The 144179-nt window shown below is 39.8% G+C and overlaps 1 long non-coding RNA gene across 2 annotated transcripts; it reads left to right on the top strand.

Annotated features, from left to right (window-relative positions):
• The first annotated feature begins 26875 nt into the window (after window positions 1-26875).
• Window positions 26876-96679, top strand: LOC108393711 (uncharacterized). 2 transcript variants are annotated; one of them, XR_001852304.3, is made up of 6 exons: window positions 26876-26986; window positions 30419-30558; window positions 89949-90022; window positions 90590-90752; window positions 92483-92627; window positions 96366-96679. It is a non-coding gene; the product is annotated as an uncharacterized lncRNA (long non-coding RNA). The 2 variants fall into 2 exon arrangements; XR_012133548.1 differs by lacking the exons at window positions 26876-26986; window positions 30419-30558 and adding an exon at window positions 89740-89863.
• The last annotated feature ends 47500 nt before the right edge of the window (window positions 96680-144179 follow it).

Here is a 144179-nt window from a genome sequence, read left to right as displayed (position 1 = left end):
GTAAGATGGCAAACTTCCGGCTTCTCTTCGGGGTCCTCAGTTCCCGCCGGCGCCACCTGAAGCCCAATCACCTCTCGCCCCCCTCTCAATCCCAGCACCTAGCCAACAGCCACCAGCCCCATAGAAGTGACACCTCAATCAATTCATGCCCCCTCCTATATAACCCAGCACCTTTCCCTAATAAAGCGGAACTCTCCTGTGAATTGCTGCTATGTGTCGCTCCTTTCCTTTCAATGGGTAAAATAAATGAAGGAGGAAAATATTAGTGAGAATGCAAAAAAAAAAAGGGAGATTAGAGACATAAACAAAACAGTGAGAATAAGAAGTCTAAGAAGACAGCCCATATGAAAGCCATCAGTCTCCCTGTTGCCAGCCCAGAAGACTACACCTCCCTTTCACACCCTAATGTGGTTGAGGGTGTATGTAAAGCTTAGAGAGGGAGACAACAGCAGTGAGAGAATAGGATTTTGATAGGTGGTCTAGGCTAATCAGATCTGGTCAGCCTGTCTGAATGTATTGTAGGCATTGGGACTAGAATCCCTAGACCCCTCTGACATGAAGATGAGATGGAAAAAATGCATGCTTGCCTTCAGAGCAAATGAAATTGGGCCAAGAAGAAACACATGTGTGGTGGAAGGTAGAACCATGACACCCTAAACAGGATAAACAATTGCAAAGAAGTCATTTTTGTATTCAATAGTTGAGTGACAGGTCATGTTCTTGGCACTTGGTATATATCAGTGAACAAATAGATACAAATCCATACCTTCATGAAGCTTACAATTTTAGAGGAGCAAAATAGAAAATAAATAAGTAAGCAGTGTAGAATGTTGGTAGGTGACAAATGCTGGGTGAAAAAAGTAGAGCACAGTGAGGGAGATTAGTCAAGAGTATAGAGAATTTGCAATTTTAAAAAGAATTACATTTTTGTTGTCAAACTTTTAAAGAAATATACTTGCTTTGAATAGAGTGTTTTGTCTAGTTAAGCCTCTGTTACCATGAGAACATGCATCTAATTAGTATTTCTGTAAGTAAGTGCATATTTTGACACACAGGTTGCCCATTGTCAACTGGTAACTTCCTTGAGTTCATGTCTGAAATGGAAGTTATAAGAAGATCTTGATTCATTGTTTCACAAGTTATTTTCTTTTGTTTTGGACACTAATCAATAGTTTTAATGGAATAAAATATTCATAATTGGCTTAGCCTGACTGTAGTTAGCTGAAGCAGTTTAACTAAGTTTCTTTAGAGGAAAAATGGTTTAGGAATCCCAAAAGATGGCATTGTGACTACACACTCCCTCAAAGGTACAAGGTTCCGTTGCTTGGTGGAATTTCCCATTTCAGCTGAGGATGTCTATCTAGCCCTGTGCCCTTGAATCAGACCAATCACCCAACTATATATGCCACTGATGCCCAATCGAACTGGACCCAGAGGACAGCCCTGAATGCTGCAGTGGGCTCAGATCCCTGTTTAGGATGGAGTCACTCATTTCTCTAGCTGGGAGCAGTGGCAGTGTCCAAGGTCACAGCCCTTCCTGGGGGCAGCTCTATCCAGTGACTGGTCAGCCAGTGGGGATCCTAGATGCCTGGTGTCCTTGCCTGAAGGAAGGACAACTCTGAAGGGCCACTGGACCCCACAGTTCCCCATAGAAGTGGCTGAGGCTTCTGCTGGGAACTGTATCCCACTTCTCCCTTTGCACAACAGTTTCCTTTACTCCCCGGGAAGCTGCCTGCATGCAAATTGCCTTCTCAGAGTCAGTTTCCCAGAGAACTTGATATAAGAACCTCTATTTCAGTTCTATATGCAGGGACCAACTGCAGAATCAACAACTCGTGCTGATTATGCCCTTGTACTTGCACTTAGTTCCATTATCTTTCTGCCAATTTCGGGCCCTTTGGCTTTCCTCCCTGTATCGAGTTTCATTGACTCCATTTGGACTGCAGGATGGCTTCAGCTTCCTGGGTTTTAACCTCTGCTCTTACTGATTCTGGCTTTTTCTCTAAAAATCCCTTCTATTCTAGCCTCAGTTGCCAGGACCTAAATCTGAAGGCTTATCTTTCTCTCTCCCTCCATCACGAGGATCTGACTTCAGGAATGACTTCACCTTACATGTCACACAACACTCACTTCATCCAGTGGAGAGGCTCCTGCACCCTTTGGAGGAAAGCACTGAAAGACTAGGACACAATAACCATGACAGTGGGGCTACTCACAGCATTCATGGGCCATTCCCTACAGACACTGGCTGAGTTATGCACACATGCTGGTCACCAAAGACAGTGCACTCTAAAGGAAAGCACAACAATTGTGCTTTTCAGTTTTCATGATGATGGGCTTGGATTTGAACCCCTGGTTTAGATGGTCATAACTGACTTAAAAATATACTTTGAATTTTCCTTAAATAATATGCCTTTTGGTGTAATATTACCACAAGGTTTTGTAGGCATGGCTTTTCCTGTTGTGTTATTTATTTCAAATGAAACATCACTCCACTGTAAGTGACTTTTGGTGCCTCTTAATATCTCAGGAATTTTTTTCAGTGCCTGTCTGTCTAAAATTATCCATGGTTCCTGCATGGGTGGATAAATTTAGTGCCTCCAAAGAGTTATGAATACAGTGTCCCCACTGAGCCCATTGTTTTAGGTCCAAAAGTGTATAAATTGCAGCCCCAAGATTTCTCTTATTCTTTGTTATGAAATAGGTAACCAGATCTTGCTGAATGGAAATCCTCCTTCGAAGACTTTCTGACATCCAACTCCACTTTCAACTCTTGCAAACCTCATTTTGGAAAAATGGTCATTTATAATATCAACATTTCTAGATCATGTTTTAAAGACGGTTACAGGCGTTTGGAGTAACCACATGCCAAAGCTGTCTACTTCTAATCTAACAACCCCCTAGCTTGAAACCAGAGCGAAACTTAGAGACAGGCGGCCAAGAGCTGAAAAACTCTTGGGAGATATTTATAATCCTTATATTCAACCAAATTGTTTCCACTCAAAATTAATACTTAGAAACAGATTTTGAAGCCCAAATTTAGACTCTGCCTTCAGTTTCTTGGTTCGATGCAGAGTCAGCTGTTTGAAATAAATGTATTTGAAGATGATCGAACATTAAAATGATTGTCTGTTACATTGACAAGACAAATAACACAAAATATTTAAAGGGATGACCCTCTTTATCCCAGAGCTCTCACAGTCAAGACCAAGGGTTGGCTGATGTCCATGGTGAGTAAGAGTAGCTACCAAGCGTGTGGGCTGTACCTCTGTTTACACATGTGATTCCTTTATAGTTTGACTAAGAGTCTCTGTGTGGTGAATATACTTGCAGTTCATCTTTATGGAGGAAATGTGATATGCTGGAAAGCATCTTGTCCTTGGAGTTAGAAAATCTACCTTCAAAGTACTGCTTTATCAGTTCCAAGCTGATCTTAGCAAATCATTTAGTCTCTTAGTCTCAGTTTCTCCACATGTAAAATGAGGCTAACTAGTCCTGCTCTCTTAGAGCTGTTAGAGGTTCAAGTAAAGTAATCCATGTGGAAGTGCCTTACCAGTATTTCTAATGCATGGCATTACTATGTGGTTCTGTTTTTGTTTTTTTTTTACTTACTTTTTACATATCAACAATGATGCAATCTCAAATCAGAGTATCAGGCCTTATTTAACCAGTAAACTGCCATGAAAAGAGAGGCATAAATACAAAGGAAATGAATTTCCCAAGATAATCTCCTATACTGGATATTAATTAGGGTCTCATCCTTGGCCTGAATATCTAGAGAGACATATTTTTCAGAGTTTGAAAAGTGTTTCCTGGCCACTATCACAAACAATTTTAAAAGTTTGAGCTTTTCATTATTCATTCACTTCTATATTCATGCATTTCACAGAACTGTTTTGAAAATGCGAGTTTCATACAATGTTCTAAGTTAGGATTGTCAGATAAAATAAATTTGAATTTCAGATAAACAGTGAACAATTTTAAAGTATAATATTTATACTCAAACTTATATTCATACTTCAAATTGTCCCTGAAGTATTGACAACCAAACTAATATTTTAGAGCACTGTGGCTGGCCAAAACTAAAGAAAATATGCATGGGACATACTTACACTAAAAAGTTACTCACTTAACATATGGAATTCAAACCTAACTGGGTTTTTTTATTTGCTAAATCTAGCAACCCTTGTATGTCTTGAGAATGTGCTCAGGCAGCATTCACCCTGGAGTAAGACAGGTAACAAACACGAGAGCAGATAAACAAAGTCAGTATTACGAAAGCAAATAAAGCTAAGTAAGGAGATAGCAATAGGGGGGTGGTCCTATATTAAAAAGGGTACAAAGGAAAGCTTCCCTAGGGAGATGACATCTGAAATAGACGTGAGTCACACGGAGCTGCAGGAGAAGAGCACCCACCCAGAAGGCAGAGCGAGTGCAGCGACCCGGGGTGGGAATGAACCTGACAAATGTTAGGAGCAGTGAGAAGGCCATGGGACCAGAGCCTGGCGTGGAAGGGAAGGAAGGCAGATGAGGTGAGGTGAGGCCAGGTTTTAATAGCTAGCAACCTGTAGGTCAGAGGTTTGCTTTTAGTTTGGGAGTGACAGGGAGCCATAGGGGGTTTTAAGTAGGGGTGTGACTTAATCAACATAATAACAGAGCTCCAGAAGCTATGAGGGGAAGAGGTTGTGGAGAGGCAAAAGAGGAAGCAGGGTGAGTTAGGGGCTTATTGTGAGAGTCTCCAGGAAAGGTAATGGAGGCTTGGATATGGGTGGTTTGGAGAAATGCTTGGAGTCATTACGTATTTCAAAGGTGGAGCCAGCAGGACTTGTTGGATTTGAACATGTATGAGGTAGTGTTAGCATGAGCAATAGGATGAGTGATGGTACCATTTACGGAGATGGAGAAAACGGAAGTAGAACATTCTGACTTGGATATGTTTATGTATGAGATGCCCATTTGATATTCAAGTGATGGCAGTGGAATATGAAGGTGAACATATAGGGTGAAATTGGAGAACAAGTAAAAGTCATGCTATCCAGGACCTTATTGGCCATAGTTATGAGTCTACACATTACTTTAATATTGCAAAATATCAATGAAGGATATTTTAAAATATGGAAGTGAAGCAATTTAATTTTCATTTTAAAGGATCCCTTTATTGGGTAGAAAATAATTGAGTGTGTGTGTGGAGATTAGCACTGTTAGCTCAGAACTTCTCACCTGAGGAATCTTGTTAGAATTCAGATTCTTTTTCAGAAAGTATGGAGTGAAGGTTCTAAATTTCTAGCAAGTTCCTAATGACACACACACACACACACACACACACATATATTGGTTGTGGACCACACTTTGAGTAGCAGCAAGCTGTTAGACTATTACAATAATACTGGTGAGAGATGATGGTGGCTTGGAAATCCAAGGTGGCAGTGGGCAGGCAGATTTGAGATATAATTTAGAGGTGAAATTGACAGGAGAGTTGTTGGATTATATGTGAAGGTTAAGGGAGAAAGAATAATAAAAGATGGTTCAGATTTCTGGCCTTAACAACTGCATGGGTGTGAGTGTCATTTATTGAGTATAAAAGGCTAAGGGGGCTACAGGATTTTGGGGGCAGAAGAGGAACAAGAAGGCTGCTATGGACATGGTAGGGATAAGAGGTCTATGAGATGCTCATATAGATATGCCATGTGGGTAGTTGAATATATGAGTCTTGGGTTCAGACTACAGCTCTAGGTTTGAGCATAAATTGATGAATCAGAAATGCATAGACTATTGAAAACACACAGAGATTATTGGATTAAATGTGCTAACCTAGGGAAAGAGTATAGAAAGGGAAAAAAAAATGCCCAGAATTGAGCTGAATGCAATGCAGGTGTGTCTGTAAGACTAGGAAAACTCTAGGTAAACTGCATAGATCATGGTTCAAAACCTTAAAAGCTTACCAGTGTCAGGCATGCAGGTAAATGAGAGAAGAGGGCTGATTAGAGGGTGGGGAACTTGGAACTCAGTGAGTAGGACTCACCTAAATGGGTAGCTGCTGTCTCATTCCTCCAGCAAATTAGTGCCAATAAGTAGGTCAAGATCTTCTGAGTTTTCAAGAGAAGCCAGAAATCCAGATTATATATGGGAAACCCTTTAAGTGTTGGCAACCAAACTAATGTTTTCAACTACTATGTTGGTCAAATAAAATAGGTCAGTGGTATGAACCTAGCCCATGAGCTTCCAGTTTGCAGCCTCTGACATAGACCCTTGATGGTATCAGATTTCACACTGGCTATTTTGATTATTAGTGGGGCAAGGGGGTGCCTGAAAGGTCTGTGACATGAAGGAATTTATAATTGTCCTGACATACAAATTTGAATCGCTGTCACTGGTTTACAGAGTCGGCGAGTGACTCCAGCTAAGCACTGAGCACCCACACTGCAAAAGGACTTTGCAGTTCTCTACTCATCATGGTGTGTAATTTTTGTCAAGCAGAAAAAGCAAAGTCAGTGTTTTGTAAGGAATGGCTGTATAGAATTTTAGTTTAAGTTGTAAAGTGGTGAACATTTGGTGGGGGCTATGTGTAGGAAACATGTGGTTCTAGTTGGAAATGTGATGTAGAGAAAAACCTTGCAGCCTAGATAAAATTTCCACAGCCACAAATTTGGAGTTTTGAGATGGTCTCCTGATATTTCTCTGGAGGATACTCAAGAAGATTTCTAAATATTAAAGGGAGATAATGTGTGGTCTAGTTGAACACCAGGGAAAATTAAGGAACCAGGCAAGAATCTGGTTGCTGCCTAGTGGCAGTGAGGATAGTCTTTAAACTGGGGGCTTAGATGGAAAGAATGACATTGTCAGAAAATGGAGACTTGTATTTGGTAATAAGGTGTATGTGTGTTCATGTGCATGCAGATCTTTGCAATTTTAGGTCACAGCAGTCTTGGGAAGGGTGTCGGTAATGCACCCAGTTGTTCTTGACTTAAGGAGCTCCAACTAATGTCTTTATAAGGTATCTAAGCCCTTCTTTATTCCCTTCCCCATGTTCTCCATGAATGTCACACACCAGTACACAGATGATTCCTCCAGTTGGCATCCTAAAATACTCCTGTTTTTCACTGATTTAAAGGTCAGCAACACTGACAAAGGCAGAAACTAGAGTGAGCTTGCCACCATCAAGAAGAAAGTGCAGATTGCTGCTTCTGCCCATTTCACCAAGGGGAAGTTACTCTCTCAGCCTCCTCACTTTCCTCATCTGTAAAAGGAAATAATAATACAGATTTCATGGGGACAATAGTGCCAAGTTCAATGACTTATATTCAGTAGATGCTCAATCATTTTGCCTCCTTCCATTGCTCCCCCCCTCATTTTAAAATTTTAGTCAGGTTTCATAGTCTTGGAATCCAAATTGTGCATTTCCAAATCCAGGAAGCCAAGGGTAGGGTATAAGAAGTTGATCTGAGAGTCCTCCTCCAATCCCCCAGTATTCTTTAGACGGGAATGCACACTGAGCGTTTTTTTCCAGAATCCCTGACCTCTGCTACACTTAATAAATCAATTAGTAAGCATAGCCTATTTATTCTATGAACTTCTTACTTACCATATACTCAGTGTAAGGTGTTATATTGACCCATGCAGGTCTAACCATCCAATGGGGAAGATCTGACTTGTAAACAAAAAGTGTCAAAAAGCATAACAAATATGTGTTGGGTGGCAGATATTGGGGCCAGATCACCCTCACATCTGCAGAAAATATGGATTGCAACATATTCTGAGCAATGTCTCCCTCCAAAACTCTGTAAAAGTACCTAGCATGCCTGTATGCAGCGCATGACGGTGTCTCCACATTGTCCTCAGGCGTGTTGAGGCTGGTCTTCCTTGCGGCTTGGTCACTCCCCCCACTACTGCAACAAGGCCGAAGATTGTGTAGAGCATTAGGCCCGGTCTTCCTAGTGATATCAACCTATCTGAATCTGGCTGTATCAAGGGACAGAGAGGACATGCCAGCTGGTCTTGAAGAGGAACAAGCCAATCCCAGGCAGAACGGGCCAGGGATGGGGACTTGGTACCTTCGATGAACTGGACGTATGACTTCCCTCTTGATGTTTGCTGAGGGAACGCTGCTCTCCCAGCTGACAGGGCTGGGAATGAACAGCCTGCATACTCCTGTTTTCACACAGTACATCAGGTCTAACTGAAAGGTTTGTGCTGCTGCCAAGAGCAGAAAATGATGGCTTGGCATCACTTTTGGAGGAAAGGATGCTTTAAAACAGACCCTGGCTCCCAGTGAGCTTTGGATGGGGCGGAAACCCTCAACCAGGGCCTCCCAGGACATCTGGTCTACAAGGCCAACCCAGTGCCGCCCCTTTCAGGCAACTCTCAAGGCTGGGGGATGCCTCGCGTGCTTCAGACATCTGGGATGTTACTCAGATCCTTGCCTTCTCTTCTTAGTGAAGAGAAATGTGGTCTACAAATGAAGATTAAATAAAAAATAAAAGCTGGTCATTTATCCAAGCAAGCAGAGCATGGGTGGCTTTTTCATGGGAGTTTCCATAATGCAATTGATCATTGTCTAGCTGGGCTATTACAGGTTACGCTGACTTGTGACATTGGGCAGAGCCAATATGGGCAAATGCTCAGCACTCCCTCTGGACCATAGCCTGCATCCTGGACTCCTTTGCTCTGCTAAGGTTGAACTATTCCACAGACTTATTGCTAATTGTCTTGGATCCTAGGACACACACTCAATTTTGTCCTCTCCATTCTGCCCCCTCTGGTGTGAACTTTGCTTTCCTCCTCAATGCACTTCACCCCCAGGTCTTCTTGATTCTTTGGTCTCCATTTTCCAGCCTCCACCGATGATACTTTCCTTTCCTGACAGTGCCCTGGGATTACTTGTCATCTGTCCTGCCTGGACCTGTTTGTTGAGGCTGCCCCATTCTTCCAGATCTTTTCTTTCCTCCTCCTTGAGCAATTTTTTATAGGTTTATCAAAACTTTAGTAGGTTTATCAGGTCCCAAATCACTTAAAGCCTGGACAGCAAATAGGTATACATATGGCCAAACCTGAGGACACTTTGGCTTCAGAAGTTGTTGCCTTCAAGAATGTAGGCCTTGTGATGCCAGTTCTCATTTTGAAAGAGAAATTAGAAATTTAATGTTTTATATAAATTTTCCCTTAAGATATTTTATTAAGCTAATGTCTATGCATGTTTAAAAAAAAAACTCTAGTAGTATTAAAGGTTTATGCTAAAACCACAGCATTATTGTACCCTCCTCCTCTTACTACCAGTAACTCCTTGAAGTGTTCTGGTATTTAACGTATTTCTTGATTTGCCAACATTATCTAGCAACCTCCTTTTTTATTATGATAGTTACATGAACCCCTTCTCTCACTTCCTATTCTTTATCATCCCAATGCTATTATGCCATAATTATTGGTTAAGTCAGTAGTCAGAATTTATATCATTGTCACTGTATAAAAACGAATGGACTAAGTAGTTTACTATGATTACATTTCCTTTTTCAAACTTTTATATTTTTATCTTTCCCAGAATTAACTATAGCCTTATGATCAAATTTTCTTGGTTTTCTATGTCATTTGGGGTAGGTTTTATTTCTATTTGTTGTTTCATTTTTTTCCCCAAATGTTCCAATAGCTCTCTCAAGCACCCCACAATATTTTTCCATATTGTCAAATTTGTCTATTCAATTTTTTTGAAGACCATTCCATTCTCTTGTTCACAATCTGAATGAATCACTCCTTAGGCCTCCTAGATAACTGTCACCCTGAGATTTCCCTTTGTGATTTTAAAGTTTTGGACCCCTGTACTTTTCATGATTTATTCCCTATTTTGTTTTTCTTGAGTATAGACTCCAGTAACATTCTCAGAAAGGGGGCATAAGAAGTAAATATTTTATCCCCACTTGTCTGAGAAATGCCTTTATTCTGTCTATACACTTCATTATTTTGACTAGTATAGAATTCTAGGTTGGAAACTAAAAATAACTTTCTTCAGAATATTGAGGACATTGTCCCATTGCCTTTTAATTTCTAATGTCATCATTTCTGATTCCCAGTCTTTTTTATGTGATCTGGTATTTTGTTTTCCTATAGACTTGATGTCTTCTCTGCCCATGATATTCTGACCTTTGTTATGAGCCTTGGTTCTCTTGCATTCATTGCGCCTTGTACTCTTTCCATTTGGTGACTAGCTCTGTTCACTTCTGAGCATTTTTTAAATTTCTTTGATAACTTTCTTTCTTCTAGTTTATTTGTTCTCTTTTTTAATTTCTATCATTTGAATATTGGTGGTTTTGTATTGTGCCAACTTGATTAACCTGTATTATGTTGTCTAGAATTTTCTTCCATGGGTGGTTCCATAGTGTTGATTTTCTACCATATCAAGTTGGCTACACTGGAATTAAGCATTTTCCCAAATCACCTTCTCTGTATGGTTTAGAGTGATAGCTGGCCCAAAGGGAATTTTGTGTAAATCTGCAAGGTGGACATGAAGCAGCAGCCATCACATGCTGGAACTCCTCATGGTTAGAGGTTGTGAGTGGTGAGAAACAGACAGAGCTGCTAACCACTTTCAGTTTGTCTTCTTCCCCATGCTACATACTCTTACTCTCTCTCTGCCCAGCTCTTTTTCCCTATTGTTCATTCTTCTGCCCAACAGTGACACAGGTTCATGCCCGGAAGCTTGACTGAAAACTCATAATGCAGGAGCCGTGAGGAGGAAGCAGCCTTCCATGGACTTCTACCCCAGCAACCCTTCACAGTTCCATTCCGGAGGCCGAATGTGTCTAAATCTCCAATTAGCCAATCCAGAGGCTGAATGTGTCCAATCTCCAACTTGTCCACCTGCCCGAGTGCTTTAGGAGAACTGTTTAGAGGCTGATCTTAAATGCTTTCATATTTTAATTCTCCAGCTCCTCCCACAATTACATAAATCCCAAATTCCTGTAAAAAAATTCCTCATTCCATTTTACTCATGATAGTTCTGTTTCCCTGTGTGAACCTTGATTAATGGAATATTTTATTGAATTTTTTACTTTGGCTAATGTAGGCTCAGTTTCCAGGTATGAATTCTTACTCTCCATTTGATCCTGTGCTGTTGCTGTTTCTGTTCACACTGACTGTATGGGGTTGAACAGTCTCCCCTGATGCAAATTCCTGGAACCTCAGAATGTGAGATCATTCATAAATAGCATCTTCACAGAGGTAACTAAAATAAAGTCATTGGATTTAGAGTGATTCCTAAATCCAATGACTAGAGTCTTTTTAAGAAAGACATGTAAACACACAGAGAGATGCAGAAAGGAATCCATGTTGCAACAGAGGCAGAGACTGCAATGATGAGCCTACAGTCCAAAGATGCGAAGGATTGTTAGCAACTACCAGCAGCTAGGGGACAGGCGCAAACATTCTTCCTCCCAGCCATTGGAGGAAATAACCCTGTCGACACCTGATTTTGGCCTTCTGGCTCCTGAACTGCGAGAGATAATACACTTTTGTTTTTTATGCCAATTTGTGATAATTCTTGTGGCTGCCCTAGAAAATTAATATATCTTTTTTTGTTTCAGATTATTGATTATATTTTTAGTTTACTTCTTATTCCTGCATTCCCTCTATTCCCTCCAGGTTCCCTTTCTTCTGTTTATTGTTTGTTCTTTGTTCTCTGACTTTTGTGTTAGTGATTTTCTCAAATTACTGGTGATCCTTGTCTGGCTGTACACATTTAGGAGTAGAGCACTGGAAGTTAGTTGGAACTCTGTGTGTTAGTGAGATTTGTGAACTGGTGGGCTTCTCTGTAGAGCAGTTCAGCAGTGAGCCTCTGTTTTCACTGAGGGGGAACCCCTAATGTCAGCCTGTTAACACAGCTTTTCCTTGAGACCATTCTGTTTATCTCAAGAATTGTCCTCAAATATACTACCTTCTAATCATAAGCTAAGATACCGGGATATTTCAAATAGAGCAGGAGAAAAAATGGGGGGAGGGGGGTTACCTTCATCAGGGGACAGATTCTGTCTCATTCTTTTATTTTCAGCTAGGTGTTCCAGTGTCTTCCACACCACACTGTGCTTGTGTCCCCAAGTCTGGAGATTCTCAGGCACTATTTCCCTAAAGAGGGAGCCAGAGTCTCTGGCCAAGAGGATTGGCAGGGAAGGACAACCAATTGCCTGGCTACCCGGGGTGTTTGGAGGATCTCCAACTGTCCCAGAGACAGTTATCCAACCAGGTACCTTCCTTTGGCCTTATGCTTCATGCCTTCTCTATGAGGTTCCATGCTCAGTAGCCCTGAGCTTCTCCTACGGTATGCAGGGCAAGCTGTGGCCACTTTTAGTAGGTGCCATTCTCTGCCCCCAGACTGAATTTCCTTGCTTCAGTCAGTTATCACTCTTCCATCTGTCTGTGAGGTCTATTGAAATCTCTTGTCTACTGCCATCTCCTGTCTATGTCTTGTTTATTGTGACCTGAAATTTTTTAATGTTTTCTTTCACTGTCATTTTTGCTGGTGGGAGAGAAACTAAATACATATGGTTAGTCAGTCATGTTAAAGTGAAAGTACTCTTCCAGTTTTCAAACAATAACTCATATATTAAAACAAAACAATATGAGAGTCAAACAAAGAAAAATGAAGGTCTTATTCAGCCATGGGTGTTTTAATCTCTGTCAAGGTAATAGCAGAGACAAATACAGAGATGGGGTGGGTATAAAATTGGCATAGCCATAACAGCTGGAGCTGTAATATCAGGAAAAAACTGGAGAGAGAGGGCAAATGTGACACTCTGCAGGGGAAAGAGAAAGGGTGGGCACTTCCCTTACCCAGTCCTGATGTCACCAGACCTAGGACTGAATCTGCCAGAGTCAGTGATGCATTTATGAGTCCAGCAGGGCTGGAGAGGCCTCTTGGCAAGAGATTTCATTTCACAGGGCTGCGTTAATTGTCTATTTCTGTGACACAAATTATCCTAAAATTCAGTGGCTTAAAACAACAAACACTTACCATCTTATAGTCTGTGGATCACGACTTCAGGAGCTTATGCCTGCAAACCAGAAGTCAGCCAGGATTGCAGGCATCCGAAGGCTTTCCTGGCCAGGAAGGATCTGCTTCCAAGGTCACTCGGGCTGGTAGTGCGAGGATCAGTTCCTCCCTGGCTGTTGGCTAGAGGCCTCAGTTCCTCATCTGGTTTCTCCAGAGCTCGTGATCCAAGAGAACCAGCAGGCAGCCACAAGTGCCTTTTCTGACTTAGTCTCCAAAGTTGCACACTGTCACTTTGTCTTCATTGTTTGTTAGAAATGAATCATTGATATCAGATTACTCAAGGGGAAATCAATTAGGCTTCACCATTGAAAGAAGAAACATGAAGGAATTTGTGGATATTTAAAAATCACCACATGGGCCTATTGGGATAGCACTTATTACTTACATAAAGCAGATTATTTTATTTAATCCTTAGAGCTGTTCCTTCAAAACTCTCTGCACTGTCTTCAGTTATGAAGTTCATTTATTCATTCAACACATATTTATCAAGTGTATGCAATCTTTCAGGCTCTGCTGGGTACCAGGGTATAGGTGCTGAACAAGACTCAGTGTCTCTCCTTATCTAAAGTATGTCTCGCAGAGCTTCCATTCTTGTTGGGGATACCTACAGAGAAGTCAAGATATGCAGACAAGGTCATAAAGCTGATAAGCTGCCCATACTGCACTCATCAAAGGAAGAGTATGGAGGCAGAGACTGAGGGAAAAGACAGAAGGGGTTTCTTCTTGGCTGCTTTGCACTGCTCACCAGGAAGGAGAGAGGGTAGGGATGGGAGGAGAATCTTTGATTAGGAAGGAGGCTGCACATTGGTCAGAATGCACACTGGGCTGAGGTTTTAGGAAGCAGAGGGACAAAAGCCCTGATTCCACTGCCTTCAACCCAAGAAGCCAGCAATATGGGTGTCCTGGGAAGGAGCAATGAGCCAGATGTCTGGGAACAAGGTCATTTTTCAGCCTTCCTCATGTAATCTCTGCAGACAGCTGCCCCCTCTGCCTCCCATAGGACTTGATCTGGCCTTTCCCAGCCAGTGCCTCCAAGGACTGAGCATCTTGAGACCTGGGGCCTCAGATAGAGACCTAAGGTCTGTCCAGTTGCTAACATGTATGTACATTCAGGGGGAAACTGATGACAAGTTTAGAGGTAAAACTTGGATTGTCCCAGGGTTTGGAGCAGGAACTCAAGTAGAGGGAGCAATTTTGAAAGGCAGAAGTGAATGGAGGAAGGCACACTTGAATTTCCCGATGGGGTAGGCTGATTCTGGAGCTGCTGGAGCCTGGGTGGCTGTTGGGAGCTTTTCTGCTCTGTTGCGGTTGTAATTACAGCATCTGAAAGCTTGCGTGACATTGCTAATTTTAGAGAAAATGGGACGCCGATATCTGTAAGAACACTCAGGCTTAGGTTGCTGATTAGTGCTTCCACGTATCACAGAATCAAGCCCAGAAATAGTGTAGGCATTAGGAAATATTATTATTAGAAGAATGTTCATAACGATGGAAATGAAAAATGTAAATGCCAACTCTTTAGAGAGGTTTAAAGAGATTAATTGGAATAATAAAACAACTGGAAGTCAAATTGGTTATGGAATTGTGCTTCGGAATGATGAATTCTATTTGAAGTCTGTTTTCTTTTGGCACATTCTTTTTTGGCTAAAATGTAAAAATAAATTAGTAAAACATAGCTCTGTAAGCAAGTGTCCCAAATCCATGAAGGATTGTATGATAGGATATGTGCTGACCAAGTATTTCCCATTTGTTATAGGAAAATACATTTAAAAAAGTGTGACAGGAGGGGTGTAGGGTAGATATATAGACAAACCTGTGGGCTGAAAGTGAGACACCGGAATCAGGCATCAAAGATCATTAGGGGAAAATTTCTATAGAGGAACTGGAGATGCTTTGTTTGAAAACAATAACAATGGGATGGTTTTACAACCAGAGTTACAAAGAGTATAAACAGGAATAGGGTTAAAAGACCAAAAAAATGAAATGATGGAGATAATAGGTGAACAATACTTAGGATCAGAATGAATTATGCAAAGCTTTATTTGTTTGTTTTCCCTCAGAGGATAATTCACATGGAAAGAGCTGAAATGAATCATTATTCTTAGGGATAATAGCCTGAAACAAATTTGACCAGAAATGTGTTACGTCACATAGATTCAGGCTAAAAATTTTATCAAGTTCTCTGACATTGTAGTATTAACAATGTTTTATAGTTTATAAGTTTAACTTCGAAGAGGGCTGGATAGAATAGGAACTTGGGGGTCAAACAGCTGGGTTTAATCTGTGTGACTTCATTTTGCTGCACCCCGGGTCCCTCTGTGTAAAGATAATACTAGTGACAGCACGTTGGGAGTGCTGTGAATAACGAGGCCATGTGTGTACAGTGTCTTGTCACATGTTACACACCTGCTGGTGCCTCCTTTTTCCCTTTACTTGAAGGGAAAAACAACTTGTAGAAGGGAGTTTATAATGGGGTATGTCACCATCACTGTGCTGTCCGCGCCACAAGAGCAAGTCTAACCTCTGAGGCTCATGCCTTGAACATGGCACTGAAAGATCAGGACTTGTTCTATTGGACTGTCCATGAACTTCAGGAAACTTTATGTGGAATCCTGCAAAGTGTTTTGGATTCATGCTGAAGATATTAAAGGGAAATTATTTAAGCAATTAGGCTAAAACAGAAGTATGTGTGTAATATCGGTGATTTTTGACAATAAATCAAAGCCACTAAGTCATTAATCATATTTTATAAAATATTTGCAGACAGTCTGGCTCTAGTTCTTACTAGCTGAGCTGTGTGACCTTGGGAAAGTCACTTAACTTCTCTGCTTTCTCAGCTCTAAAGTGGGGATGATAGTAGTACTACCACATAGGGTTGCTGTGAGGATTGAATGAGATGATGTGGATTAAAATGCTTAGTGGAGTGCTTGACCCAGATTGGGCACTTAGTCAACACGGATAAAGTTAAACAATTAAACAAGTAAATGATGTTCTCTTCATTCCTAAAGTGTAAAAGATAGGTGAGATTCATGCCTGAAACTCCTAGCACTTTGGTGACTTGGCTCTCAGCTCTGGCCATATAATTAATCATAGAACAGCAAACTCTTGATTATCTGCACTGGTAATGGGCAGAGGGGTGGATAATACAAAAGAAGGAGCAATCTAGAAGTCTTTTATATCTTAGGGTTTGGAATGAAGTCAGGGAAACATACACAGTGGAGTATGCATACACACACACACACACACACACACCAAACACACATCTCATTTTCTGTCCCCGCAAAGACCTCTGTCCCCAGTTGTGAACTCTATCGGCTACTGGAGGTTTTCTAGGGGCGGAGGGGACAGGAAAGGTACACCTGGCACTTAACAACGGAGATAAAGGAGATAGAAATCATTTTTTAAAATAAGAAAGAGAGACTATGTGTAAAAATATAATTGTTATTATTGTTATTAATAATAGTTTGCAAATTTTTGACAGTTGACTAAAGGCATAAATCAGAATACAGGTTGTTTTCACTCACAACTCCCTTGCGACAAAACAAGTGCTTGTCTGCAGCTCTATACTGAGTTGAAAAAAGAATTCTGAGCTGGCTGAAGATTGGCAGAATGTGATTCAATTTTATATTCCTCTAGAATATTTAACTAATATAGTGCTCCTCATAGAGTAAGAGGTCAAGGAAGCACTCAAAGTATGAATTGGTGTCTTTCAGGGATATTTCTGCTTGGGTGAAAGTTGCATTTGGATCTGAGATACAGGCCTCCGCCAGGCCAGAGAACCCTTGGGGAGTGTGTGAACAGCTCCACAGAGACAGTTTTCAGTTTTTACCTTCTTACTGTTCATAGCCCCTTCTGGAGAGGTTATTCCCCTTCCTTTGCTGAAATACTTGACAGCGATAGTGAACATGGAGAGGGCTGGAGACTGGGAAGCATGCAGAGAAAGACTCAAAGTGCAATGTTGGAGGATTTTCAGCATCTCCCAGGCTCAATCCCCAAAGTTCCTCTGAAATTTCATTCCTTTAACCAACATTTGTTTAGCATCTCTTACAGATCAAGTTTTGTGTTAACCACCAGGGACATGATATCCATGAATTATATTCCAATTGCTTATAGGCTGTGTTACAGCCTCCACTCAGCTCTTTGAGTTGTACTGGCAGGTGCCACCTGTAAGGGTTTAATTGCTTGCTCTTCTTTCCATTCCTTGTCTGCCCCACCGACCCCCAAATAAATAAAGGCAAGACTATGTCTTGTTCATCTTGGTGTCCAAGCAGTTTTTACCACCACACTGAGTATTTGATGGGTGGAAGAATGAAATGCATGGATGGGGGAGATGCTGTGTCATTGTCACAAGGAACTTGTCCCTTGGTGGGGGAGACAATATGTCAGTAAAAGTTTGGAGAGCGGCACGTCCAGTGCCGTCATCAGGGATTGCTCAGTGAGGGTCTTCATTATTTGTGTGGGCTGGCTGAGGCTCAGAGGACAAGAAATGCATGGCTGGAGTCTTAAAAAGGCTAGGATTCAGCCAGGTGAAGAGAGAGGAGGAAAGCATTCCAAAAACAAGGGTCAGCTTGTGCTGCCAATGCATGGCGTGTTGAGATGTAACCTGAGGAGAGTGTCTCCGTGGAAGAGAAATGGACGCAGAGGGGTGGGAGGATGGGTAGGGACCCAAGAAACCTTGAACACCTCAGTCTTACTTATGCATCTATTAAAGCCTAATGGCTTGAACATTTCCCTGCATCTCTCCAAAGTGCAGGACTAATTCTTTCAAGGACAGTCTTTCATGCCTTTGCTTCTCTCTGTGGCACCCATAACAGGTACATGGGGCAAGTATTGACAAAGATTACGCCCTTTGTCTTTCTCTCACTCATCTACCCATCCATGATATAGCAGTCACACAGATGCCCTTTTTTTTTTTTTAAATGTTTGGTCATGAGTCAGTAGAGAAGATGGCAGAAATGAAGTCTCCTAAGACACGGCTTACATTGGCCGGTGCCACCTGTGAGGGTTTAACTGCTTGATCTTGTTTTCTTTCCTTGATTTTATCCCCCTCTCTCTTTGAGTAAATAAAGATGTTGATGTTCTATCAAGATCCATTGGCTGATGCTAGATAGCTCAGCTTTCCAGCAGAGAGGCCATCTCCAGTGGTAACATCCCAGGGTGGGGGAGAGGAAGTGGGTGTGAGTGAAGTGGCCCTGGCCCCTTCTGTTCAGCTGACACCTGCTTGAAATCGGAGGCACGCCCTTTTTCTAAGCTGGGTCATGAGGCTTGCTTAATCGCCACCCCAACACTAAATAGTTAGCACTGGGCAGCAAAAGGCAGGGGAGGGAGGGAGTGGAGAGGCACAGGCTCTGTGTTGGACTGTTTGCCTCCCACAATGGGAGGGATAGAAATAGAAAAGACCCAGGCACAACATAAATATTTCCCATTATGGATAAACTAAAGTCACAATGGAACCTGTCATGCTTGTGATATGAGAGATGGACAATATTTTGGGGCTGCTGCCATGCTGGCACCTGAATGGAGTTTATATTTTGTTTATGGAGCTGAAGCCGAAGCTTTTATTTTTTTTGCCCAGCCTGTGTAATTCTTCTTCAAGGGAGCTCGAAATGGCTGTGGAGCAGCTCAATATTCCATTTATTTTATTTATAAAAGAAATTCAAAGGCTGAAAAGATGAAGTAATTGACTTACTGGGATGACAGTTAAACCCACTAAATTTAATCTTATCCTCTCAAGTACAACATATCGCGCTTACAAATTATCGCCAGGCACCAGGCAGCCCTGCACCCCTCACCTAATGCAAATGGAATGGAGGCCTCTGTTATTGTATTATCTGACTTTACTATCAGCATTAATCCGGCTTAGCTCACTTAATGATGCCACTTGTGGCACTCTGAAGGCAGCGGAGAAGTCTATAAACTACTTCCATTAAAATGCAAATCGGGCCCGCGGAGAAAATAAGTGACACAAAAAGTGGGAGAATTGGGCCATGCACGGCCTGGCTGCCGCCGCGGTGTGATCCCGGGATAATGACTGATGCTGTGATTATCAGCCCGCAGCGCCCCAGAAAGGGAGCCAGCCTTGCACTGAGCGCCACAAAAGTGCTCCAACAAGCCGGGGCATTTAATTTCTGAAGAGATTTATATTTTTTTGTTGTCAGGAAATGAACAAATACTTATCAATGTAAAAACTGCTATCTCCGATCTCACTGCCAGGTTTTTCATGCTGATATTATTTGCACCCCGTAACACAGGAAATGAAAATCTTCTCTGCCTTTCACATTGCCACTGTATCTTCAAATTCTCTGCTAACAGACTTGCCTTCTCCCCGCTGTCTCCCTCCCTGGTAAACAGAGGGAAACTTCTGTGGGCTAAGGACTGGGAAATTACAAGCCTTCGGATTCCCCAGCCCTGACTTAGCTATCAGCAAAGGCCCCCTTCCCTTCAGCGTAGGAAGAGGGGTTGACTTGGGAGGACTGGAGCAGCGGCGAGGGCTGGGAATAATGGTACTCTGCAGTAACATCTGTTTTACTTAAGCAGCCTGATTCAGTTTTAGGATGAAAAAGTATTCCGTTTCAGCAAGAGGAATCATGGGCCCTGGGTCTTGTATTGATTCAGAACAACGCCTAATAAAACAGGAGCAGGTGATTTAGTTTCATATTTTGATCCCTGTGTTTAAATAGTTTCAAGTTCTCCTGTGTCAGCTCGGGGATCATAGCATCTCCACTTTGATGTGGGAGGAATACAAGGGCCAGAGCTGCATCCTCCGCTCTTCCTGGTGGTGCCGAAGTCCAAGGGCGATGCGTTTCTCACCGTCCTCCAGCAGCCAGGCCAACCTCTGTGGTCAGGCTCTCAAATTTGCAAGGATTTATGGTCCTCATAGAAGGATCAATAGTACATTTTAAATATTACAATACCTTTTATCACAACAAAAACATTTTATCCTGTTGTGGGACCAAGTTAAAATTGATTTCAGCCATGTCACTGGAGGGTTTCCCCCACTGCTCTGTGCCGATCACATCTGAGAGGGTACTCATAGGGCAGGCTGGTCCTGCCCAGGAAGCCTGGGTGATACGGCATGTGAGGGATGTGGGCACCCTAGGAGGCCTGCAGAAACTGGCTTTTGCCCAAGTAGTCTGCTTTGAGAGGCCTTGTTCTCTGCCACACTGATGTTTTCTGGCTGAGAAGTAAGCTTAGGGGAAAGTGGACCAAGTGAGGAGAAGAGAGCGTCGGCATCAGGGAGGCTGAGAGTTATCATGAAGCCCTTGGAGAGGGCCGCAGACACCCTACCTGCATCTTGCAGTCATCTCTGCACACCAGGGCTGCATTTGCCGCATTGACATTCAACTCCCCATGCCTGTGTTCACTACCTTCCCTCTCGGACCAGGCCATCCTCATGGGTTAGTGCTCCTTCTGTTTTTTTCCTAAGGCTTTGGCCACTGCAGTGTAGATCCTAGTATGGGTTCGAGGAGGGTTTGTTGAATGACTAAAAGAATGAAGGAACTGTATTATACTCTTACCCTCTGTCTCTGCATAGGCTTAAGAATTGCCTATGACTAGGTAAAGTACAGCAACAGATTGCCCTCATGCAGACAGAAAGATCTCAGGTTTTCTAGGTTCACTTGACATTGGCTGCCCCATATGATGAAAGTATGGTGTTATCTGCATTTGTAATTTGTCTTCTTCCCTGCATAGCTATGTATCTTGAGAGTGACTGAATCATTCTAAACCTCAGTTTCCTCATCCTTTGATGGGGAAAGGGAGTATGTGCCACATCAAGCTGCTGAGGGTATGATGAGATGCTGTGTATTAATGGTTCTCAGAGGATACATCCAAGATGACTCTTTTTCTGTGAACTGGGTGATATGTGTGCAATAACAATGGGTCACAGGCTGCCTGTTACCAACTCATAATAGAAAAAATAATGCAAATCATTTCTTTCATTTAAAATTCAAAATTGCATATTTTTTCCTTTTCTTAAAACTTTGGTACATGTCTTGTATAAGTGGTTCCTGTGTAACAGAATTGAGCGTATCCAAGTTTTATGGTGTTGATCTGTTCATTCATTATTCTACAGATATTTATAGCATGCTCACCATGTGCCAGCCACTGAGCTAGGTGATCAGATAGAACAGTAGCAAGAAAAAGAAGAACAGGGTACCCAGGGGGCTTCAGTTTTAGGGAGAGAGGCAAAGAAAACAAGTAAATGTGTAAATAAAGACTATAGTTGCAAAGTGCAATCAATGCCATGAAGGAAATGGAGAAGTGGTGTGATGAGGGAACGTTCCATGAAAAACACTATCATTTCTGGATTACTGACCTTTTGAACAGATGTAAGAATGAGTGTATGTGTATGTGATACCCAGTCCACACCTAAAACAGCTGGTTCTAATTATCTATTGTTATGTAACAACATCCCAAAATTTAGTAGCTTAAAATATCAACATTTATTTTGCTTATGAATCAGCAGCTTGGGCCAGACTCAGTGGGGACAGCTCATCTCTGTTCTCCTCACCATCAGGGTTAGTGAGGAGAGATCAAAGGCCAGCGCTGGGGCCATATGGAGGCACTCTCATTTGCACATCCACAGGCTGACACTGGCTATCTGCTGGGACCTCAGCTGGGACTGTGGCTAGAACACATGACCCTTCCTTCCAGGGGGCTGCTTGGCTTCCTCATGCCCTGAGGGCTGGGTTCTAAGGGCAAAAATCCTAAGAGAAAGAGAGCCAGGTGGAAGCTGTATTGCCTTTTATGAACAAACCTTTGAAGTCCTGCAAAATCACTTTTGCTGTGTTCTATTGATTAGAGGTTCTTGAGATGATACATATTCAAGGGAGTTGAAATAGACCCTGTCTTTCCATAGGAGGAGGGTCAAAGAATTCATGGACATAGTTCCAAACCACCCAACTCTTCAAAGAGATTAGAAACATCAGTTTGGAGGACATAATCAAGTGCATTTTACCTCCATATGCCACCTCCCCTCCCTGCCTCTGGTCTCTCTCTAGTCTAGCCATCCTGCCAAGACCACTGGACTAGTCTTCCGAATCTTCCTCTGACTGTTTTTTATTTGGTCACTCTCTCCTTCTGTGACCCTCAGTTATCTGCTAGAAAAAGCCCAAGCTCCTTATCCAGACATTCAAAATTCTTGTCTATCTGGCCTCAGCCTTCTTCCCTATTTATTTCCTAACCCAATGATGAGAGGCTAAATTTAAGGATGAGATCACTCAGCCAAGTTGGGCCAGTTGTTTTGACTAAAATGAGTCCTGCTGTGGTTTGTTTGCTACTTTCTCTATCAGGTGGCTCCCCAACACCTAAATTCTACTCAGCCTCCAAATCTCAGCCCAAGCCTACATCTAATAGGAAAGTTACCCTGACCATACCCAGGTGATAATAATAGTAGTCAGTATTTATTAAGTATCTGCTGTATGTTAGCAAGTTCTCTACAAGTGTGGCATTTATTTCCATTAATTTGCACAACAACCTTGCAAGGTGCTATTTGTTCATTAAATAGATGAGGAAACTGAGGCAAAAGGTATACTCTAGGCCCCCCAACTACTTTGAGATTTGAAATACAAATCTATCTGTTCTGTGTCTGAGCTCTTTCCACTATGATGTCTACAAAAATCAGTACTATCTTTACAAGGTAGAAAGTGATATGTAGTTAAATCATGAAGGAAAAATACTGGGTGTTTTAGAGCTGTGTGATCTCTCACACTCTCTGGGAGCTGAGCTAATCAGGAACTTCCACATCAATGATATGGTGTCGCTATAGCAATAAACAGACCTGTTCCAACTAGGAAGTTTTGTTTGCCTTTAGCCACATCAGGCTCAAGGCCAGCCATGCTTTTAGGAATTATTATCACAATTTCATTAGGCTGCCCCTACCAATTACCAACTGGCCAGTAGAGCCTTAAGGGCAGGAAGAATTGAGCCGGAGGAATGATGGGCTAGGAGTTAGGCAACCTGGCTGTTTGCTCTTTCTTGACAATTTTGAAATAACATTTTGTTGGGCCAGATAAAATGGTCCCAATTTCTCCCCTTTCCTTTGCATAGCCCTTTACAATGCATGTTCCATGCCCCTTCCATAACAAAAGAAGGAACTTGAATATGAACCAGCCCTGTGAACTTGCTTTGATCCACAGAACATGAGAAGAGTGACACAATGGAAGTTCTGAAGCTAGGCCTTGAGGGGCCCTAAAGCTTCTGCTTCACCATCAAATGACCCTACTCCAAGACTGCTGTGCTAAGAAGAAACCAGGTGAAGGACCAGTGGAGTAAATGAACTAGTCATCTCTGCCATCCCAACTGATCTGGGCTGAACCCAGCCCTCATCTGAATGGTTAGCCAACCTGCAGTACTGTGGGGAAAGGTGAAGTGTTGTTTTAAATCACTAGGCTTTGATGTGGTTGATTATGCAGCAGTAGATACTGATATACATGGGTAAGATTCCAATGGGGAAAGGGAATTTAAAAATCCCTGTATTCCAGGTGTATAAAAGGGCTTTGCCTATAGGAATTGAGTGGAATGAGATGAGAAAGAAGGGTTGTAATCTCCAGGAATTCAATGAAGTTGGATGAAAACAGACCTATGAAGGATGTTCCAACCAAGAGTTAGTATTCAAATACTGAATAAAATGAGAATTATTGTATCAGAAAATTTCAGGACAAGAAGACCTTCTGGAACCATGTGGTCCAAGACTAACAAATAGGTTTCATTTTTCTCTAATCCAATTGATAGGTAGTGGCTTCCTGGAATGCTGTGTTGAGAATTCTGAGGCTTTGCCCATTTTCAACAGAAAAGAGGACTGTGATCGATGAGTAATGTCTGCCATGGGTGCAGGTCTTACTTCAGTCATTCTATTGTGCAAAGCTCTTTCTTGTCTGAGCACCTTTATCCATACTGCAGTCTGCTTGGAAGGCTCCCTCACCCACCACTATTTTTTTCATCTGGCTCTTCCTTAGTTTTAGTTTTAGTACCACTTCCTTGGAGAGGCCTTTCTTGTCTAAAGTAGACCCCCCCATATTAATGTCTCTTCATTGTATTTGTCATAATTTGTTATATATTTGTGCATGTATTTTGTTCTTACTTACTCTTCCTAAATCCCTTCTCATAATAAATTCATGTAATGGGATGCTTCCTGAGAGTATGGCCATATCTATTTTTCCCCAGCTATTTACTCAGCACATAACACAGTGCTGGGCACAGTAGGTGCTCAGAACTATTTGTTGAAATGGTGACTGAGAGGTTATACAGATACCAAGTTTGGACATCCTGAATTAATCCAATTTCCTCCTGTAACATGGAGTGACTAGGTCACCTTATTTGTTCACACACTTTATCACTCTACACACACCTGGTCCAGCTCTCCTTCTAAAACACCAGGTCTACAATGCATGCACATGTATTACAGAGACTGTGAGTTCCAGAAGGAAAGGGACTGAGACTGTGCTGAAGCAGTTGGCCAATTGTGATACATAAGGTTCTGATGGGGAAAAATAATGTTCAGTAAGGTTTACTTAAATGTCATGGCTTTAGGCTAATATTTGGCTGCTGTGTTAGGTGCCTTTGGGTGGTACCAAGTTGTGGGCACATGCAGGGTATTCTGTTAGGGGCTTTGTCTATGCCCTCATCAACATGAATGGACTGTTAAGGAATTGAAATGATGTATTGTTGTAGCATCTTATATATCAGGGGTGAACATATTAAAAGTAATAAGAGATTTTCATGGCCCCAAATATACTTTAGACATTAGTATTTTGAACATAAAGTAAATGAAGATAGGTAAAGATATTTTGTCTCACTCTCAAATTTAGAGGCAAGAAAAATAACTTAATTGACATATGTCCAAAGCCATCACCTTATTTGACATGGGAAACCTGTGTTTGTCCAGAACTCCCACAGAGGACAGAACGCATTTCACTCTTTGCAAAGCCTTCTCTTACTGGGAATAATTAGTGTTTCCCACAAGTGAGTCACCTGCTTGTTGGGCTACAGAAAATCTGGCTGAAGAAGGTCTTCTTGTAAAAGTACAGTGAATAAAAAGAACATTTGGAAAATTTTTATGACAGCTGGATTGGTCATGACCATTTGTAAGCTTTAAATAGTAGAAGGGCACATTTAAAATTTTGAGTATTTTCTCAGTTAAAACGTTTATTCTCTCTTTATGATAAGTGTTCTTTTCTCCAGCTCTAACCTCTAGGCTGGGGTTGGTGAATTTAAAGGACTGAACTATAAATATTTAAGCTTTGCAGGCCACAAGATCTCTGCTGTAACTCTGCCATAGTAGTGTGAAAGCAGGCATAGATAGTATGTAGATGAAACTTTACTTACAGAAGCAGGCAAACTGGGTTTGGTCTGCAGCCTGTAGTTTGCCTGCTTTAGACAAGTGGAGTCCATGCCTTTTCTCCTCCTCTGAAAGATGAAAACATTGGTTGCTGATCTCCAAAAATTACTTCTTGTCTCCTAACATGTAATTAATATAAGCAGCAAAAGTATAGCCAAATTTCTATGATTTTAAAGTTATTAAAACAAAAAGACCAAGTTCATTGTGTCTTTAAATGAAGGAACAGTGTTTAATCAAAGAAACTGTTAAAAAATTTAAATGATGAATAATTTCCAAATTTTGCCTCTATGCAGCAGCCCTCTTGCATTTGAAATTTTCAAGTAGAATAGCTATTATTTCCCACTGATGAACCACTAATGTTCTGAAGATATTTGCATACCTTTTCACACACAATATATACCAGTACTCTAACCTCTGATTCTTCTTACCAAATTCCATTTAATTTGTCATTAATTACTAAATTGTTATGTGAAATGCTACAAAGCATCTTGGGTGAAACAGCCAGCATGATGATTATTCTTCTAGAAGCCCTCTGAAATTGTTACTACTGAGCAATTTCCATGAAAATAGAAGGGTCTTTGGAGCTGTCCTTTTAAAATAAGAGTAAAATGAACCAGATGGGGGAGAATAAATAAAGGCAATAATAAATCAAGGACAAAAGACAGGAAACTAGTCCTCTAAAAAGGATCTAGGAAGAAACTGTGCTAGCTTATTTTTGCAAAGAGTAGATGCTCTTCAAGTTTCCTCTGACTATGTAATAAAAAGCAAAACGATCTAAAAGCAAGTCCAAAAGTAAACCGTCAAAAGCCCAGTGTGTATCTCCTCTCAGAACTGCCACATTCCTGAAGGTCTTTCTCTGAGGTGGAAGGCAGGGGTGCATCTCAGCAGAGCATAGACAAGTTCCTGTTAGTCCTTCTTTATGTCCTACCCTGCCTATGTGCTTGCGATTGTTTTGTCTGCTTCAGAATCACTGCTTTGAGCGGTTATTGTTGTTTGCCTTTCTTTTTCTCCTTTCCTTCTTCCTCCTTCTTTCTGTCTGCCTTTCTGATTTTCACTGTTTCACTTGCTTGCTTGCTTTCTTCTATCTCCTTCTTTTCTTTCCCTTTTAGCCAGGCTGAATACATCCTCTGGATAGATGGGATTTTGCCTTCATTTCCAGGGTTAATTCCTTCTTACCGCTACCTCCAAAACCAAGTCCAAATGAAAGGGGAGCCTCCCTGACCCTCTGCCCTCCCTTTCCTGCCTTCTCTTCTCCTGGGTTTCAATGGTTGATTGAAAGGTGTGTTAGGTTCACTGAACTTGGTCTTGGCTTCAGTTCCACCCAGAGACAAAGTGGCTTCCAGTCCAATTTCCATATGAAAGCAGCTGAGATCTCTTCCCCAGCTTGGAATTCCAGGCAGCACTCTAGGCTCTGACTTCTCAGACTCAAAGAAGTTTGTACCCGGCTTCCCCCACCCCCCACCCCCACATCCCAGCCCGCCCCCACCCTCACCCCCGTTCCCTTTTCTCTGGCCAGCAGCTTTCCCGTGCCTCCAGCATGTACCGTGGTCCTGGGAGCGCCTGACAACTCAACTGAAGAACGACTCACCCCCTGTCTCCCTGAGGCTGACGGTGTAAGAGAGGGCTTTGTTTATTAGGGTCTGAGCTGGGCAGCGGCGAGCGGGAGGGCCCACGTAGGGTAAGGAAGGAGGGAAGAGTCAATGTTTGTTAGGGTTGAGTTTAAGAAAAGCATAACTCCCATTGCTAATGATTTAAGAACAAATATAGCTCCATTAAAGAATTTCTCTAGTTGTCTGCAAATCTGGTTTGGAGAGGCAGAGTGCCTTCAAAATTTCTGCTTCTAAGATGTGGTTTTGCCAAACTGGAAAATAACAACAAAAAGGCATTGCTCTTTTCCATTGTATTTTTTATGCAAACGAACGGCCTGTTTGGACGCTTAAAAATACCATTAGCAAAAATAATACCCCCAAGCTGGAAGGAACCCGGGAAGCCTGTCTCTATTTGAAGGCACAGAGATGTGTGTGGGTTGACAAATGGGAACATTACCCTCAGGTCCTCATCCATCTCAAAAGTTGCTGGTGAACAAATCAGCCTTTATGAATTTACTGGAGTGTGTTAAAATATTGGAGCCTCAGTGTGAAAGGTCCTTCCATTGTTAATACCTGGTCACAATTCAGTTACGTTCTGAACAATGCTTTGCTTCTTCCTTTTGTTGGGGAATAAGGAGCCTTGATTTGTGGACTTCTTGTAGTATAGCAAACTCTGTAACTGTTTTCATTATGTCTCCTAAAAATGTCATTGCTATAATGGGGTGCAACTGTCTAGAAGACTATAATTATGACTATAATTTGGATCCTGCAAGATTGCCACATAATCCCTGCCTTTAGTATAAGGACTTACATATCCCTATGCATGAAGGGTGTGTGTGTGTGTGTGTGTGTGTGTGTGTGTACCTGCACATGTATGTAGGTTTTTATGCACGTGCTCATACATATGAGCAATGTGTATGTATGCTTGTGGTATCTTTTCAGACATGTGTTCAGAAAGGTACTTGTGCATGTTTGTATGTGTGTGAGATGCATATGCACATGTAATATGCATCTGGATGTGCACACATTTGTGGACCTAAATTTGTATAAGTAAGTGGGTTTGTGTGTCAGGGAGTGGGTGAATGTGCAAGTCAGGATGTGGGGCCCATTTAATACAAATCCTGATATTGTCCCAGAAGCTAAAGGCTTTGTTAGAGTCCCATTCCCAGCAGGCTCCAGACTTTAGCCACTGCCTCCAGTTACAGTGTACTCTCCTGAAAGAAGAAATTACTGAAATGCAGAATGTCTGCTGTTGTGAGACTAAACTCTACTAAGTTGTGTCAGCCAGGTCCCCGAGAAATGGCCTGGCCATCACTGAAGATGCAGGTCCTAAGCAGAAACATATGTGCCCCCCTCTGTCTTGGAATATAATGGCCTTTAAGGAAATGGATCTCTCTCTGTGGAAGGGAGAAGGAGGAGACACTGCCTTGGCCCACTCTTTGCAAGGAGGGTGCCTGGTGTCATTTATTATGCTGGCCGGTACTTGCTCTATGGATTATATTCAAATAATCTGCCCTCGTTTTATCTTGCAGACCTTATATTGTTCTGCATCTGACCTTTGTAATGAATTCATAAATAGATGGGTGACAAGGAAGAAAAGTTTAAGTATTTTGACAGTGTTAGTGTTGATCGTGGAATAGATTAAGAGACAGCTAGGAGGAATCTCTTCATGGGATCAAATTCTCCCCCTTCCTCCAGCCCCCCGAGACAGCCGGCAGAGGTAGACACCAGAATTTGTCAATGCAACAATTTCAACTCTTGAGCAAAAAGCCTCCCATCTTAGAAATTTGGCATCCAACAAATCACTGCATTTTGTCCTTAAATTTATCCTGTGGCAATATTTTGGCAGGGCTGTGGGATAAGGAGAAGAAGAATTTTCACGAAAAGACTTCCCACCCCCAACTGCTGCACACTGAACAGCATTGTCCAGGGAGAGGTGGTGATGATTAATCATGTCCAGTTCCCTAGAACCCACTCCCCGAGCCCCCTCTCCCTTCCCATTCCCTCCCCTTTGCATAGGCTTCTATGACAGGGATAATGATTTACTGACTAGTTGAGGATAACAGATATCAAGTCTTAGGTCCAATCTAGTTTAGCGTCTTTAAAATAAACAAGCCTGGCCTTGCCTTGGGCTCTTATGCCATTGCCTTTATCTGGAATGGTTTGTTACAGCTTCTAGATCTTGGTTGCTTGGTCCCTGACCACTTGACTAACTCTGCAGCCAGACCCAGAGTCTCAGACTCTGCTTAGACTGTTCATTGACCTGCGTTCCCAATGCTAAACTCTGGCTTCCCTTAAGGATTGCAATTCTCACTGGCCTTTCTGCTGATTCTGTTTTGGGGCTCCCTGTGGAAGCACTTTGCATGATCCCACCCAGCATCCCTGGTTGTCATTAGTTCCAGGGATGGAACCCTAACTCCCAGTCAGCTCCAGCTGGGCTCTGAGAATTACTGTAAGAATGAGATTTAGTAGGAAATAAAGAGGAAGAAAACTATGGCTTGAGCATCACTTCCATGGCAAGTGCTTTGCAAAGGCGAATCTGGTTATTGCTCCTGATTGACCTTTCCAGGAGTGGAATCTAAGAGACTTGAAATAACTTACCCAAGGTCATTCAGCACAGCTAGTGAGTGGAAGAACCAGGGTTTAATCCCACATCTAATTTTTTTCTGCTACCTTAATCTTTCCAATAATTCATATCCTAATTACAACTGTATTTGCTGAACATTTATATCTGCCAGGCTCTGGGCCAAGCAGGTTATCTATGTTCTTTTTACAGTTTAAAAAATTAAGATATAATTTACCATAAAGTTCACCCTTTAGAAGTGTACAGTTCAGTGTTCTGTTTTGTTTTTAGTCTGTTTGCAAGGCTGTGTCTAGCACTATCCAATTCCACATTTCTGTCATTCCAAAAAGAAAAAGAAAACCCCATGCTCATGAGCAATCACTCCCCTAATCCTTCTGCTCCCTAGCCTCTGGCAACCGCTAATCTGTTTTCTGATCTCTTGAAATTGCTCATTTTGGTCATTTCATGTGAATGGTATCACACAATATGCGGCCTTCACATCTGGCTTCTTTCACTTGGCATAATGTTTCCAAGGTTCACCCATGTTGTAGCATGCATCAGTACTTCATTCCTTTTTAGGGCTGAATAGCACTCCATTTTATGGGTATACACGTTTTTTGAAAGATAACTTTCACAACTACCCTATGAGGTATTTGCAATTATCATTTCCATAGGGAAATTGAGCCATAGATCACATGACTTGCTTTAAGACATATTCTAGGAATAGTCTGCAAAATAATGTCACATTTGTATTTTCAGTTTAAATTGCTTACAGTCCATTCCCAGCAGATGATGAACCAGGATTGTAACCACAGTATAACACAGATATGGGATGCTTACACCAGGGTTTCATCTGGGTTGTCTGCACCAGAGCCTTCCATTATCCATTTCAGGATTCAGAAGGTGCCTTGACCTACTACAAGGTGCAGAGCTCCTGAGGACCCCCTCAGCCTCAGCAGATTTGCAGCACAACCTGGGGCCATGACATGGAGGGTAGGGTGGAAGAAGAGCAGAGCATCTGATGATGGTTCATGTGAGTATGTGTCTCAGTGGGCACAGTGTGTCCGTTCAAGTCCTCTGCCTCAGTCAGAGCTGGAGGAGTTAACAGGTTTTCCTTCCTTGCCAGGGCTGCCAAGACCCAAGTGGTTCACAGAGAATAAAGTGATAAGAACTGATTATATATGACAGCATTATTTATATATGATAAAAAAGTAAACAACTTTTTTATCAAACTCTATTTCATGTCATCCTCCAACCACTCCCATCTGTCTTAATGATTATAAAATATTGACTGCCCACTGCACAGCCTGCCGAGTAAGGCACAGTTTCTGCCCTCAAGAGGCTTGCACCAGAGTGGGGAGCTAGAGCGCGGCATGGGAAAAGTTACTGCTCTGGCACGCTCGGCCACACACTGGCACTGAAGGCAGATGAGCTGCAGCGGCTGGTGGAAGGAAGACCGTGTGGGCTGAAGCAGGTGGGAAGCCTCTCTGTACTGGAGGGAAAGAAAAAATGGGACCCGGTGGATGGTGACATCTTCCAGGAGGGCTGGAATTCAGTCAAATATCCAAAAGAGGAGAGAGGTGGAGGAGACAGCCCAAAGAAGTCACAGGACTAGGATGAGCTGGGTGTGGCTGGAGAGAGATGAGTAAACCCATCTGGTTGGAGTGAAAAGGATCTTGGCAGGGGGCTGATGAGGAAGGCTGGGGTGAGAATCCTGTCAGACCAAGAATTTGGATTTTATTTGTAAAACAAACAAAGTCAAGGTGGGGGAACTACTGCAGAGTCAACCTGCCATAGTCTGCTAGCGCAGTCTGCTAGCAGGACAGGAGCTGTCAACTACCTGGGGTAAAGCTTTCCAACTTTATTGCTTCTTGAGAAATAATGGCAGCGGCATACGGCTTGGGCACAGCTGGGAGGGCATGCTTAGGTTAGTGTGTACACAGGCAGATGGAGGTTGGTAAGAGCAAAAGACAGATAACAAGCCAGTGGCCAAGGAGTTGGCCTACAGTGGGCTGGTACAGTGAGGGGCCCAGACTGAGTATTCTTGATGTGTCCAGGACAGTCAGACATCACTACTTTGAGTTACCTAATGTGCTGGACAAGTAAGGGTGTGGGCTCAGGGTCTGAAAATGAAATACTGAGCTTTCATCTGGGACAGATTGTATCTACACCTGACCTTAAGGAACATACCAATAATTCAGCTCAAAATCTGTGTAATTCTGAAGGTTCAGTTTTAAAATGTAAATGGGAAACTTTTCATTCAGAAATTAGCTATCATTTGTTGGACTCTTATGTTCAGGGATGTTGTTACATAGCATAAAGAAACTGTCGGAGTCGTTGAGTGACTTGCCCATTGTCAAACAGCTAGCAAATGGCAAAGTGAGGGGTCAATGCTTGAGCACCTGGCATCAAAGCCTCTGCTTGTTTACTCGCCCATTATACCACATAGATTTCAGGCAGTGTGCTGGTTGAGAGGTAGCTGTGTGCATTTTCATCTCAATCATCCTGACTTTTGACTTCTTAATCCATTTGTGAAGAATATAACACATTCCTGGCTATTTCCTTGCTCTGACCAAAAAATGTAGCTGCTGAACACAAAGCCTGATTCAAAAATTTGGGAGGTTGGTGTTTCTTCTCAGTGTGTTAAACAGTAGTGCACAAATATTCTGTGTTCATATCCATAGATTTTATGCCACAACTATGTGGCTGAATTTTTCTGCAGTTGCCAACTATTTAGTGCTAGTATTTTTATTTTAGAAGACACTTTTCCTGTAAGACAATTTCATCATTTAAACAGAAAAGTCATTGTTATTTTATAGCATTCTGTGCATCCTGGCCCCTTCATGAACAACATTTTTGGGGGGAGTAAAAACGTGCATGCACCCTTGCTTATGTATGTGCTTATGTGCACACACACACACTCAGCCTTTGCTATTGGAATAGAATGAGCACATTAGGGAATGGGAAGTGATCTGGCACAGGAAGTTCTTGTAGAGGCTGAGCAGCAGGGGTCTGTTCTGCAGGGATGGGGTCCAAGAGAGGGGGAGGCTCCTCCTTTGACCTTTCCACCCCAAATTCTGGCACTAACTCTGACATTCCAAGCATCCTCTCTGAGGGCACTGCTTGGGGTATGAGGCTGCTCACATCAAGCCAGGAAATTTCATCCATATGTTTCTGATTCATTTACACTCATAAAAATATGATTTTCAAGAATGACGTGACATGCAATAAGCTTTCTAGGCCCTCTCTCCTGCTCTGTGTCTCTACTCAGAGAAGCGGACAGATATATTTTGCCAAGAGAAAATGAATTCAGACCACAAGATCCTCCACCCCACAGGCATACACGCCAGCGAGGCTCACATAGATGGTTCCCTGCCAGCATAAGGCAACTCCCAACAATACACCGTCAGGCTGAAATTGTGTCTGAGATCTGGCTTCTCCCTTCCCCCGGGGGCACTGGTTCAATAAGCCGATGATAATGATGGCTCTTTTCTGTGCTGTTTTTATTTTCTCTCTTTATCATCCTTTCATTTGTTCTTATTATCCTAGAAGCATTGATTCCCCTGCTCCGCTTACTGTTAAGAATATTGCAGCCCCTGCTGTACCTTTGTTCCTTTGGATCAGCTCATCATAAGCCAATCCATTTACTTCCTTTGTTTCTCATTTTTATTAGCTGAGATACTGCAAATTGCCTGAAAATCATGGAGCTCTCTTTCATTCTCAATCCCATATTGCCATTTAGGCCATTTGGCTCAGGGACTGTGTCTCTTGGCCTCTAACTAGTTTACCTAGTTTTGCCATCATCCTACATCCAGTCTGTGCTTATCATTTTTGTTTGGCCAGCCCTGATTGGTTTTCCATTTTGCTGCTCCTGGAGGTGGTGGGTGGGGTCAGCTCTGTTCACAATATCATTTTTAAAGAAAGGAAAACAACTAATTGACACTGCTCTGAATTAGGGGAATGATAGTTTTGGGGGCTCACAGACTGGGAGATGAATCCTGGTCCTACTCCATAATTAAATGGCCTTGGGCATTGGTTTCCTTTTCTGTATGGGAAAGATGACAAACTCCATCTCACAAAGGTGCTATAGGATTTAATAAGGACATGCTGTGTTTACCCCTGTATCCACATGGCCTACCACAGTGCCTGGCATGCAGGAGGGGCCATGTCATGTTTGTTTGTGCCAGTGTCCTTTAGCCAAAGGCCACCAGGAGCAAACCTGAAGTTATGAAGGTCGCATTTATTACTCTTTGCAGCTATGGAGAGAACAGACCCTGGGGAACTGTGGAGCATCTCATTAAGAGGGTGTTTGAAAGAACCTATTATAGGATTTGGGCTTCAGTTGAATTTTGAGGGAGACTCTAAGGAACCAGGGGTTTGATGCTATCAGAGAGTGAGGGTAATTCTATAATTGGCTAACTCAATTAATCTGGTATCTATGGAGGGGGGACTAGAACAAGATAAAGCTGTAACTGGTAAAGATGTAGCAGTCACTCATTCTGACCCAGAGATGCGGATGTTTACTGTGTTGCGGGTGGTACAGTGGCCACGGTTTTGTCCTTGCTTAGACAAAATTATTACATGGCCTTGCTTTGTCTCATTTTATCACAATCTCAGAGTAGCCTTGCCAGGGCTGGTGTTCTGTGGGTTGCGTATGTCTTGTAGGGGGACAACAGTGCTCAGCTTGGGGCGCCATGTCACGTTCTTTTTCCTTTCACACTAGCTTCCGCCTTTTCTCTCCCAGAGGGATGGTGGGTTGGCTAGTGTTTCCGGAGCAAAGTCAAGTTAGGGATAAGCAGCCCATATGTCCTAATATAAGATTAAATGGACCTCCTGATGCCTTTAGCGAGCAATTCAGGCAGAGGCAGGAGAGGAAGTAAAGGCATCAGGGAAGGAATTGAATATTACCTGAATTCTTGTCCAGGATAAGTGGCAAACTAGAGGTCCCAGGGGGTGGGGGGCTGAATATACAGAGGAGTGAGACATCCCCAGAGGCTGCAAAGCATGGAACAATCTGGTGGCTGCGGGCAGAGCCAAACACAGTGTCCACACAGTGGATGTGCGCTAAGTGGAGAGGCCAAGCGCCAAGGTGGAGACAAGCACAGGCAAACAGAGAAACGCCAGTAGTGGGGTGAAGGCAGGGGCTCGGGTACTGGGACTCAGAAACACTTTACAATGCCACAGCATGGAGAGAAAAGGGTTTGTTGTATGTCTTGGTTCTCACCTACTCATGGGCTGCAATCCTTGGAGATGCTTGACCAGTTTGCATACATACAGCCTAATAGGAAACGCTGGGGTAAAACTTTACCTGCAGGTTGGAAAGGTAGGAAGTGAGCAGATTTTTGACATTCTTAAATGTAGTCTCCCTGTCCTCCACTCCACATATTAATTTGTTGACTTCATGAATTATGATGGTTATGCTTCTGGGTGGCTGTACTGATGTTACTGAAAGATTGGTGTTTCCTAGACATCGTTCCTACCCTGAATCACAAAGACAACTTTCCTCCATCTTTAACAAGTCTTAGGGTCTCCTAGGAAACTGCTGTAAACTAAATGTTTATGCCCCACCTCCCCCAAACTCATACGTGAAAACTCGATCCCCATTGTGATAGTATTTGGAGGCAGGGCCCTTGGCAGGTGATTAGATCACGAGGGTGGCAACATCATGAATAGGATTAGTGCCTTATAAAAGAGACCCCACAGGGCTCCCTCACCTCCTTCCACCATGTGAGGACACACAGTGAAGACAACCATCAGTGAATGAGAAGACAAATCCTCACCAAACACCGAATGTACTGCTGCCTTCATCTTGGAGTTCCCAGCGTCCAGAACTGTGAGAAATAAATATTTGTGGTTTACAAGCCACCCAGTCTAGGGTATTTTGTTACAGTTGCCTGAACAGATGCAGAAGCAAACCTATTGTATTTGCAAAGGATGCAGGCTCTTTCTTCTACACAGCCTCATAATTTACGTATCTGGCTGGTATGTCTGTAGTTGGGATATTTTCCTTAGTAAAATCAATGCCAGGAGCTGTCCTTTTCTTGGCTCAACTCTAGCCAGTGGCCACCATTCTTGCTCTGGGCAGAAAGGACAATAAGTAGACAGCTCCGAGCTCTGACAGTCCAGGGCTCAGTGCCCCTTTCAACATGTCCCCTGCTTCTCTAGACTCTTATTGAGTCTTTGTCTTACTTCTGACAAATTAACTCCTTGATTTTCCTAATTCTTACTACCAGACAACCTGGAGTTCTATGTGACTGATTCTTCAAGTCTCTTTTGCCTATTGGATTTCTTATCTACCATGAAGAAATGAACCTGTGGTCCCAAATCCTTGGGTTGCAGTGACCATTAGCTTCTGGTCCTACCTTAGCTCTGACTCAGTTCCATCCCTTCCCTAGTTCAGATCCTGGTTCTCTTTCTTGACTCCTTAACATCCATCAGCAACTGCTTTTTGGTAGTGAGTCCTTGCCATTAAAAGGAGGCAGGTGGAGAGAATATATGCTGTAGAGAATAACCTGGGCTATAGTATCAGCTTGATAAATACTGAGGAAGATGTATTGATGGAGAAATTAGCCCTGTTGAATGTTTATCTGGTTTCATGAGGGAACCCGTCCTGGTTCTCAAATCTCTTGTATGAATGTGGTGGTGCCATTGTGGGTCCCACTGCTGCCCCAGAGCTCAAAGGACTGATTTTCCTGCTTGGTCCCTGAATATGTGGGACATGGCTCTATTAGACCTGTGGTCTGCAGAGCTGCGGAGTCATTTTCATCTCTTTGAACCCTACCCACAATCTGCCCTGCAAAGTTTTCAGCCTGGTCCCACTTGCATAGTCTAGTTCAACTACCCCAAATGATAGGCCCAGCTGTACTTTGAACTTCATTCATTAAATTCTTTTTGCACATTTCCTCCCATCTTCTCCAGGTTAATCATTTTCCCAAATGCCCCTTTACTCTCACCATAAGATATTGCATTCTATTTTACAAGGAAAGGAGAGAAGCCAGTGGGTGGGAGAGATCTCTACTGCTCCTCTATGGCACACATGTCCTTGCATCCATAAACAACCTTTTCTTCTCCAATGAAAACACAATTAGTGTCCTTCTTCCTGTTTAAGGCTACTTTTCCCCTGCCTCCTAAAGGATCATTTTTCATTTTATTTCCCCAAATAATGCAATTGTCCTAACACCATTTATTAAATGTGGCCATTCTTTCCATACTGATTTAAAATGTCAACTTTATCATATATTAAATTCCATGTATTTTGCTTACCTGTCAAAGATAAAGTTGACACTAGTTAAAGTGGTAAGGATAGATTTTAATCAGTAATATACTATTGAAACAGAGAAAGGAGTCCAGCATGAACTCAACTTTGATTTGGACACAGATGTCTAGGCCTTTTAAAGGGAGAAACAAGGAAGAAAGAGGGAGGTGAGCACGGACTTGGTAGAGTCAAGGAAGTGAAAACATACAAAAAGTGAGAAGAGGGCTTTGTCCATGTAAAACCCAACTGGGTTTGCTACTGGCACTTACTGAATTAGGCTGCTACCCTCCTACAGAGGCAGGAAGACAGGGACTCTATCTTCAAATGTTGGCTGGAACAAACAGTAAATTCTTTCAGCAACCTTGGGGTTTTTCAGGCACTCTAAAGGAAAGCTAGAGCCATCTTAGGGATGTGGCCTTGAGCTGTCAGAAATGATATGCTTTATTCAAGTCATTTAGGTCAAGATTGAGGCCTAGTGGAGAAAGGGCTCAGATGAACTGTGACTAGTTTGCTCTACAGGGCACTCTTTGTCACTTCACATCATTGTCTTGTCTTGGGTCAGTGCCACAGTAGTCTAAGTATTATAGCTTTATGTTACATTTTTTTTAAACTTAATATTGGTTACTAGCATGGCTTGTTTATTTATTGTCTCCTTACCAAAATGCAATTCCCATGAAATGGGGAGTTTGCCAGTTTTGCTTACTTTTGGATCTCCAGCACATGGTGGGGGCTCCATAACTGTTCTCTGAATGAATTTCCTGTGCCTTTCCTCTCTCCCTCTCAGTGGCTTCTTTCTTATTAACACTTAAATTATTTCATTAAAAAAATAGAACAATTCTGCCTGTACTCCCTGTTCCCACTAGCTATAGCTCCATCTTTTTCAATATCTTCAGTCATATTTTTTTCAGAATATTGTTTACACAGTATCCTTAATCCATTCATGACTCAGTAAGCACAGTCAGACTCCCACATCTGTCACTCCCTAGAAATTCTCTTGCTACAGGCACCCAGGATCTCTTAGAATATTTGGTGCCCCCAAAATCAACCTAAGTAGGATACCTCCACAGACCTCCAGACCCATAGACACCCTCTGACAAACTATTTCTACCTGTGTCCTCAAACTATGCACAGAACTTGAAAATTGCCCTTTCCTTTTGCAACCTGCTATTCCTTCCATCCCAGAACATGACATTGTCATACATCCTTTTTTCAAATGACAGACCCAGGACATCCTCAATGACTTCTGCTTTCTCACCCTCCTGTTTCCAACATCCAACTAGTCACTAAGCATTCCCCAATATATCTGCCGTTGATTCCCTTGTGCTAACCTAAGCAAAATCACTGTTTGCCTGGATTACCACTGCAGGCTCCTGTCTTTATTCCCTTAGACTCATTCTCCATTCTACAGGCAGAGTGAGCTTTTGAAATGAACCGACACTCCTATACTACTATTATAAACCCATCATAGGTGCTGATTAATGAAGAATGAAGGAATGCAGCTCAAACTCCAAAACAGGAGTACATAGCTCTTATCTACTCTTCAATAGCTACATAAATATAAACAAGGCATTTTGAGGCTTAGTTTCTTTATCTGTAAAATGAGAATGATAATACCTGCCCTTCTGATTTTGTAATGAGGATGAAATGTCATCAGATATATAAATACACAGTGCTTTATGAAATAAGGAGTGATAATCCATTGCTCAACACATATCTGTTGAGGAGATGAATGAATTGCTCATGTAACCTGTTCCCCTATTCAGGCCTGCTGGATGGGGAAGGTAAGCAGAGCAGTAGGGAAGATAATTTCTACCACCTGAAATTTGAGGGGATGCTACCCCACAATCTGCGACCAGCATGTTTAGTGCTGACTTTTCTTTTCCTCAAGTGTCTTTATTATATTCATCCATAAATACAGCTGTGGGAGAACCACTTCAAAAAGCTCTTCTCAGCATATATCACCACCCCCTGAAGAGGGTATATTCTGTGAAGTTAAGGGAAGAAATATAGTTTTTTTTTTTAGAAGGGAATAAAAAGGAAGGATTTTCACTTTTATTCAATTATCACTTCAGCAGCTATCTACATGACTTGGAAAATTCCCCTCACATTTCTCAATGGATCCTCTATTGCCAAAATCGCATTCTCACTGGCTGACAGAGACTGGTTTTTAGTGCCAACAATATATGATGGTGAAATGCAGAGGGAGGTGACACCCAGGTCTCTTATTCCACATTAATCTCTTCATTATTTCTGACAGAGATATTATAATGTCATCCCATATTTAATAGAGGATAATGATAATATAATTCTAATGCATTAGGTAACCTGGGCTGACTATAGTCTAAACTTTTAATATAAAATAGATACTCTGTATGTGAAGGTAAATGAGTTTGAACACAGGCTCACACAATGGATATCACAAAGGCATTGCTTTTGCAATAGGGAGTGAGAAATGAACTTTTCATTACTGTATATGATTGACATCTTTTTGTGTCCATTCATGGCTGCAAAAATCCCAGTACCATAACAGAGAACATGAAGAATTTCTCCAACAGCTGTGAAGGAGAATTTAGAGCATGTAGTTTTGGACACTTAAAGTCAATTGTTTCCAAAAATGCAGAGCAAGGTGGAATAATTTTGTACCTTGCTGTTAGTCATGATATTTCCTTCCAAGGCATTTTTTTTTTCACCTAATGGTATCTAAATAATATATAGCTTTCCAATAACCACAGGTGGTAGATATCTGTTCCAAGAATTTCCCTTTAAATGTTTCCAGCAAGCCCCCATTGGAGCTAAAGAAACAGGAGAAAATCACCACTAAGTTCTTCAGCCCCAGGCATTATAGTTTCCTATAACTAACTTTATCTTTCTTGTTTTTCTTTTCCTTTTCTTTTCTTGTCTTTTCATTTCTTGTTGTCATTCATGTGAGTCTTGCATCTGGATTTCTCTTTTTTCCCAATGTCCTCAAGGACTGGGAATTCATTTATGAATGTCTGTTAATCTCTAACTTGATACTTACTCCCTTGAGTTGATTTTTTTAAATTTTAAAACCAATCTCTCTGGGCCATAGTTAAAAAAGACACAGCATCCTGTTTCCACTGCTGGATCTCTAGGGGGCCCTCCCAGGTGAGCCTAGAGCATTGCTTACTCTCTGCTGGTCCTGCAGCTTCATGAAGTGACAGGTCACGAGGATAGGATCTTGAGACCCATTTTATGGAAGGAAAATTAGAGCTTGGAAAGGTCAAGTGAGTGCACCATCTTAACTCCCCAAGTCAATACTCTGATTCATAGGACACCATGGAAAATAACTGGAATGGGGATAGTTTTCTACACACTTCATAACCAATATTTCAGAACACATGAAAATGGATCCACATGGGTATAGTTCCCTTTAACTTTGATTGGAAGAATGTTTTCCTTTAGATGGGTGTTTCTTGAGAATTTCTCCTTACTCTAACAAGGGAAAATTACTGAGACTTGATACAAAAACTTATTATAGTAATGAAAAAAAGAAAAGAAAACCTAGCAAAAATCTCTTCGAATATTTCATAATTGTGGAATATAATAACATATCTTGTAAAACTATGAGCTTTGTAGCAGGTTTATAATGGGTCAATTTCCCACCTTAGGTTTACAAGAAAAATAAAGAGCATTCAAGTTTGTAAATCAGTATTTCTTAAGATGCCAGTGAATTTGGTTTGTATTTCTCTGAAGGTACTGTATTTAACAGGAAGTCATGAGAAGGTTATGAAAATGGGCTGGTGAATCCAAGCTGCAAAAACACACTTTATCTTAGAAATCGCTTTCTCACACTGCACACATGAGGCACGCTGTTAATAAAATCTTAAGGAGGGAAAGAAGTGAAGACATTGGGTTCTAAGGAGCAGAAGCACAGGGAGTGAAGCACAGAGTAGAGGGGGTAGGAAAGCTGTAGCTGGCCAGACAGCATTTTTAATATTGTTGTAATGATTACCATATATTAAGCTCTTAATAGTGCCAGGTAATATATATGCATTATTTTTAGTTTTGCACACTAATACTGCAGTGTTGTTATTTTTATTCCCACATTGTAGATGAGGAAAGAAAGCTGGAGTAATTTGCCAAAAGTTGAAGTTTCTATGGTAGCCAGCTAACAAAAACCTTCCCAGTGACTCCCCCCTCCTGTTGCTCAGGCCCTTCTGTGACATCATCTGCTTGATTGCAGCCTGGACCAATGAGTTTCTTCTAAGGAGCATAGCACGGCAAGAGGGATGGGATATCGCTTCCACATTTAGGTTATAAAAGACTGTGCTTTCCATCTTCTCCTAGTACTTCCTCTTGCCTTCTTGTTTGCTTGGTCTGACAAAGCCAGCTGCCATACTGTGAGATGCTCTGTGGAGAAGTCTATGTTCCAAGGTTCCAAGGGAGGCCTCCAGCTAACAGCTCATGTGACACTCAGACCTCAGTCCAACAGCCCCCAAGGAACTGAATCCATCCAACAACCACATGAATGAACTTGGAAGTAGATTGCTCAGTTGAGCCTTCAACTGAGATCACAGCCTTAGCCAGCACCTTGATTGTAGTCTGTGAAAGACCCTGAGCTAGAGGCATCCAGCTAAGCTGTGCCAGATTCCTGCCAGATTCCTGGACCACAAAAACTGTGGGATGATAAATGTATGTCATTCTAACCTTCTGTGTTTTGTAGTAATTTGTTACACAGCAATAGAAAACTACTGCACTTACAAAGTGGCTAGGCTAGAATTTGAACAGAGAACTTACCTGACTCCTGAACCTGTCTTCTTTCTATATAAACCTTAAGTCAACCTCAACATTTATTGAACATTTTCTATGTGTTGGCCATCATGTTAGACACTGAGGATGCAAAATCACAACTCCCTTGGAGGAAGGAAGCCTAGGAAAATCTTCGTAAGGAGTTAGGATTTGAATTTAGCCTTGCCTCAGACATTGGGCAAATGAAGAAGAAAAGAGACCAAATCCTAAGCATGAGGAATGGTGTGAGCATAGACATAGAGGCTAGGATCAACTTGGCCTATAAATGAATAGATGAACTGAAAGGGTCTCATCTGTGACTTAAGAAAATATTGGCTCCAGTGAAAAAAAACCTTATGAGTCCTCAGGATACAACTAAAAAGGGCCTTTTTGTTCTGTATATGTATACAAGCATCTTTTACAATAAAATTAATGTTACTATCAGAAAGACTCTGTGAAGTAATGTCTCAAGATCTCTTTATACTGACATTGATTGCACTCCATAGCATATTATTAAGTGAATAAAGTAAAGTGTGAAATAGCAGTATTCTAGTTATTGGATAAGAAACACTGAAAGGGTGAGCTAGAAGGCAATGAAACAACACTAGTTATCTTTGGGACAAGGTAGAGGAGAGAAGTAGAGGATAGGAGGTGAGAGCTAGACTCTTCCAAGTGCATCTTTTTGTATTTGTATAGTTTTACTTTCAAATTTTGTAAATATCTTAACTAAATTAAGGAAAGGCAAAAGTTGCCAGTGAAAATAAATTGAAACAAATCAGTCTAATTGTACATACAACTTAAGAAAAGGGGCATTTGAACACTGTCCTCAGACTGACATGTATAGGGTATACACAGAAATCCCCCACTTTCCCAAAATTCATGTTATGGCACAAAACACCTACATTAGTATGGTAACAGCTTTTTGCATAAAAATGAAAATCCTGTGTGGATTTATTTTGGCCAGTGAAAACAGGTCCTAATATAGGTCTTTTGTAAAAGGGAAGTGGTATAACGTAAATTTCTGGAAAGCATTGGATACTGTTTGTTTCCTGTTATTTTGGCTTATGACAGGTTTCCTAGGAATGCTCTACTTTCAGGTAATGGTGGAAAACCTGTATTCTAAGAACACACAGAATGGCTCCACTTAATATTTTTACATTAGTAGTAAAGCTGATGTAATTTTGAAAACTATTTAATGGATAGTGTAAGGTAAAGCAAATAAGTTATGATGATGTTATCGGGAACCAAGATTTTCCATGTAAGGGAAAAGAAATGTGGTAGGACAAGATGCGCCTACTCACTTTTTATTTTATTTTTTACATCATCTGCCCTAAACCTGGAATCAGCCATTTCTCCAAGATGCTCTTAGTGGTATTTTAAAAACTAGAGAATATTAAAAAATTGTTTCACTTGTGTCCTTTTATTGCCCATGGCTCTGGATGGAGCTGCTTTAGTTTGATTTTTGCCTCTAGGTCACAAGGGATGTTGTAGGAGATGAGTTTGGAGGGGATGAGTTCTGTCAGATGGTAAAGGGTATTAAGTGCCTATTATCTAACTCTGGACATAAGCTGATCAGTGGAGAGGAACAGCTGAAGGCTGCTGAGACTGGGGTGCCTGCTTCTCATGGCAAAGAGTAATGTTTAATCTAATGCATGTTATGTACTTAAGTTATGTCATTTGGATCTAACATTGGGGTTCATAATTTCTTACTTGCCAGTGTTCTATAACTTCATTCTATAATGAATACAAAATCTTTTATATAACTTTACAAATCCTGGTAATATTTCTTGCTATACCATTGAACATGCTTGAGCTCCTAGTCATAGCACAGCAAGAATGTAGTTTTATTTTATTATCAAGTTATTATCACAATTTTAAATATATATGAACTTTAAATATGTGGGTAAAAGCTATGCTAGGCAGTCCAATGCTTGTTCTAATCCAGAATGTCTCCAAGTTAACTTCTTAGGAAAGATGCTTGCCTTATTTTCACTCTCTATTTTATAATTATAAAAATAATTCACCTAGGAAAAAAGGATAATTAATACAATACAGGGTATCAATGGTTGAGAAAATAATGATCTCCTGCCCTCCTCTCATTTCTTAGAGATTTTTTATTTTTTCATTGGTTATCACCATTATCATAAATAGTGGACCAGTAATTCTTGATTTATGATTCCCCATTTGTAAGAGGAAAAATTTAACTCATCTACACATACTACTTTCACCTTCCTTTTAATATCTCTTCTGAATTTGCTGGTTAAAATGCTATTTTGCCTTTACTGATGATTTTTAAATGGTAACTAATAAACTGAAATCTCTACTTTTGATTTTATCTGTTCTGGGTACTGTCTCTTGATTCATCACACAAATAAACTACTACTTCTATGTTATTTTTTTTCTTCCCCTGCCCCAGTTTCCATCCTTCATCAGCTTTATTTTTTGTGTATTACCAAAGTTGGGCACTAATATTCTATTCCATAATTATAAGTATGTGTTAAGTACTTTATCCATAGGTTGATTCCAAATATTAAAAATCAAAAAATACAACTTATAATACCATTATATGTAAATTTTGTTTACTACAGAACAAAATAGTGTGATTATATCCATGGAGAAAATAAATACAATTTTTTATGATCACATTTGTGCTGTTTGTAAGAGAATATTTCAAGTGTCATGGCTAATGGGATTCTCCTTTTTTAAATATGCCATAAATTGTTCAAATTAATACCATAATTTTGTGTGCTTTGGTTTGGACTTTTCATGACATTTTTTTGTCCTTTCATTTTTACTGGAGCTTATAATTATATTTCTTTTTTATTTTCTTCTTCAGAAAAGAATCTGTACCATTTCATTATGGTACTTAGATCTTTCAGCTTCCACTTAAATCATAGCATTTGTTGACCAAAGTGTATTTCTTCTGAATAAACTTTCCTTGGGGTCCTCTAACTGCTGGTTCCAATTTATGTCAAGATAGTATTTCTTTTATTGCACTCTGTAGTAGTTTCTTTGTTTTTTGAGTCCATGACTTCTTATTTCCTAGATTAAGAAGTGAAATTTTTTTCATGCACTGAAACTCATGTAACTTTTTTTTAATAAAGTGTGTAGTAGGCAAACTTTATTGCCTTGTCTGTATGAGTCTATCTATCTTCACTCTTCACTGATAGTTTTTCTGGGTATAGAATTCTAGTTTCGATATAATTTTCCTTCAGAACATCATTCCACTGTCATCCAGCACCCAGTTCACCTTAAATCAGTATCTTTCTTTAGTTCTAGAAAATTCCTCTTCCATATTTTGATTGTTTTCTCCCCTTTCTGTTCTCTTTTCTTTTTTATGTGGAACTACTAGGTAGATAATGATATCCTGGATTATTCCTCTATGTCTCTTACTTTTAAGTATCATGTATTTCTATTTCTTTGTTTATTTTACTATGCTTTTTAGTAGCTTTCCTTAATAAGTTCTTATTATTTTTAATTTCTAATATTTATTTTTTAATATATTTTATTGCTACTATTTAGTAGTAGCTTATCTTTGTTTTGTAAATTTCTTTGGGCATATATTAACTATTAATCTTAAAATCTCTCTTTCTCTCAAGTCAAATATTCTTTGGCTTTTCCCTTCTGTACTGCTGGTTTCCTCAAACATCTGTTGATCTTCGGTCATTTTTTTATATTGTGAATTAAGCACAGAGTTGTGAAGCAAAATGGTTGGTGTGGGCTTTCTCTGCTGTCTATTTCCCTGATATACCTTGTTTACTTCCAAATGGGGTGGCTGCTTGAAAGCTTTGGTTTGTGGAGAGCAGGGCCATGGCACCTTCACACCGGGGTTCTTGGGGTGGGGTTGGGGAGATCTTGCCTCTTTTCAAATGCCAAAATAAGGCAGCTTTACTTTGTGATGCCAGTACACACACTTGAGGTCCTGGGCTTGGCCCAGATATATTTTCCATGTCTAGAAAGGGCTCTCTGGATTATATTGCGGGTAATATTTGGGTGTGGTGAATAAGGAAGATGCTTTGGCACAGTCATTGCCTACATATTTATTGGCATCATTCTGACCTCACCTCTCTCCGCTCTTCCCTCATCAGTTCTGCAGCCTCCCCTACACCCTTTCCAGGTCATCATGAACTGGGTGTTGATGGGCGACCTGGAGGGTTAGCCATTAGCATGTCTTTCACACATGGTTCTCTCTTTAGAATGTGGGAGGCTTTTCCTTTACTTTCAGCTTTTGTGCCCCAGCAGAAACAGACAACAGGAACAGTCCTCTTTTACAGAGAAGTACCGAGTGGTCTATCCACAGTCTGGAGGTCTCCTTCAGACCAGAATTTCCCATGAGACTCTCTTTTCCATCTTTATGTCTGCACACCAGCCGGGCAGTGAGCCAGGAGACGGGGGAGAGGTGACTGGACACTTACGGCGTGAGCGAGCAAAGAAGGGCCTGCCAGAGGAGAGGGAAGACCTGGGGAGGTCCCAGAGCTGACCTAGGGAGAGAGGCCTGGTGAATGCTTCCTCCCCACATTGGAGGCCCAGGCTGTGACTCTTATCTCTGAGCCAAAGCTGTCTGTTTTTCTAGAAGTAACTTGGCCCAGGTAATTGACTTTGTAAAGTGGCAAACCTTGGGGCAAAAAGAGAAAAAAAGACAAAGCCCGCTGGTTAAAGACAGGAGGACGCCCTGTCAGCGGACGCACTGTGAAGTTCCCCTCCCGGTGCAGCTGGCTGTGCATCTCCAGCTGCCTCGCATGTTTATGCCTTACCTCTGAAAATGTGAAATTGTGTTCTTCCGTCAGGAGAAAAGCTTGACACTTGCGAGTGCTTGGTGGTAATATTTGGAGCACGGCTGTACTAGGCGGCGATTAGGCCTGGAGCTTTGCGGGCAGACAGCCTGTCACTCCGGGGTTAATCTGGGCCCAGCAGCTCTGCAGGGAGAGGTGCCCAGACAGACGTGGGTGAAAGAAGCGGCCTCTTCACTCCTGAGGCTGCCGCAAAGGGTCCTGACACTGGGGGGAGAAGCCACGTTCTCAGTGAGGCCAAAACAATCCAGAAAATCTGCTCACGTTTTGGAAGAGAAATGATGCTTTCTCTTCCCCCCAGTTTCAGAACTCAGAATTTTTCATGTGGAGAGATGTGACTGTTTCCAGACGTCAGCAACATTCATATTAAGGACTGGAAATGAACTTATCTGAACTCGCATATCTGTTGCCCCCATAACTGCAGGCTCTAATAGAGAGCTGCCAGCTTGTTACTTTATTACCTACTTCAGAGAAGGTATACTTGTCTCATTCATATGTGTGGAAGGAGGAGAACCAAAATTTGAATGCAATTAATCTTTGGGCTTCAGATTTCCTATCTGTAAAGTGGGGATAATAATAGTATCAACTTTTATAGATCTGTTGTATGGGTTTTATATATAAATATAATCATATATAATTCAGTACAAAGTACACATTCAATTAATATCTGTTGAATAAATGAATGAAAAGAGTAATAGTCTTCCAGAACACCCACTTTTCTATAGCAGGATCTCTCAGCTTGGCACTACTGACACTGCGGACTGTATAGGTCTTTGTTGTGGGAGGCTAGCTGGTGCATCACAGGGAGGTAGCAGCACGGTGGGCCCTACCCTCTAGATGCCAGTAGCAACCCCTTCCCCCAACTGTGGTAACTAAAAATGTCTTCACATACCACCAACGGTTCCCTGATGGAGAGATGGCTGGGTGCAAAATTGCCCCACTGAGTACTACAACCTTAGAGGGAACCAATTCTGCCTTGTACACCATACAGGAGCAATCTATTAATAATAAATACTTTAGATAGTCAATAATAACTAATTTAAACTTGGCCAGTTGGAGACATGGTGTCTGTCGCAACTACTGAGGTCTTCTGTTGTAGCATAAAAGCGACCATAGACAATATATAAACAAATGAACGTTACTGTGTTCCAGTAAAACTTCATTTACAAAACCAGGCAGGCCCCATGGGGTGTTGTGTGCTGTTCTCTGCTATAGGGCAAACCCAGAATGGGGGCAGGAGTGGAGTGCCCTTGTTCAATATGCAGTGTTGTTTCTGCGTCAGACTTCTGGGTCTGGCCTTACATATAGACAGAGGAGACTGGGTCTGCATGTGAGCTATAAGAAGCACCCCTATTAAGTTCTCTGCTCATAGGCCAGATAGAATGCCTGCAGTATCATAATGAAAGGGTCATCTTGTGGAGAATCCAGCATGGTTTTGCCCAGTACCCTCTTCATAACAGCACATTCCTACAAGAGGGCTACAAGATAAAGCTGTTTTCAGTGAAAACTACCAACATGTGAATGAGTTTCTCCATTCAGAATGATTCTTGATCTTCTGTAGCCACTAAGCCTGAAAGGGTAATGGGGTGAGGAAACACAATAGACCTGAAAAGAAGAGACAAGCATATAAAAATGTGCAGCTGGGACCCTAGACATAAACTTTGTTGGCTTCTCAAATCTACCAATAAAAAAATATCCAGTTTAAACTATAAGGAAGTAGCACAAAAGTCAGCTCTATTATTTAGTGAGGGTATAATTAGGCAAATGGAGCTTTATTAATAAGGAGAACTGAAATCCTTCTCTAAACAGCACCCTACAACCACTGTGTCAGCCATCTACAGGTTAAAGCATGTCTCCTGTTATTGTGGTGATGCTCTAGACATCCCTCACTATGATGCAAACATGCTTTTTTTTTTGTTTGCCACAACACACTCGGCCCCAAACACACTCTCCCAGTGCCACAGTTAGAATACATGCCAAGTACAAGCAGAGGGTGGTAGACAGAAAGTAAGGGGTTTGAACAAGATTTATTTGGGGTCTACTGCTTTACTTCATCTAGTTCATATTTGACCTGCTGTTAAACAAGAAAACATTAAAAAAATCTCCGACCCAATGGTATGATTTTTTTTTTGACATTATTATTCTAGCTTCCCTTGCAGATGAGAAAGTCAATGAGAGGTAAACAGAGGTCATGGGAGGCTTTAAGAAAAGCTCTTTAAAAGGATTGACTTAGTTGTTAGATCCATTTTGCCTGTCTGCTCTGCCTGAAACTTGATTGTAATGGCTGGAGTTTTTGCAACTACCCAGTAATCAGTAGTCTGAGTTGCTGGTGACATTATGAAGCTGCCATCAAGTCCTGGATAGCCTACCTAGGATCTACCATTACAAGAATGAAAAAAAATCTTTAAGAAGCTATTTTGGGAATCTTTGCTAGAACAACTACAGTAGCTTAAACAAAACTCCAAATTCTTTTCCCCTCTTGCCATAAAGAGGTATAATCTGTTTCTTTTATCTTTAATTCTGGGCGAACCCTGTGGCCTCTTTTTGACCAACAGAATGTGGCAACAGTGATACAGTGAGTCTCCTGGGGCTGGATTTTAAGGGATCTGAAGCTTCTTGGTACATCCCCCCTTTAGCCCAGCCACTGTGCTATGAGAAGGTCATGCCACATGACAAGACCACATGGAGAAAAACTGAGACACTCACTGATCAACAGCCCAACTCTATTCCTCTGCTGACTTCCGGCCAGGTTAAGTGGGCCATCTAGGATGTTCACGCCCCATAAAACCTCCATATAACAGCCTTGATAATACCACATCAAGCCAAAGAACCACACAGTTGAAGCCAGTCTTCCAGCTGATACCACAAAAGCATCAGATATGTGAGTGAGTCAAATGTGCCAAACCCAATCGCCAGATAACGGTTGCAGCCCCAGTTCATACCACCTGGAACAGAAGAACCACCTGGTTAAATTCAGTCAACCCATAAATACATGAACGATAATAAATGCTTGTTGTTTTAAGGCACACCAATATGGTGACTGAAAATAAGAACCATGAAGAGTTAGAATTAATATTGTAAGCCTATGTGAATAGGGAAGTTGGAAAACATCAGAAAAACTTCATGTCTTGAGCATACATTAATAATTTAGAAATGTGGGGGCCTAATTCCCAACCTAACTATATATTCTGAAAGCCTCTGAATTAAGAAATAAACATAACACTTGGCCTAGGAGTGGTAAATTTTAGATCTCTGTGTTAAACAACAATGAAACCATCCCTTAGGCCTGCCAGCATGACCCTGGGAGCATATGACACTCACTGGCCCCCAGAAGACAATCCTGCTGATGAACTGATGGAGAATTACAAAGCACAGGAAGAAACACAATGTGTGAGTTGCAGTACACTCAATGAATAAGAAAGGTCACAGCCCAAGTAATAGACAATGAGAAAGAAGAAAAGTATTTTTAAATTAATTATGTTTAACATGCCAAAAATAGAAAGAAAGGACTAAATCTCCAAGGTAATAATGGAATATGAAAAAAGAGCAGTTAGATAAAAAACAAAACTGAAATTCTGAAATGAAAAATAAAATAGTTGAAATTTAAAAAGTCTCCTTGAAGGTACTATACAGTAGCCTTTATCACATGCACCCCCACCAAAGAATTAGTACATTTGAAGCCACGTCTGAAAATTACTTACAGTATAGTACAAAGTGCTAAAGAGATACAAAAAAGAAAGAAGCTGAAAGACAGGTGCTATACTGAAAAGTTCCAATATAGGTCTAGTGGGGATTCTAGGAAGAGGATATAAAGTGAATGTGGTGGGTTGTATAATTTTTCCAGATATAAATACCTGAGTCCTTGAGTTAAAAAATTATTGTGAGACCCAAAGGATAGCATTTGCTGCATAGCTGAATTACTGACTGAGACTATATATATATATATATATATATATATATATATATATATATATATATATATATAGTATATTTAAGTATGTGTATATATATATATATGTACATATAGTGTGTATAAATATAATGGTGGCGTTTTTAGAAAACATTTTCATATCATATCTTTTGTAATTGTCACTAATGATAGGCCTTGATCTTTAGTCTATCTTCTTCATTTCTCTGGCTTCTTCCCTACCTGTGCCTGCCCACACTATGTTCCCCTTATCAGGAATGCTCAGTCCCATCTCCAATGTCTGGCAGAGCTCTATCACCTCTTAGAAGCCTTTCCTGACCACCCCAGGGCATTGTCTCTACTTTCTCTAAAATGTTACAACACAGAAATCTGTTGACTTACTTGGTTCTTGGTCCATTGGCTTTTTAATGAGCTTTTTGGAAGCTTTTTCAGAGGGGCCTCAACTCTTTTTGCTCAGGGTTCCCCTGTGACTGAGCTTGTTCTCAATAAATGTTAATTTAATAATTGATGGCTAATTCTCTTAAGGTTTATGAGGGTAACTTTTGGGAAGATGAAAGGGATGGCAATGGAAAAGTGTGTTGAAAGCTTTTATAAAAGCTTGACATTACCACTGCTACTCCTCTACAAAAGTAGCATGTACTACCACTACTATTACTACAACTACTACAACTATTACCTCTGCTTTTACCACTATAGTACTACTATTATTAGTAATGTCTAAAAAAGGCTTCAAAGTAAAATACAAAAGGCTTGGGTAGAATTTCCAACGAACTGTGGAGCAAGAGGACTATTGAGTGCTGGCAGTAAAAGCAAGTAGAGGGGAGAATTCTACAAAGGCAAAAGAAAAATGAAAAGAGTTTGGTTGGATGAGAAAGAATACCATGATAGGGAAGGAGAGGAGAACTGAGGTCCTCCCTGATTGGGTGAAATGCTGTGAATAACAAAAAAAATTAAGGCAAAGGACCACAAAAAAATGACATGATGTAATTTATTCCCATGGGACTGATGCTGTTTAAACCCCTCAGCCTTATAAAAGATGAGAATCTACTTGCCTAAGAGCAAACCTAATGAATGGTTCAAAGGAACAGCATTGTAAAGCCCACAAAATGGCTTTCCCAGATATGTAGCAGGATTTGTTGAATAATCCAGATTCACTGGAATAATTGGAGACTGTTTCAGAGGTCACGAGTCCAAGAGCCTTCTCAGGGTGTAGCCTTGCATCAGTTCGGCCTGCATGAGACCTAGCCTTTTGTGGATTTGGCAGTTTGAGCTCAGTCAAGAGCTGAGTATTTTGACTCTTTTCTCCCAACATAATGAAACTAGAAAAATACCTGAATCAATATCACCAAAAGCACCAGTAAATTTGTTGTAACCATCAATACTTAATCACCAACCAACTGGGGTCATTTCCATAGCTTTTTATTTTTTGCTGTCTTCAAAAGGAAAATACCTTTAAATCCCAATTTTTTCTACTATCCTAGAAGAAGTTCTTAGCATTTTATCCCTCCAAAGTCAGATAATTCTCTTCTTGGCTAATTTATTAACTGAGTTTCCTATATTGTGTGTAATGGCTCTTGATTCACAATGTCCTTCTGAACACATCAATTTGTCTAGTTGCTGACTTTCAACTTCCTGGCTCAATCAATCACAAAACACCCTCATCTTTCTTGGCTTGTCCTGAATTACATTTGATACCAGTCCAACTTTATCTTTAATAAGCTCACCTAGGTAATTTGCATATAACAAACAAATTAGGTTTTCCAATGATTATTTATAGAGTACGAAAGCCATAAATCAATCTAGAAACAACCTGCTACTAGAGGCCTTCTGGCTAAATGGGGAGTGGAACCTAATAAACAAATTAAAGTTAATTCCTTCTCTCAAATTCAATTTGTTCTTTACAGCTATATAGTTCCATCTGTCACCTACAATTAACTGTTAGATTTAAATCAGGAATGAAACTCATGTTACTGTTTTGTATGCTTTGGTATTATTTATTTGATTATTTTTAGCATACAAGCACAAATTTGTGGTATTTCTCTGTTTTACTTTAGTGAGTCAACTGTAAGTATACATGTGGAATAGTACAGAGTAGAGACATAGCAAACCTGGATTCTCCTTCTAGCTCTGCCATATAGTACCTGTGAGTAATATGCCACCATTCCCACTATTTCCCCACTCTAAACTGAGAAGGAAGGGGCCCATGGATAAGCTTCAAGTGGTCTGTGAACTCTTGAAAATGACATACAACACTTTTAAGGTGTCAATTGGTGCCTTATTTACCTTTTAGAGAGAAGTCCATAGTTTAAATCAGAACCTATTTCTAACATGAAAAGTTTAAGAGATACAAGATAGAGTATATTTCATTCCTATTTTATACTTACATAATATAATTTGATTATTATCTATTTTTCAGTAAGTCAGAGTTTTATGCACTCAGCTGTGCTCTCTAAATTGAGTATGCCTACAAATCAGGGGTATGAGATAGGAAGGACTTCTGATAATCTATGCTGAGATAATTGGTCATTCATATGGAAAAAATTAAATCCCTATCTCACACCATATACAAAAATCAAATTCCAGATATATTAAAAGCTTAAATGTGAAAAGCCAAAATTAAAAAGGTTTAGAAGATATGGGAGGATATCTAGCAGTAAAGTATTTCTAAAATAAGATAAAAGTCATATATTATAGATGAAAACATCGATAATTTTACTATGCTATAGTTGCAAATTTCTGTATGATCAAATACTTTTTTTTTTTTGAGAGGGCATCTCTCATATTTATTGATCAAATGGTTGTTAACAACAATAAAATTCTGTATAGGGGGGTCAATGCTCAATGCACAATCATTAATCCATCTCAAGCCTAATTCTCGTCAGTCTCCAATCTTCTGAAGCATAACGAACAAGTTCTTACATGGTGAACGAATTCTTACATAGTGAATAAATTCTTACATGGTGAACAGTACAAGGGCATTCATCACAGAAACTTTCGGTTTTTGATCAAATACTTTTAAACAAATTTTAAAAATATACCACAAACTAGAACATATTTCAAAAACTTATAACTCACCAAGTATTAATATTTTGAATACATTAAAATGTTCTTTTGCTATATTAAGAAAAAGACCAAAAAAATAGAAATGGGGAAAAGACATAAAGAAGTAATATAAGACAGAGGCACTGTTATGACCTCTATTTGTCACATCTCTACATGCTCTAATATGCTCTGCCATTTCTGCAGCCGTTACTTAGTCTGCCATTTATTTAAAAATTTATTCTATACCATTTGCCATGGTTACCTATTTCATTTGGGCAACTCTTCTTGATAAATGTCTTGAGACAAGCACTATTTTTAAATTTTTAAAATAGCTGTCAGATAGCCCCTAGCTTCCTAGATACCCAGGAGAAACTCAACACAATATATATATTGTTTATATTTAAACATGTCTGAAATTGAGATGCACATTACAATCCTATGGCATTTGACACCATCAGACAGGTGGCACTCAAGACATAGTTGCCTTTAACAGCACAAACATGAACTTGGTTACCATTATTCATCTCTATCATCAATTGACTTACATGCAGCATTTGCACTATACTTATTGAGTTTGTCATTTAAATATTTTTCTAAAGGTTACACTATGATTTGACACTGATACAAGAAGTTATAGTGAAGGCAGAAAGCATGGAAACAAAATAGAGGGGCAAAAAGCGAATGCTCATCATTAGCAAATGGCCACATCTTGCAAAATAAAGACCAACTATTTTATGGAGTCTCAGAAAGGAAGGTAGATAAAGCTGTGAAAAATTCTGTTCCTGAGATACATACAAAAGGATTGCTGATCACAAGCCAAGCAATGCAACCCAAGGCGAAAGGAATTACCAAGTTTCAGAGGGAAATTCAAAGGAAATGGGGCTGGTGTAGCTGATTCAAGGTGCCTCTTATTCAGTCAAGAAAATATCAGCATCAAAATTTGGAGCACGCTTGTTAGTAGCTTTGAAGAAAATTTTTTGACAAAAAACTGGGGCACCCTTTTAGAAATGCTACCTAAGCAGTGCACTTGATGGCATAGAGGATATTGTGTTGATAAACACAAATGTCAACTCTCAAGTCAGACTCTGAATATGAACAAATTTTGGAAATGCCTTAAATATTTAACTTTTTTTTCTTTATGCACAACAGTGACAGTTGATAAAAATCTGGGAAAATACGTCTAAAAGATCTCTTTCAATAAGCTTATGAAATAAACAACACTGAGTGATGAGAAGATTGTCACAGCTATGTGTAAGTAAAAGTACATCCTACAGCTGAGGTAATAGAAGTGGTTATCACTAGGTTATGTTTACCCTTTCACTGAAACTGGACTTGCCTTGTGAAAAACTTTGATAGAGAGAATGTAGTGAAAGTGCTGATTACTTTAAAACACCAGTCCATGAAGAAGCTAGTCTAGACCACAGGACAGGAAAGGCCATATGGAGGAGAAATGCGGCACATTGGTGATTCCCAGTCTCAAATATCAAATATCACATATGTGAGAGGCTTTATTGGATGCTCCACCCCAAGCTGAATATAACTGCATGAGTAACCTCATCTAACACCACATACAGCAGAACCACTCTGCTGAGCCTAGACAACCCACAGAATTATGAGCAGTAAAAAATCACTATTGTTTTAAGAAACAAATTTTTTAGGGTGTTTTCTCATGCAACAACAGATAACTAAAACAGAGATTTGTCCTAAAAGGGGTTGTTTCCATCATAAAAACCTCAAGATGGTATTGGCTTAGGGGCAGAATAATGAGGGGAGGCTGTGAAGGCAGCAAGGAGATGGTGGAAGAGTAGAAAAAGGGTTCTTTATGAAGCCTAGAAAAGCAATGAATACTCAGTGTGGGCACCGCTATTGAAGGCTGGAAAAAAAGGAACAATATTATGTGGTGGCAGAACTATGAACAAGACTGCTACTTGGGGTAACTTGGAAAAAGAAAATTTACTAGGGAAACTTAGGGACCGAGCTAAGAATATTTCCAGGCAGACTGGTGAAAATAACCAACTAGCTTCTTTTTAATATAAAATTTACCATTTAGTCATTTTTAAGTGTAAAATTCAGTGGAATTAAGCATGTTCACATTTTTGTATGTCCACCACCATTATTTATCTTCAGAATTTTCTCATCATCCCAAATTGAAGCTCTGTACCCATTAAATACTCCCCACAGCCCCTGATAACCACTATTCTACTTTTTGTGTCTATGAATTTGACTATTTTAGTAACTTGTATAAATGGAATCACACATTTGTCCTTTTGCATCTGGCTAACTTCACTTGGCATAATATTCAAGGTTCATCCATATTATAGCATAAAACAGAATTTCTTTCCTTTTTAAGTCTCAATAATATTCCACTGTATGTATGTATGTACCCATGTTGTTTGTAAATTCATCTGTCAATGAACATTGGGTTGTTTTCACCTTTGGCTACTGTGAGTAATGCTACTATGAATGTTGGTATGTAAGTATCTGGTCAAGTCCTTGCTTTATAGTTTTTTTGAGTATAAACCTGGAAGTGGAATTGCTTAAGCATGTGGTAATCCCATGCTTAATTTTTAAAGAAACTGCCATACTGTTTTCCACAGTGACTGTACTATTTTACATTTCTGAGAATGGTGCACAAGTGTTCCAATTTCTCTACTTCCTCATTAACACTTATTTTCTTCTTCCTTCCTCATTTCTTTCCCTTGTTCCTTCTTCTTTCCATCCTTTCCCCTTCTCTTTCTTTCTTTCCTCCCTCCTTCCCTCTCTCACTTCTTTCCTTCCTTCTTTCCCTTCTTCCTTCCTAATAACCACACAACTGGGTGTGAAATGCCATCTCATTGTGGTTTTGATTTGCATTTACCTAATGACTACTGACATTGAGGATCTTTTCATGTACTTATTGGCCATATGTATATCTTCTTTGAAGAATTATCTATTTAACTAGTTTATCCATTTTTAATCAGGTTGTTTGTTTTAATTGTTGAGTTGTAAGAGTTCTTTATATATTCTGGATATTAATTTCTTATCAGACATATGATTTATGAATATTTTCTCTAGTCCTGTGAGTTCCCTTTTCACTCTGTTGATAGTGTATTTTGATGCACACAAGTTTAGGTTTGATGCATCTGATTTGCCTATTTTTTTTCTTTTATTGCCTGGGCATTGGAGGCATGTCCAAAAAATCATTGCTAAATCCAAAGCTATGAAGATTTTCCCCAGTGTTTTCTTCTAAGAGATTTATAGTCTAATTCTTGCATTTATGTCTTTGATCTATTTTGAGTTAATTTTTGTATATGGTGTAAGATAAGGGTCAAACTTCATTCTTTTGCATGTGAATATCCAGTTTTTCCAACACCACTTGTTGAAAGACTGTTTTTTCCTATTGAATGGTCTTGGCGCCATTTCCAAAAATCACTTGATTGTGTCTGGCTTACTTTATTTAGTATAATATACTGCAGATTAATTTATGTTGTTGCAAATGGCAGAATAGTCTTCACTTTTATGGTTGAATAGTATTCCATTGTCTATATACTTATGTTTACTTGGTCAATTTATCAGTCAATAGGCATATATAATCTTACATGGGGAATCTTAAAAAGCCAGATTCACAGAAATAGAGGCTAGAATTGTGGTGGCCAGGGGCTGGGGTACTGGGTAAATGGGGAGATGTTGGTCAAAGAATATAAAATTTCAGTTATAGTATGAATAAGTTCTCAAGAACTGATGTAAGAATGGTGACTATAGTTATTAATATGGTATTAAATACTTGAAATTTGCTAATAGAGTAGATCTTAAGTGTTCTCACTACCAAAAAAATTAAAATAAAAGCAATCATGTGAAGTGATGTGATGAATATATTAATTTGATTGTAGTAATCATTTCACAATGTATATGTAAATCAAATCAGCACACTGTACATGTTGAATATATACAATTATTCTTTTCAGTTACATCTCAATAAAGCTGGACAAAATTTAAATAAATTAATTATCAAATATAAAAGTTATTTGACTATATGTGTGAGAATTTATTTCCAGGCTCCCTATTCTATTCCATTGGTCTGTATGTATTACTTCATGCCAGACTACACCATTTTGATTATTGTAGCTTCATAATAAGTTTTGAAATCAGGAAGTGAGTCTTCCAGCTTTGTTCTTTTTCAAGATTTTTTTGGCTATTCAGGGTCCTTTGGGTTCCATGTAGTGCTTAGGATGGGTTTTCCTATTACTGTAAAACACATTGTCATGATTTTTGACAGGATTATATTCAATCTATAGATAACTTTGTAGTATAGTCATCTTAACAATATTAAGTCTTCCAGTCTGTGAAAATGGGATGTCATTCCATTTATTTAGGTCTTTATTTTCTTTCAGCAATGCTATATAGTTTTCAGTAAATAGGTTGCTACCTCCTTAGTTAAGTTAACCCATAAGTACTTTATTTTTTTATGCTATTGTAAATGCAATAGGTTTCTTTATTTTCTTATCAGATTGACCATCATTAGTGTATAGAAACACAACAGATTTTGTGCATTAATTTTGTATCCTGAAATTTAAGTTAATTCATTTATTAATTCTAACCTTTTTTTGGTGGAATCTTTGGGTTTTCTATATATAAGATTATGACATCTGGGAGGAGATTAAAGATAGCAGCATGAGAGGTGAGAGAGAGGCCTCCTCCCAAAACCACATATAATACAAAAATATAGCTAATACAACCAATCCTAAAAGAGCAACAAGAAAGAAGGCTGAACCAGACTGCATACACCTGGAGAAAAGAACAGACCTCACAGATGCAAAATCAAATCAACTACCTCCAAAGTCAGTCAAGGGATTGACAAAAAGAGAAGAGAATATGATACCTAATATATAAAGAATGAAAGAGGAAGAAAAAGGAGGGAAAAAAAAGAACCTTTAGATTGTGTTTGTAATAGCACAGTAAGTGAGTTAAAATCGATTGTTAGATAGTAAGGAAGTACCCAAGTGCACATGGAACTAGTGCTCAAGTTACTGTGGAACCTTTGGTAACCACAAATCTAAAGCCTGCAATAGCAATAAGTACATACCTATCGATAATTACCCTAAATGTAAATGGACTGAATGCACCAATCAAAAGACATAGAGTCACTGAATGGATAAAAAACAAGACCTGTCTATATGCTGCCTACAAGAGACTCACTTCAAACCCAAAGACATACACAGACTAAAAGTGAAGGGATGGAAAAAGATACTCCAGGCAACTAATAGGGAGAAAAAAGCAGGAGTTGCAGTACTTGTATCAGACAGAATATACCTCAAAACAAAGAAAGGAACAAGAGACAAAGAAGGACATTACATAATGATAAAGGGGTCAGCCCAACAAGAGGATAAAACCATTATAAATATCTATGCACCTAATATAGAATCACCTACATATGTCAAAAAAATACTAACAGAATTAAAGGGGGAAGTAGAATGCAATGCATTCATTTTAGGAGACTTCAACAAACCACTCGCTCCAAAGGATAGACCAACCAGACAGAAAATAAATAAGGAGACAAAGGCAATGAAAAACACATTAGAACAGTTGGCCCTAACAGACATCTACAGAACACTCCACCCAAATGTAGCAGGATACACATTCTTCTCAAGTGCACATGGAACATTTTCAAGAATAGATTATATATTAGGCCACAAAAAGAAGCCTCAGTAAATTCAAAAAGATTGAAATTGTACCAACCTGCTTCTCAGATCACAAAGCTATGTAACTAGAAATAAATTTTGCAAAGAAAATGAAAAAGCGCACAAACACATGGAGGCTTAACAACATGCTCCTAAATAATCAATGTATCGATGATCAAATAAAATAGAGATCAAGCAATATATGGAGACAAATGACAACATTAATTCAACACCACAAAATCTGTGGGATGCAGTAAAGGCCATGCTAAGAGGGAAGTATATTGCAATACAGGCCTACCTCAGGAAAGAAAAACTATCCCATATGAACAGTCTAAACTCACAATTAACAAAACTAGAAAAAGAAGAACAAATGAGACCAAAAGTCAGTAGAAGGAGGGACATAATAAAGATTAGAAGAGAAATATATAAAATCAGGAAAAATAAAACAATAGAATCAATGAAAGCAGGAGCTGATTCTTTGAGAAAATAAACAAAATAATTAACACCCTAGCCAGACTTATCAAGAAAAAAAGAGAGTCTACACACATAAACAGAATCAGAAATGAGAAAGTAAAAATCACTATGTACACCACAGAAATACAAAGAATTATGAGAGAATACTATGAAAAATTATATGCTAACAAATTTGATAACCTAGACAAAATGGACAACTTTCTAGAAAATACAACCTTCCAAGGCTGACCCAGGAAGAAACAGAAAATCTGAATAAACCAATTACCAGCAAGGAAATTGAATTGGTAATCAGTAAACTACCTAAGAACAAAATTCCTAAAACAGATGGCTTTACTGCTGAATTTTATCAAACATTTATTGAAGACCTAATACTCATCTTTCTTAAAGTTTTCCAAAAAGTAGAAGAGGAGGGAATACTTCCAAACTCATTCTATGAGACCAGCATCACTCTAATACCAAAACCAGGCAAAGACACCACAAAAAAAGAAAATTACAGAACAATATCCCTGATGAACATAGATGCAAAAATCCTCAACAACAAAATATTAGCAAACCAAATTAAAAAATACATCAAAAAGATCATACATCATGATCAAACTGGGATTCTTCCCAGTGATGCAAGGATCATATAATATTCAAAAATCCATCAACATCATCTACCACATCAACAAAAAGAAGAACAAAAACCACATGATCATTCTAATAGATGATGAAAAAGCAACTCAACATCTATTCATGATAAAAACTCTCAACAAAATGGGTATAGAGGGCAAGTACCTCAACATAATAAAGGCCATATATGACAAACCCACAGCCAATATCACACTGAACAGTGAGAAGATGAAAGCTTTTCTTCTAAGATCAGGAACAAGACAAAGATGCCCTCTTTCCCCACTTCTATTCAACATAGTACTGGAGGTCCTAGCCACAGCAATCAGAATAAAAGGCATCCCGATCAGCAAGGATGAAGTTGAAGTGTCACTGTTTGCAGATGACATGATATTGTACATAAAAAACCCTAAAGAATCCACTCCAAAACTACTAGATCTAATATCTGAAGTTAGCAAAGTTGCAGGATACAAAATTAATACACAGAAATCTGTTGCATTCCTGCACATTAATGATTATCTAGCAGAAAGAGAAATCTGGAAAACAATTCCATTCACATTGCATCAAAAGAATAAAATACCTAGGAATAAACCTAACCAAGGAAGTGAAAGTCATATACCCTGAAAACTACAAGATACTCATGAAAGAAATTAAAAAGGCCACTAATAAATGGAAAATAATCCCATGCTCTTAGGTAGGAAGAATTAATATTGTCAAAATGGCCATCCTGCCTAAAGCAATTCACAGATTCAATGCAATCCCTATCAAAATACTGACAGCATTCTTCAATGAAATGGAGCAAATAGTTCTAAAAATCATATGGAACCACAGAAGATCCCGAATAGCCAAAGCAATCCCGAGAAGGAAGAATAAAGCAGAGGGATTACGACCCCCGCTTCAAGCTCTACTACAAAGCCACAGTAATCAAGACGATTTGGTACTGGCACAAGAACAGACCCATAGACCAATGGAACAGACTAGAGAGCCCATACATAAACCCAAGCATATATCATCAATTAATATATGATAAAGGAGCCATGGACATACAATGGGGAAATGACAGCCTCTTCAATAACTGGTATTCGCAAAACTGGACAGCTACATGCAAGAGAATGAAAATGGATTACTGTCTAACTCAAAATGGATTAAAGACCTGAATGTAAGTCATGAAACCATAAAACTCCTAGAAGAAAACATAGGCAAAAATCTCCTGAAGCAACTTCTTCCTGAGCGCATCTCCTCGGGAAAGGGAAACAAAAGCAAAAATGAACAAATGGGACTACATCAAGCTAAAAAGCTTCTGTACAGCAAAATATACCATCAGTAGAACAAAAAGGCATCCTACAGTATGGGAGAACATATTTGTAAACAACTTATCTGGCAAGGGGTTAACATCCAAAATATATAAAGAACTCACATGCCTCAACACCTAAAAAGCAAATAACCCGATTAAAAAATGGGTGGAGGATATGAAAAGAAAATTCTCCAAAGAAGAAATTCAGATGACCAACAGGCACATAAAAAGGTGCTACACATAGCTAATTATCAGGGAAATGCAAATTGAAACCACAATGAGATATCACCTCACACCAGTTAGGATGGCCAACATAGAAAAGAACAGGCACAACAAATGCTGGCAAGTATGCAGAGAAAGGGGAACCCTCCTACACTGCTGGTGGGAATGTAAACTAGTTCAACCATTGTGGAAAGCAATATGGAGGTTCCTCAAAAAACTAAAAATAGAAATACCATTTGACTCAAGAATTCCACTCCTAGGAATTTATCCAAAGAAAACAAGATCTTAGATTCAAAAAGACATACGCACCCCTATTTTATCGCAGCACTATTTACAATAGCCAAGATATGGAAGCAACCAAAGTTTCCATCAGTAGATGAATGGATAAAGAATAGGTGGTACATATACACAATGGAATACTACTCAGCCCTAAGAAAGAAACAAATCCTACCATTTGCAACAACATGGGTGGAGCTAGATGTATTATGCTCAGTGAAGTAATTCAGGCAGAGAAAGACAAATACCAAATGATTTCCTGCATTTGGGAGTAAAACAATGAAGCAAAACTGAGGGAACAAAATAGTAGCAGACTCACACACTCCAAGAAGGGACTAGAGGTTACCAAGGGGGATGGATGGGTGAGGGTCAGTGGAGGGGGAGGGAGAAAGTGATTGAGGAGGAGTATTATTCGTTCACATGCTGTGTGGTGGGAGTCATGGAGAAGATAGTGTAGCACAGAGAAGATAAATAGTGACTCTGTGGCATCTTACTACACTGATGGACAGTGACTGCAATGGGCTGGGGGGACTCGATAATATGGGTGAATGCTGCAATCACATTGTTTTTCTTGTGAAAGCTTCACAAGAGCGTGTATCAATGATACCTTAATAAAAAATGTCAAAATAAATAAAGATTATGCATCTGCAAACAGGTAATTTTACTTTTTTCTTTCCAATTAGGGTTTTTTTTTTCTTTTTCTGGCCTAATTGCTCTGGCTATAACTTTCAATACTATATTTAATAAAAGTCATGAATACAGGCATCCTTGTATATTTCTAATCTTAGAAAAAAGCTTTCAACCTTTCATCATTGAGTATAATGTTTGCTGTGGGTTTTTCATATATAGTTTTTATTATGTTGGGATAGTTTTCTTAGTTTGTTGAGTATTTTGTTTGTGAAAAGGTGTGGAAGTTTATTAAATAGTTTTTTCAGCATCAATTGAGATGATTATGTTCACCCTCCCCTTTATTCTATTAATGTGGTTTATTACATTGTTTGACTTTTGTATTTTGAACCATCTTGCCATCCAGAAATAAAACCTACTTGGTCATAGTGTATAAGCCTTTTAGCGTTTTAGAATCAATATTTCATAACATACATTGTTCTCCAGGTTTCTTTTCTGGTAGTTTCTTTGGTACTTTTTCATCGTTTGGTTTCAGGGTAATGCTGGCTTCATAAAATGAGTTTTGGAGTCTTCTCTTCAGTTTGGAGTTTAAGAAGGACTGGTGTTATTCTTTTTTAAATGTTTCATAGAATTCACTGGAGCGATTGATTACTTATTTTGATTCTTCAACTTTTGATTACTGATTCAATCTCCTCAGCAGTTATAGGTCTTCCTCTTCCTCTTCCTCTCTTGCTTCTTTCAAGATTCTCTCTTCATCTTTCTCTTTTGATAGTTTGATTATAATGTGTCTCAGGGACTTATTTTAACTGGAGTTCGTTGAGCTTCTTGGATTTGTAAATTCATCTATTCAATCAAATTTAGGAAGCTTTTTGGCCATTATTTCTTTGAATAATCTCACTGTCCCTTTGTCTCTTTTCTTCTGCAATTCCTATAATGCATACATTGTTTTGCTTGATGGTACCCTCTGGGTCTATTTTTCCTCCATTCTTTTTTCTTTCTGTCCCTCAGACTTGTTAATTTCGATTTTCCTTGTTATGTTCACTTATTTTTTCTTATGACTGCTCCAATCTGCTGTTGAACCCCTCTAGTAATTATTGTAATCCAGTTATTGATTTTTTCATTAATTCTAAAATCTGGTTCCTTTAAATATTTTCTATCTCTTTGATATTCTCATTTTATTCATATATTGTTTTCGTAATTTCAGTTAGTTCTTTGTGTTTTTCTTTAGCTCTTTGATCATATTTAAGGCAACTGTTCTAATGTAATTGTCTAGTATATCTGACGATAGTTCTTTTTCAGTGATGGCTCTTACTAATTTTATTTCTTTGAATGGACTATGATTTGCCACTTTGTTGTATGCATTGTGATTTTTTGTTGTTGAAAATTGGGCATTTGTTAAAAGAAATCCACTTCTCCACGGTTTTACATACTGGCTTTGTATAGCTGGACATGCTCTGAGCCTAGGAACCATGCTAAGGTGAAATCTTAAGGTCTCCACAGGTCTTTTCTGAGCACAAATCTTGCCAAGGCTTACATTTGGCTTTCTCAATTCCCTTTATATATATGCACCTACTTTTGAATGTCTTAATTTTCCAAAAAGTCTCACCCAGATTCTCCTTGGGTCCTGACATGGTCTACTGTACATCTGTACCCATAATACTTTGTCCAGGTACATGTGGGTCTATAGTCCTTTTGCTGTTGTCACAAGCAGAGATCACCACTCTTCCTCACCCAAGAGCTGAGTGATGCTGGACAGAAACGAGTTCTTCAGTCAGTTCACAGACAGGTTAGAACATTGCAAGTGTTATCTGCTCTATTTCCTCCAGTTCAAGGAAGGAAATTGGGAATTATGTTACTGTCTCCTTATGACCAAGATTACACCAAACAGAGAAGGGGCTAGGAAAGGTTGAGTAAAAATGCCACAAAATTTATTACTATTTTGAATGTGGGTTTTTCTTTATTAGGCTTTATTGGTTATTGTAGACTATTTACTCTTTTCCAGACTCCTGTTAGATTAATTTAGTCATTTTCTTTACTTTTCTCTTTTCTTTCTTTTCTTCTTTTCTTTCCTCCTTCCTTCCTTCTTTCCCTCCTTCCTTCCTTCCCTTTTTCTTTTCTTTTCTTTGTTTCTTTGGGGTAAACAAAGACTTGAATCTCCCTAGTTTGCCATTTTGCTGACACCACTCCATTTTCTCCATTTTTAATGAGAGCATCTAGTACAGTTATCTGATCCATGTTTTTCCATTGTATGTTGGGAATTTGAGAACAGACACCACTTTTTTAGTTTACAGATGTCCAAAATCAAGAGTGTTGCACCAAGGAGCCTCATCCACATCCAGACCTGATGCAAATGATGAGATTTGAACTTTGAGCTGCTGCCATAATGGAATGAGACTTTTGAAGGAGGTGTATATGTATTTCAAGTGCAGGAGACATGAAAGTTTGTTGTCAGAGGACATGCTACGGTAGTCCATTTTCAAAGAGGCTAAAAAAAGTTCTCTCTTTTTAGAAAGAGACATACATACTCAGACTTCTACCTAGAAGGGGAGTGAATGTCCTGAGATGGCTTTGTAACTTGCTTGGACCAACAGAATACAATCGAAATGATGCTTTTGGGCTACCAAGCCAAAGCTTTAGGAGATCTTGTATCTTCCACTTTCAACCTTTAATTCAGCCATAATGTACAGACTCTTAGGTTGAGTCATTGAACTGTGATCGACTACACGGAGAGACAGGCTACATAAAGGAGCACTACGGCTTCCCCGTTGAGCTTCGGCTAAGTGCAGTCACACTGTACCTGTCTACACTGTGTGAACAAGAAGCCATCCACCTGAGCTCAGCTAATACCACCCACATATTGGCCTTCCTTTGAGCCCTGACCAAAGTTCATAATCATAATCAGAGAAAAATTGTGTTGCTGTTTTAAGGACTATAATTTTGGTGGGGAGGTGGTGAGACAGAAAATGATTATGCAGAATTGCCACATTATTTATCTGAGACAAGTACTTAATGGATTTTAATGGGCATTTTAGCAATTTTCATCTCCGCAGTGGATCTAAGAAACTAGCCCCTGTTTACAATGAGATTCTTATATATCATTTCTTTCTTCTTAAATCTATATGCTAGAGAAGAAGGGGCACACATTTCAGAAGTACAAAATCCTGGGTATCAAATTCTTTTTCTGTCATTACTAAGCTATGAAACCATACTAAGTAGTTTTACCTTTCTGAGTCAAGGCTTACTAGTTTGTAAAATGAAGATAATAATTATTAAATGCATTTTGGGAGGATGAATTATATAGTATGTGGAGTTGGGCCAATATGCATATCTGCATAGCTTATGTGATTGATGCTGTTGTGAAAAGCATGAAGCACAGTTCATGGCACACAGTAATCATGTGAATGGTGGTAGTTAGAGGAACCCTTCTCTTTTAAAAAAGGAATATTCTTGGACATTGCAATGCAGTCAGACCTCAAAGGAAGGATGCTATAATAGCAAACTGACAGGTGTTTGGGTTATTAATTAAGTCAATTAAATTAATGGAATGATTTTATACCTGTAAAGGGATTGGAATATACTTATCCACATAATAAGCTGTGTTTTCTCACACATACACAGCAATAGTACAACTCTTTTCAGGTTCTCAGACCTGATTCCAAAGCATGTATGTGTTGGAGGGGGACTTCCTACACACAACACCAAGCAAATCTCGAACACCAGCAAGATGTTCAAGAGCTCAGCTTAATTCTGACACTATTTGCCCACATAGAGAACCAAATTCCCCAGGTTAAGGGCTCCAATATACAAGTCTCCCTCCACCCCCAACACCAGATGCCAGTCACAAGCCCCAGGCAGTTACCTGTGCTTCTGAACTACCAACTACAGATTGGAGGTTCCCACAACCTCCTGCTTAGGTTAAATTAATTTGCTAGAGTGGCTCACAGAACTCAGGAAAACACTTACGTTTACCAGTTTAATAAAGGATACTGTAAAGGACACAAGTTAACAGCCAGATGAAGAGAGACACAGGGCAAGGTCCCAAATAAAGAAGCTTCTATCATTGTGGAGCTTGGGGCCTGGCCCAGTGGCACATGGAAGCATTCTGATTCCCCAAGCACAGAAGCTCTCTCTGACTGAAAAGCAGGATCTGAGAGAGAGAGAGAGAGAGAGAGAGAGAGAGAGAGAGAGAGAGAGAGAGAGAGAGATGCTTTTCTCATGGGTTTTTGTGGAGGGCTTCATTGCATAGTCATGATTGACTATATCATTGGCCGTTGACTGATTCAGCCTCCAGCCCCTGCCACTTGGTGGGGTCCAACAGTCTCTCATTAACATGACAAGACATGCATGTCACCTTCACAGCTCTGCAGTGCCTTCAGGAATTGTGGATGAAGATAAAATATACCCAGGAAATATGTATTTGGTCATCTGAATGACCAAATGTGTATTTCTTATAACTCATTATATCACGTAAGTGTTAAATATGAGCTAAGATTATTGTTGCTGCTCTTATTTGGATAAGTGGCTTCATTCTACATCCATCCTGGTCACACCAGGAGAAAGTGTTTACATCGTGGTGCATTATGTCCTGTACCCTCAGGCTGGTCAGCCATCTTTGGGACCTGTCTCTCTTCCACATGGAAAAGCTGTACCACCATAATCTGTACCCCATGCCAAAACATGCGTATATTTATTCTCACATCCTCAATTATCCATGTTTCATCTTTACCTCAGAAATGTTTGCTCTTTGGGGTAATTGAATGGTTGCATTATTATTACTATTGTCTGAAGAGTATAGAACTTGGAGAAATGCTCGATTGCTAAAATTAAAATGCTCCTATGAATGTTCTACTTCCTATCTTTTTCCCTAACTTGATAAGCTACCATGTTCCAAGAAGTATTTGAAAAGCAAAACATTTTCCAGTTTGCTTTACATTAATTTAGTCACTTATTTCTAAGTTTACGCATTTTTTTTTGAGTGCTAATTTTGTGATGACATGTGATTTTTGATTTGGAGGATTTCATTTAGTCTTCAAGACCCACTTTTCTGTCTAAAGTCAGACCCACATGTCTTAAGTCTCCCACCAAACAGCTAAGTAAACTTTAGCTCAAGGGTGGCCTCAGATACTTTGTATTTCTGATCAAACTTCCAGGTTTACTGACAGAATTAGTTATTTAATACTATATAGCCAATCATCCTAACACTTAGTAACTTAAAACAACAATAATCATTTATTATTTCTTACAGTTTTTGTGGGTTAGAAATTCAGGAGCAGCATGATTGTTTAGACTTAGGATCTCTCATAAGGTTACAGCCATGTATCAACTGTGGCTGCATTCATCTGAAGGTTTGTCTGGGGCTGGAGGCTCCACTTCCAAGGTGGCTCACTCATATGGCTAAGTTTGTATTAGTTATTGGTAGAAAGGCTTAGTTCCTTTCCATGGGGACCTTTCCACATGGTTTCTTGGTCTCCTAACAGCATAGTAGCTGCCCTCTCTCAAAGCAAAAGATCCAGGAGAGTGATGCAGAAGTTTCAATGTGACCTAGTCCAGGGAATCAAACTATCACTTCCCCCATATTCTGTTGGCTTCAGCCAGAGGCCTCTGAGGAGTCTACACAAAGGAGAGAATACTAGAAGATACTAAATTATCAGAGGCCATGCTGAAGGCTGACCACCATGCCATAGTCATGCCTCATTGAGTTTTCTACAGAAGGGCCAGATCTAAAATTCTGACCAGTCCAGCTATTAACCACATATCTCAGGAAAAAGGCTCTCTTGTACTTATGAAATTACTTTTCTCCTTGACTTTCCTCAGAGCTGTTAGTCCTAATCAATGGTTCCAGAATTGATTATTTATGCAATTTTTAGTAACTTCTCTTATTTTAGAAAGAAGAAAGGGAGAGAGGGAGGAAAAGAAGTAAGGAAGAAAAGAGGGAAAAATCCTACCTAAAGTGTTTGATATTCTTAATGTGCTCTGGATTTCCAATAGTAACACTGAAAATAGTATTTTCCCGTATCTCATTTTGAAGAAACAAGCCTATTAATGACTTCCAAACTTACATTCCTTCTTTTACTTGTTGTATCAACTTGTTCCTTGGGGTTTTTTGAAAGGATCTCACACTGCCTTCATGATGTGAAAAGTGAAAATTTTACAAATATGCTCTTCTTAGTTCAGATTTTCTCTGTATACACAGAGAATATTTAGTATTTTCTATCAAGCACACAGGATGCATAGTAATTAGAATTGTGCCAGTGTCTGCCCTGCAGACACATTGCTTTCAAAAGAAAGCATATATTTACATTTTAAAACAAAGATCTATTTTGGTGTTGCTGTCCACAATTTTGTTTTCCTTTTGCTAAACTAGGCAGGATTTTCTCTAGGTCTTGTAGACACATGCCTCCTCATAAAGCACACAGATGTAAATTTAATAGGTAAGAGCTCAGTCTCTGGCATCTGAACCAGGATGTAAATCATTCTCTAAGCTTCAGTTTCCTCGTCCATAAAATGAGGAAAACAATTGAACAAAATTTATGAAGATCACCAAATAGACACTGGTCCTCTCAGTCATACTCAAAAACTGGTTTTGAAATGGAATCTAAAACAGCAATTGGCATTGTATTAATTTCTAATACTCATTGTGTGAAGTGAAATAGTATAGGTGAAAATTGCTTTGAAAAGCTAAGACCACTCTGAAAACACTTATAAATATTCTTTCTGCAGATAAATTCAGGTAATTGCCACTCTGGGAATCACGCAGTTTGTCACTCTAGTAGATATATCCAGTTCAAAATAGCATAGATAAACTTAGGCTTAGACAAACTTCAGACTTTTCAAACATTAAATTCTATATTGAAAGGAAATCAAACTTCACCTTTTGCAAGAAATGTTAGTTCTCTGTCTTTGATGTCTTCATAGATCTGAGGTTCTCTATGGTAGTGAGTCCTTTTTATATAGAATACATCTGTCAGTTAAAAAAATGGGGGAAGCATAAATCTCAACAAGCATTTTTATTTATAAAATACACAGAATTTTTATTCTAGTAATATATCTATACATCAAGACTATGCATAAAGGATAGAAAGTTTTATGTAATGAAAGAATGAAAACAGTGGTTGCCATTTTTTCTTTGTATATTCTAATGGATTATTTTGTTTACACAATGGGATGTACACTTTGTACTTTGAAGATTGCTGCTTATTCTTAGTTGAACAAGAATAAACGGTTGATTAAAACAGCAATGAGGTCCCACTACACACCTGATAGAATAGCTAAAATCCAAAACACTGACAACATGAAATGCTGTGAATGATTAAGAGCAACAGGAAATCTCATTCATTGCGGGTGGAATGCAAAATAGTATAGCCAGATAAGGAGAAGACAGTGTGACAGTTTTTCACAAAGCTAAACATAGGCTTATTATACAATCCAATAGTCATGCTCCTAGAAATTAACTGAAATGAAGTGAAAATTTATGTCCACACAAACACTTGAACATGAATGTTTATAGCAGTTTTGTTCATAATTGTCAAAATTTAGAAGCAACCAAGATGTCCCCTGACAGGTGAATGGATAAATAATCTGTGGTAATCCATACAGTGGAATATGATTGAGTGATAGAAAGAAATGAGCTATGAAGCCACAAAAAGAAAACAGAAACAAACAAACAAACAAACCCATGTAGGAACCTTACCTACATTTTGATAAGTGAAGAGGCAGTCTGAAAAGGCTTGTTATTGTATCATTCCAACTATATGACATTCTGGAAAAGACAAAACTACAGTGGCAGTAAAAAAAAATCATTAGTTGACAAGGTTTCATATGGGAAGGGGAGGGAAGGAGAGTAGAGGAAGGAATAGGTGGCACACAGGGTATTTTTATAGCAATGAAACTGTTCTGTATAATACTGTAATGGTGGGTACAGGACATGGATTTGTAAAAACCTATAGAATGTACAAGGTAAAGAGTGAACTCTAAACTATGGACTTCACTTAATAATAATGTATCAATAGTTATCCAGTTACAACAAATATATCACAGGAATGCAACGTGTTAATAATAGGAGAAACTGGGTGTATGAAAGAGGGGGCATTTGAGAGCTCTCAGTGCTCTCTGCACAATTTTTCTGTAAATCTAAAACTGCTCTAAAAAATAAATCTATTTAAAAAACATAAACTCTAAAAATAGTCATTTCAAGTAGGTTTTACTTTGGCGACTATTTGAGGATGATGACAGTACCAGGTTGAAGTTCATGTCTGCAACATAGTAAGGAAAGAACTGTGTTTTCCAAACATTCTATTTCAGGTGAAAGATTGGGCTCCCTTTCTTTTAAATGGGCCAAATTTGAATCTGTGCTCCAAAGCTTATAGGCACAAGACTATGAGCAGTTCCCTTAACTGTTGTGTCAGTTGCCTGATTTGTAAAATGGATATGATTGCATTATATTTAACTTCATAAGGTTAATATAAAGATTAAATATAAGAGATGTATGTAAAAGCCTAGCAAGCATTAGGCACCACTGAACAATAGTTTCTGTTAGGGAAATCAAGGAACAATGTTCTAAAAATCATCATTACATATTCTACCTTGGCTTATACATGTATTGAAATTAAGGATCACAATGTCTATTAAAAATTCTCTCAATGACACTCAACTTTACTGAAGCATAGGAAATAACTGGGACCATAATAGTTCCAAGAAATGAAATAAATTGAGGCTAATGTAAATAAAAAGGAGTTACCTACTGGCTTTTCCCAATTAATTAACATATGTGCATTCAATTATTCATACCTTAGGGAACTCATTTAGGCAATCAGGTAGCCATAAATATTCATCTTACTTACCTTCACTGTCTCTGTCATTACAATTGGAAATTGGCAGTGTTTTCTCAATACATTTCACAACTGGTTGCTTTGAAAAAATTACCTGGAACTAAATTCCTGTGTTATTAATGGTGAAAACAACGCACCACATGAATGCTGAATTAACAAAGGGATGCTCTGTGCTTGTTATTATGTCCTGGCTCAGGACTCCATCATCTTCTTGAAAGACATGGGTTCAGTGGGCTAGTGACGAGGCTGCAGAGGTGCCATTCTGACCTTTGGCCACTAGCATGTGCTCTTGAATAGTTTTTCATGGTATTCAGGCCCTGGGCCCACAGGAAATGAGAGGCTACACCTCTGGTTCTAATTTGTGGAAGAGGCAGAAAGAATGTGATTTATGAGTGTGAAAGCACTGTGCCATCAGCACAGAAATGACCTCATATAAATAGGCTCTTCAAGATACCAAGCATGGCCCTGGGCAGCATTCACAGAGGGGAACAAGCCATCAGAATAGGCCATATAATCGGAAGACTATAGAATCCTGTATAAGGTGAAGATGCAGGCGCCCCTCTCCAAAAATTAAGAATCTTTAGACAACGAAAGTGGAGCCCTTCTAAGTGTGAGGCCTTGTACTACTCTTGAAGCCGGCCCTGTGTGCAATACACTGATTACCTTTTCTCAAACTGACCAGCCTTAGACAACAAAACAGGAATGAGTGACCCTTCCTGCTTATTAGGAAACCAGTTTTCCACTGTAGATGCCATTTCTGTAAATAATAGTGCTCATGAGAGCTAGGCCCTGTGCTAAGCTCTGATGTTATGCTGAATCCTTATTATATGACTCCAAAATAGGTTTTGGTGCCTCCGTTTTACAGGTAAACAGACTCTAAAAGTGACTGAATGAGGATAGAAACCCAGGTTTGTCTGTCGGACTCCAAATTCCATGTGCTTCTCATGTGGGTCTTATTACTTTGTAGAGTTGAAACTTTTGACTTATGAAGCATAGCATGTGCAGTTTTGAGGGTAACTTTTCTATTTCTAATAATTTTATTTACCTTTAAAGATTTTGCAACATTCCTCAGCCCTTCTCACCAGACTTTGTACCCCCTTTCCTTCTAGTGATAGGAAACACTGCAAAAACTTTTTTACAGTGCAAATTACAAGTGTCGCTTCCACCTCTTCCCCTCCAGGCAGCAGACAAAAGCTCTTTTCATTGTGTCAAAGGGATACAGTCAGCTGAATAGTATAAACCAACAGGACGATTTAGTTTCCAAAGAGCAACCTAGTCTAAACTTTTTTGATCCACACTTGAAATAAATCAATATGGTACAAGACGGGTCATGAAAGACCCTTTGAGAAGGGAAAGGTTCTTAAGTATAGAGTAGTGCCAAGCCTTTCCTAAATTTTCCCACTCACAAACCATGTAAAAACCAGGGGCAGGGTGTCCGGGTGGGGGGTATCACGGAATGGCCTCTTGAAAGTCTATTCTTGCTTAATGGTAAAGAAACAATTCCAGAGTGTCCCACCTTCCTAGAGGAAGGCTCCTTTTGTTTGAAGCTTAGCAAGGCTACTTTGGTTGCCATGAAGACAGAATCAGTTCGCAGGGCCTTTTGAGGCTGCGCTCCTTTTGGAAGCCACGGCCCCCTTGCAGCCAGCCAACAGTGTGAGTGGCCCCGCTTTCCCAAAGCTCTGCTGCTCATTAGAGCCATCAGTTAACCTCCTGCCCCTGCCCATTGCCTACTTATTGTAATTAATTTTATGGCCCCTTAAAAAAAGGAGAGAAAAGAAAAGGGAGACCTCTACATTTTATGCTACATTGCACAAGCAATTGAAAGTTGCAGGGAAAGAAGAAAAAAATCCAAGCACCAAATGTTTAGCAGGCCTTTCTTCTATTTTAAATGAGCAACCTATTTAAATCAATTATCAGCTCAAAATGAGCAGACTGATCTAATTAGACTTGGCCCCTGGTGGGTTAATGAATGAAAGGGAGGTGCTGGGTAGATGTGGGCTTTCTCTGAAGTCTTCAGAACTGACCACAGGAACACAGACCCCTTCTGGGTAGCTTATCAAGCAGAATTATAGAAAGACATATAGAGAGGCACAGGGAGAGAGAATAGAATTGGAGAATAGGAGGGATAAGGTAGAATTATTAGTTCCATCAACAGACTGACTAAGCACTGCATGGCTTATTTAAAGCCCGTGTTGTACCAGGCAGTAATCATTACTGTCTGAAAAGTAGTTCAGAATTGTAAATAAATCAATTTGTGTTTTCTTTAAGCATGTTTGAAATGGAACAATGTATTGACTTCAGAAAAAAGCATGTTGGTGAGTGATGATGGCTCAAGTCTGAATCTTGCCACATAGAACCTCCTCCCCATTTCCACTCCAGTCATGTCTTACCCTTTATTTAATCACAGTGGCCCCTGGATATTAATATATGGTTAATTAAGGAACTCATATAAGGAAGCAGGAGTGGGAAATATGAACAGTAAGTTTGTGAGTGCTGGACTGGAAAGTCTCAACTTTCACAGGATTCTTTTATTTTAAACATATCTTTTCAAGTATTCCTCCCTTCAAGGAAGCAGATATTTGCTTTTTGGGATATGACATTTCTTGCCCCGAATGTTAACTCTCTGGTAAATGTTACAAGTGTTTACAATTTGGAAATCTCATGTCTGTTACTTTTTGGGTTACTCATTTCTAGTGGAAATTACATGGGCCTTGAGGTCAGACAGAGCAGCTCTGCTTCTGAAGTATGTGATATTCCACACTTAGGTAACTTTCTTTCTAACTCTGAGCCTCAATTTTCTCATCTTTAATGTAGGAACCATCTCCTTTAGTTGTTCTGAGAATTAAGATCATGTGTGTAAACTGGCAACTCTCTGTGCCCTACCTCCTTGTTCCATCAGAAGAGGGTGCCTAGTGTTTTCAAAAATAATGTAATAGGGTGTGAATTTTTCTGTGTTGATGTTTACTTGAATAAGGTGACTATTTCAAGATCCTACTTGAAGGAGTGATAAAAATGAACCTCAGGTAACCAAGCGTTTGCTTCTAATTGAAGATGGGACATAAACAGGGAGACTCCCTAAATGCCCCAAGTTCACTGATGTAGTGAATAAAATAGTCCATGGATGAAGCCAAGAGGTATCTCTGGATTAGAAAAACATCAGTGAAAAGCTGCCAAGAAGATCATTGTCATGGTTTTCAGGTGGCCAGTCATTGGGAGCTGAGAGGTGGTGTGCGGGAGAGTCAGGGCAAGGGCATTCAGGCTGCAGGAGCAGTCTGTGAGGGAAAAAGGTGAGGTCTTGAGGACCTGGCCCAAAACATACTACTAGGTATAGAGAAATCACTCTCCAAAGCTTCTCTACCCACTCCTCCTTCACTACCAGATTTTACCTCATCAAGATCAGAGAGATTTGAGCAACACTGGATCGTCTTTGACCTACAGAACTAGTACAGGTGTGTCGGCTCATGTGGCAAGACACTTCCTTGCTGCAGAACAGCTATATCCTTTAAGACATTTCTACGAGTTCAGTCTTTAATCAATAAAATGTTCAGAACATTGGCCTTCACAGAAGACAAAATCTCATCGCTTTATGACTGCTTGGAGAGATCATAGCTCTTTTCACCACCGCCCAATCTCAGGGAGGAGATAAATACTGTTCACTTTATCATCTGTTACATGGAGCTGGGAAATCTCACAGTGGGACTACAAAATGCCTTGTTGGAGATGAAAGTGGTAAAATTTTGAGGATGAGGGTGAACTTTGCAGAATCTCATGTGAACTAGATTTTGGCTTTGTTGGGCAAAGAGTGGGCGTGGGAGCATTGAGGAGCACATATAAAGGAATGCTGGAAGTAATCTGCTATTTTTAGAGGCATAGGAAGACAGAGAAAAAAGGGAAGAAAATTGTTTTGCAGTCAGGGGATGCAAACTTCATAGTTCGTCATAGTTTCAACATGGTTTCTTACAATGATTTATTCAATTAACCTCTTGCCTGTAACCCCCATCTTTAAATAAGCAGAATCTAAGAACAACAATGATAACTTTGCTAATGAGAAGCTGGGTAAGTATTAAGTGTTTAAAAACCCCACTATTGGAGCCTGGTAATTTTTAAACATATAATTGCCTCTTTTATTATACCTTGATTAGATTAAAATTAATGCATTATTAAGTCATGATATGTTCAACCATCTAGACCTCTGTATAGACACAGATAGCAATTCCTTTTCTTCCCCTTCCCCAGGTCTAAGTTAATTAAATTCCTTTTAATTATAATTTACTAAAAAGCTTCACTTTTGCCACTATTATGTCTTTTGAACTTTGAAATTTGAAAAAAAAAAAAGGACCTTAAAATGGTCTTTTACGGGAGAAATGAACTGTCAGCGAATTCAGGCAAAATTAATTATTTCAGCTTGATAAACCTTTTCATCTATTTGACTCCTTATACAGAAAAGCCAATTAATAATGTCAAACATGCTTTGCCTCCAGGGACCTGCAAGTTCTAATGAGTCTGTTTACTGTGGAGTGGCTAGCAGAATGAGCTTCATGTAGAAATTTTCTAATCGCGCCACACCTGTCAAGCTCAGTCTCATTATCTGTGTACCAAGGGCAAACCTCATTTTGTCAGTAGCGGTTTTCGAAGAAACTAACAGATGCCTGGGGGAACATGCAGGACTGTCCGCCAGTAGACGAGTCACTTAATTACCAATCAGAGCAGCCGGGGTGAATGACTAATGCTCCTTAGTCCCGACCTTCCCCATCCCAACTCCACTCACCCACGGTATTGGAGACCCCGAGCGTCAGTCCTTCTCAGCGCCAGGGCTCGTCTGCCAGGACCCCTTTCTCCTGGTGCTCCGAGGTGATGATTGATTGATGAGGCAACTCTGGAAACGGTGATTAATCAAACTCATATTGTACCCAGAGTGGTCCACCTGCCCCAGAACTGATCATTGTTGGGTTGGAGTTGGGGGGTGGGGCAGAGCCTTTAGCAGAGGGCATTGACACAGCCTCCCTAAGAGTGACCATGTATCTTTGACTTGCAAAAAGGCTAAATGTACAGATATCCCACAGCAGGCAGAGGCCCAGCATTCTGGAAAGTACACATCCTTTAGAGCAGTGCTTCCAAGCTCTGATGCACCTACGAATCACCTGGGGATCTTGCTTAAATGAGTTTCTTATTCCAGCATGTCTGTACCTAAGATTCTTCATTTCTGACCAGCTGATGCTGATGCTTTGGGAGGTGGACTGTATACTGAGGCCAGCTATCTTGGGCATGCTGCTCAGCCTTTCTGGACCTTGGATTCCCACCTCTGTGAAATATGACAGAAGATCTGGTTCCTCTGCACAGCCTTTAGAAAAGCAGACACCCTCCTGCAAGTTCACTGCAAGACCTAGACCCTGCCCAGCTTCCTTCTTCACCTCTCTGCTTCCCCTGCCCCTTCAGTGCAGTCTCCTGGAGCTCCCTGCCAGCACAGGCTGCCTGCGCTCTGCTCTCTGTCCTCTCATTAGGCCAGTTCCTCCCATTTTCTTTCAGAACTCTGCTCAGGCATTGCCTCTGACCTAGCACATTCTTCAGCTTTCCTTCTCTCAGCTCCAGGATGACTTAGGCAACCCACCTTTGTGCTTCCCTGCACCTTTGTTGACCTCATGGAAGCCCATGTTACCTTGTGTTGTTATTCACCTCTATCACTAGGTTGGGAGCTTATTGAGGGCAATTGCCTCTTCAGCCTGCTGCCCCAATGCCCAACCTGCATCCACCTCCCCTGCCTTAGTCACAACACTCATGTTTGCTGGACTATTTATTACATCAGGCTTCTCTTCACTGGTTCCTCTAATTCTAGTATCTTTCCTTTCTAATCCATCTTTAACATTGTCAGCAGGATCATTGCCTAAAAGTGAACTATGCTTAGGTCCACCACCATGCCTCCCAGCATCTTTAAAGCTTAAACTTGTCAGTTTCCCCACTCCTGAGAAGGGATGTACCAGCTGCCAACTCTGAATTCAGAACATCAACAAACTTCTTCACGCTATTGTTTGAAGAAAATTTGCCTTGACTAGATCCAGATCCACAGCTCTCAAGGTGATTTTATGATGTTGCATCATGCTTGAGAAGGACTGAGATTTGAAAAGCTGCCTGCAGATGCCATCTGACTCAGGGCTTAGATACTGCAAAGTCAAACGTCATAGTTCGTCAAAACGGAAGTCTTCCATTTATGGCAAGTGATCTGTTCATGTTCTGGCTCAGTTTCCACTTCTGTAAAAGTGAGGAATAATATCTAACTGTCCTATCACGATAAAGATTAGGGATAAAATGTAATAAATAATAGATATCACTATTTATTGAAATAGTAATCAATGAAAAGGCTTTGGCATTAGGTGAGTACAATCCAGGAGCAAGGCATCAATACTATGACTTCTGATTTATTCACAAATGTGTCCGCTCTGAGCAATGCAGTGTCACTGGGCCATGTACTTAAGGTCTAAAAGAAATCAGACAGTGCACATAAAACCAAGCAGTGGGCTTTGAGGAAATCAAACATAGTTAACCTCTCCTTTCATTAGCTTTATTTCCCAAGGAAAACTATGTTTCTGGGGAAATCTCAAAGTGTATCTGATTCAACCAGAACCTTCTAATTTCTTACCCCAGGGAGCAAAAGAAAGCTAGAAAATGATGGAGTCTGATTAAATCTGTCAACATTCTACTAGATTGCTTCCTATGCTGTCCTTCTGTTGAATGTTGGACAGAGAGCTGACCAGATGCCCAGGCACTCTTCTGTCCTCTGTGTAAGCGTCAGTCAAGCATTGTATCTCCCTCAGACTTTTAGGCTACAGGCCACCAGAAAATATCCCTAGGCACTTTGCAATGATTTGAGTAGTATTTCACATTGCACTCTTAGTCCATTCTTAAGTATGATGTTCTACAGTGACATCATCTTGTTTATCAAAAAGTGCACTTCTAATTTCATAATGGCAATCAAGAGAGAATTAGGTCTTGACATGGGAAAAAGTTACTTCAGAGCTGTTTCTTTGGGGACAAAGATTTTCATACTGTGCTCTGCAAAGCCCTAGGTTTCTAGGAAAGTGCCTTAGGCCTGTCTCAGAGGGAAAGAATGGATGAAGAGGTGGAACCACAGGTTACTCACCCTCCTTTCAATCAGGTCTACTTGTATCTGTTTTACTTATTGGAGTTTCATGAAGATTTTATTTGAAAAAAGGCAATGCCATTTTTTTAAAGTATTGGAAACCAATGTTCTGGGTCAAATTTCAGTGTTAATAAGGTTGTCCAGATTTTGTAGCTTGAGAGTCTTCAAACCTCAATTCCGAGTGGTTGCTTACCCACAGCTAGCATCGTTCATCACATCCTAATGCAGAACCTTCATCTCCTACCAATGGCCTCCCACTACCCCAATGTGCCTTCATTGAGCAGAGACCAACAGTTCATTAAGCTGACATCACTAGTGATAAATAGCTATTGGGAAGGCCGTTCATCTAGTCTCTCTCTCTGTATCACAGGGAGACTGGAAGAAAAGTAGGACATATATAGAGGAGATGCCTGGTCCATTTTTTTACGTTGGGGGCAGCCAAGAAATTTCTATGGGCTTCCAAGAATAATCCTCTGGTCTTCCTCATGGTAATTTTGGTATTGCCAAGTGCAATTTTACTGAGAACTCATTTATAGGATCACTCAGGTATTGGATATCTTCAAATTGCTTCTGTAGACTTTACTTACACTTAGAACATTGGACTATCTAAGACTATGAAAGAATATCCCTCTTGGTATAGTAGAAAATCACAGGTTTCAGCAACTAACAACTGGTTTTGATTTTGTTTTACTATTTACTGGAAAGATAGCTTACGTAAGCTAGGCATTCTATTATTTTATTTTTTTTGCCCGTCAAAGGGGGAGTAATTTAATAAGTTAATAAAGGTGAATTTTATTGTATGTCAATAACAACTAAAATCCTCTGTTATACAACTGTAACAGTTCCTATGATACAGAAAAATAAGTCTGACAAGATTCCATTTATATGCATTTGTATATATGTAAATATATATAAAGAGATTTGCATATGCCTATGAGAACATGGAGAAAAATATAGAAGGATTCATTCCAGGTTCTTTATTTTTTTAACTTTTTTATTTTATTTTTTATCATTAATCTACAATTACATGAAGAACATTATGTTTACTAGGGTTTCCCCTTCACCAAGTCCCCCCACACACCCCATTACAGTCACTGTCCATCAGCGTAGTAAGATGTTGTAGAATCACTACTTGTCTTCTCTGTCTTGCACAGCCCTCCCCACTCCCCCCCAACATTATACATGCTAATTGTAATGCCCCCTTTCTTCTTCCCCACCCTTATCCCTCCCTTACCTCCCATTCTCCCCAGGCCCTTTCTCTTTGGTAACTCTTAGACCATTCTTGGGTTCTGTGATTCTTCTACTGTTTTGTTCCTTCAGTTTTTTTTTGTTCTTACACTCCACAGATGAGTGAAATCATTTAGTATTTGTCTTTCTCCACTTGGTTTATTTCACTGAGCGTAATACCTCTAGCTCCATCCATGTTGTTGCAAATAGTAGGATTTGTTTTCTTCTTATAGTTGAGTAATATTCCATTGTGTATACATACCACATCTTCTTTATCCATTCATCTACTGATGGACACTTAGGTTGGTTCCATTTCTTGGCTATTGTAAATAGTGCTGTGATAAACATAGGGGTGCATCTGTTTTTTTCAAACTGGGCTGCTGCATTCTTAGGGTAAATTCCTGTAAGTGGAATTCCTGGGTCAAATGGTATATCTATTTTGAGCTTTTTGAGGAACCTCCATACTGCTTGCCACAATGGTTGAACTAATTTACATTCCCACCAACAGTGTAGGAGGGTTCCCCTTTCTCCACAACCTCGCCAACATTTGTTGTTGTATGTCTTTTTGATGGTAGCCACCCTTACTGGTGTTAGGTGATATCTCATTGTGGTTTTAATTTGCATTTCTCTGATAACTAGTGATGTGGAGCATCTTTTCAAGTGTCTGTTGGCCATCTGAATTTCTTCTTTGGAGAACTGTCTGTTCAGCTCCTCTGCCCATTTTTTAATTGGATTATTTGCTTTTTGTTTGTTGAGGTGTGTGAGCTCTTTATATATTTTGGATGTCAACCCTTTATCAGATCTGTCATTTATGAATATATTCTTCCATGCTGTAGGGTATCTTTTTATTCTATTGATGGTGTCCTTTGCTGTACAGAAGCTTTTCAGCTTGATGTAGTCCCACTTGTTCATTTTTGCTTTTGTTTTCCTTCCCTGGGGAGACATGTTCATGAAGAAGTCACTCAAGTTTATGTCCAAGAGATTTTTGCCTATGTTTTTTTCTAAGGGTTTTATGGTTTCATTACTTACATTCAGATCTTTGATCCATTTCGAATTTACTTTTGTATATGGAGTTAGACAATGATCCAGTTTCATTCTCTTACATGTAGGTGTCCAGTTTTGCCAGCTCCATCTGTTGAAGAGACTGTCATTTCCACATTGTATGTCCATGGATCCTTTATCATATATTAATTGACCATATATGTTTGGGTTAATGTCTGGAGTCTCTATTCTGTTGCACTCGTCTGTGGCTCTGTTCTTGTGCCAGTAACAAATTGTCTTAATTACAATGGCTTTGTAGTAGAGCTTGAAGTTGGGGAGTGAGATCCTCCCCACTTTATTCTTCCTTCTCAGGATTGCTTTGACTATTTGGGGTCTTTGGTGTTTCCATATGAATTTTTGAACTATTTGTTCCAGTTCGTTGAAGAATGTTGTTGGTAATTTGATAGGGATTGCATCAAATCTGTATATTGCTTTGGGCAGGATGGCCATTTTGACGATATTAATTCTTCCTAGCCAAGAGCATGGGATGAATTTCCATTTGTTAGTGTCCTCTTTAATTTCTTTTAAGGGTGTCTTATAGTTTTTCAGGGTATAGTTCTTTCACTTCTTTGGTTAGGTTTATTCCTAGGTATTTTATTCTTTTTGATGCAATTGTGAATGGAGTTGTTTTCCTGATTTCTCTTTCTATTGGTTCATTGTTAGTGTATAGGAAAGCCAGAGATTTCTGTGTGTTAATTTTGTATCCTGCAACTTGGCTGTATTCCGATATCAGTTCTTGTAGTTTTGGAGTGGAGTCTTTAGGGTTTTTTTTTTATGTACAATATCATGTCATCTGCAAATAGTGACAGTTTAACTTATTTACTAATCTGGATTCCTTGTATTTCTTTGTTTTGTCTAATAGCCATGGCTAGGACCTCCAGTACTATGTTAAATAACAGTGGGGAGAGGGGGCATCCCTGTCTTGTTCCCAATCTCAGAGGAAAAGCTTGCAGCTTCTTGCTGTTCAGTATGATGTTAGCTGAGGGTTTATCATAAATGGCCTTTATTACGTTGAGGTACTTGCCCTCTATACCCATTTTGCTGAGAGTTTTTATCGTGAATGGATGTTGAATTTTGTTGAATGCTTTTTCAGCATCTATGGAGATGATCATGTGGTTTTTGTCCTTCTTTTTGTTGATGTGGTGGATGATGTTGATGGATTTTTGAATGTTGTACCATCCTTGCATCTCTGGGATGAATCGCACTTGGTCATGGTGTATGATCCTTTGGATATATTTTTGAATTCGGTTTGCTAATATTTTGTCATGTATTTTTGCATCTACGTTCATCAGGGATATTGGTCTGTAATTTTCTTTTTTGGTGGGGTCTTTGCCTGGTTTTGGTATTAGGGTGATGTTGGCTTCATAAAATGAGTTTGGGAGTATTCCCTCCTCTCTTATTTTTTGTAAAACTTTAAGGAGAATGGGCATTATGTCTTCTCTGTATGTCTGATAAAATTCCGAGGTAAATCCATGTGGCCTAGGGGTTTTGTTCTTGGGTAGTTTTTTTTATTACTGCTTCAATTTCTTTGCTCGTAATTGGTTTGTTTAACTTTTGTGTTTCTTCCTTGGTCAGTCTTGGAAGATTGTATTTTTCTAGGAAGTTGTCCATTTCTTCCAGGTTTTCCAGCTTGTTAGCATATAGGTTTTCATAGTAGTCTTTAATAATTCTTTGCATTTCTGTGGAGTCTGTCTGTCATGATTTTTCCTTTCTCATTTCTGATTCTGTTGATATGTGCTGATTCTCTTTTTCTCTTAATAATTTTGGCTAGAGGCTTATCTATTTTGTTTATTTTCTTGAAGAACCAGCTCTTAGTTTCATTGATTTTTTCTATTGTTTTATTCTTCTCAATTTTATTTATTTCTTCTCTGATCTTTATTATGTCCCTCCTTCTGCTGACTTTAGGCCTCATTTGTTTTTCTTTTTCCAATTTCCATAATTGTGATGTTAGACTATTCATTTGGGATTGTTCCTCCTTCTTTAAGTAGGCCTGGATTGCTATATTCTTCCCTCTTAAGACTGCTTTTGCTGCATCCCACAGAAGTTGGGGCTTTGTGTTGTTGTTGTCATTTGTTTCCATGTATTCCTTGATCTCTATTTTAATTTGTTCATTGATCCATTGATTGTTTAGGAGTATGTTGTTAAGCCTCCATGTGTTTCTGAGCCTTTTTGTTTTCTTTGTACAATTTATTTCTAGTTTTTTACCTTTGTAAGCTAGGCATTCTTAATGCTCCATTTCTCCTTTTATTTCTGGGAAAACAGAGTCTTCTCCATCTCCTTACAATTAACCCACTTTATGATTGGGAGCCATTTATGTTAGTAAATATATTTTGGGCTAATCCAAGATGTAATGGGATAGCTAATAGGAAAGAGTATTTCAAAGAGGTTTTGATTCAATCCAATACAATTTATTATTATTCTATTAATCAACTATCTTATGTAAAGCACTGATCAAGATACAATGAGGGCTACATTCAGAGGTGAGTCAAACATAGACCCTGGAGCAGAGAGATGCAGACACAGCCAAGCTGGGGTCAGGTCTACAATGGAGATTGCAACCCGATGTCATAAATGATTGACTTCACATTCTGTGACTGGGATGTTTCCTCTTATTTCTGTTGTTAAAGTAAAAAGGGAAAATATTATATATATTTTTAGACCTTGTTATATGGTTCATAATTACAACTTTTATCCCTAAAACCAACAAGTAAAACCTGACACCTCTTTGGATATTGACACTCAGACAGTGTCCAAATCCATCAGAACATTTGAGGGTGAGTGGAACAGGGCAAGTACATGCCCCACTCCCTCCATGTCACAGTGAGGGAATCCAAGTCCTGAGATGAGGAACGCCTCATGGAAGGTCACATCTCTTGTCCCTCAGGCCATAGCACTTTTTTTTATTTCACATAGGTATCAATTTAAAGGACATCATATCATGCATCCTGACGGCCCAATCTGGGCACACTGGCACTAATTCCAAATTCATTTATGCTTGATGTCTACCTTCTTTTCTAAGTAAGGAAGCTTTTCCTACTTTTTTAAAGAAAAAAAAAATGTAACTTTCACCCCTCACAGCTTTCCTATTGTATTGCAGTGTCTGTCTAACTCTCCTGGCAAGTCATTGATTGAGCCCTTATGAGCCCCAAAGAGCTCTGTGGTTAGAAGGCACTGGTATAAATTAATGCTTATTTCTTGCTGCAGTGTCAGTTTGTGACCTCCCAAAGAGAGCTTCTCTAAACCTTTTATCAAACCAGCTAGAAGGGCTGGAAGCAGGTGATTCATAAACTCAGTGGGAGTGAAACTTTGCTTGGGGATGCCATAGTGAGTGGTATTTAAATACAGTGTCTCATTATCTTACTAGGACAGAATGAGATGCTCAGATTCATTCTTTGGGTTAGGACTCTTTATGGAGTACACTTCTAGAGAAGAATTCAGTGCTGCATTTCCTGGGAAGCCATCATTTTCTCAATTACTCATTCTGATGTGCTAATAGTCCCACTGAAGACCGTAAATTATTCAGTCAATAAACAAAGTACAAATTAGCTTATATTTGAGAAGTGCTAGGTTTTGGAAATTAGCCTGGGAAAGCATGTCATAGAAGTAGAGATGATATCTGTTTATCTACCTGGCTTATCATAGGCCAGATACTTTGCTAAACTGTGAGGATTAAGAAATGTGAAAGTTATGAGACTTTACTCCCAGGGTAGTCATGAAGCAATAAAGAAGATCTATAAAAAAAATACAGACTTGTACTCCAGGCTCGTAGATGAAATAATAGGATAATGTGCAAGCAGTGCTGACATAAATATATGAATAAAAACTTCATAAAGTAGTAAAGAAGTAAGTTACATCTCTAAGGGTGAGTCTGATTTCTCCAGAGGCATTTTTAAACAGAGGAGGTTTCCTGGGAACTCTCAGTAGTCTTAACAACTAGACATTTATTCCCAAGACCCCATGAAGCCAGTTGATTATTGAAGAACTCAAGGCAATATCAGAATGGTTAAAAAGAAGACTCCAGACACAACTGACTGAATTTCGACTAGTTGTAGCAATTCTTAGCTAAGTGATCCTGTGTAAGTTACTTAGCTATCCAAACCCCAGTTTCCTCATCTATAAAATGGGTAAAATAACTTGAAGATATTTGTGAATATTACATGTTAGAGATAATACACATTAATTGTTTAAAACCAATGCTTGGCATGTGGTCTTTAGGGTATGTTACTTCTATGGTTTAATTTGTCCCTCCCATATCCAAATACCTCCATTATTTTCATATCACAATACCTCTACTTAAATTGACAATATGTTAGACAGTAGAGACCAATTATCTCCTTTCCAAAGTGTCATTAGCTCATTGGCCAAATATAGTCAGATACAGCCTGATCACTTGGCACTGTTTGCCATGGCTATGGGAAGGAAAATGGGGGCATGTGTGCTTTTTTGTTGTCTTCTTTTTCCATAGGTACTTAGGGGTTAAGGCCCAGAATAAGAGAATCACAACAGTGTGGGTGTCAGGGCCACCCATAGACACCAGAGGTGGCTGGAGAAGAAGGACGTCCAGGTAGTGGGAGCTGTGTTACGAAGACAAAACACTAGGTGGAGCAGGGCAGGGAAGAGGGGCTTCTGAGGTTGTGTAGGAAGGAATGCAAGTTGATAAGAGGGCATTCAGAAAGCCACATCCACAAATTTCGGAAAGATTTACAAGCCAATGTGGTGTCACCAATGAGCGAATTAATAATTTGTTCATGTGTGGTACAAGCATCCCTTAAACAAATGTACCAGAGTGACAGGAGATGGTATGCTTCATTCATTTATTTACTGAGTTCCTTCTAAGGACCAAGCAAGGACGTGAAAGGCTTTTGCTTATATTCTACTGGGGGAGGCAGGAAGCATGGGGGAACAGATTATAAACAAATAAATAGGAGACATATTATATGTTTTTTTTAAATTTTTCTTTATTTTGGTATCATTAATCTACAATTACAGAAAGAACATTATGTTTACTAGGTTCCCCCCTTCACCAAGTCCCCCCCACATACCCCTTCACAGTCACTGTCCATCTGCGTAGTAAGATGCTGTAAAATCACTACTTGTCTTCTCTGTGTTGCGCAGCCCTCTCCGTGCCCCCCCCCCACACTATACATGCTAATCGTAATGCCCTCTTTCTTTTTCCCTGCCCTTATCCCTCCCTTTCCACCCATCATCCCCAGTCCCTTTTCCTTTGGTAACTATTAGTCCATTCTTGGGTTCTGTGATTCTGCTGCTGTTTTGTTCAATCAGTTTTCCTTTGTTCTTATACTCCACATATGAGTGAAATCATTTGTTACTTGTCCTTCTCCACTTGGCTTATTTCACTGAGCATAATACCCTCTAGCTCCATCCATGTTGTTGCAAATGGTAGGATCTGTTTTTTTCTTATGGCTGCATAATATTCTATTGTGTATATGTACCACATCTTCTTTATCCATTCATTTACTGATGGACATTTAGGTTGCTTTCATATCTTGGTTATTGTAAACAGTGCAGTGATAAACATAGGGGTGCATCTGTCTTTTTCAAACTGGAGTGCTGCATTCTTAGGGTAAATTCCTAGAAGTGGAATTCCTGGGTCAAATGGTATTTCTATTTTCAGCATTCTGAGGAACCTCCATACTGCTTTCCACAATGGTTGAACTAGTTTACATTCCCACCAGCAGTGTAGGAGTGTTCCCCTTTCTCCACAATCTCGCCAACATTTGTTGTTGTTTGCCTTTTCGATGATGGCGATCCTTACTGGTGTGCGGTGATATCTCATTGTGGTTTTAATTTGCATTTCTCTGATGATTAGCGATGTGGAGCATCTTTTCATGTGCTTGTTGGCCATCTGGATTTCTTCTTTAGAGAACTGTCTATTCAGCTCCTCTGCCCATTTTTTAATTAGATTATTTGCTTTTTGTTTGTTGAGGCGTGTGAGCTCTTTATATATTTTGGATGTCAATCCTTTATCGGATCTGTCATTTATGAATATGTTCTCCCATACTGTAGGATACCTTTTTGTTCTATTGATGGTGTCCTTTGCTGTACAGAAGCTTTTTAGCTTGATGTAGTCCCACTTGTTCATTTCTGCCTTTGTTTCCCTTGCCTGGGGAGATATGTTCATGAAGAAGTCACTCATGTATATGTCCATGAGTTTTTTTTGCCTATGTTTTTTTCTAAGAGTTTTATGGTTTCTTGACTTACATTCAGGTCTTTGATCCATTTGGAGTTTACTTTTGATATTAGATGTTTTAAGGACTCTAAGGAAAAAAGAAACAGGGTAAAAAGGAGAGAGAGTGGTTGAAGGGGTTTACATTCTGGGAGAGAGTACAGGGAAAAGCCCCTGGTAAGGTGACTTTCGAGTAGACACCTGGATTAAGTGGGGGTGTGAGCTGTGCTGACATCTGGGGGAAGAATATTTCAGACAGAGGGATTGTAAGGGTAATTGTGGCAGCCAGCTTCCAAGATAACCCCCCAGATTCATGCCTCCTGGTATGCATGCCCCAGTGCAGTTCCTTTCTGTACTGAATAGAGCTGATCTATATGACCCATGGAGTACTGTGGAAATAGAGTGTGACTTCCAAGGTTAGGTCATAAAAAGCATTGCAGCTTCCTCCTTGCTTGTTATTTGATCCCTTACTCTGGGGAAAGCAGCTGCCATGTAGTGAGGACACTCAGCAACCTAATGGAGGGGTCACCATGGTGAGGAACTGGGAGCTCCTACCAGCAGCCAGTATCGACTTGCCAACCATATGCATGAGCCCCCTCGGAATCAGATCCTCCAGCCTTCAGAGACTGTGGTCCTGGCTTATATCTGGACAGCAACTTCATGAGATATCCCCACAGCAGAACCATCTAACCAAGCTACTTTTGCATTCCTGACAAACATAAACTGTATGACATAATAAATGCCAATTACTATTTTAAGTCACTAAATCTCAGAGTAATTTGTTGCAGAGATAATAAGCATAATAGTAAAAAACTGTTTCAGCAGAATTGCTAAGGATGAGGAGTCAGCATTTCAATATCGAAGACCAGCCCAGTGCAAGCAGAGCAGAGAAACATGTCCCAGGCTGCTTGTTTTGTGCATTCCCATGCCTTTTCTTATGCTCTGTAGTCATACACCTGCCTCTCTTCTGTCATCACACCTGAGGTCCTATCTAAGCTCTGGTCTTACCTCGTGCAATAAGTCTTACACATCTCTTTTGTTAGTGAACTCATGGAGAAAGAAGTGAGGGGAGCGCACATTTATTGGGTCCATGTCATATACAAAGCCCTTTGCATGCATTGCCTAATATAAACTCCCTCCAAGGACTCATTCGAAATGTCAGCAATTGTCCAGGCACTGTATTACCGACATACAGAGAAATAGGAGATACTGGCCTCCAAATATTAGTTCATAACAATTGAGGGAGATGTGACTCAGGAGCAGTATCTCTACTATTCTACAATTATGACTAACCATTCCTAGTGGTGACAGTGCTAGAGGCGAGGTCCTAAATCTCCAGTCCACTTCAGCTTGGGGTTGCATGACTGCAAGTTTTGTGGAGTGACAGGGGCAAGCATGTGAGCCTTCCAGGTGTCAATACACAGCCACACAATTTTTCAGTCAGCATTAACACAGGGGTGCCCCCTGAGTGTCACTGTCTGGGTGATATGTGGTGTTGCCTGCTGCATGAGGCACTGCATTAGGTCCTTCACAACAGCATCATGACACGGCATAATCCTCTGTCACTGTTGAGATCCCTGAGACCTAGGACCACATAGCAAGAGACGAGTGGGTACAGCTGAGAGTTGAATCCAATGAGTGTGATCGAACACTGTGTTCTGTCTACTGGTTTTACACAGCGTTCCACAGTGCTGTGGAAGACGCCCACCTGGCCTGACTAGCATAGTGCCACCTTCTCCTCTGCTCATACTGTGACACAAAGGCATCAGGTGGTATTGTGTGTATTGCATGTCTGAAGGTCAGTGTCCACTCTAGTCTGAAGACTGAGAATGGTACTTACTCATCTGTGCACAGTGTCTGCTTATAATTGGTTTTCATTCACTGTTGCTCACTAACAAATGGAAAGTAAGGAAGGAGAGAAGGAGGTAGGAAGGGAAAGAATGAAGACAGGAAGGAAAATAGACATGAATCTAGTCCAATAATTTGCCCCAAGGCCCTGGAGACCACTGTGATCTGATGGTAATAGCCTGTGAGAAGCAGATGCTCTTCCCATAGTTCTGATAATAGTGACAGCAGAGTCGAGAAGAGCAAGTCTCCAGGAGAGACTGGCCTGCACCTGGTGAGAAGTGACCCTGTCTCTGGGTAGAGGACCACCCTTCCTGGGATCTGGAGCTTTGCAGTGGATCCCATAGGCTTCTGGTGCCTCTAGGTCTCTTGGCAATGGCCCTGTGCCTCTGGGTATTGAAGAGTCCTTCTCCTTGTGGGGTGCTCCTCGGGTGCCTCCCACCTTGGGCGCCTCTCTAGGGTGCACCTGCCCTTTCCTTCCTGTTGGGATCTCCATGGGGACTGTGGCCAAGCTTGCTCCTATTTCCATTTTGGAAAGGGCATTTTCACTTAAGAAAATTATTTTATACAGAAACAGATCTTAACCTAATGTACAAAGTGTCATCTTTAAAATTTCTTTTTAAAAATAAATTCATAAAAAAGAACATTCTACACAATCATGTGCCAGAACATTACAACTTTGCTGACTTTTTCTTTCTTTCTTTCTTTTTTTTTTGAGAAATGCTTAGACAACAGATCTTGCTGAAGAAGCCAGTGAGGGAACATTTTCTTCTCTGGTGTGGTTTAGTATGATAATTATTACTAATCATAGCAATGATGAACCACATTCACCTCGAGTTATAAAAATTAAATAATAGCTATCATATGACTCTGTAAGGGTGTGCTGCCTTTGTAATTTCCAGAGCATGCTCACAAACATGAGCTCATTGGATTTCCACAGCAGCCCCGTGAGGTAGGGAAGGACTGGGGCAACTGGTCCAGTTTTCAGGCGAGATGGAACAAGGTCAGATGACTTGCTCAAGGTCACACAGCATATCAGTGGTTGGAGGAGAGGAAGAGTCTGGGCTCCAGCCTTAGTAGACCCACATCTTTTCCAGAACACTTGGGTTAACCTGACCTGACTGTCCCTGTACCTGGATGTGAGATTCTAAGGTTGGTTTTCTGAACCTTTCTCTTTCTCTGATGCCACCAAGTGTGGCAATAGCGTGGCTCCATTGTGCTCTCCCATTACATCTAGTTGTTCCAGACTTTACTGCAGAGGCTTGGAGGCTGTGGCTGCCAGACCAGTGGGAGGTGTGTCTTCATGTATTGGTAAGTTTAACAGCTGGCTCAACCTGAGACTTAGTGAAAACATGCTGCCTCCTCCACTGGCTGTTAAGACCAAACTAGGCTGCTTAATGATGCAGTTAGGGGCCTAGGCTCTGGGGATAGCAAACCTGGCTTTAGATCCAGGCTCTGATTCTTATTGGTATGTGATCTTGGGTGAGGTAACTTTCCCAACCTATTTCCCCCAAAAAATTTGTTTGATAATAGAACACATTGCATAGTTTTGATAATTAAATGAGATACAAAGCTCTCAGCCCATAACAAGAACTCAACACATCTTTGCCTTTATATTAATATTATTGTCACCAGGTGGTATGGAAATTCTTCTAGAGACCACAGTTGTGTCTTTGGCCTCGGTCATGTGGGCCCCAAAGGTGACAGTAACACCACAAAGTCATATCATAAAGCCCCCTGAGCATGGAACTGCATGAGGTTTCCAGAACTCAGCAACCCAGTCTCCAATATTCTATGAGTTTCCTATGGCTGCTGTAATAAATCACCACCAGATTAATGGCTTAAAAGAACACAGCTTTTTTATCTTACTTTCTATAGGTTGGAAATCTGGTGTGGGTCTCACTGGGCTAAAATACTGGTGTTGGCAGAGCTGTGTCCTTTCCTGGAGGCTCCAGAAGAGCCAGCTGCCTTGCCTTGTCCAGCTTCTAGAGATGCCTGCTTCTGACCACCTTCCTCCACCATCAGAGCCATCAAATGCAGGGTGAGTCCTCACATCACATCACCCTGACCTCGTTGGTCACCTTCTTCTACTTCTAAGGACCCTGGTGATTTCATTGCCCATCTGCGTAATCCAGGATAATCTCCCTGTTTTAAAGTTAGCTGGTTAGCCTCTTTAATTACACCTGCACCCTGGTTTTCTCAGTTCTGTGATTAGGACATGTACATTTGGGGAGAAATTATTCTGTCTACCACAGATATACAAGTTCTGCTCACTAACTTAAAGCCTGGAAGCAGGGTCCAGCACCTGGGGGCCACTGCAGTGGAGGGGTGAGGAAGGCCGCTGGGCCCAGGCAAATTGGTCCACAGCCCAGGATTGTTGTAGCTGCTGTTTCTTGCCAACTATCTGCCAGACATTTTATGCACATATTCCTTTTAATCCATGCAATCATATAAAGTGCTTATTATTAGCCTCATTTTACACAAGGAACCTGAGACTCAGAGGAATTAATTCATCCAAAGTCACCTAATGGGGCTAGTGTTTGCACTTAGGTTTGACTCCCAAAGCCTGTTAAGGTGTTTCTCAAAGAACCATCTGTGCATCTGAATCAGAATCCCCTGGAGGGCTTGTTAAAAGCAGACTCCTGGACTCTACCTCCCATCCCACTGTCCTGGGCCAGTGAGTCTAGGAGAGACCCCAGGATACTGCATTTAGCAAACTCCCCAGAAAAGCAGGTGATTCTGGCGTTTGCTGAGTCATGAGAACCACCTCCCTAGAGCACACAGCCCTGTGTGGAGCATGGCACCAGTAGGCAAACAAGGATCCAGAGCTCCGGGATGGAGAGACAGGACACGCAGACTATCAGTGGAGGGGAAACAAGAAGATCCCACAGAGTGTCCTCTGCCATCTCCTGGTCCAGGCCAGGAGTGCAGGATGGGCTTGCGGCTGGGGCCTCATCTAGCTTTTCAGGTGCTACCACCAGGGAGTTAGAGACCTGGCCAGCACATTTCCGACCAGTTTTTAGCTGCTTAGAGGGATGGAGGGGACCATGTAGTGTCGCTGGAAAAGGGAGGCACACTGAGTGTGGAATACCTGCTCCCTCCCCTGGTGTGGAAAATTGTGGGGCAAGGGTGGCCCCCAGAAACCTGCTAACTGTTGAAGAATGTTCAGGATCCTGGTATACTGGGCTCATCCCTGCCTACAATGCTTCACTCCAAACTCCAGAGTGTCTGCTTCCTAGAGGTCAGGCAGAGGCTGTGCAGGAGGGCTGGGGACACAGAATGGACCATCATTCTCTTTGGGCAGAGTTAGGATGACTTCACGTGTGGTTAGTATCTCATCATAGACCTGTTCCCACAGGGGAGGTGGTGTCCTCATCTAGGGCAGGTTCCTCTGCCAAAGATGTTTATGGAGCTTTTGCAACAAGCTCAAGCAATTCACTACCTGGGGTGGGTGCTGGTCCCATGGTCCCTCCATCTCCCTGTCAAGCCCTTTTACTTAATTAACCTTCAACAGTCTCTATGCTTTCACTGGTCCCAATGTCAGCTCTGAGCATGGACAGACAAGGGGTACAGAAGTGCCCTGGAATGGGCTATGGCCTCTCAATGGCCTCCATCTGTGCATTCATGGCTCCCATTCCCCTAACAGGCCTGAATTGCTCACCAGGTGAGCCCCTCAAAAGGATGGACATGGGTAAGGGCATTATCTCCTGAAGGTCCTAAAGTCCCCAAAACACCCGCTTATAGTTCATCAGCTGCTTCTCTTATTCCCAGGCCCTTCCTGTGACCAAACATTTTTACCAGACCATCTGATTCTGACAGAAGCACAATGATGCCAAAGAAAGAGAAAAATATTTTTAACCAGCCAACTTTGGTGCAAGTTCCAGCAGAACTGTCTGCTTCCTATGATCTTGGGCAAGTAAGTACCTTAACCTCCCTGGGACTCACTTCACTTGCCTGACTCACGGGGTCATTTTGAGCATTAAATAAGATAATGCATATAAAAACACTTAAGAAGAGTAACATATTGCATACATTCCTTAAAGATTTATTGAGTTCCATTTATTGAGTGTTTATGCCATGCCAGGCCCTGAGCTAGGCACTGGCAGCATGGACATTTAAGATAGAGCACACACTGAAAGCATTCTCAAGGCACAGCTTTCATCATTAAGATGAAATGATAAGCGAACATTTGAAGGTGAGAAACCCAAAAACGGTGATGAGGGTGTGGGACCACGTGGGGATCCTGGCCGTGATAGTCACCTGGAAGCCAGGGTGTGATGGCACCATTACTTGTGAGTGGCCTAGTGAAATCCCCACGTGTACCTGTGTCCTTTCTGATGGATTCTGTTCCACAGGAGGGAAGTATTCTGGCTTGGGGCTTCTACGTTCCAACTCTCTCTCCTGGCATCTACCCCTTGATCTGGTCCTAGATTTTCCATCCATTCTACTTGGAACCTCTTAACTTTGGGCTTCCACTGGGTTTTTTGATTCCTTGGCTCCCGGATCCAAGGCAGATTCATAAAGTCCCTTGTTTGAAATCCATGAGACCTGAAGTATTTCAGAAATTAGCTTTGGATTTTAGAAAAGTAATACTGTTCATGTATTTCATCCTAAGTAACACCCTTGGCAGAATATGGGCAGCAGCTTGGTTCAAATATGGAGGTATTTTGGAGTGAGACCCACAACTATTTTCCACTAAGTGGGATTAGGAAAGACTACAGATGATCTCATGGTGCCAAATGAGTTATGATAAACTTTTGATTTTTCAGATATGATTTTGAGCTTTGAAATTGTGGCTGAAGGACTATGGATTTATAACAGCTTAGCCCTTGGGCTTAGTAAATGTGTTCCTTGTTTGCTACAGGTCTAAAAGATTTTATTATTTTTACATTTTAATAATTTAAATTAATGCATCCCCAGCATAGTGCTGTGGAGGAAACAGGCATTATGGACCCTGTTTTTGGCCTGGGCATCCCTTCCTGAGCTGTAGCTACAGGCCAGCATCCTCTAATGCCACATTCCAGCCAGATGGAGCACACCACTTAATTAAGCAAAAAACAAACAAGCAAGCAAACAAACCAAAAAACAAAAAGGGATTTGGAAAGGGGCAACTCATAGTGAAGTTACCTTCTTCCCCATGTTACCAGGGATTGACATCGGTCACCATCCTAAGAGCTCCTTTTGCTTCAAGTGGAGATAATGCCTCTCCTCATCACTCCTGAAATCACTTATTTACTTGTTCAAGTATTCATTTTCTCACCCCTTCTTTTGTTGATTCATTTGTCCCTTTACTCAATAAAAAATAAGTTCAGTGATAAATCTGTATCAGGCCCAGGGCCAGATCCTGGGAAAAGAAAGACAAATGAGACACATTCTTGTGCTCTGGGGATCTTAGTCAAGTGGTGCAGACAAACAGGAAACCAACCATGATGAATTTCAAAACAGAATGAAATCAGGGACAGGAGGGTGTCCAAGCAAATGGTCTATGTGGGACAGACTGAAAAGGAGGTTTCAGAAGGCTTTATGGAGGAGAACCCTACTGCCCTAAAGAACAATTGGTTTTTAACGGACACAGAGGGCAAGACCATGGATGGGCCGGGTGGGTGTTCTAGATGAGGGATGTGCACAAACAAGGAGAGTTTAAAGTCATGACACACTTGAGGAAAGTGGACAGCAGGCTACAGGTGTGGGGAGTAAGTTGAATAGCTGCCACACCTCCTGGTGTGCCTATGAGAAAGACACTGGTCCAACAGTGAGGCTCAGCAGGGCAGGCATCCCTACAGCACCCTCTCAGGAACGCCTTTAACTTTTGTTTTAATTGAAGTATAGTTGATTGCAATATTGTATTGGTTTCAGATGTACACCATAGTGATTCAGCAATTTTGTACATTACTCAGTGCTCTCATCACAACAAATATAGTTACCAACTGTCATCGAAGAAAGATACAATTTTTTCACAAATAACACTACCTGGAGCAGAGGATACCTCAAGTAGTTATCTGGTCCAGCCCTGGTTTGAGCAGGGATTTACTGACAAAGATCACTAGGGCAAGCAAGTGCTGGGAGGAGGATAGACTTTGACCATCTTAACTTCCTAGACTAGTTGTCAAGTCAACCCCATGGTTTGGAAGACATTTGACTGAGGTAGATAAGAGTATTGTTTAGATTCTGATTCTAGCTCTGCTACCTTTCAGCTGTGAGACCTCTGGCACATTGTTTAACCTATAAAAGCTTCAGATAGGCTTTTGTCAGGCCCAGGTGAAATTATATGTAAAGTTCCAAGCTAATAAGACATACACAGAGGTTTGTTCCAGATGTAAAACCATTGAGGATAAGGTTTTTTAGCTGCCTGTTGTCTCCTTTTCCTCCAGGGCCTGCAACTGGTGCACAATGAGAGATCAATAGGTAAATGCAGAATGAATGAAGAACTCCTCACCCCTCAATGGCTAATGAATGCATCTTGTCTTGTTGTTTTTTTTCTTTCTTCATTTAGTCATTTTCACTTACTTTCCCATGTTCAGTTTAATGTGTTCTTTTGATCTTGAGGTATGAGTTGCACCACACCCAAGACAGGCAGGTACTACAGGGAAAGATTCATGATGTAGTTACTGACCAGGCTCAGCCTAAGAGCTGATGGACTCATTATCAATATGGAAAAGTTCAACTTCATTTGACTGCTTCAAGGAGAAAAATTATGTGAAGCAAAAATAATTATCAAAAGGAAAGAATTGCAAGCAGAAAGTTAATCAATACTCAAACTTATCTCTTTACCCCAAGTACCTGACACTAGGACTCACAGGTGTATAGTAAGTACCCAATGCATGTTGAATGGAAGAACAAAGAAATGAATGAATGACTCCATGAGTGAAGGCATTAGCAAGAGGGGAGGAGAAGGGAACTCTCACAGAGTGCCTACTGTAGGTTAAACTGTGTGTTGGTTGTTAAAAATCTATTCATAAACAAAACAAAATTCCCATTTTTGTGGGCCAATATTTCCCTCTTTGTTGATAATTTTTTTCTTGTATCAGATATTTACTGAATTCTCTAAATTTAAGAGAAGTCTTTTTCTTTGTCTATGAGGCATATAAGAAAACAAGAGCATTGGAGGATGTGACTTAAAACCATACATGTGGCTCAGGAAACCTCATTGAAATGGCTTAGAAAATAATTTTTCACTTGCCTTGTTTTAGTGGAAGACTAGAATGGAATAGATAGTCAAATTATGGGTTAGCAGGTTCATGCAGTTGGGAGGTGAATACACACCCTTCAAGATGGGGAGGAAGAAAAAGTTTATCTCCCTATATCCCACTCTTTTGAAAGAACCAATGGATGAATCAATGCAGATTTTCTGAGCTGCAAATATAAAATCATACTTTTGGCAGTTTATCTGGAATCCTTTATTCCTCAAAGTTAAAATCCTCCTTTATTCTCTCCACTGTGTTTGGTAGATTGATGTTGAATTTTAAAAATGATAAATTTTTTGCACTCTAATGAATGATATTATAAATATATAATAGATTCTAAAGGCACATATTACTTAATTTTCTTACCCTAGTACATATGTTTTCTCATAAAATAGAAAAAGATTAAGCACCACAAACTTATTTTAACTGTGATTTCATCCTCCTCCATGATGCTGGTTCTTCCTTTACAGTTAATGGCAGTAGAAGAATGGCACCTCATGGTATGGAAACCGCTGACTGGAAGGAAATGATGAAGAGGCAGCCCACAACATTCCTGTTTGTGAAGCTCTGCTGTCCCCAGCATTTGTCTCTGCCCACACTGCCAGGCTTTGGGGGTTAGCAAGAACAGCAACTCAAACCAATAATCTTCTGCCACTTCCTTTTCCAGTGTTGGCAGTGCTGTCAGCTCCCACGCACCATGGAAAGCCTGGTGGTAAAAGAGTCATTGCTGTGATTATCTAGGGACACATAACGTGCTAATAATGAAGCATGTGCTTAACATTGATACAGTGTGCTTTTGTTATTGCTGTTTATACCAATCACTGACGTCTTTTAAAAGTGAAGTTAAATTCTAACAAGGCATTTCCAAAATTTCATTTTGGTTCCTATACACATGAAAGAGCTATTAAATGTTAACATCTTTTTGTGGATTAGCTTCCTAATGCTAAGAAGGAATGGAAGCTGGCCATGATCTGGAGGAAGAGGTGTGTCAATACTTGCAGGCTTGGTGGGTGTCCCAGGTGTTAAGAGTCCAGAGAAAGGGTGAAAAGAAGAGAAGCATCCTAAGGAAAAGGGAGAAGTTGGAGGGAGGGAGCTGAAGACCATCTCCCTTAGAACAAATCCAGATCATCTCATTTAGAAGGCTCTGCTTTAAAGACTATAATTTTAAAGTCTGTGTCCCAAGCCCAGGTGGCTCCTCTCCCACAGAACTCACACAGGGGTGACTTGACTCCTACCTACACAGACTTGGCTTTATACCAGGCCCTGGAAACAAACATGTTCATCATCAGTGGGTTTTGAGGAACTAGCTAATCACCAAGGCACTGGAAGTTTCCTCTGAACAATTACATGTGCCTCATCAGCTGAGCCTTGGTTGGTTAGAAGGATGCTGGGCTTGTGTGCCATTCATTTACCCAGAAAACAATTATTTAGTACCCACTCATGGGCTATCCACTCTTCTACATCCTGGGGACCCAGTAAAACATTCACACATCCTTTCCATGGAGCTTGAAGTCTACACGGGGAGGCAGCATGAAAAGGGGATCACACAGGGGTTGTACTAAGTGTGAAACCCAGTCAGGTGTGGAGTGTGCGGGACAGGTTAGGGTAGGGTTCCCTAAGGAAGTGGCATTTCATGCCAAATCTCAATGACAAGTGGGGATTAGCCAGGTGAAGGGTGAGGGAGAAAGTGCACCAGGAAGAGGAAATGGCATGTGTGGGAAGACCCTGAGGAGGGAAGCAAATGAGCAAGGGTGAAAATAGCATAAAATTAGGCTGAACCCTATGACCCAGCCGCTCTCCTCTTAGGTATATACCTCACAGGAAAATACATGTTTGAGACCAAAAGTATGTACTGAATGTTCAAAACAGCAGTGTTGTTAATATCTCCAAACTGGAAACTCCCCAAATGCATATCAGCAGAAGGATGGATATATGAATTATGGCACATTTACTATTCAGCAGTGAGGATGAGCTACAACTCTCCACAGTGGTGGGTGGAGCCTTACAAACCTAAGGCTGGGTGAGCGAAATCAGGCACAAGCAGGCACTCTTGTGTGGCTGGGCTTAATGGAGTTGCGAACACTGTGCAGTGGGCCTCCTTTGGAGGGTGAATGGCTAAAAGGCTGTTATGAGGGGCAGTTAAGGTGCTGGCCACATTCTGTTCCATGATCTGGGTGCTGGTTACGTGAGTGTGCTCAGTTTGGGAAAATTCTTGAAGGTACACACTTAAAATATATGACCTTTAATTTATGTACATTATACTTCAACAAAAAGTTCAAAATAGGCAGCTATTACAGGTGGATAGCGATCTTGTAGATCTGGTCTAGGTTTTGAGTTCCACTCTGCTTCTGTCCCTGTCTTGGAAACCTGGGCTGGCTGTTCTCTCTGTACTTCTACCATTGATAACCTACGTTCCATAAGCCCCACACTGTGACCTGGCCCCACCTCTGCTGCTAGGCTCTGTATTCCCTCCTGTCCACCCACCTGCTGTCCAAGTCACATGCTCTGACTGCAGGCAAGCCAATTCTCTCTGCTTCTGCCGCTCACTCCATCTCCCCATCTCGTCCCACTTCCTGACAATGCCAGTATCACAGCCTTCCCTGAGTCTAAATGGCTGATTTCATTGGAATGTGAAGGGAAAATATTTGTTTCTACTTCATTTGACACAACCCCTAAGATGCCACAGATGAGATCTCACTTAAGATCTTACTCAGATTGTTTTTAAAGCTCAATATTTACCTCTCTCTGCATCAGAATCCTTGCTTAGGGCTCCTTGTTAGACGACAAAATAATAACCCCATAGTGTTTAAGCTACTTTTGTTTGGCTATTCTGTTACTTGCAGCTGCAAGCATTCCAACAGGTACTCTGCAGTTCTCTTATAAAGCAGCCACTTCCTGTTGTCCCTTTATCTCCTTATACAAGGGTTGGTACATAGCATTTCTGAGCATGGAGAGGTGTCTGTATTGGGAGGCAAGAGATCTGAGATATAACACTCTGTGAAGCTTACTATCAGACCTTTCAGTATCAAAACAAACAAAACAAAACAGAAACAAAAACAAATGAACAAATGTGTGATTTTAAGCAGCTTATCTAAACTCTCAGGGCTTCAATTTCCCTGAATGTTAACTTTGAGGGTCACACCAGCTGAATACTTCCCACATTTCCATTTCTTGAATACTTTCTTGATTTTTGCCATATATTCATGCCACCTGAATTGCACTGTTTGTATTTAAATGTATTCCCTTTTTCAAACTTAAATTTATTTCATAAGGAAGTATTATATCATTACTTTAAGTGAAAAATCAGAATCACTCTCAACCTAAAGAAGGTAACTGTAAAAATAAGTACAATGTAAACAAAACCAGTTGGTTCTGGCTAAATCCTGTTGAATGTGGAAGGCAAAAGGGAGATAAGCAATCACTAGAGGCCTCCCTGTTGTAATCAGAAGGTTTAAAGAGAATTCAAAGGGTCTCACTATTTCATTGTGCAAACCAGTATTATTTCATACTCTGCCTACACACCATCTAAAATCATCCTGCAAAGCGCTGGAGCAGGTACTGTTCCACATCCTGGGAAAATTGGTCCAGTGATCCCTTAGGATCTGGCTAGCAAAAAGCAAGGAAGTGGACAAATAGTGGAGGTGTGGGTTGGTATAAGTCACTCCCTTTGGCTAAGGGAATAATGTGAGATAAACACTTTGGTTTGCAAGTATCAACTGGTCCTTTGTCCCTGCACTCTACTTCCCTTTCCTTCATTGTTTGAATGAGAGTAGCAACACAGAGCTGTCCACAACACAAGGATGAAGAAAGAAAGAGCTGATGGCCTGTGCACCTCACCTGCCAGCCTTGCCTGACCTAGAAGTGGTCCTCGCTCTTCCCTCACCCTCCATGCCCAACACCATCAAGACACAGTAAGAGCCTCGAAGTCCTCTCTGTGTCAGGGCAACTTCTTACAGTCTTATCCTGTTCCCAAATGAAAACCAGATTCTCTAGATCTTTGTGTTTTGCATTTAGGCTAGATGGTGAGATCTTTTCAGGGTACTGTTCCCAATCTGTATGGAAGTGAGTTATGAATGATGAATACTGTAGATCATCTTGTTTGTGAAGGTACCTTAATATGCTGAAAGTAATATGAAGCCATATATCTTTCCAGATGAATATATCCAGATCCTGAAACAGCTTAATAGACTCCTCCAGCCCCTTCAGTTATTGTTGGGGTTCATCAAACAGAATTCACAGAAAAATATTATGGCTTTTGACCAAAACAAAAATTTCCTGTCTCTGATTTCCTGTAATTTCAAAGCTATTTCCCTTCTGTCCTGTAACTTGTAAACCCAAATCCCCAAAGTGAAAGAGGCCCTATATCTTGGCTTTTTCCATAGCTCTATAATAAATAATTAATATCTTACTGTTTTATAGTGTTGCTTTGCCCTCAGCAAGGATTGCAAGACATTGCACATTCCACAGACTTTCGTGGATGCTCCTTTAGTTCTCAAGGAAGCCAACATTGTCAGTCATTTTAAGTTTTAATTAAGATGTTCAGAAAGAATAAAAAGCCCGTAAAAGATTCTGCATAGTTTATGACTAATATTTCTTAAAGCAGGTACTTATTTTTACCTGCATATTAACTGGGGCTTCTATGAGTTTGCTTCTTTAACCCGTGATAGCATTCTTGCCCACTTAGCTTTAGGTGGCCTCCAGTTACTTAAGTCATTTTAGAAAATCATGTCTATTTTATTCTTAATAATTTTATTCCTGTTTCTGTCTCCCTCAAACTTCTAGAATATAAGAGATGATGTATGTTCCTTTTCTCTTGGTTTGTCATTGGCCAAGTCAGCATTTTTATGATGTCATACAGAAGTCATCATATTCCTAGGACACTACAATGTTGAAATATTTTGAGAAATGACACATATCAGATTCTAGTTTTGGAGAATTCCCACTATATATTAGTCATAGACTTAAAATCTCAGGGAGCTAAGAAAATAGTTTAACATTTTACCAAACTCACATTAACTTCCAAGTGGTAGGTTTGGCACAGGTGTTCAATAGCTATTTCTAAAACTCAATGTATATAGATTTGTGTTTAAAGGGAGTGTGGTAGTTTTAAAATGTGGTCTCAAATTCTTTGACACTCCTTTCTTCAAGAGTAGCAGGTGCCTATATCACTCTGAATCTGGGTGGGTTTGTAAGAATTCAAAAAATAGAGTACAGCAGAAGCATGCACTGTGCCTAGATCACACATGTCCCTGTAGCTGTACCATGTTCTCATTTGGAGTCTCAAGCCACCATGGAAGATGTTAAACATCCTGAGACTACCATGATGTTGAGACTACACATAGTTGTATTGATCAGTGGCTAAACCTAGCTGTCCAGCCATCCTCTACAAGGTGCCAGCATGTAAGTGAAGTCATCTTGGATCCACCAGACCCAGCTTATGCACCAGCTGAATATCACCAGGAGGCCTCACTCAATTGATGCCATGTAGAATAGAAAGATCACTCAGTTGAGCTGTGCTTGAATTCCTGACCTACAAAATGGTGAGAAAAAGTGAAATAATTGTTTATACCTCAAGTTTTGGGTTAGTTTGTTGCATAGTAACAAATAACTGGGTCAAGGATAGTTGAGTTCTTAGTTGTAGGAGAGAAATCTGAGTGTCTTCTCTGAGACATTCGAAAGCTAGAAAGGTCAGAGCCCATCAGGGAAAACTTACGGTCAGGGGATACCTAACGAGCAGCTCTTTAATTAGGTTTGGTGAGTACAGTCATTGGTTTAGCATTAAGCAAAAGTAATGATGAGAGTAAGAACAATTTGGAAATGAGAATATCTTTGAGGTGATACCTTCATAACTTACCTTCTAAATGGATGTACTAGGCTGAGGCAGAGCAATCCCTTTGCTGTGTGGACGTAAATCTTCTGATATAGCTATGAAGGAGTCAACCATACTCTCCTACCACAGGGTTTTGGTACCCCTGCCACAGATATAATCATGCGTTAGATGAAACATGGAGAAGATTATGTCCTTATGCTTATGGGGAGAAAAGAAGTGACAGTAGTAGGAAATTCATGTTTAGAAGAGTCAGAGTAGTTATGATTACTCATTGGCCAATGCTTAAACTGTTGTGTTTGGAAATGAGGCATATCACTCTATCTGCCCATCAAAGTTCAATTATCAGTGCTAATAGAAAAAGAACAGGATCATAGTAAATGGAAAGGAGATCATAAAACCCAAATTGCTTGATTCATTTCCTCTAAGATTCTGCCTTCAGTGTACTCAGGAACCACCCAGAGGTATTCTAACGACCTATTCGTTCCTGTGCTTTTACCTTTGACTAGTCTCCCAGGTTCTCCATCATAGTTCTTCCCTCTGTGCCTGTCACACACATATGGATGTGTCCATCAGAAACGAACTCCTCCCTTAGCCAGTCCTGGGACCTTCCTATTAATTGCATTCTGAGGCTGCCCTCCAAGTGAGCCAGACACAAATAATTTGGTGCCAGACTTTGACGTGAATTAAAAGATGGAGCATGAGGGAAAGAATGTGCCATTCCCTTATAGTCCCCACAGACGCATGTTAAAATGGCTGATATGTGCAAACACTCTCGTATCCAGTTGGTCATTAGAACTTGGCAATGCCATCTCCTAAATGTATTATTAATCCAGTACATCTTCTCAACACTGCTCTATCTCAGACACTCATCGTCTCTCTCTTACGTAACATTTGCCTTCTGACTCATCATCCTTCCTCCAGTTTCTCCCCAAATGTTGCCTGAGGATTTTTTCTAAAGCACAAATCCAGTATATCACTCTCCTGCATAAAATCCTCCTATTATGTGCAGGGTGAAGTCCAAATTCTATAGTATTGTAATAGTCCAATGAGGAAAAAAGAAACTATTCTAGGTTTCCAAATACATGGAACTTAACAGAGGGAATTGATTACACAGCTAATGAAAGAGCTAAGAAACCAAACAGGATGATAAGGCAATGCAGATATTATCAAGGAGGAGGGAGCTAGATCATTGAGGAAGAAGCCCTAGGAGGAGCTTCAAGCTGAGATCATTGAGAGAAAAGCTCTAAGAGGAGCTTTAGCCAGAGAAAATAGAGCAGATGCGAGAGAGGCCACTCAATGCTGAGCAAGAGAGAAACCCCCACACTGGTTCTGTCCAGCTTCCACACTCCAGTTCTCTATCTGTACCTTCCACTGTAAAGTGTAACCTTTCCAGAAAGCCAGTGGGCATAGGATTTTACTCTGTGGTTGCTTGCAGAGCCAAGGAATGGTAGAAATGGAACTGAAAGCAAAGGGAAATAACTGGCACAATGACATATGGGACCTTCATGGTCTAAACCTCTTTACATGTCCATTCTCATGTTTCACCATCCTCCAGCTTCTCTTTTCCCCCAGCTACACCAAACAGCTCAGTGTCATTCTCTTGTATAGTAGGTGAATTGGCACATGTGATTCCTTGCACTTCAAATGTCCTCTCCTAGAGCTGGTCAGGGGACTTATAGGTACTTGTAATTCAAAACCCACCTCACTATTTTCTATACTAAAGTTTTCTATAGACCTCTCCAAATTAGAGTTGATCACCCTTTTATGTGTCCTACCCCTACATCCTTATTATAACATTCATCACATTGCATTATAAGTGAAGCAGACAACTCTTATTTCTGTTTGCCCCAATTTTTTCTCTCTTATAATATGAAAGCCCCTGCTTTTCTTTTAGGAGCCTCCTCTCCTAATTTATGTGACGCTAGAGAGGATTTCAATCACATGGATTTATCTCCTTGTTCTGAGACTGGCTTATGATCTGAGGGGTATATGAGTAAATGGCCTGTAGAGCTCTTTTTTAGAGACTAATATGAATATGATAGGGTGGAGTCACAATCTTTGATATCAGTGCAATGCAAGCTACAGCTTCTAGTGGTCATCTTTGCCACCTCTTGGAAAATCCTGCCTGAAACTCAAACTGAAAGAGAGAAAAACTGGACCAAGTGATGAAAGAGATTCTTGACATTGAATGGGCACCTAGATTTAAGTGCACCTGAATAAGATGAACCTCTAAACTTCTCAAGTGCCTGAGCTGGCTGATACCTCCCCCTGCTTTCTGAAATAAAATAAAACTATTTCTCATGTGGATTTAAAAAGGTACTCCCTGTTATTGGAATTCATAATTTGATATACATCCATAAGAGCTACAATATTGATTGTGTTTTCAGGATTTCTATCCTTACTAATATTTTTTATTTATTTGTCTTGGACTAGGAGAAATGTAGTAAAGTTGTCTATTATCTGTGCATTTGCATTTATTTCTCCTTGCTTCTCCTATAGTTTCTGTTTTATGTAAGTTGTTGCTTTATTATTGGATGCATGGGCATTCTGTATTTAACTGAGGAGTCTTTAGCATTAAAAAGTGTACTTTAAAAAATGCTTTTTGGACTGTTAGGTGTGTGTGTGTGTGTGTGTGTGTGTGTGTGCATTTTTTATACTATGTGGTCTGCTTATTTGTTTTCTCATTTTCTTTTTGATATTTCTCTTTTTATCTGAGAGGCTTATTTTTGTTTGTTTTACTTATTATTATCTTAAATGAATATCTTTGTACAATTGATTTAATTTCCCTCTTAATTAGGTACTCTCTATTAATTTATTATGAAAAATATTGAAATAAATCAATAATATCTTATTCTGTCTTCTCTCACCCTGGTAAATATTCTATTCCTAGTTAATATTTATAAGACAATTAGCAAGCTTATTTTATTTTCTGTGTATGCCTTGTCTTCTTTTTTCATTTCAAAGATAATTTTAATAGATTTTCTTATGAATCAATTCCAAATATATTAGAGATTAATCACCACTTTTTTAAACTTTGCAACCTGTAGTCAAGTATATGGGTTATATGTAAGTGCAAACAGTTCCCTATATCAATCCCTCAGTTGGGAAGTATCTCTCCTTAAAAAAACAGAATAAAGGCTCATCTACTAGGTAAATTATTAATGCATATGTTTCAGGAAGAAAAGAAGGCAAAATACTTATAAATACAAATTTGCCTCTAAACAAGAATTACCTTAAATTAGGGTTACTGCTGGTCACATTTGCCTTATCTCTACTCACCTCCTCTTCTCATTAGGTTCTCATACTGCCAGGCCACCCCATTTGCCCCAGAGACATGTAACTGGGGAGTATCTGTGGGTAGCCCTCTTGATCTATAAGGATTTGTTTGTCCAAATCACACAATTCTAGGCACCACCTGCCGGAGGGGCTTCAAAACATGTCCTCATTCTCCACACTCTGTGGGTGGGAGGGGCATTCCCTTTAAAATACTTCTGTTCTATGAGTTCTATTTGGCTGATTTGAGCAATCCTCAGCCTCAAAGGGAAGTCTAGAGTGCAGGTATTACTTTGTTGGGTATTCTGATCCCCCGTTCCTTCCAGCAAGCCGTTCAGATGTCCCTCCCCTTTTCTCCACCCCATTTGGAATGTCTCCAGTGTGAGACAGAGTGAAGGGGGCAAATCCCATTGACACTCCTTCTTTCTGAACATCTCTTGCTTAAATTCCTCAGTGAGCTAAGGGGAGGAGCCCTTGCCGGGTCCTCTGTCCCTGTGCTCCCGATTACCCAGATCCCACACTATCATGGGGAGGACCAGTGTTCAGGGCCTAATCCTCGCAGGCCTCTCCTTCATGACTGTTCACCCACGTAGGCATCACCCCTCCTCTTTCACTTTTTCCTTCTGTTCTCTCCCCAGCTTTCTAGGTTCCTCCTGGCTTGCTAATTTCTGTTTCCTTTCTCTGGACCATCAGTGGCCTAGACAATAAATAAATGACTTTATGGTAACTTTCTTACCAGCAATTTGTATGAACTATGTCAAGTGTTTCACATTGCTCTGAGTCAAGTTACAGAGCCTTGGAAAAGGTGCAAAGCCTGGATTTAAGTCCTGGCTCGGTCACAAAGCAGCTGGAAAGCCTTTAAAGACATTGTTTTACTAAGTGTGTTTTGCAAAGAATTGCACTACACCCATGCCTTAATGCTGGATCTGTCTGTAAATTACAAAATCCTGCAAGTTTCGGGCTACATGTACATAGAATAGACTCACTTTGAAGAAAGAATCCATTTTTCAAGGAGGAAGGGCAGAAGAGAGAGCCAGTCATATTAGCAACTTCTGTAAAGTCCCTGAAAGCTTTTAGCAGAAACATCCTCACAAGCTCCTCACCTCTCATGCTTGACTCTAGTAAAGCACCCTCCCACTCCTTGTCTCACAGAGGGGATATTTGGGAAGGCTCTTTTCCTCTTGGACTCATTTTAAATTACATTCTGGCAGCAGTTAGATAAATTCTATCTGTCTTCTGAGCCCCAGGTCCCCCTGAGATAGCTACTTATAATTGAAGAAAGAACAGAAACCAAAACTTGACTCAGGCAGTTTGGGTTTATGTGCTTTGTCGATTTACCTGTGTTATTCTCCAGAGGACCAGGAGGATAAAGTTACCTAGGAGTGAGAAATAAGAAGAAGAGTTCCTTACAATGGGGATTCTGCTTTACACTAAATAAAAATGAACAGTCCATCTATGACACAAGTGCTTTTATACACAAAAGGTCAAGTTAAGTAACGGAATCCATGTCTAGCCTTCACATAAATAGCCAGCTTGGAGTCAGTGTTGTGTAATTGCTGTGTGTGGTGCTTTGTCTGTATCAGGTAAAAGCACAGTCAGTTAGAGTTGTGTTAATGACTTCAGGGCCTGGGATGTGATTTCCACACAGGCAGGGCCCTATCATGGCCACAGACTTTATGCAAAAGTTAGTATTCCCCAATGCTCCGGGATCAGCTCTCAGGGTTCTCATTTTATACCCTCTCCGTGTGAGGGCTTATCTGGCCTCATGACTTTAATTACTACGCTAACATGAACAGCCTTGCTGAGCTACATTTTTTTTCTTTTGCTAACTTGGGAACAACAGTTCTGAGACCCAGGGCTGGTGCCTACCATATTTCCACTGTCTCAATTACCAAGCACACAACTCCACCACCACCAGAAACTACTTTTTCCTTGGAACTCTCTTATCTTTATAAATGATGCCTTTAAAAGAGGAGGTTACCCACACATTAAGAAGACCCATGCAGTAAGAAGTAGTGTTAAATATTCCAATGCTATCTACAGCAAAAGAATTTAGACTTCTTCCTTCAGTAAGTGGCCAAATACTAAATACTCTGCCTTTCATTCCCTGCAGCCTTTTGCAGCATGTAGTGGCTCGTATGTTATAGCTATAACCATTTTTCCCTGTTTCAGCCCCCTGTTTTAGACTGTGTGAGCTTCTTCAGTGCAGGTACTGTATTGCTTAATTTAACACCAAAGAATGATTTTGTATATGTGCTCAACAAACACTTGCTGAAAGGGTAAGTACGAGAATGTACAATTGGACAAGCAAGACATTCTCTTAAGAGAGCCTCAGCTTTGAGTTTTCTGGCCTTTAATGACAATAGTGTGTCTGATGGCATTTCAAAAGAATGCCTTCTCTGAAAATCTGTTCCTCATATTTTCTAAGAGTATAGTGTATCACTAGTAAGTGGCTTCTAATGCTGTTAGCTACATTTAAAAGGTGAGATGGTTGGCATTTGAGTCTCAGAGGTTTTGAAAATCAAATCTATAAATACTGATGACTTTTTTCCTCATTCAAAGGGACAGAAAAGTGGGACAACCCCCTGGAAATGCACATTCCAGGAAAGTCTCTAGGTTAGGGTAGGGTAAAAATGCATTACCATTAAAAAATTTGATACATATCATTGAACTTTGAACACTAACCTTGTGGGAACCATACTGTGAAGTTATCTGGAAAGTATTGCAATTCCAGAAGAGACATTTCTTCTTGGGATATGAGATCCCAAGGTCTCTAAGAATTCTGAATTCAAAGTTACAGAGTGAATTTTGATTTTTTTTCCTTTTCAAATGAAATGGATAAACCTACATGGATAGAATAAAGAAGACAGAATGCTTTTCAGGAAAGGGCAGGATAATAAACCTTACTTATGAAGTGAGACTAGGTGATCTCCACCATTCCTTCCACCTCAGAAAATTTGAGTAGTATACGAATTAATATATGATTATTATGAACCCCTATATTAACCATGAATTAAATATGGTCTTATTATATTTCTGCTGTCACAGAAAGAAACCAAATTCATGTAATCCCTAATTATTAGGTATACTATAACTAATCAAGTGACTGAACATCATGGGATAATTGGATAAAACCACTCCAGTGAATCTCAGCATCCTTAAAATGAAATCCATATTCCTTACTATGAATTATAAAGCCCTACACCATACCCCCGCCAGTTTTTTCTATCTCACTTCTTGCCATTCTCACCATCACTCTCTCTGTTACATCTAGATCAGTTCTATGTTGATTCTTTGCAAATATCAAGTCCATGCCTTACTTCACTCATGCAGCTTTCACTTCCTGGTTTACTGTGCCCAGAATATTCTCCCACATCTTTGCACAGCTGGTTAATTCTCAAGTTTTTCTCAATAATTACTGGAAAGTAGCATTTCAAAGTTACCTCAATTATTGCACTATGCTTTATTTTTTCTTATAGCTCTTTTCATGTGTTAGAATTAATCTACATGTTAGTATATACCTCTTACTTGCTTAATTACCTACCTATGCATTTACTGTTTGTCTCTCTGTCGGTATTAGAATATAAATTCCTCAAAAGGATGGACCTTGTCAATCTTTTCCATAAGAGAGTCTGGCACAGAGTATGTGCCCACTCTTAGAATGTAGGAAACCACCGAAATGTATAAATCCCAACCTGGCAATAAGAAAAAACTGGATAGTCTACAAAATGAAACTTTCCATGATTCTGTCACAGACTGAGGTCACAAGATGACAAATGAACTAAATTTCAAAGAGTGATAAACCTCTTCAAATGGAGATGAGGCACACAAACTGTGCTTGACAGAGCATGAAAGAAGTAGATGGCCTCTATTAATTTAATGAATTCTTAAAAGCCAAGGCTTGCATGAAAATTTAGAATACTGAAAGCCCAGACAGAAGAAAAGTCTGTATTCACTCACAAGCAATTTTGTATGTGCTTCCCTCACTGGTACAGGCAGGAAGGAAGCTACTGATAGCTGTGGAGTTGGGAGACAGGCATGAAGTACCCTGTACTTCTTAAACCATTTTCTCATATGCAGCAAAGACTTAAGCCATTAAAGGAGGTGGATAGGAAATCTTTCTTCCTAAGGCTCAGGCAAAATCCATACCTTGTAAAAAATAAGTAATAAGAAAAGCTGTCTTGTCTTGGGGAAGAGGCAAAAAACATTTTTAGTCCCAGGATCTTGCATGGTTACAAAGCAGATGTTTGCTATCACTGGGGTATGGATGAGAAATTATTTCTTATCCAAAAGCCTCAACAGATACAAGAAAGAGCTTAACTGTGGGGTGGAGAGGGGAAGCAACACAGAAAAGGTTCTATTCCTGAGGCCCAGATGTACAGGGTATATGTACAACTGAGGCTAATATAGAAGAACCAAGAAGCATCCTGTCCCCTCTGTTAGCTTAGCAGTGAGCAACACACAGCTGTGTACTTCTAGAGGAGAAGCAGGAGCCTGGCACACGTATGCAGAGACTGCTGAAAGCTGAGAGTGAGCAAGAAAATTGAGAAAAATCTTCCCATAATCTATACCTTATTACAAGCCCAAGTTAACAGAAATCCACTGAGGAAGAATTCTGTGGTTAGTTTGCAATAACAAAACACAAATCTGGATCAATCAATATCTACATTGACTCAGCCCATCCCTCTCCCCACTACCCCACACACAGTGAAGGACTGATACCAGAAAAGGCATGACTATTTCCAGGCAAAAATAATATTTAATTATGCCTCTATTATAGCTACATATGATGTCTGCATAAAATTGTATGCATGTCTGGCATATAATAAAAGATGAGACATACACAGAAGCAAGAAAAATCCAAAAACAACTCTTATTGTTAAAAGATAAAACCATTGATAGAACTGAGCTAAGACACTCAGAGATAATACAGAGTTGGAGCTATCAGACAGAGATTTTTAAATAACAATGATAATTTTTAGAAGATCTAGAAAAAAACAAACAACATGTATAAACAAATGGGAATTTGAGCAGAGGAATAGAGAATTATAAAAAGTAGTGAAATAGAAACACTAGGAAAAAAACTCACGAGATATCAAAAGTGAATAATTATCATGATGGTCTTATAATAAGACAAGATACACATGAATAAAGAATCAGTGATCGTGAAGGTAGGTCAGTAGAAATTATCTAAACTAAAACATAAAAGGAAAAAAAATAAGTGACAAAAAAATCCAGGAATTATAGGACTAGTCCAAGTTTTCAAACATATGCGTAACTAAAGGCCCAGAAAGAAGAGAAAACAGAGCCAAAAATATATACTTAAGAGAGAGAATGGTTGACAAACTACCAATACAAGTAGCTCAGAGATTCTGAAGCAGAATGAATGTATACATATGTACAAACACACACAGAGAGAGAGAATCCATACACTGAGACAGACTGTAATAAAACTGCTGAAAAAGGCAACAAAGAATGACAGCAGACATGTACTCAAAACTATGCAAGCCAGGAGACAATAGTGTGTCATACATTTAAAGCACAGAAAGAAAAAGAGATACTAACTCAGAATTTTACTCAGTGAAAATATCTTCACAAAAACGAAGAGAACATATATTTTTCAAGCAATCAAAAGCTGAAAGAATCTATTGTCAACTGACATAAATATTAAGAAATGTGAAATGAAATGCTTTAAGCACAGAAGAAATATGGTAATAGACATTTGGTTCTACACAAATAAATGAAATGCACTTGATTAAAATGAAGGAAAATATAAAATGTATTCTTCTCTTATTTTTTATTGCTCTAAAGGATAATTGAAAGCACAGGAAAAGATGCTTAACATCATGGAAATCTAACTAAAATCACAATAAATGGCCATTTTACAATCACTAGAATGGCTAGAATAAAGTTAGATAATACATGTTATGGAGAAATCAGAACCCTTAGGCACTACTGGTAAGAATGTAATATGGTGCAGCTACCTGAATACAGTATAGCAACCCCTCAAACAATTAAACAAAGAGATACCCTATCAGACAGCAATTCTACTCTAGTATATATCTAAGAGAAATGAGAACATGTGCACACATAAAAATTTGTACATGAATGTTTACAGTAGCATTATTTATAGCCAAAAGTTGGAAGAAAAAACATAATAAACAGAAGATATTAGTGAAATAGAAAACAAATATGTAGTAGAGAAAATCTGTACAGCCAAGTTCCTTGGAAAAATTAACTAAGTTCAAAATCCCTAATAATATTGAACAAGAAAAGAGAGAAGCCAAAAATTACCGATATTAAGAATGCAAAAAGGACATCACTACAGATCCTATTGATTAAATTAAAGTAAGATACTATCACAACTATATGCCAGTAAACTTGACAACAAACATAAAATTGACACATTCCTTTAAAAATACAATTTGTAAGAAATGGCAGAAGAAGAAAAATAATTAAATAAATAATCTTATTTCTGTCAACTAAATTTAACTTATAATTCCCTTGTGAAATTTTCTGAACATTGATGGAAGAAATAAAACCAATATCACAGAAACTGTTTCAGAAAAGAAAAAACAGGACACTTCTCACAAGTACTGTTATGAGGCTAGCATAACCTTGATTTTAGAAACTTGCCAGAGACATTATAGAAAGGAAAATTATAGTCCACTTTTTTTCATGAACATAAATAACAAAAATTCTCAACAAACTTTTTTCAAATCAAATCTATGGAAACATATAGGGAGAAAATACAACATAAGCAAATTAGGTTTATTCCAGATATGCAATAGTTATGTAATATTAAAGGATAAATCAGTGTATTTGTCACATAAATGGAATAATGCATAAAATGTCATCTCAGTTGCAGAAAAATCAGTTAACAAAAAAAAATCAGTTAGCAAATAGAAGTAGACAAGAATTATCCTAATCTAATTAATAGTTTTCTTACAAAAACATTTCAGCTAACATCATAATTAATGCTGAAATATTTAAACTTTTTCCACCAAGAAACATGACAGAAATGTCTATCATACTTCTATTTTAACATTGTCCTGGAACCATAAGCAGAGCAAGAAAAAGAAATAAAAGTCACTAGGATAGTATGTTAGTTTCCTGTGACTGCTGTAACAAATCACAGGAAATCTGATGGCTTAAACAATAGAAATGAATTCTCTTTACAGATCTGAATACTGGAATCCCAAAATTTGACAGGATCCTACTTCCTCTAGGGAATCTAGGGGAATATCCATTCCTTGTCTCTAGTCTCTGCTCCCATGTCCATATCAATTTCTCCCCGTGTGTCTGTGTTATGTCTTCTTCTCTCTTGTAAGGGAACTCATGATGGCAGTTAGGGCCCATCAAGATAATCCAGGATAATCACCTCACCTCAAGATCCTTAATTTAATTATATCTACGAAGAGCCTTTTTCCAAATAAGGTAATATTTACAAGTTCCATAGATTAAGATGTGACATCTTTGAGTAGCCATCATTCAATCTACCATGACTAGAAAATGAATAAATAAAATTATCACTATTTACAGACAATATGATTTTATAAATTATAAACTAAAAGAATCTATAAACTATAAATTTATTTACTCATTTCTCTTTAGCATAGAGATTTTTAATTAAAGGGTTTTCTGTATTGATCTTAACCCACTACTACTATAGTCTCCTGGTAGCAAAGAAGCAAATCTAGTACCTGTTTATATATAATAAATACTATCTGTTTGTAATTTCACTCACAGAAAGGAGGCCATAGGGAGAACCTTCTAAATGATCTGACCCAATCAATTCCCACACCTTACTGAAGAGTAAACTTCAATTCAGAGAGGTGAAGAGACTTGCTGGACTAATTAATATGCAGTTAATGGAGGAACCAAGCCTAGAGTCTAGGTAAGAAAAATGCTAAGTTGACATCAGGTTACTCTTAATATGTCTGATTCCCTGCGAAAAAATACAAATACACTGTAACCTCATATAAAAAATAACCCTTACTCTTTATATATTTCTTATAATATTGTGATCTGTTTTGTATTAAGACCTGGCAGGTCTTCTCAGATGGATTTTAATTTACAGAATCAATTCTCCAGGACAGGAGTGGAATGGACAGGGAGGTAGGGGAGGGAGAGGTGGCAACTCAGACTCTGAGCCTTCCCTGCTCTGTTGGTCTAAACCCTGAGCAGGAAGACATCTTGACAAGGGCTCCTGGCACTGTTGTTGGGGTTGGAGGATGAAGGATAATAGGGCACACCCATTATAGGAGGCAGCTGGAGAAGGGCATCCGAATGGTTAGAGGCAAGCTGAATGAAGGTGAAGTTCCATCTTATGAACCACATTCCGAGTTCTGAATTGAATTTCCTTTTGAAATCCTACAGTTTATGAAGTTCATTTCAGTTCTACACAGTATGTCCTGGGAAGGGCCATAATCCCACCCCAGAGACAGAGTGTCAACAGAGAGTGCTCCGTCCCTCCTCCAGTGTTTACACTGTGGGGTGTGTGTAATCGGGAGTGCTCCAAGCTGTGTTGGGCTGATGACCCATCCTACACAAAAGTCTCTCTATTGCACACTTGGATGAATTAAGATTTATTTCATGGAGGAAGTTACAGGCGTTTTTATATCTTCAGTCCTCTGTTTCCTCTGGCATTTGTACCACTGCCTTCTAGGGAATCCACTTCATTTCTTCTTATCTCTGCTCATGCCTTTCTTTCATCAAAGACTCGGTCTCTTTAATACATGAGAGATTAGCTCACAAATAGGCAATCTACCTTCCCACAAGCCAATTTTAACATTAATTTAATAAATTCTCTCTTTCTCCCTCTCTCTCCTTAGGCTGCTGTCACAACTTGGAGGTCTCTGGCAGGAAATGCATTTGCATCTGGTGGGTATGAAATGAATTGCCAACAATCAGCTTGGAGGGAGAATTGCTAGGGCAGGTACCTCAGCACCAAGAGGCCCAGGCATGATAGATACTGGCAGCTTTACAACAGTAACAGAGAGAATCCTGGAAGTGGGAGACAATACTCTTCCAACTAGAAAAAAGTCAGTTTAATCTTGAGCTCCAAATCACCATAGCTAACTGCCTCAAAGGGTTAGCCAGCCTCCATTTATGGAAATACCTGGTGAGCAAGCACTGACAACTATGCCCTAAAAATCTCATCTGCCCTCTGCTATAATGGACAGGTCATCTCAACACAAGGTAGCCAGGGGAGGAGAGAGGGGATTATTTTCCTCTCTTACTCCCTCCATAATACCCTATTGCATCTGGGAAGAAAGAGTGGGGTAGAAAATATTGTGAGAAAATTTCACCACATCAGACTGTCTTGATCCCCTTTTTCATAGCTGTTATGAAAAATGGAGGAAGTGTTTAAGCCCTTGGTTCATGTGTTTAAAAAAATTATAAAATAAGAGAAATATGCATTTCATGCATGAGGCATTTTAAGACACTGGAGTATGAATTTCACAAAAGCCCATGCTTAGGTCAGAACACTGGTTGGCATTCATCACTTACTGTAAACCTTGACTTTAGTGCCGGGATTCCTGGGGAGCCTGTGTCTGCTTCAGCAGCTCCTGCCAGCTTTCACAGTTCACAGCCCTCCAGTATCACAATTTTACATTCTAGGAGAATTTGTCATTCAGAACATGGTCCTTTCCTTTCTTTCCTCCTTTTGAAAGAATATCAGGAAAAAGTTGACTTTGGGGGGAAAATGTGTGATCACTTATTTACTGTTAAATATACAGTAGAACAAAATGACCACGGGGGCAAGTTCTAGGACGAGCCTCCCTGACTTTACTCCTTGTATCCATTACTTGCCAGCTGTGTGGTCTTGGGCAAAAACGTCACCTATCTATGCCTCAAAAATCTTCATAGATGATAAAACGGGGATCATAACAGAACATAACCTCATACAACTGTTGTATGTAAAGGGATGCATTGCTGATGAGTACATATTAGCTGGGTGCATTAAAAACTTGAGTTTCTCAACATCCAGGTGGGCAGCTGCTTTTTAGTTATCCCCTTAAAAATAAAATTTATCATATCCTTTCCATTATATGTTAAAATAATTTGGAAAGTACCCAAAAGTAGAAAAGAGAAGAAAAAGCATTCTTGCTGTTCTACTCAAAGGGAAATGTTAGATAAATTTTGGTATTTTCTTTCTGGTCTTTTTATGACATAGATAAAAGAAAAAATCATGAACAGTTTTGAATTTCCTAATACTAACCTAGAAGAAGATGTCTTGTAAACATAAGTGTGTCAAGTGGCTCAAAACTGGATCCTATCTAATCTTGATGTATTGTCCAGAGAGGTCTCTGTGGTTTCTGTGGAGCACCCCAGCCATTCCTGCCAGAAAGTAAAAGCCCCAGGAGGAATGAAATTACATAGTTCATTCATTTTATAACACTCCCATTTTTACAAACATAGGTCTAGACATATGACAGATTCTCAACAAATAGTTGTAGAACAAGATTGAGAAGCATACGGTTATTTATTAGTGTTGCCGTAGTAATATTGAAATCCTTAGCTAGGGCAGTACCTTGTTTTTTTAAATAGCTGGTGTTTCTAAGAAGTGAGTTCCTGTTAACGAATTTGCAGAACTGTCTCAAGTACTCTGGATTATTTTTTGAGGGCAACTTTTGGTTTATTAGGGGTAGCATCGAATCTTGAGAGAAGGTTTGGAGATTTTTTACAGAAGAGCAATGATACTTGAATAGCCCAGACCAAAAATGAATGCCTGTTAGCCTTTGTAAGGGTCCAGCTCAGGAAGGGTCACAAATGGTGGGATAATGGATGAAAGACACGTCTATCTAGCTGGCTCCATCAGGTGGAATAGTTGTCATAATTTCGTTGTTCTCACCATGGATATTCTCAAAGGATTGGCTCTCATTCAGAAGTCAAAGCATTTGTTTTTGAGGTCTACCTTCTCACCTTTCTGTGGGTGGTGTACTTACTCCTAAGTACCTATGCCTGTTGAAGTACTTCTGTTCTATCCAGAATTAATTCCAGGAAACTAATCCTTGTCTGCCATTTACATTTTATCAGAAATGAATCACTTTGTTCCTTCCCACAAGTGGATGAATTCTGCAGGCCGCATCTGTCATTGTGGAAAAGCTATTTCCATCTCCCATGTCAGCAATAGGAAAGGGAATAATTTGGTGAGCATTAGGTCTGCCCCAGGTCCTGGAGTTGTACTATAAAATAGTCATTTCATATGCCTGCCCTTGCTTTTCCTTTCCCCAGGGCTCTCAGAACCCTCCTCCTGATAACCTTTACTTCTGTATTCTTCCTGTCTTTCTTTGAACTATAGAGCTGCAAACATTGACTTTCTCATTGGATTTTCACAATAACTAGTACAGCTGAGGGAAGAGACTAGTACTATTTCCACTTTTACACATGAAGAAATTAAGATTTAGAAAGAAGAACTGTCATAGCAAAGGTACACAGGGGTTAGTGGCACAGCCAGGAGCAGAACCCAGGTGCCCTGACTTGGGCCCGGAATATTTTCCTCGCCAGTACACCACTATGGTGAGATTGTGTCTGCCATCAGGACCAGTATCCCTTCCTCAAGATTGAGTCTTCCTTGCCATTCATTCAAGTCAGGACTAGGCTTTTGGTGGAAGAGGTTGTTTGATTCCAGTGAGATGCTATCCACCTCCGCAGGCCTGCCCACAGGTGAGAAGACAGGTGTTGGCTAGGGCAGGTACCCAAAACTAATTGTATTTGACCTCTGCCATCACCAGTCGTGAGGCAGTCTAGGACTTCTTTCTAGCGTGACTGGAACTAAGTTTTCCCAGCACTTCAGAAAAATAAGACCTTGTATATATAATTTAACACTCTTCCTAGTAATTCCAAGTTGAAATTGACATTTGATGGCTCATATTTTTGTGTATTCCCTTTTATTTACCCGTGGATTTCAGGGTATCCATGCTGCTGATTCCTGCTGAGAGTGAGGAGAGAAGAACTGTGAAGAGGGCTTAAAGGGTGGACTGTCCTGAATGGAGGTGGTGGGTACTTGCTGCAGTTGTCAGCACTGATGCTGATGAGGTGATAAAAGCAACTATACTTTCTCTTCACTCAGAAGAGAGTGTGACCTTCCACAGAACTTTTAGACCCTTTGTCACTCAATCAACCTCAGAATTATCCTGAAATATCTGAAAATTTTGCAGTGCAGTGAAACTCAATGTGGTTTTTCTATGAGAGGTTGGTCAAATGACACAGTTATGCCATAAAACAAAATCATTGTAGAGTTTCCTGAGTGTTTACTATGTGCCTCAATGTTTTATCTGTAACCTTTAGTCATTATAAGCAGGGATATGTTACAGTGAGAAAATTACATTGTATCTCAGTTTTATATTCTATCATAACAAATTACCACAAATTTAGAGGCTTATATAGCACAGATTTATTATCTTATGGTTCTGCAGGTCAGCGGTCTGATACAGGTCTTCCCAGACTAAAGTTGAAGTACTGGCAGGGTTGTATTCCTTTTGGGAGGCTCTAAGGAAGAGTCCATTTCTTCCCTCTTTCGTATTGTTGGTAAAATCTAGTTTCTTGCAGTTGTAGGTCTTTCTCTAGCTGACTGTAAGCTGAGGACCCTGTAGCCAATTTCTAGAAGCTGCATTCATGGGCTCATAGCCCCTTCATTCATTTTCAAAGCACCAATGGCATGCTGAGTACTCACATTACATCACTATGAATACCTGGGAAATGTTCTCTAGTTTTAATGACTCACCTGGTTAGACTCGATTCCCCCAGGTTACTCAGAATAATCTTTTCATCTCAAAATCTATATCCTTAACCTCATCTGCAAAATTCCTTCTGTCATATAGGAAATATATGCATTCACAAGGTCCAGAGGATTAGAGTGTGGACATTTTTGGAGGCCTTTATTTTGCCTACCATAGCTTGAAGTGTCAGCAGCTTAACACAATGAAATTTGTTTCACACTCTAACCCTAAAGTCTAGTGGGTATAATGCAGCTTCCCTCTATCTTGTATCTTTACCCGTCAGGACACATGACATTGAGGTCCTATGCTGCTGCTAAATCAAGTAAAATGGAGACTATTGGAGTAATAATATGGCATTGATTAGGCTGGTGTTGGTGGGAAAAAGGAAAAAGGACAGAAGCCTGATAGGGATGGGTTCAGGAGGTAATAGGGGGAGAGTAACTGGAGAGAGTAAGTATGAACAACTATCATTTCCATTTCACAGATGAGAAAGTGGAGGGTCAAGGCTGTTTGTGTAGAGCCTAGAATGGTCCTAAGGAAAACCGAATAGTTGGTAAAGTTGGGATCACTCCATTAGGGTAAGAATCCTAGATTGGCACTCAAAAACCCAGGGTCAGTTATCTGTTTCTCCGAGTACTCACTTGACTGCATGGCCTTGGTGTCCAGCACAGATAACACACTTCATGTGTAATATATATGTATATGTAAATGTGTTTATGTACGTATTTATTAAATACGTATTTATTATGTTTAAAAGATTTGTGGAACTGATATGAATTGAACTAAACAAACAAAAAATACAGTGTAGTAAGTGCTATTCCAGAAGTTTAAATAGGATTACTTATTCTTAAGAATAAATTAGTCTATGTTAAATTAGTGCTCCAGTATATATATTAAGTTCATCATCCATAAAGGGAGAATCTGGTCCTCCTTTATGTGTGAAGACAAAGGAGATAGTAGCATATGATCATAGTGAGTATTGGTTTTGGGACCTGGCACTCTTAGGATGAAATTTCTATTTTGCCATGGATAGCTATGTAACCATAGTCAAGCTAACTTAACTTTACCCAGTTATATCACTGCCGTCTGTAAAATGGATGTGATAACAGCCCCATCCTGTAGGTGAGATAAATTGAGAATTCATGTAAAGCACCTAAGAACAATGCTCAGTACATATCAAGCATTGCTATTATTACAACTAACTGGATGTGGAGACAATGGCGGAGTGGTGACGAAGGGATGGAAGACTCACAGAAGGCAGTATAGGAAATCTTTTCAGGCTGCTATTCCAAGCATAGACTGCAGGGTGTGAGCCTGCATATAGGAGGTCAGTTCTGAGTCTACCTGAGTGCAAATGATAATAAGGAAGGCCGGAACCAAGGCAGTGGCCATGGAGATGGTAAGGACAGGATGGACTTGAGAATTCTTCAGGAGGTGGAATCAGAGGACTTAGTGGTAGGGAAGGGAAGAAAGGCTAACTCCCAGGATTCAAGTCTGGGTGACTGCAATGGTGTCATCAATGAAGAAATGCTTTGTGAGAGAAGGTGATGGACTCTGTCTGGCCCTGTTCACTTCCAGGAACTGCAGGACCCACAGGTAGAGGTGACTGTGATCCATTGGATGTGTGGTTCTTTCCATCTCTTTCGAAAATAGAGTCGGATAATATCTGCACATGAGTAGCAAAGGAAGCTGTGGGTGAGAATGATTATCACTTGGGGATAACGTAAGAACAATGTTTCTCAGTTTTGACTCCACAGATGTTTTGGATGGGACTGTTCTGTTGTGCAGGACTTGCCTATACACTGTAAGATGTTTAGCAGCTCCCTGGCCTCCACCCACTAGACAACAGCAGCGTCTTCCCTCCCAAGTTATGACAACCAAAAATGTCCCCAGAAGGTAAAAAACATCCCTGGGGACACACTTGCCCCTATTTGAGAACCACTGGTTAGAATAAAGGAAAGAGGCTAACAGTCTGAACCTTGAAGTCCTTTAACACTTAAAAGGAAGGTGGAGGAACAAGAGTTGGTATTAACAATCAAGAGAGAAGATTCCAAGATAGAAGTGTTTGGAAAAGTCAGCCTCTGCAGGGAGGACACATAAGATATGGCAGGATAAAATGATCTTTGAATTTGATGATAAGAAGGTCCTTGGTGACCTTATTCATGGGACTGGAGAGGGGAGGAGCCTTGAGGTGGGGAACAAACGGAATATGTGGGAATAGAGTTGGTGAAAGTGAACTCCACTTTCAGTAAACTTGAGTAAGAAATTAAGGAGTGAGGAGAGCAGTAATTACAGACGTGGGGGTATCAAGGGAGTGTCTTCTAAAGAATGAAACTTTTTGTGTAGTGCTAGATGGTGAACTCCTTGCAGGCAATGATCATGTCTTATTTCTTTTTGAAATGTCACACTGAATTTACAGAAAAGGCTCGATTTATGTTGGTTCAATCAAGGTCTTACTTTGTTACCTTTTCTTGGAATGTGGGTATTTTAAAACAACCCCAGGAAGAAAATGTTTAACACAAAGGGATGAATCACAAATAGCAGAATTTCAGACATGAGTCAGAGATATTTTGGGTGTAGACTTGCCCTGTGTCCTGTAACCATACCACCTACTCACTTCAAATTTCACATATGAACTGATTGTTCTTTTCGCTGCCAACCAGACTTTGTTCCCTAACTCAAGCCATGGGTAATTATTTCACCCTTGACTAATTGACAGTGACAAATGGCTACTAAATTGGGTAGATAAGGACAACAAATTTGGTGTCCTTGTCTTTCCCGGACTTCAGGCTAGGAGAGATTGGAATGTTGCTGTGGACTGAATTGCACAAAATTGTACCGTCAATCTTAAGGATGTCTGCCTGAGCTAATAAGATGCAAATAGTGACACCTCAAAAAAAGATCCCCACTGAGGAAAACCTCATAACTTATAATGTTGTCCTAAGGGCGGCAGCAGAGTACATGAAAGGAGAGGGGGAAAAAACAGGGTGAACAGCATGACTTCTGAATGATGAGTTGTTGGTTTATCTATAGTTTACAAACATAATCTCAGCCTAAAAAGATGAATGGGAAGAGATCCTAGGAAAGAAAATCTCCTATATAAAGATTTAAAATTGTAGTTTTGTAAAGCCACAAACAAAGGCAAATTTTATTTTCTTTGGTTTTGACCGTCGTCTGTGTCTTCTCCCCTAAAGGAACTTAAAACCAGAAATAGATTTTTTTTTAAATTGGTAACCAATATCATTTAGGATCATAACCCCTGAGAAGCCAGGACTTAATTTAGGCCTCACTCATTGTTCTCACCCTCACTTAGCCTGGGGCCTGACACCTAGCACTTGCTTGGCTAATGTTCATTGAACTAAAATAGAGAGTGTTTTGAACTGGTGCAGTTTAAAGTAAGATTTTGATTGTCTAACTTGATCTTAAATGAAAACTTAGAAAAGTCAGCCTAGCATCAGGTGACATCATTGGCCTTGAAGAAAACAGCTCTTAGGTAAGCCCCAACTTTTGATGTATTTCTAAACAGTCAGTTTAATCAGAAAGCCTTTCTTGAAGCCCTCATGATGCACAGTGACATGCTAATTGAAATGTACTTTCCCCAGTGAACCACTTAACAATTTATATAAATATCAAAGCCCTGGGCTTTACTGTCAGTCTTTGTTTTGGGATGAGAAATTTATCAAAAACATATGTTTCCAACTGTCACCGACAGAATGTTCTGAAAATATGGCCACTGAATCATATCCAACTTTTCTTTCTGCAGATACTGAACTAGTCAGGGTACATTTCTCTGTTAATAACATCTCCTTTCAGAAGGAATCTACTCTACATTGAGGTTTCATTGCAAAATTCTAGGGAGCTGTTGATAACAGAGATGGTGTCGAGGGAAAGAATGGCCAGGGAGAGGGAGCTTATATATTCAAAATTCTAAATCCGGCAGATGTGGAAAGAAAAGCAGTTAGGAGAAAAACTACCAATTTTGCTGCTGGCTTGATAATCCTAATTAATAGCACTGTTTAGAGGTAACTGTTACACACAAGCTTGCATCCCTTTCACGGGAAAAATTCTGTGATTATAAGCAAAATCCTTCCTGAATCTGGAGACCTTCCTGTTTGAGTTGGAAGAAGGACACAGTCAGGCTGTGATTGTAAGTCTGGCTTGCAGAAGAACCTGGGAGCTGAACTGAAAGTGTGAAATCCTACAATAACTGTATCATTGTGCCAGACAGAGCCTCTTTTGTCTTTTTAAGCTATCTGACTTTCCCATAGGGTTTCTTACCCCAAACATGCCTCAAATGGTGTTGCTTAATGAAAAATGCCACTCAGGACAAGGTAGCTTTCACCAACAACCATACATGGTAGTCATTCTAGTAATTCTAGTCATTCAAGAGAGGAGACTTAGATAGCCTGGGAAAATGAGTTCTGAGAGTGGCACCCAGAGAACCACCTGGCTGGGACAGAGGGAAGGGGTAGTGTGTCAGCCCATGTCTTCCACAAGCCTCTCCAATCCACCTCTGAAATGCCACAGATCCTGAAGCTCATGCAATTGTTTTGCTTCTAGTCTACAGAGAAATCTTTTAATTGCATGTCCTAAGACTTGAGACATTTATATGAAATTGTTTTGGAAAAAAAGAAAAAGAAAGAAAGGAAAGAAGGAAGGAAGAAACTTCTGCTGGCAGCCAAGCAATCTGCATTTCATTTTAATTTAGATAGGTTTGTTATACATTCTTTTTCCCAAGGTTTCCTGGATTTCAGTAATATATCTTTCATCACCAGATCACCAAAAACTGTGCTGAGCTGTCCCTGGGGCTTTGGAGTGGCTATCAGGGATTACTTGATAACTGGGAACTTATGAATTGTATTGGGTTTACAAATGACTTGTTTTTCTCAGCTTAATGGTCAAACCATGAAACTGATAACTTATTGCTGGAAGGGTATACTTATGCTGTGTTAATGGGTCTTTGAGAACAGGATTAAAAAGAAATCAAATTGCACACACTCACTCCACTAGCTTTAAACAAGACATTTGCTGAGTAGATGAGCTCTGACTGCCATGAATTGCGGGCTTTAAAACGTCCATCTTAATATGTTCTTATGTCTCCCTAGCCTTGACATATCCATCCAACTACTCTAACAGTTTGGGGGATGATTTTTTTTCACCTTTTGGCAGCTGTCCTCTGACCCTGCAATCCCCTGCAAAGCCTTCTGCAGCCCAGTGGGCTGCCAGCAAGAACCAGCTGAGGAAAGGCTCTGAACTCAGTGTTTGCTGACCTGCACTGCAGATGGCACCAAGCTGGTGGTGGGTGCTAAGTGGGTGGGGTGGGAAGGACGAGGGAGCATGGCACCTTTCTGAGCACATCTGTTTTATTTCATATCAGTCTGATGACTGTAGCAGGGTAGAGGTTCGATAGGTGGGGGGTTTCTACAAAAGGCGTGTTTGGATTTCCATTTTACAGGGATAAAAGACTATGTTCGCCAAATTGCAAACCCATAGAAATGTCCTGGGCTGAGAGCAGGAAATTCAGCTGCCGCTTTTGGAGTGGAGGTGATTTATGGTTGGACAAAGGAAGGGTCTAGGTTCACACAGTGAGGGAGGTGGGAACTGAGGAGGCAGAATCAGAAATTGAAAGAAGGATTGGAATTTTCCTGACTTTCCAAAAACCCTCTCAGTATAACACTGTGATGAGTTGGGTGTAAATGAATCAGAAACATATGGATTAAACTTCCCTTCAAGTGGGGGAAATGGTGGGAAACACTGGTTGTCAAACCAGCGGCTTGGACGATTCTAATGTGAACTCAGTTAAAAAATATCTCAGCTGACTGACAGATGAAAGGTCTTCCTGTGATGGCCTCTCTCCAGTTTTGGAGGACAGTTACGTCAAAAGCTAAGAGTCAGAACTGACTTTATTATTCCCAAGATGATAGATGTTCTGGGAGTCACTTCCCATCCCTGCCTGCTACCCTCCATCTCCAAGCTACAAGGTCTTTTTCATTGTCCTCTTAGGACACCCCTTGGCTGCTATTGCTCTTTTTAGTTCATTTCCCTGGATTTTCATCCCAGTGATTTTAACAGTAATTTTCTTTCAAAGTTGCAGATTAAAGATTGTGGTGTTTAAAGAGGTAGCATCTTTTCTTTGGCTTAGCTCTGCAAACTCTGCCACATGCATTACATGCCTGGTGATTTGGGTTAATGTCAAAAATTTGGAAATTTCATTTGCAGACTTTTTGGATCTGTAACATGTTGATAGGTCACTGGAATGGTTCTTGAGGTGAGGTACACTTGAGGGGAGATTGGAGGAGGGAGAGAGAGAAGGCTGGAAAGAAGTTTTCCAAAGATAATCTGAGGATGAGGCCGAGTGTGGCGGTGCTGGTTCCACTTCTGCAGGTAATAATAATCAGAACACTTTTGGAGTGCTGACAATGCTCTGGGAACTATGCTAGATTTTTAATGTGTCCCCTCATTTAGCCCTGAGAATATCTGTTGGAGGGAGAATGTATGGTACCCATTTCACAGATGGCAGAACTGAAGCACAGAGATGTTAATCATTTATGTTTCCAAAACTAGTAGTGCAAAGAGGACTAGGGGAAGGCAGAACTCTTCAGGTGTAAAATTTAAGAAGGTGCCCCCAAACTCAGTCATACAGGAAAATATTTAACTGCAATATTTAAAAATATTAATAATAATGCAAAATAATTTGTGATAATCACATGATCAAAATTTAAAGGCAGACTCCAACCCTGCACTTGCACCATCCTCTGCCCTCCTCCCCCCAAGTCTGGGCCCTGTTGCTCACAGCTATATGTATATGCATATATTTTTTGCATAGACATAATTATATTTAATTAGAAGAAAATCCTCTTTATAATGCATTTTGATGTACTCTAAACTCCCAAGCTGTTGTTCTGCTCAGCACTGATAATCTCTTCATTGAGCTTGCCAAACACTTCTGCAAAGCCCTGGACCAGGAGCTGGCCTATTGTGACAGGAACCTCAAGGGATGAGAAGTCCGGTCATCCAGCTGTGTTCTCAGTGTCTTCAGTATAAGAAATCTTAACCCCCACCCTGCTCCCACCAAGTACCTTCCTGCCTACCAGCCCTGTGTCCCTGGCACCTACAGGTTGGAGAGACAAAGTTAGAGAGGGGGTTGAGCAAGCAAGTGGTGAGGTACAACCCATCTCCAAAGACAGGGAAACAACTGACCTGGGATAACAGGAAAATAATGAGGCTGGAGGGACCAAGGGAAGAGCCTGAATCCCAAATCTCCCCAGCTGTGGAAAGAAATCTGCCACGTACAGGTAAGGACTGTGACCAGGAGGCTGGAGGAATTGTTGCCCACTTGTCCTAATCGTTACAGACTTTCCCCCTCCCTAAGGTGATGGAGATACAGTCACAGAGGAACTGGGGCCATGGCACCACAAAAGTCAGTTGTGTGTGAGCTCATATATCCCAGGGCAGTTCAGCAAAGAGGCTGTCAGGCTGCTGGGTGGGAGGAATGCAGGGCTTCAGTCGGGTAGGCTGAGGTTGGAGAGATGGGAAGAAATGAAAGCAGGGGTAAGGGAGGGTCTGAGGGGAATGTGCACCCACCCCACCTCAAAGAAAGTGGTCCCTCAGGGTGGTTACATCTAAGCCACTCTTCCCTCCTCACAGGAACCTGTGATGTGGGAGTTTTCTTTATTATTATTATTATTCTCTTTACAGCTGAGGAAACTGAAGCAATGAGACATTCTGTCACTTGCCACATTCATACAGTGACTAAAGGGCAAAGGCAGACTGCGCTCAGGCAGTGGGCTCCCCTACTGTGGACCGCCATGTGAGAGCGGGAGCAGGCAGGAAGAATCCAGAGCACCAAGACAAGGAGTTGAGAATTCTCCATCCTACTCGGGTTATCCCGGGTAAATCCGTGGGAGAAATCTCCCCCAGGGGTCTGGCTGAGGGTGCATAAATTAATCATGCCCCGATTTTCCATAAACTGATAATTAATAGAAGAGGCTCTGGTAGCAGAGAGACCCAAACATGAGTGCATTTAACTCTTTGGACTTCACTTTCCTCCTCTGTGGAACCGGAATGGCAATCAATCTACCCGCATAAAGCAGTTGTGAGGAGTAGCAAGAAAATGCAGTTGAAGACAGAAGACATTTATCAGTCTGAGTTGCTCTAGTATTTGTTAAGATCATTAGGAGTTGTATAATCCTCAGTGAGAATATCATCTGCCACTTACATTATAAGTAAATAATCGCATATAATGTATACTGCTATTTTACATAATAATAGCTAATGCTTATTGAATACTTACCACATGCTAGGCGCAGTATTCACTCCTTTCATCACCTACAACTGCCTCTGAGGGAGGTACTGTGCTACATTCGTCTCGTTAACTTAGTCTGAGCACTGACGTTTTGGACACTGGTTGACCATTCTGAGTTTGGTTCATCAATGATACGTTTTGAAACTTAGGAGGCATTTTGCAGTGAAGCTGTCTCAGCGGAACACCTGAATGCCTGCCCACCCTCAGAGCTCAGAGGAGCGCTGTTACTTACCTCTGTGCACTCTCCTGTGACCTGACAGCCTGTCACAATCCCTCCACCTGCACACACGTCCTATTTATGGTGATTATGTAACTCAGAGGTCAGGACTTGGGCACAGTCTTGTCATCACTCTAGCTAGCGTTTTCTTCTGCTTCTTTCTGCTTAAGGATGACCTGTTGCTCCAGCTGCAACCTGGGGTGGTCATTCTGTCTCATATTACTTTGTCTTCCTCAGACCCTTGATGAATGAATAAATGAATAAATAACATGCCAGAGAATATTCCATGACTTACTAGATGTGCTCATATTTAGCTAAGATTAAATGTTTCTGACTTCCATTTTCAGCTGCCATCCTTGCTAGGGGAACTGGTGGTTCTGTTCTGTTTTACGGGCAGTTTCATGTCCCTCTGCCAGAAAAAAATACCACCACCTTCTAGAATCCTAGGGTGCTTGCCTAGATAACAGTGCATTTGAGTGTTTGTCTTTCTAATCTCTATTCTATGAAAGACCTTAGAATCTATGCAGAATAGGACAGCAGGGAACATGCCGAGAATTCAGCTCCTGTTCCTTGGCCCAGTGATCTGATGTAAAAACTGCTCCTCGAGGCTTAGAGATGCCAGCATGCTGAGTGCATGACAGGTACAGAAAAAGGACTGTTTCCACACATCATTTTTACAGGCTCATTGGCTCAAGTTGTAGAATGATAGAAATAAATCCTATTTGAAAATATAGCATCACACTTCCAGGTAGACTTAGCACTCTGAGAACAGTCAGTAAAAGATGCAGCCTAGCTGGGGGTAAGCAAAAGGTAAGAACTATTGATTTTTATATCTCCTTAAGCAGCAGAAGTCTGTGAGGGATGGAAGTGGCATATATGCCCCCATTTCCCTCTCTCTTATCTGTGGCAGACATCACTAATCAATTACAGCAATCTTTCACACTTTGCCTCGTTCAGTCTCAGCGTTCTCAATACAGTGCTCCAGGAAGTAACCTCAAATCAGATGGAATTGGAATGATAACTGAAACTTATCTGCCAACTATGTTCTTCTAAAGACAGGATCATGTTGAGTTTAGTGTTGTTTGGTAAATAAAGTGAGTTGGAATTTTAAATGATAAAAAGTATCTTCTATATACTATATGTTTGACTTTAAGAGTGTTACCTAGTTTTTTTGAACCTTGGTTTACTAACCTCTAAGGTGGAGAAATAATGACAAATCCAGCAGGGCTATTAGTGTGATTAATGAGATTATGTATTTAAAGTGTCTGGTAGCATACCAGGGGCATTCAGGTAACTGTAGCTCTTACTCCAACTGGCTTTAAGCCCTAAAGGGCTTGAGAATCCATTCAGCCCATGACTCTACATCCAAACAGAGCCAAGTGTAAGCCTTTCCCTTTTTGCATGACTCTCAAAGGTGAGGAAACTTTATCTTTCTTCCTTCCTCAGCCCCTTGGTAAGTTTTACAAACACTTTTGTGATATGACTTGGCAGATTCTCTCGTAGTGGTTTTCCTTTAAGAGGGTATTATGCATGGGAGTGACACAGACATTTGAGTTTAATGCAATGACAACAACTATTTGGATAAAGTTGAAAAATCTATGCCAATAAATAGAACGCTATTGCCTATCATTGTCACCATGTTAATGACCTTAGAATTGGTTATCTATTCCTATCTCACAACAGTGCATCCTTAACACAATTCTAATTTGTTTTAAAATGCAAATTACCCATTAGTAGATGAATGGATAAAAAAAAATAGAATTTTACTCAACCATGAAGAAGAATGAAATGCTGCCATTTGTGACAACCTGGATGGACTTAGAGGGTATTATGCTAAGTGAAATAAGTCAGACAGAGAAAGACAAATACCATATGATTTCACTTATATATGGAATATTAAAACAAAACAAAACAAATGAACAAACAAACAAAACAGAAATAGACTCACAGTCATGGAAACAGAAACAGACTGGTGGTTGCCATAAAGGAGGGCAGTAGGAGGATGGGTAAAGAAGGTGATGGGAAAAATTTGAGTATTAGGTATCTTGATAGGGGTGATGGTTATATGCATATGTACCTGTGTCAAAATTCACCAAGCTGTACACTAGGGTTTGTGCATTTTATTGTATGTACCTCAATAGAAAAATAAAATATAGTCACACACCAAGCAGTTCAGAAGAGCCATTTTCAATAGCTTGCTGTGCTAGGCAGTGTTCTGGTAGGAAAAAGAGAGCTTGCTCAAATGGGTAACAGGGTGGTTCAATACAGTGGGTTTTTACCAAAGTGCTGGTAGAGGTAAGATGAACCAATGAGGCATGGCAGTGCACCTCCAGGCCCACAGCAGTGGGCCCATCACTGCTTGTAGTCTGAAGGGTCAGAACAAGGGCAGGACTGTAACTATGGCATTGGCAATGGGCTGATACACTCTTACAGTGGGGGGTTCAGTTGGAGGGTTGTGAAAAATGTTTCTTTTTTAATGTATGGAGCATGGTTGTACATAAACACATACAGCATATAAACAGATTTCACTGGGAGTAATCAGGAAAACAAAATGTCTTAGAAGTTTCCTTAAGGGTTGTAATATAAAAATAAAAATAAAAATGGAGAAACACTGCTGTAGCTGAAGGACTGCGCCACCTGCCAAACCCAGGGCCTTCAGGAGAGGAGTCCGGTGACCCTGAGGGGCACAGAGGGGGCCTGGGGGGCAGATACCCTGACCTCACTCCTCTCCTGTGCTCAGACTGGCTGCATGTGCTTCCCATGGGCGGAGTCCACTCAGAAGCCAGGGCCCAGGGAGCTGGTTGATACAGATCATCCACTTTGGCCTCAGGGGCCCCAGAGCAGGATGACAAAGGTAGAGAGAGAATTTGGAGGAAGGGCAAGTGGAGACTAACCACCAGCACTAACTACCAAGCTCTTGGGATAAAGGGCCAAAGGCTTATTTTGGCTCATAAAGGTCGGCACATGGGTCTCCCACTCTGCCCTCTGCTTGTGCCCCTTTCAGTTGGCTCCACCATCTCATCTTTTTCATTTCCCAAATATTGAGCTAGTTCCTGACTTAGGGTCTTTAAACTGAACATGCTGTCCCTTTGATAGGGTACCTATTTCCTTCTCTTCTTATCCTTCAACTCTTAGCTTAAATGCCACTTTCTCAGGGAGCTCTCCCTGATCCCCTGGCAGAACTCTATTCTCTCTATTATAGATTCTCCAAGAGCACTCAGACCTTCTTTAGAGCACTAATTATAATCATACTCCAAATACTTATTTGTGTAATCATTTGCCTAATTTCTGTCTCTCCCACCAGACAAATGCTTTATTATGTGAGTGCCTAGAACGTAGTGAGAGGTCAGTAATTATTTGATGAATAGGCAAGTGACAGCAGGAAATAAACAGGCACAGAAGTTTGCTGGAGTCACTGTGTTAGAAGCACAGCTCTACCACTTACTAGCTGTGCTAGCTTAAGCAAGTTGCTTAATCTCTCTGAGCCCCAAACTTTACTCATCCATGAAATGAGGATAATAATAGCAGCTATTTCATAGGGCTGGGGAGAGAACAAATAAGTAAGTACATGTAAAGTGCTTAGAAGAGTGCATGATAATTGCTCAATAAATGATATCATCATCATCATCATTAAAACTTCATTGCGTAAATCTATTGTTGGCTGGCTGGTGGTGACATCCGCGTGAGTCAGAGAGTAAAAGAAGGCTATGTTAAACTTAGCACTAATTCTAGCCATGTCATTTTTAGAATTAAGAACCCAATTTTCTTGATACCAGAAAACAATTAATTTTTCTTTCATCATATAGTTAGAGTCTGGGGAAAAGTTATTTGACAACTAACTGTGTTTACTCTGATAAAAGCAAAGATTTATCTTTATGCTGTTGTGATGGAACATGAAGGCTTGGCTACTTTGCTGGTTCTGCCCCAAGGTTTTGGTCCTAACTTAACATTAGACAAATTCGGGGCAAAAGGGATACAGCGCAGAAAGTGGCATGAGGATCACTCTGAACTCTAAGAGGCATGGTCTTGGGATAGTCTGAGTTGCTCTCTGAAAGGTCGTTAGAACAAGCAAGGAGGACCAGTTGAGGAGCTACTTACCACCCTTAGAGTGGGGGCGGGGGATGAAGGGCCAGGTGGAGCCAGCACAGTCACCGGACAGGAGTCCTGACGGCACTTGTGAGAAACATCTGATAAACTTTTCTGGATGGTGCATCTCCTGTCTGGGACCGACTGAGCAGGAGTGGGCACCCACATGGGCTTGTGCACTGCAGCTTTTAGAGGTTTTTTTTCCTGATGCTTAGCACATGGTGAATAATATTAGTTGGAACCTTCCCACTCTGTCCTTTAGTAGTGGAAGAAAGTGAGGTCTAAAGAGATCAAGTGACTGACCTCCAGCCACCCAGCTTTGACAGAATCTGTGAATGATCTCATGTTCCCTTGACTCCAGGTCAGTGTAATTGCCTTCCCTAGCTCTCCTTTAAATCCAGCCCTCACATCCTCTGTTGCCCTCTGTTCAGACTGACCAGAAATAAAAATAATTCTCATAAAGTCACACAAGCACACCAACACCTTCCTTAAGCCACACTGTGTGAGTGGGCATCCCAACTGTCACACACACACACACACACAACCTGCCGTCCCAGCTCCATTTCTGGAACCTGAGCAGTGTCAGCACCATGTGTCCTTGATTTTTCCGAGTGAACCGTGCACTTGACATGGGTGGGGGCATGCATGGCTGAGCAATCACTGTCACTGAGGGAAGAATTACGTCTGCATCTGTGTCTCACCTCTTTTCACATCTGGTCTTGGGAGGCCTTTGGGAGTTTGTTGGGGAAGGCAAAGGAGAGCAGCAAAGAGGGTTATTGGTCCTGCAGCAGCCAGGGCTGAATAAAGATGAGAGTGCCACTCTTCCACCACCAGAAATGGCATGGGTTTTGATTATTTAGTGGCTTGATGTCCTTGGTCTGAATGGTTCTCTTGTCAGCTATTAAGGGCCCTAGAGGCATCTCACGAGGTCAGTTGTATGGTTCACTGACCCAGGATTTTTTTCCCAATAAGTATCACCAAGGAAAAGAGTGTATCACATCTTTAGGGATGTGTCTCAAATAGTTCTACTTTCCCTTATTAACCAGTGGTAGATTTATTACTTACGAGCTCATCCAGACTCTTTTTGAAATAGTGCATTTTTATGTCATCTTTTAGGTAAGATTCCGTTTGTTTTAGCCCACGTTGATTACATAGGTCTTTATTTTCCCTGTGCTGCTGGTTAGAAATATAGTGGAAGTGAGTGGCTAAACCCTTCCGGATTTAATAAATGCCTATTTAATCTCTCCTCTGCCTTTATTCTCAGAGTTAAAAGGTCTATGTACTTTAATCAAATTTCATGTGACAGTTTCTCAATCCCATTGCTTATCATAATTGCCTCCCCCTTTTATCCCACCTCTTTTAGATGCTGAGGCCAGAACTATATGCAGTGTTCTCAGGTCCAGACATACCATGAGCCAGGAGTAAGGAAAGTGAAAAGTCATCTCTTTGGTTTATTTTGACCTTCATGGAAATGATACACAATTGGAAAATGCTTTTGTCACTGTTGCTGTTATGGGATTTGTTGCCTGTTTTGGCTATAAGAGCATAGTGAATTGACGACATCAAGGAGTAAATCATCTACAGTGATTATTTCCTAAGTGCAGATGGGTTCATAGTGTACCACCTTCCCAACAGCATCCTTTCCACACTGATGCCAGCTGGATGCCTGCCTGCCCATGTCCCCAGTGCTGTGATGCTGTGCTCTGGTGCCCACACAACCTCATCTGATCAGTCTCTTTGTTTGGCACTGTATACTTTTTGCTCAGTGGTTGAGAGCAGGTTTGGAAAGCACCCCACTGGCTAGGGTTTCTCCTGCACAGGGGTCACAGCTTTGTAAAGAAAGGCAGGTTTCCTGGTAGACACCATTCTTACTAGAAGCAAATGACACACAGTGGCATCATACAGCAATGTATTCAAAAGTTTTTGTCTGCAATGCACAGATAAATATGTTTTACATTGCAAATCAGTATATACACACAGGCATGTGCACACTCACACATACATCCAAAATCAAAATTTCACAAAATAATACTCTTGCTAAGTGTGTTTACAGATAATATAAACAAAATATGGTAAAAAAAAATCCCCAAATAAACAATAATTTTTAAAGATTCTAGTTGTATCATACTAAATTGATTTTTGACAAAACTGCTGCATTCAGGCTATAAAACAATAGGTTAGAGTACTTCCATGTGAAGGACCCAGACTTTTTCTTTTCATTCTTTCCCTTTTTAAAATTTCTTTCCCTTGCTCCTTCCTTTCTGTCTTTTTATTCCTTCTTCTTTTCCTTCCATCCTTACTTCTTTCTTTTCTGTCTTCCTAGCTTTCTTTTCTTTCTGAAAAATGCTTTTGGAAAGAGATCAAAGTACAAAATTAGCAATGTGCCAATCTGATCTCCACTAAACAACCTGAAATTCACACTATTTCTCAATCTATGACTCATATCTAGGTCATAAACTGTGAGCATCTTGAGATTTATTTGATGTTGTCAAATTATGCTCCAGAAAGATTACACTAATTTGTTACCCCAATAGCAGTACTCTCTTACTGCTTTAAATTTTTTCTTAGATTTTCTAAATAGATACTTATATTTTAAATATAAAGACCACTTTATTACTCCCAAATTCTTATAGTGTTTGGGTATTGCAGTTAAAACTGTTATGATTATTCATGTACAAATATTTGTTTGAACAAAGGCTCTCACTTCTCTTAAGGAAAGAATGAGAACAAAAACCTGGCTAAAAAAATGGGTGGAGGACCTGAACAGACAATTCTCCAAAGAAGAAATATAGATGGCCAACAGGCACATTAAAGGATGCTCCACATTGCCAATCATCAGGGAAATGCAAATCAAAACCACAATGAGATGTCACTTCACACCAGCTAGAATGGCCACTATCCAAAAGACAAAAAATAACAAGTGATGGTGAAGATGTGGAGAAATGGGAACCCTACAGCACTGTTGGTGGGAATGTAATTGGTATAACCACTGTGGAAAGCAGTATGGAGGTTCCTCAAAAACTAGAAAATAGAAATATCGTTTGACCTAGTATAGTAATTCCATTTCTGGAAACTTACCCTAAGAAAGCAAAATCCCTGGTTCAAAAAGATATATACACCCCTGTTTATCACTGAATTTTATTTACATAGTCATGAAAGCAATCTAAGTGTGCATCAACAGATAAATGGATAAAGAAGATATGGTACATATACACAGTGGCATAATAGTCAGCCATAAAAAAAGAATTCTTGCCATTTGTAACAATACAGATGGACTTAGAGGGTATTATGCTAAGTGAAATAAGCCAGGAGGAGAAAGACACATACCATATGATTTCACTTATTTGTGGAAGATAAAAAAAAGCAAAACAGAAAGAACAAAATAGCAGTAGATTCATAGACACTGAGTAGTGACTACTGGTTAACATGGAGGAGAGGTTGGATTGGGTTGGGTTGGTGGGAAGGGTGAGGGGACTAAAGGGGCAAAAAATTCTCAATCATAATACAAGTTGGTCACAGGGATAGTAGTACAGCATGGAGAATATAGTCAATGATTCTGTAACATCTTTTTGTGTTAACAGATAATAACCACATTGGAGGGTGTAAGGACTTAATAATACGGGTAACTGTGAAACAACTGTGCTATACATTTGAAACCAATGTAAGATTGTATATCAATTACACTTCCATTAAAAAAAAAGAAGAAAATTGAACATGGAAAAAGAAAGAGTGGGATTATTGGAGCATGTGGTAAATACATATTTAATTATTCAAGAAACTGCCAATGTGTTCTCCAAATGGCTGTATGATTTTCCATACATTCCCACTACCAGTATAGGACCATTCCAGTTGCTCAACATCCTTGCCAACGCTTATAGTCAGCCTTTTAAATTTCAGACATTCTAGTAAGTGTGGAGCAATATTTGCTTGTAGCTTTAACTTACAGATTCTAGTGCCTTATGAAGTTGTGTGCATTTTCAGGTACTTATTTGTCATCTGAACATTTTATTTGGTGAAACCTCCATTCCAATCTTTTGCTTTTAAAAGAAGATTTTCTGTCTTCATATAATTAACTTGTAAAGGTTCTTTATATATTCAAGATAAAATCCTTTGTTAGATAGATGTTCAGCAACTGTTTTATCTTAGTGTGCGGCTTGTCTTTTCATTTTCTTAGTGTCTTTTGAGGACATTTTGAATTTGGTAAAGTCCTCTGTATTTATTTCTTCCTTTCTAGCTCACATTTTTAGATATCAAATTTTTGCCAAACCCAGGACTATTGAGACTTTCTCCTGTTTTCTTCTCTAAATTTTATTTTATAATTTTAACCCCTACACTTAGGCTTTTCCAGTTTGAGTTCATTTTGGCATCAAATGACAGTTCAAGTCATGGGGATTTTGTTTGTTTGTTTTTTATTGTATTCTTTTGCATTGTTTATCCAGTTGTTCCAGCACCATTTGCTGAAAAGGTTTTCCTTTCCTTCATTAGATTGCCATGGTACTTTTGTAGAAAATCAGTTCCAGGAAGGTGAGACCTACTTCTGAACTCTCAGTGCTGTTCCATTGATCTACCTGCCTATCTTTCTGTCAAAGTTACATGTCTTGATTATTGTAGTTTTATAATTAATCTTGATAACAGTTAGTTAAGTTCTCCAACTTTTCTCTCTTTAAATATTTAAAAAATGGCTATTTTAGGTCATTTGTATTTCCCAATTTTAAAATCAGCTTGGTGATTTTTGTAAAGAATAAGCTTACTGGAATTTTGATTAGAATTATATTTAACATATAGGTCATAACAGCCTTTGCTGTAATTGCCCAAAAGTTGAAGTAATCCAAAGCTCTATCAAAAAGTTTATTAATGAATAAACAAATTGTAATATATCCATATGATGGAATACTACCCAGCAGTAAAAAGGAATTAACTTTTGATACATAAAATGAATCTCAAAATCATTATGCTGAATGAAAGAATCCAGACAAAAAAGAAATGTATGCTGAATAATCCCATTTACATAATATTCTAGAAACTGCAACCTATTTTATAGTAGCAGAAAGCAAATCAGTGGTACATGGGACTTGGGTTTGGGGCTGGGAGGAAAAAAAAGGAGGAATTAAAAAGGGATATGAGGACGTTTTTGGGAGTGATGGGTATGTTCATTATTTTTATTGTGCCAGTGATTTCACGAATGTCTGCATATGTCAACACCTAGCAAATTGTACATTTTATGTTTAGATTTTTAATTGTATATTCTACTTTATTTTTTTCTTTATTATTGTCACTTATACTTTAATAAATCTGTAAAAAATCTTATGCAGCTAATTTTTCTTAAATCTTTTCCCCCAATGACAGTACTATGTAATGTAGGGGTGATTGTATGCATCCTTGGTGTTGTTCCTGAATTTTAAAGAAATTCCTTTCCCTTCCTCCTCTTCCTTCCTTCTTCCCTCTCTTCCCTTCTCTCCCCTCTCTTCCTTTCTTCTGCCCTCCCTCCCTTTCCTTCCTTCCTTTCTCCCTTCTTCCCTCCTTCTTTCCCTCTTCCTTTCATTTTTTCCCCATAAGTTTGTGATAAAGTCTATTAAAGGTAAAATGTCTTTAGATCTCTAACAGTTTTTTAAGTTAAGAGTGAGTGTTGATTTTTACACTGCCTTTTTTTGCATTTAAGGAATTAGTGTGTTTTTATTCTTATTTTGCTAATGTAAAGGATTACATTAATATATATGAACATATATATGTATCCTTGCATTTTTTTCGATAAACCTTATTTAGTCTTGAAAAATTTTTGTTCTTAAGATATGCTTAGGTAGAGGGAAAAAAGATGGCAGCATGAGAAGTGAGATAGAAATCTCCTCCCAAAACCACATATAATATGAAAATAGAGTAAATACAACTAATCCTAAAAGAGTGACCAGAAATAAGATTGCACCAGCCAGCCTACATCTGGGAAAAGAGAACATCTCAAGGAAAAGGGTAAAGTAACAAAGCCATGACTCTGTGGGACCCGAGCCCACCCCCCCACCCCAGCTCACTGGCAGGAGGAAGAGAAACAGAGAGGGGAGGGAGTAGAAGACCAGGACTACTAAATGTGAATCCCTGGAGATCTACTCTTGGGAGCACAAACCCACATTACATGATGCTCTGGAGACTAGAGGGGTTGAAAACTAAAGTCAGGCAGAAGATAGGGAAAGACTGAAATTCCAGCTGTTTATGGAGAATAGATTTCCACAACTTGCTTCTCTGGGACAAAAGAAAGGTGGGAGCTTTGAAAGACTTCCCAACAGTGAGAGGGCTGCTAAAGGGCCAAGGATTACACAGTGCTTGCTGCTCAGTAGAAGGAACAGGTGGACAAAATTGTCCTGGCACACTCAACCCAACAGGTTGGGAACATTCAGGAGCTACAGGCACTCCATCCCCCTGACTGGCAGTGCATTCCCAAGGCACCACACCATGATAAGCAGCCTGCCACTCCTTCCATCCAGCTAGCAGCTGTGAACAAAACTACTGCCCCCACCATGCTCCAGGCCAGCAGAGGGCACCCCACCTATGGCAACTACAGGGGCTTAACGCAGAAGCTGCTCCCTGCTCACAGCTCACTGGCCCTAACAGTGGAGGCAAGCACTGCAGTCAGGATATATAAAAGAGCTCAGACCTCCTGGCACACAATGGCACCACTTGCCTGTGACCCTTGCCATTGCTCCAGGATTATGAAAAGGCAGAAGAACCCTGTTCAACCAAAAATACCTTAAACACTGAAAGAAGGTTCAATGAAACTGAAATCACCAGTCTTCCTGAAAAATAATTCAAAATAAAAGTCATAAGCATGCTAATGGAGCTACAGAAAAATATTCAAGATCTAAGGGATGAATTCAAGAGAGAGATAGAAACTTTGAAAAATACAGTTGCTGAGATGAAACAAACAATGGCAGGATGGAAAGCAGGTTAGCTGAGGTAGAGGAGATGGTAAATGGAATAGAAATTAGAGAACAGGAATACAAAGAAGCTGAGGCAGAGAAAGAAAAAACCATCTCTAGGAATAAAAGAATATTAACAAAACCATGTGATGAATCCAAAGGGAACAATATTCACATTATAGGGGTACCAGAAAAAGGTGAAAGAGAAAAATGGATAGAAAGAGTCTTTGAAGAAATAATTGGTGAAAACTTCCCCAATTTGGGGAAGAAAATATTCTTTCGGGCCATGGAAGTACACAGATCTCCCAACACAAGGGGTCCAAGGAAGACAACACCAAGATATATAATAATTAAAATGGCAAAGATCAAGGACAGGGACAGAGTATTAAACTCAGCCAGAGAGAGAAAAAAAGATCACCAACAAAAGAAAACCAATCAGGCTATCAACAGACTTCTGAGCAGAGACCTTACAGGCCAGAAGAGAATGGCATGATATATTCAATGCAGTGAAACAGAAGGCCCTTGAACAAAGAATACTTTATCCAGCAAGATTACCATTTAAATTTGAATAAATTAAATTCCATTTAAAATTAATTCCATTTAAAATTAATACCATTTAAAATTGAATAAATTTGAATAAATTGAGTAATAAAATAATTTCCAGATAAAAAAAATGTTGAGGGAACTTACCTCCCATAAACCATCTTTACAGTGTATTTTAAAGGGACTGCTCTAGACAGAAGTGCTCCTAAGGCCAAATAGCTGTCACCAGAGAAAATCAATCTAAAGTAAAGGAAGTAAACCAATTAATTACTTACCAAATACAAAATTAAATTAGCTACCCACAAAGTCAGTCAAGGGATACACAGAGAGTACAGGATATGGCACCTAACATATGAAGAGTGGAGGAGAAAGAAAAAAAAGGGAGGAAAAAAAGAATCTTTAGATTGTGTTTATAATAGCATAATAGGCAAGGTAAGTTAGACTCTTAGATAATAAAGAAGCTGCACTTGAACCTTTGGTAACCATGAATCCAAAGCCTACAATGGCAACAAGTACATATCTATCGATAATCACCCTAAATGTAAATGGTCTGAAAGCACCAATCAAAAGACATAGAGTCACTGAATGGATAAAAAAACAAGACCCATCTATATGAGACTCACTTCAACAAAGACATACACAGACTGAAAGGAAAGGGATGGAAAAAGATATTTCATGCAACTAATAGGGAGAAAAAAGCAGGAGTTGCAGGACTTATATCAGACGAAACAGACTTCAGAACAAAGAAAGTCACAAGAGACAAAGAAGGACATTACATAATGATAAAGGGGTCAGTCCAACAAGACGATATAACCATTATAAATATTTATGCACCCAACATAGGAGCACCTAAATATGTGAAACAAATACTAAAAGAATTAAAAGGGGAAATAGAATGCAATTCATTCATTTTAGGAGACTTCAACACTCCAATCACTTCAAAGGACAGATCAACCAGACAGAAAATAAGTAAGGAGACAGAGGCACTGAACAACACGTTAGAACAGATGGACCTAACAAACACCCAAAAGCAGCAGGATACACATTCTTCTCAAGGGCATATGGAACATTTTCCAGAATAGGTCACATGTTAGGTCTCAAAAAGAGCCTCAGTAAATTAAAAAGATTGAAATTGTACCAACCAACTTCTCAGATCACAAAGGTATGACCAGAAATATATTGTTCAAAGAAAACAAAAAGGCTCACAAACACATGGAGGCTTAACAACATGCTCCTAAATAATCAATGGATCAATGACCAAATAAAAACAGAGATCAAGCAATATTTGGAGACAAATGAAAAAAACAACTCAACACCCCAAATTCTGTGGGACACAGTGAAGGTAGTTCTAAGAGGAAAGTATATAGCAATTCAGACCTATCTCAAGAAAGAAGAACAATCCCAAATGAACAGTCTAAATTCACAATTTATGAAACTAGAAAAACAAGAACAAATGAGGCCCAAAGTCATTAGAAGGAGGGACATAATAAGGATCAGAGAAGAAATAAATAAAATTGAGAAGAATAAAACAATAGAAAACATTAATGATACCAAGAGCTGAATCTTTGAGAAAATAAACAAAATAGATAAACCACTAGCCAGACTTAGCAGAAAAAAAGAGTCTACAAACATAAACAGAATCAGAAATGAGAAAGGAAAAATCATTATGGACACCATAGAAATACAAAGAATTATTAGAGAATACTATGAAAAATTATATGGTAACAAACAGGATAATCTAGAAGAAATGGATAACTTTCTAGAAAAATACAACCTTCCAAGACTGACCCAGGAAGACACAGAAAATCTGAACAGACCAATTACCATCAATGAAATTGAACTGGTAATTAAAAAAATCTACCCAAGAACAAATTTCCTGGACCAAATGGGTTCACTGCTGAATTTTATCAGACATTTAGAGAAGACCTAATACCCATCCTCCTTAAAGTTTTCCAAAAAGTAGAAGAGAAGGGAATACTTCCAAACTAAGTCTTTGAAGCCAGCATTACTCTAATACCAAAACCAGGCAAAGACATCACAAAAATGAAAATTACAGACCAATATTCCTGATGAACAAAGATGCAAAAATACTCAACAGAATATTAGTAAACCAAATTCAAAAGTACATGAAAAAGATCACACATCATGATCAAATGGGATTCATTCCAGGGATGCGAGGATGGTACAATATTTGATAATCCATCAACATCATCCACTACATCAATAAAAAGTAGGATAAAAATTACATGATCATTTCCATAGACACTGAAAAAGCATTTGACAAAATTCAATATCCATTCATGATAAAAACTCTCAACAAAATGGGTATAGAGGGCAAGTTCCTCAATGTAAGAAAGGCTGTACATGACAAATCCACAGCCAACAACATACTTAACAGTGAAAAGCTGAAAGCTTCTCCTCTAAGATCAGGAACAAGACATGGATGCCCACTCTCCCCACTTTTATTCAACATAGTTCTGGAGGTCCTAGCCATGGCAATCAGACAACACAAAGAAATAAAAGGTATCCAGATTGGTAAGGAAGAAATAAAACTGTCACTGTTTGCAGATGACATGATATAGTACTTTAAAAACGCTAAAGAATCCACTCCAAAATGACTAAATCTAATATCTGAATTCAGCAAAGTGCAGCACACAAAATTAATACACAGAGATGTATTGCATTCCTATATACTAATAATGAACTAGCAGAAAGAGAAATCAGGAAAAAATTCCATTCACAATTGCATCAGAAAGAATAAACCAAACAAAGGAAGTGAAAGACCTATACCCTGAAAACTAAGAATTAAAGAATACACCAGTAAATGGAAATACATCCCATGTTCATGGGTAGGAAGAATTATTATTGTCAGAATGTCCATCCTGCCTAAAGCAATCTACAGACTCAATGCAATCCCTATCAAAATACCAACAGAATTCTTCAGTGAACTAGAACAAATAGTTCTAACATTCATATGAAACTATGAAATAGCCCAAATAGCCAACCAAAGCAATCCTTAGAAGGAAGAATAAAGTGGGTAGATTATGCTCCCCAACTTCAAGCTCTCCTAGAAAGCCACAGTAATCAAGACAATTTTGTACTGGCACAAGAACAGACCTGTAGATCAATGCAATAGAATAGAGAATCCAGATACAAACTCAGACATGTATGGCCAATCTACAGGTCTGTTCATTAATACATGATAAAGGAGCCATGGACATACAATGGGGAAATGACAGCCTCTTCAACAGCTGGTGTTGGCAAAACTGGACAGCTACATGTAAGAGAATGAAACTGGATTACTGTCTAACTCCATACACAAAAGTAAACTTAAAATGGATCAAAGACCTGAATGTAAGTCATGAAGCCATAAAACTCTAAGAAGAAAACATAGGCAAAACTCTCTTAAATATAAACATGAGCAACTTTTTCATGAACATATCTCCTCGGGCAAGGGAAACAAAAGCAAAAAATGAACAAATGGGACTACATCAAACTAAAAACTTTTGTACAGCAACGTACACCATCAGTAGAACAGAAAGGTATCCAACAGTATGGGAGAATATTTTCATAAATGCCATATCCAATAAGGGTTAACATCCAAAATATATCAAGAGCTCACACGCCTCAACACCCAAAAAGCAAATACCCCAATTAAGAAATGGGAAGAGGAGCTGAACAGACAGTTCTCCAAAGAAGAAATTCAGATGGCCAACAGGCCCATGAAAAGATGTTCCACATCACTACTCATCAGAGAAATACAAATTAAAACCACAATGAGATATCACCTCACACCATTAGGATAGCCAACATTCAAAGACAAGCAACAAAAAATGCTGGCAAGGATGCGGAGGAAGGGGAACCCTCCTACACTGTTGGTGGGAATGTAAATTAGTTCAACCATTGTGGAAAGCAATATGGAGGTTCTTCAAAAAACTTAAAATAGAAATACAGTTTGACCCAGGAATTCCACTTCTAGGAATTTACCCGAAGAAAACAGTATCACAGATTCAAAAAGGTATATGCACCCCTATGTTAATTGAAGCACTATTTACAATAGCCAAGGAATGGAAGCAACCTAAGTGTCCATCTGTAGATGAATGGATAAAGAAGATGTGGTACATATACACAATGGAATATTATTCAGCCATAAGAAGAAACAAATCCTACCATTTGCAACAACATGGATGGAGCTAGAGGGTATTATGTTCAGTGAAATAAGCTAGGCAGAGAAAGACAAGTACCAAATGATATCAGTCATATACGGAGTATAACAACAAAGCAAAAATTGAGGGAACAAAACAGCAGCAGACTCACAGAACCCAAGATTGGTTTTAACTAGTGTTTACCAAAAGGAAAGTAGTTGGGGAAGATGGGTAGGAAGGGAGGGAGAAAGGGATTAAGGGGTATTGTGATTAGTACACATTAAATAGGGGGGCACGAGAAAGGCAGTATAGCACAGAGAAGAAAAGTAGTAACTCTATAGTGTCTTACTATGCTGATGGACAGCAATTGTAATGGAGTATGTGTTGGGGACTTGATAATAGGGGGAAATGTAGTAACTACAATGTTGCTTATGTGAAACCTTCATAAGATTGTGTATCAATGATACCTTAGTAAAAAAAATATATGCTTAGGTTAGACATGCTGCAGTTTTATTTGGGAATTTTTGTGTATGTTTGAATATTCACAAGTGAGATTGGCCAGTAACCAATAATATTCACTTGTCCACGTTTTCCGGTTTTGATATCAAGTTTGGGCTCATAAAATATGTAGGGATACTTTCCTGCTTTTTATATCATCTAAAAGAACTTTAAAAATATAAAGCTTATCTGTTTTTGCAGGTTTGTAAAACCTCATCTAAAAATTATCTATTGGTATCTTTTATGGGTAAAATAAAGATGTATGTATATATATATATATATATATATATATATGTTTTGCATATGTATCAAATACATTTATATTTTACAGATTAAATTACTTTAAGTATTATGAATTATCTAGTTTTTCTATTTCCTCCTTAGTCAATTTTTTTAAGGAATTAAATTTTAAGAGCAGTTTTAGGTTCACAGAAAAACTGAGTGGAAAATACAGAGTTCCCATTTACCCCGAAGCCCCGCACATGCACAGCCTCCCCCATTATCAATATCCCTCACTAGAGTGGTACATTTTTTACAACTGATAAAGCTACATTAATACATTATTACCCAAAGTCATAGTTTACAGCAGAGCTCACTCTTGGTGGTGTACATACTATGGGTTTGGACATATGTACCTGCCATTACAGTATCATACGGAGTATTTCCACTGTCCTAAAAATTTTCCCTGCTTTGCCTATGCATTTCTCCCGCATCCAACCCCTGGCAACCGCTGATCTTTTTACTGTCCCCATAGTTTTGCCTTTTCCAGAATGTCACATAGTTTGAATCATACAGCGTGTGGCCTTCTCAGATTGACTTTTTTCACTAAGTAATATGAATTAAAGTTCCCTCCATGTCTTTTCGTGGCTTGATAGCTCATTTCTTTCTAGTGCTGAATAATACCCTGTTGTCTGGATGAACAACAGTGCTTATCTCTCATAGTCAATTTTTGTAGTTTATATTTTCCAGATGGCCATTCTAAGATTTTTAAATTTATTTTTTGAAAATATATTCATAATATATATTTTCCTATATGTATTTATTTTATATATAGAGAGAAAGTGATAAAATCTCATCTCTATAGGGTCTGCAGCTTTGCCTCATTTGTAACTCCTAATATCATTTTCTTGTGTTTTCTACTATTTGCTTGACTAGGTTTGCTAAAGTTTGTATTCTTTAAAAGAATCAGATTTTGGTTTTGTTGATTTGTTGGGTTTATTAATGTGTTTTCTAGCTGAGTAGTTTCTGCTTATATCACTATTTTTTTCTCATTCTAATTGGTTTTTATTGGTTTTTCTAATTTCTTGAACTAAACAGATTATTTTTCAAATACATTAAAGACGATAAATTTCCCGCTATGTACAGCTTTAGCTGCAATTCACAATATTAAATATATTTATCTTCCTGCGCTAAATCTAGGTTAAATCCTCAGAACTACCTTGCATTTCAGTTTGCTATTTGTGTCCAATCTAGACTTTATTCTTGAAGTCCTGTTTGTTAAATAGTGTATTTGAATGATGACATGTTTCATTTCCAGGATTCTAACTGCTTATTTTTTAGCCTAAATTTGTGAAAAATAATTTTGGTGGGAGGAAAATAGTATGTAGAAACATTTTCTTCCAGCATGATAAGACATTATTTTATTTTTAGCCTTCAGTCTTATTGCTGCTTTTTTGAAAGTAACATGTTCTTTCTCTGTCTCTTCTGAATGCCTTAATTGTTTTTCTCTATCTGTGTTTTTTAGCCACTTGACT

The sequence above is a fragment of the Manis javanica genome, chromosome 7, assembly GCF_040802235.1.
Source record: "Manis javanica isolate MJ-LG chromosome 7, MJ_LKY, whole genome shotgun sequence".
NCBI classification, from domain to species: domain Eukaryota; kingdom Metazoa; phylum Chordata; class Mammalia; order Pholidota; family Manidae; genus Manis; species Manis javanica.
This window is presented reverse-complemented; position numbering and strand designations above follow the sequence as displayed.